A 144179-nucleotide genomic window follows, 5' to 3' on the forward strand; every position below is an offset into this window, starting at 1 on the left:
CTAACCTTGAGCAAACTATCTTAGGACAGTACCCCCAACCTTTCAGGGCAATCCCCGTGTCTGACTCCACCTCCCCCCAAAAAAGCCACCCCTTTAAATCATTAGATGTGAACTTTGTGTGGCTTGGGATGTGTTTCTGAAAGAATGATAATACTGATGAAAATACCCTAATTCTAATGACAGTGTGTGGGATACAGCTATGTGATGAGTCCTTTAGGAGGTGTTGTGTGCTGAGTCCTTCACAGGGTGCATTTTTTCATCTGTTTCTTATAGGAGCTCCACAAGTAAGATGATTGTGTAGATGCGAAACTTGAGGCTCAGATATGTCCTCATGTCAGGGCCAAAATTATGTATGTACCTAACTCTAGTGAGTTGTCTCCTGCAGATAATTGTTTTGGTTTATTTTTCTTAGTCATTAAGAACTCAGGGCCTAGCCACTGACCATTCCCTGTTGGACTCATGGCTAGCACCTTACCACGTGGAGCCAAGAACCGCCTTGCAACAGAGAGTTACAGTCTAGGTATCTGTAGCTGAGGTCTGTCATCCTTCCTACTCAGGAAGCTTAGATATGATGATATCCGTTCCAAACTCTCCCAGACACAAAAGGTCCCATAAGTCTATTGTCTCCTACTCACCACTTAGAAATTTGAAGTGGAAGCTTGGCGCTGGTGACTTGCACCTGTCATCCTAGCCACTCAGTAGCCTGAGAGCTGAGGATCACAGTCCAAAGCCAGGCTGGGAGGAAATTCCTTGAGAGACTTCTCTCCAGCGAACTACCAAAATCCTGCAGGGGTGCTGTAGCTCAAGTGGTAGGGTGCTTGGCTTTAACTGAAGAGCTCAAGGACAGCTCCCAGGCCTAGACTTCAATTCCTCCAACTTTCAAGAAAAGAAAGAAAGAAACTTGAAGTGCAGTGCTGGGACTGTGTCTTAGGGGTAGAGTGCTTTGCAGGTAAGAATCCCTGGGTTTGATTCCTTAGTAAAACATCACTAGAAAAAAGCCTGAAGTAGCTGTTGTGGCTCAAGTGGTAGAGTGCTATCCTTGCACAGGAGAAACTCAGGTACAGTGTTCAGGTCCTGAGTTCAAGCTCCAAGACAAGTGTATGCACACACACACATGCACACAGAGAGAGAGAGAGAGAGAGAGAGAGAGAGAGAGAGAGAGAGAGAGAGAGAGAGAGAGAGAGAGAGAGAGAGAGAGAGAGAGAGAGAGAGAGAGAGAGAGAGAGAGATACCAGAATTGAAGCTGTGATACCAAATGTTAAAATTCTGAGCTCATGGTCAGCACCCAGGCCCCGTGTTCAACTCCAAAACCTAGCCACCCAGGGCCCATTTAGGAGAGGTCAAAGGTTTCAAAACCTGATGAGCTTCAACAGCCCTAAATAACAGGAAGCATTGTGATATTAGATATATGCTTGGATTTAGCAAGCTTCCAGAAATCTAGGAAGGCACTGTTGCCAATAATGAATCATTGTATTAGGTCCAGCTCCCTTCTTGTCTGCCAAAAGGACCATTGAATTAATTGTAGTAGGTTATTTCCACACTGGAACATAGTATAACAAAGACGGGATAAGTACAGGGAAGTTGGCTTGCCACGGGAGGTGGCACAAATGAAGGCTTCCTGTCAAAACAAAACACTGGGGAGAGTGACAGCTTGGGGTACAAAGAGGCCTTTTTCTCCTAGCCTTCAGAGGCTGCCCACACTCCTCCTCACTAATTGTCCTGGATGGAGTTGTTGGTTACACAGCTGTAGAGGAGTGAGGCCATTTGTCTGCCTGTTCCAACAATGAAGCAGATTTTCTCCAGCAGCCTGGGGTGTGGAGAAAACCTCAGGCTACTCTGGGAACATTGAGGAGAGCCCCGGAACATGCACTGTCTTGCAAACACTCTCTGTGCTATGAAATCATTCTATTTAAAGAAAATTTCCTAGCTGGGTTACTTTCATCATAGGGACTCTGGACATTCACAGATAGAAATGCATGCAAACATACAAGGATACAAGGGGAGACATGCAGTTACTTGTGTTTTTGTTTTTGGCAGGTCCGGGGGCTGTATTATGAGCCTAAGCACTGCCTCTGAGCTCATTTTGCTCAAGGGTAGCCCTCTGCCCTTTAGCCACAACCCCATTCATGGTGATCTTTTATTCCTGTGATCCCTCAGAAGTAAGAGTGCTGTAGACTTTCCTGTCCTGGCTGAATTCAAACTGGCATTCTCTACCTCTCAGACTCCCGAAGAACTAGGATTACAGGCAGGAACCTCTGACACCTGGCTTTCTTTTCTTCTTGTTATTTTTTTTCATTATGACAAAATGAAATCTTCACAGTGTCATTCTAATGGTTTGCATTTCGAAGTAAACTACCCAGGCCTGGAGTTCAAATGCCAGGACTCCCACCTACACATGGAGGGAGATCTTGAGAAAAGCTTTCCTATTCATGTGAATGCTTAATGTGATGTTATAAAAATATCAATTAAATTTGCAGTTAGTTCATGTATATTATTTAATTATATATACGATATTACTCTCAATTATTGATAAATTATCCCTTACTTTATTCAAGTATTATGGTTGAATACATAACAAAGTTTTAATTGCAAATTAGTTAATGTACTAAAATTATTGTTTATAATTTTATAACGTAATCATACACTACTAATGTAATTGTTACTTTACAACATTCCATTCATATGGCTATATAAAAAAGTAGTGGATTATGTCTTCCATTCTAGCACCATGGTATGATTATCCCAATTAAAGAATACTGACTACTTTTACATTAATGCTTTAATAAATATTCAACCATGATACTTCATTAAGTGGAGGCATAATTTAATAATAATTCACAATATATATAACTTAATATCCTCACATTGTCTCTCTCTTATATATATTGCAAACTACACATCTACCTATCTATTTATCTAAACATCTATATCTATACCTACATGTACATCTATATCTATATATATATCAGTCACAATTATGGCTTGTTCCCAGGTTCTCAGAACTGGCTGGTAGCTATGTTTGCCAAAGGCTTTTGTTCTACTGCTGTCCCGTTCATAAGTTCCGCATTGTGGTCTGTGAATTCAAATACCAGCATGGCCAAAATTTTATATGTGGTGTCAGAAGCCAATTTTGACACATACTTTTTCTTTCTCTGTGAAAGTCCTGGGTCTTAGTATGAGGTATAATTCACATGCAAATATATCCATGTGATAATATGTAATAAATATAATAAATGGTATATATGTAATAAACTAAAATAAAACATAGTGGTAATAAATGTCATATGGAGTAACCCCATGGATGTAAATAGATCTCATATATGAATATTATTTTTATCAGTGCTGGAGCTTGAATTTGGGCCCTGGAAACTGGGCTGAAATTCTTGTCTTCAATGACGGTGAGCTTCCTCTGCCCCACAGTGCCACAGAGTTACCTAGACCCTGAATTCAAATCCCAGGCCTGACAGAAAAATGGTGAAAATTCCAAGCAAGGGCCTTAATTTCTTTTGGCCAGTATTAGGGCTTGAACTCGGCTCGTGGCAACTCTGCCTCAGCTTCAATCATCCTAGGCTGGGGTGCAGCATCTGGACACACAGCCCATCCTGAGATCCTAGGACCCGAGTTCAAATCTTGGGATGGCAAAAAAAAAAAAACAAAAAAACAAAACGGGGAAGTGCTGGGAAGGTGGCTCAGTTATAGATTGCTTGCCTTGCATGCATAAGAAACTGGGTTCGATTCCTCAGCACCACATAAGCAGAAAAAAGCAGGAAGAAGTGTTAAGGCTCAAGTGATAGAGCCATAGCCTTGAGCTGAATAGTTGGCTGACAGCACCCAGACCCAGAGTTCTGGCACCAAACCGAGAACAAAGAAAGAAAAAATAGTGCCAGGAAAACAAAAGGAGAAGGATAAAACTGGGAAGTTCCAGAAGGCGGTTTTACATTGTTTTTTCCTTTACAACCATCCTGGGTCTAAATATCAGGGACCGTAAAGTTTACATGACCTTGCACTGTTGAACTTTGGTGGGCTATCAGGGAAGCCATAGCCAAAACCAGCAACCTAGCTCGGCGTGCGAATCCCAGGACTGCCACCTATCAACGGCGGGAGATCCTCAGAAACACATTCCGATTTACATCCGTATGAATGGAATGCTATAAAGTAACAATTACATTAGTAGTGTATGATTACATTATAAAATTATACACAATAATTATAGTACATTGACTAATTTACAATTAATATTTTGTTATGTATTCAACCATAATACTTAAATAAAGTAAGGGATAATTTATCAATAATTGGTAGTAATATCGTATATATAATTAAATAATATACAGATATCTCTGTCTTGTTTTATATATACATACATACATACATACATACATACATACATACATACATACATACATACATACATACATACATACATATATACTTATATATATATGTGGGTGTGTATGTAACAATCTACATATATATTTCTACACTTGTCATTCCTGGGGCTCAGTAGTAGAGTGCTCGCCTAGTATGTATGAAGCCCTGGGTTCGATAACACACTATCACATGCACAGAAAAAGCCAGAAGTAGTGCTGTTACTCAAGCAGTTGGGCACTGGCTTTGAGCATGAAAGCTTTGGGACTGTGTCTAGGCCCTTACTCAGGCCCCAGGACTGGCACCAGAAATAAGTTAGAATGTTCTAACTGCAAGAAAAGAAGGCCAGGATTTCAAATACCTCCTCATAGATCAAGCTGGTAGTCTGATGCTGATGGCTGTCATCTAAATTGACTTAGCTAGAGGTCAACAGCTGCAACCCAGCATCAAGGAACCAGACACTGCTGGCTCACCCTTAGCTGTTCAGAGGGTAAGATCAGACACTGGTGGGTTGAAAACTCAGCCCTGCCAGGAAATCTATGAGACTCTGAGCTGTGCCTCAAATTGGTAGAGCTCTAGCCTTGAGGAAAAGGTCTTAGGACAGTACCTCCAACCTATGAGCGAAATCTCCTAGGCTGATGGACCTCCCCACAAAATAAAACACTCCTCTAAACTGTTAGATGTGAACTTGTGCAGTTTGTGACCTGTATCTGAAAGAATGGTGTTAAGCACCCTAATTCTAATGACAGTTTGTGGGATACAGCTATGTTATGAGTCTTTCCTGAGGTGTTGGGTGTTGAGTCCTTCACGGGGTACTGGGTTGTTCATGGTGTATTGTGTGCTGAGTCATTCACAGGGTACTATGTGGTGAGTCCTTCATGAGTTTTATTCTTTCATCTGGTCCTTATAAGATATACACAAGTAAGATGATTGTGCAGATGAGAAAGTTGAGGCTCAGATATGTCCCCAAGGCAGGGCCAAATTTATGTATATACTGAGCTCTAGTGACTTGTTTCCTGTAGACAATTGTTTTGTTTAGTTTTCTATATAATGAACTTTGAACTCAGAGCCTAGGTGTTGACTTCATTCTTGGGTTCATGGCTAAGGTTCTACTATGTGGAGCCAAGGACCCCCTTGCAGCAAAGTGTCACGGTTTACGTCTCTTTAGCTGAGATTTATCATCCTGCCTGCTCAGGAAGCTGAGGATCTTGGTACCTTTTCCCCTTGGTGGTTGAGTGGCTCTGATGCTCCTTTATCTTGAAGTAATGATGCCAAAGAGATGTTTGTATCTGGAAATGAGCACATCTCTATCCAAGGACTTTTAAAGTACCTTTTAAAAATACTTTTGAAAGTGATTTTAAAATATTCTAATGAAATTTTCAAAAAGTTTGTTAATTTCTGCTGTCAAAATTAAAGTCACTAAATTATGGAGTTAAAAAAAATTATCCCAGATCACAGACAAAAGCCAGCCTGGGCAGGAAATTCCTTGAGATGGTTATATCCAATAAACCATCAGAAAGCCTAAAGGGGTGCTATAGCTCAAGTTGCAGTGCACTAGACTTGAGCTGAAGAGCTCAGAGACAACACCAAGGCCCAGACTTGAACTCCTCCAACTTACAAGAAAAGAAAGAAACTTGAAGTGGAGAGCTGGGATTGTTTCTTAAGGGTAGACTGCTTTACATGTGTGAAACCCTGGGTTTGATACACATCCCTAGAAAAAAAGCCTGAAGTGGCTGTGTTACTCAAGTGGTAGAGTGCTGTTCTTGGACAGGAGAAACTCAGGTACAGTGGTTAGGTCCTGAGTTCAAGCACACACACACACACACACACACACACACACACACACACACACACTCACGCACACACACAGAGGCACCATTGCCAATAATGAATCATTCCATTAGATTCAGCTTCCTAATTATCTGCCAGAAATATTCTTGAGTTAATGTTAGGAGTTTGGTTCAACACTGAAACACAATCTTACAATGACAGGATGAGTGCAGTAACTTGGCCTGCCATTGAGGTTGCACAAATGAAGGCTTCCTGTCAAAACAGAGCACTGGGCTTGGCGCTAGTGGCTCACACTTTTAATCCTAGCTACTCAGGAGGCTGAGATCTGAGGATCATGGTTCAAAGCCACTTTGGGCAGGAAAGACTATGAGACTCCTATCTCCAATAAACCACTAGAAAACCGGAAGTGGCTCTGTAGCTCAAGTGGTAGAGGGCTCGCCTTGAGATGAAGAGTGCAGGGACAGCACCCAAACCCAGAGTTCAAGCCCCATGACTGACCAAAAAACAAAAACAACAACAAAAAAAAAACCCAGAGCACTGGGGAGAGAGATAGCTTGGGGTACAAAGAGGCCTTTTTTTCCTGACCTTCAGAGCCTGCCTGCACACATCCTCAATAATTAGCCCGGATGAATTGTTTGTTAAACACCAATACAGGAGTGAGGCTTTTTGTCTGCCTGTTCCAACAATGAGGCAGACTTCCTCCAGCAGCTGGAGTATGGAGAACTCCTCAGGCTACACTGGGAACAGTAAGGGGAGCCCCAGAACATGCACAGTCTTGAACACCCTCGCTGTGCTATGAGATCATTCTATTCAAAGCAAATTTCCTAGCTGGGTACATTTCTTCATAGAGACTGATACAAATACATGCATACATACACAGACACATGGAGTTACTGGCTCTTTTTTTGTGGCATGTCCTGAGACTTGAACTGTGAGCCTAGACATTTTCACTGAGCTCCTTTTGCTCAAGGAAGCATTTTATTGTGTTTTAAACCATGATTACCCTAGGCTGGGGTGCAGCTTTTACACCCACAGATAATCCAGGGATCCTAAGACCGGAGTTCAACTCCCAGCGCTGGCAAAAATACAACAAACCAACAAAAATGGAGAAGGAGACATCAGGAAGTTTTACACAACAGTTTTACCTTTGTTTCCTTAGCACCGTGACCCTCCTGGGTCTCAATGAATCAGCTTAAAAATTGTACATGTGCTTGTATTGATGAAGGCTGAGGGCTCTCAGTGAAGCCTGAGCCCAACCTAGACACCTAGGCCCTGAGTTCAATCTTGGGAGTTCAATTCTGGGCCTGCCACCTTCACATGGCTGAAGATCCTAGGAAACTTATTCTTATCTATAGGAACACTAATAGAATATTTGAAATGTACTAACTGAATTACTAATTAGCTAGTCATTCCAGTTTAAGATTGTGTTCAATAAATATAGGTCATTGATTAATACTTTATAAGTCTTCTTCTATAATTGATTAATGGAGGCAGAATTTTATACTAAATAATTGGTAATAATATAATATGTAGAAATAAGATATAGAGATCACCCTTTATATAGGGTTATACACTAGAGTCTACATAAATGTCTATCTGTCTCTCTCTGTATACACTTATAGATGCATACATATTTGTAAATACACACACACACACACACACACACACACACACTCATTCACACACTGCAATCTAAACATCTATCTGTTTTTATATTGGCCATTCCTAGGGCTTGATCTCAGGTCCTCAAATTTTCCCGCCAACTTCTCTTGCATCAGACTGGTGTGCTAACATTTACGCATTCATGAAGTGGGCCTGCTAGGCCCTGAGTTTAAGTCACAGAACTGCCAAAAACTTAATCCTGGAGGAGAGCCAATTGTCCCACTTGTTTTCCTTATTGGTGAAATTTCTGGGACTCAGCAATGATGTAGAATACATAGGCACATCTATGTCTTATATAATAGTATGCAAAAAAATGTTATAAGTGTAGTCATACTCACTAAAGTACATAAGAAATAAATAAAACACAAAATAAAATGAATACACTAACCGCAATATGCAGTAAACCTGTGTAGATAAATAGAAATCATGTATTCAAAATATATACGAATATTAATTTTTCGAGTGCTAAGACTTGAATTGAGGCCCTAAGAACAGGCCTGAATTTCTTGTCATCCAGAAGGGTGATCTTCCCCATCCCCCACCGTGCTGCAGATTTAACCAGACCCTGAGTTCAATTCCCAGACCTGGCAGAAAAAATGGTGTGAATTCCAAGCCAAGGAGCCTCATAATTTTTAAAATATTTAAATGTATGTATGTATGTGTGTGTGTGTGTATGTATGTATGTGTGTGTGTATGTATGTATGTATGTATGTAGGTAGGTAGGTAGGTATTTTTATTTTGTCAAGCACAGGGCTTCAACTCATGTTGTGGCAATTCTGCCTCAGCTTTGATCACTCTAGGCTGGGGTGCAGCCACTGGAACCACAGCTGAACCTGGGTTCCTGGGCCCCACAGTCTGACAAGAAAAACAATAATTAATGTGACACAGAAAAAAAAATGGCAACTTCAGATGGCTGCCGGTTCTACATTTGTTTTCTTTGCAAGGTGACCATCCTGTCTGAATGACACTGTTGAAAAATGTTGGTAACCTGCCATTGCTGAAGGGTGGCGGGCTACCAAGGAAGCCATAGGCCAACATGGCAACATAGGCCCTGTGTTTGAAGCCCGGTCACGACCCCTACCAGAGGTGGGAGATCCTAAGAATCTCCTTCCTATTCATAGGAATACTGACGGAAGATTATGAATGGCAAGGTTGAATAGGTTGTTTCTGAATACTACTATATAAATAGAGTGATTTTAGGAGGCCAATGGATTTTAATGAATATTTTTTACATATTCAAAGAATAGTATTAATTACATGGACACAATAGTTTTGGAACAGTGGTTGATTTAATTAATAATTCATTAAGGATGAAAAAATAATATTAATTACATGGAGAGGCAACAGCCCTAGGGTCTATAGCTGAGCTCTCACATCATGCTTTCTCAGGAAGCTGAGTTCTGAGGACCTGGGTTCCAAACTATCCCAGACACAAAAGGTCTCATGAGCCTATTATCTCCAATTCACCACTAAGAAACCTGAAGTGGAAGCTAGATGCTTGTCACTCATGTCTGTCATCCAAGCTATTCAGGAGGATGAGATCTGAGGATCATGGTTCAAAGCCAGCATGGGCAGGAAAGTCCTTGAGACACTTAGCTCCAATGGACCACCAGAAAAGCTGAAGTGGCATTTGGCTCAAGTGGTAGAGCACAAGACTTGAGCTGAAGAGCTCAAGGACAGCACCCAGGCCCAGACATCATCTTCTACAACAATAAAAAAAGGAAAGAAACAAACAAACAAACCTGAAGTAGAGGGCTGGGAATGTGTCTGAGGGATAGAGTGCTTTCCAAATATGAAACCCTGGGATTGATTTCTCAGGACCACAACCCTAAAAAAAAAGCCTGAAGTGGCTCTATGGCTCAAGTAGGAAAGGGCTATACTTATACAAGAGACACTAAGTACAGTGTTCAGGTCCTGAGTTCAACCTCCAAGAATCGTGTATGTGCCTTTGCGCCCTCTCCCACGTGTGCGTACACACACACACACTCACACATACACAGACAAGAAGTGATGCTGTTACACAAAATGGTAAAGCACCAGGCTTTTGCACTGAGCTCATGGTCAGCACCCAGGCCCTGTGTTCAACCCCAAAACCTAGCCACCCAGGGCCCAACTAGGAGAGGTCATATGTTTCAAAACCTGATGAGGTTCACCAGCCCTAGATGACAGGAAGTTTTGTGATACCAGATATGTGCTTGGATTTTCCAAGCTTCCTGAAACCTAGGAGAGGCATCATAGGCCCATCATCACAGGAAATGAAACATTTCATTAGGTTCAATGCCCTACTTGTCCACCAGAAGATCTCTTGAATTATATTGAGCACTGTATCTGAACACTGGACTATAGTCTCATAAAACCAGGATAAGTGCACAGGACGTGGCCTGTCACAGATGGTGGCACATATGAAGGCTTCTTGTCAAACCAGAGCACTGGGGAAAAAGATAGTTTGGGGTACAAAGAGACCTATTTTCCTGAACTTCAGAGCCCATCCACACTCATCCTCACTATCTGACCTGGACGGAGTTGTTTGGTACACATTTGTACAGGACTGAGACCTTTTGTCTGCCTGTCCAGACAATGAGAGAGACTTTTTTCCAGCAGGCCTGGGATGCAGAGAAAACCTCAGGTTACACTGGGAACAGTGAGGGGAGCCCCGGAACATGCACTATCATGAAAACAGTCTCTGTTGTGAAATCATTTTATTGAATATGATGAATGCCATTCATCATAGCTACTCTGGAGCTTCACCTATAGGAATACATCCATATATACCAAAGACATGGAATTACAGGCTCTTTTTGAGGGGGCAGGTCTTGGGGTGGAACCATGAGCCAGGAACTTGTCCCTGAGCTCATTTTGCTCAAGGGTAGTGCATTAAGCTTGAGTCACATCCCACTTCTGGGTTTTTCTGTGATCTCTGAGAAATAAGTTTCATGGACTTTCCTAATCTGGCTGGAATCAAATTCAGATTCTCTACATCTCACCCTTTGAGGAGCTGGGATTACAGTGAGAAGCCACTGGCACCTTCTTTCTTTTCTTCTTCATTTTTAATCGGGACAATCAGACTTCTTAGCAGTCATTCCAATGGTTTGAATTTATAAATTAACTACCCAATGTTCTTTAGAACTGCTTTACCTGAGAAGGATTTTCTCTCCTCATCTTCTCCTCTGGGTCACATGTTTGAAGCCAAAAGTGAGAAATGAGTGTCACAGGATTTGGGAGCAAATGCCCACAGGACATGTCAATTCTGTCACTTAGCATTTAGCTGCAGTGAATTTGCTGTCTCAAGATGAGAAGACCAAAAGCTGGAGCTATCATACTGTCTGCATTACTCCTTTTGTCTATAAAATAATCTAGTAATTATGAGTGTTGTGTGTCTACAACCTTAAGTATCTAGAACCCACTAGAAGCATCTTCATGTATCTCTTTTTCTGTAGTGCTTCTCGAGATTTAGACTAAGGGTTTGTGTGGAGGGATTCCTTGGTGTATCCCTGAGGAAAGCCTATTGATTCCCGTTTGGGAGATCTCCGTTCAAATTCAGCCTGTGCAAGAATTCTGTGAAACTCTTATCTCCAATAAACCACCAGAAAACCAGAAGTGGAACAGTGGTCCAGAAGGCAGAGTTCCAGCTTTGAGAGAGAAAGCTGAGAAGGAGACACAGGCCAGACCAGGCAGGAAAGCCTGGGAGGCACTTATGTCCAATTAATGACCAGATGGCTGAAAGTGGAGCTTGGCTGTGGTAAAGCCTCAGCTTTGGGAAAAACAGCTGAGGAATGCATTGGGCCCTGAGGTTAAGCCCTGGGATGTCCACAAAAAATTTTCAAAAAGAGAAGGCCAATTTTATGTATCAGTACCCTACCTACTTATGTCTGTATATTACCTCCCTGAATGCAGACCTTATACAGAGCTTCCCTTTTATTTACTGATTTATATTTCAGATATGCTCCTTTCATATATTGCATCATTCTCTTCATTTCAGGCCCATGGCTTTTCTCTTCCAGGGTTCCAGGCCTGTGTCCTTACATGATACATTGACGCTCTCAGGAGCCTTTATTTACATTTTGTTATGCGGCCAATGCAGGAACCATAACAAACTAGGCAGGGGAAAAGAAGACCAGGTTTCATAGAAGTATCCAGTATTCAGAAAATTAAACTTGGGTAGGTAAAATGGCAACATACTTTCCTAAAAACTACCATTAAGGAAAAGATAGGGAGCTGGGAATGTGGATTAATGAGAGAGTGCTTGTCTAGCATGTAAGAAGCCCTGGGTATGATTCTTCGGTAGTACATACACAGAATAAGCCACAATTGGGGCTGTGGCTCAAGTAGTAGAGTGCTACATACAGTATCCAGGCCTTGAGTTCAACCCAAGAACTGGCAAAGAGATACCTAGGTAGAATGGTAGGTAGGTAGATAGATAGACATAGGATAGATAGATAGATAGATAGATAGATAGATAGATAGATAGATAGATAGATAGATAGATAGATAGATAGATAGATAGATAGATAGATAGATAGATAGATAGATAGATAGACAGATAGATAGAAAGATGATAGATGAATCTGGTCTTGGATTTCAGGAGGAAAGAAGGGAACAATTCCCAGTCATTACGCCTTCTGCGGGTGCCAGGACACCAGCATTGCCTTCACACAACCAGAGAGCAAGAAGCCTCTCTCTTTCCTACTTCTCAGGCAGCCAAGGGCACCAGAGCCAATTGGTCAGAGCCAGGTTCTAACTCAGATGCTTGGAGAAAGAAGAGAAACAACCCTGACTCTAGTTGGTCTGGGGATTTGAATTAATTATGTGGAGAATGAAGGAAGGAGAAAGGACTGGCAGAGGTATAAGAAGGGCCTTCAAATCTGACAGATGGAGAGTCAAAAACCCACTCCCTAAGACCAGAGAGCAGGGTTTTTCTACTCTGTTCCTCCCCTCTCCCCGACTAAACTGGCTCTATTGGTAACTTAAGATAGCTTGATTCTCCCTTCACTTGTGGGAAGAATGTTAATTAGTCATTGTTTGAAGAGGCTGAGAAAAGCCTGACCTTGGTGTAACTCTAACAAGTGTTTTAGGTTTCCTCCCATTGCTGGCATTGTCTGGAATATATGAAGTGGTTTTGCTGCTCACTTATCTGTTGAATGTGTACATTCTGCCTCCGAATCCTGTAGACCTGATCTCTGCACCTAGCCTGGCTTTTGAAACTGTTTTCTGTCCTTCAATTACAGTGTTACACTGGAGTTCTTTCTGCTAATGGGGCTAGGGTTTGGAGCCTGAGAACTTCATGTGAACCCAAGATGGGTCAATGTTTCTTTCCTGCTTCTATAGCTCAAGAATTCTAAGAACATTTAGAGTGCAAGTACATCTCATCACCAAGGGAAACACAGGAAGCTCTTGAACATCTGACCTTTCAGAAGTGGAAGTCAGAGTCTCATAGACTTTCCTGCCCTGGCTGGCTTCACCTTGTGATCCTCAAACCTCAGTCTCCTGAGCTAGGATGACAGGCCTGAACTATTGGTGCTCTGATAGGCTCAGACCTGTAATGACCATGACAGTACAAGTCAACTGCTATCACAATGGGCTTGGGGAACATATTAAGCCTTTCAACATTGGACCTTTCAGAACCCTTTAGGACACAAGATTACAATGCTAGAGTCTGAGAGTCTGGGCATATGGATGTGTTACACTTGAACCTTAAGCTCTGACTCCAATTCTGGTATACATCAGTGTTCATTTTCCAAAGAATGATCTCATAATTAGCAAATAGGAAAAGTACCTGGATTAACCCTCACTTTTTCCTCAATAATGTGTCTTGAATTCAAGCCTGGGCACTGTCCCTTAGCACCTCAGGTCAAGACAAACACTCTACCACTTGAGTAATAGCACCACATGGGGTCTTTGGGTGGTTCACTGGAGATAAGAGTCTAACAGGCTTTCCTTGATTGACTGTCTTTGAACTGTGGTCTTCAGCTCTCAGCCTCCTGAGAAGCTTGAGTTCCATTTGTGAGACACTGGCATCTGGTCTATTGTTTTTGACAGTACTGGGGCTTGATCTTAGGGCCTAGTTACTGTCTCTGAGCTCCTTTTTCTCAAGGCTAGCCACTTGAGCCACTCCACAGTTTCTACCTTTTTCTGAGTATGTGGCACTGAGGATTCAAACCCTGGCATTCATGCCTGCTAAGCGAGCTCCTTACCACTAAGCCACATTTCTAGCTCCATGCTTTCAATTTTATCCCTCACTTGCCTATACTCAGGAAAAGGTTTCTGACTATAAATCATCTAAAGAAATCCCAATAGGAAGAAGTCCAAAAATTGGACAAAGCTCATACTTGGAAGAGACTCTAAACATGTGAAGAATGTGACAAATGCATCCATTTAATTATGAATTATGTTTCAACACTTAATAAAATATTAATGAAAAATGAGTCAATGTCCTAAATTGTTGCATAGAATTTTATTATAAGTGTGCAAAATGCAATAAATATTATGTATATAATATGCTAAATACAATAATCAATTAATGAATCAAAGAAAAATAAAATACAAAATCAATAATAAAATCATAATATGAAATTGACATACATAAGTGTATATCATATGTTACACATATATAGAAATATTTTTTTCAATTGCAGGGCCTTCATTCAGGCCCTGGGAACTCTAGCCTGAATTTCTTTTCCTCAATGACAGTGAGCTTCGCCTTCACCCATGGTGTAAGTGTTACCTGGATGGTGAGCTCAAATCCTAGCAATGGCAGAAATACTGGCCCCAGTTTCGACAGTGACTTATTTTTTTTTTAATGGAAGCAATCCTGTTTACTCAGTTCCATACTGAACATTAAAAAAAAGCAGTGTAGAATTTTGTACAGCTATTCAGACATACTTTCCTTACCTCTAAAGTGCTTCTCTGAGAACTATATTGTTTCTCTTTTTTGTACTTTTTTATTGCAAAAATGTTTTACAGAGGGGTTATAGTTACAGGAGCAGGTTAATGAGTACGTTTCCAATTGAGCATTGTTGACTCCTCGTTTGTTTTCCCCCTACCATCCCTTGCCTCCCATCTCTACTACCTCACCCTGCCGAGGTCAGTGACTTAGTTTTTCATTTTTGGTTGGCACTGGATTTGAACTTAACTGTGGCAACTCTTCCCTCACATTGTTACAAGTTTACCAAGACACTGAGTTCAAATCCCAAGCTAGGAAAGAAAACTGGGAAAAATTCCAAACCAGGGAGCTTTATTTTTTTTTAATTTACTTAAATAATGTTTTTTCTTCTTCTTCTTCTTTTTTTTTTTTACAACCATGGGGCTTGAACTCAGTTCGTTTAAACTTTGCCTCAGCTTGGATCTCCCATAGCTGACCCTGAGATCCTAGGCTGAGAGTTCTTGCAGGTAGAAAAAAAAACCTGGAAAGCACTAAAAGTGGCAAGCTGTAGAGGGCTGGGGTTTTATGATTTTTTCTTTGGACGGTAACCATCTTGGGTCTGAATGACATGGCTGCGAGGTGGACCTGACCTGCCCTTGCTGATGGCTGGTGGGCTACCAGTGAAGCCATAGGCCAACCTGTCAACATATGCCCTGGGTTCAAATCCCAGTCCTGATATCAATGGCAGGGGATCACAAGAGACTCATTCCTATGCATAGGAATACTGATTAAAGAGTAGTTCATGCATCGGTCTTGTCTAAAATTGGAGTCAATAATCCTAGAATGCTGATTGGTCTTAACGTTATTAAGCATGAAAAAGATAATATTCCTTCAATGGTGGGATAATAAATACCAAAGAATTGGTAGGAACGTAGTAGTTGTCATTCAATCATAGCTAGACGGCTCTGGCACTCTTTACCAATATATATTTATTTGTATACCACCGTCTGCCTATCCATGTATTGCTGTTTTGGCCAAACCTGGGGGTTGATCTCAGTGCTGGGCAAACACCTGACAGCTTCATTGTCTAGAGGCTGCCATGCTGAAACTCACCCATTCATGAATTGGGCCTGTTATACACCGAGTTCAGATCCTCACACTGCCAGACATGATGGAGAACACATCTAAAATCTAGATTTTATGTGATAGGATGTAAGCAATGTAATAAATGGTATAGATGTCATCAGAGTCAATAAAATAAATGGTAAATAAATGAATAAAACAATAAATAAAATGAATAACCACACCAAACACAATATGGACTGAACATCTGTATTGAAGTATAAATCCCATCGTTGAAATGTATATAAAGAGTATCTTTTCCAGTCATGAGGCTTGAATTCAGCCCCCCTACGAAGAGGGAATGGCGGGAGATCCTGAGATACTAATTTCTGGACCTAGGAAGAGTCATGGAATGAAATCGATCTCATCCTTGAATGAGTACTTCGTGCATTATGCAAGTAGGAAATGATAGGCAAGACTCATGGGGTATAGATTATTTGTAAAGGTGAGTTGATGAAGCATGACAATAATACTCACAGTCATGAAATGGAGGCATCAGGAAAGATCCAAGAATCAGTAGTCACACAGATTGGATTCCATCACAAGACACCATCAATCCTACTCTATAAAAATATATACTTATTTGCATACTACCTTCAGCTTATGGATGGGTGACTATTGTGCTCGCCACTCTCCCCCCAGGGGGGCTCAAACTTAGGTACTGGGAAGGCCTAGCTCCTTCGTTGCTAACAGGCTGGTGTGCTCATGTGGAACCATTCACCAATGGTGCCTGCTAAGCCTGAGTTCAGCCCTGCCAAAAGATTCATCTTGATGCCAGAAGCCAATCGTTGCACCTGTTTCATTTCCTGTGCAAGTACTGGGTCCCAGCTAGGATGGCGAATGCATGGGCCACCGTGTGGTCATGGAAATAAGTTGTTATCCATGTCAGCCCAGTTATACCTGTCATCATATACTCAAGAAAATACACAATACATTCATGAAAAGCATACAAAATAAAGACAATAAGTACACTCAATGCATGACGCAGTCCACACACGGATGTGAATATACATCCCATGTTTCTATGATGCATTGAGGACTATTTGGCCTCCCTAGGGCTCGATCTCAGTTCCTGGTAACAACCCAGCTCCTTACTGGTTCACAGTCTGTTGTGATCACGTGGACCCACTGTGCAATTGGGCCTCTTAAGCCCCGAGTTCGAGTCCCAGCACTGCCAAAAATTCACCCTGATGTGAGAAGATAGTTGTTGCACCTGTTTTCCTGTGCTGCACAAATTCTGGGTCTCTGCTAGATGGAGAAGGTATAGGCAACTCTATACTCATGGGAATAGGTTGTCATCCAATTCATCACATTTATATCTGTCAACCTATACTTAATAACATACACAATACATCAATGAATAAGACACAAAATAAAGAGAATGACTACACCAAAAGCAAGATGCCACCCACCCATGTTTGGAAATATAGATCCTCTGTTCAATTATGAATTAATGACTATATTGGCCCCCACCAGGGATCAATCTCAGGTCCCGGGAATGGCCTCGCTCCTTAGAGGCTCACAGGCTGGTATGCTTACCAAGACCCATTCACCAATTGGGCCTTCTAGGCTTTGAGATCAAATTCCAGCACTGCCAAAAGATTCATTCTGATGTGAAAAGCCTAGGGTTGCACATGTTTTCGTGTTCTGTGCATGTCCTGGCTGTCACTGAGGATGGAGAATGCTGTATAGGTAACTCTATAGCCATGAGAATAGTTTGTCATCCATGTCAGCACAGTTATATCTGTCACCATACTCAATAAAATGCACAATACATCAATGAATAAGACACAAAATAAAAAGAATAACTACACTGAATGCAAGATGCATACCACACCTGTAGGTAAAGAGAGGTCCTATGTTTTAAAAAGGTGGGCTTGCTATTTTGTCCAGTGCTGGGCTTCAAATCAGGCCCTGGACCAGGTCTGACATTCTAGTTTTCAAGGATGGTGAGCTTCCCCTTCCCCCACAGTGCAACAGAGCTACCCACACCTGAGTTCAAATCCTAGCACTGACAAAAGATTCATCCTGATGTCAGAAGCCAGTTGTTGCACACGTTTTCTTCTCCTGTGAAAGTCCTGGGTATCAACCAGGAAGGGGAATTCATAGACAACCCTATAACCATGGGAACCTTTTGTCATCCATTTCAGCACAGTTATACCTGTCACCATACTTAGTAAAATACACAATACCTCCATGATGTAGATACAAAATAAGGAGAAGTTCACTAAACACAATATGCTGTTGACACATGTATGTCAATATAGATTGTATGTTTAAATTATGAATTTATGACTATAGTGGACCACCTTGTGGCTCAATGTCACATCCTGGGACTGGTTTAGCTCCTTAGTTGCTCACAGGTTTGTGTGTTAACCTTGACTTATTGGCCAATTGGTCCTACTAGGCCCTGAGTTTAGATCCCAGCACTACCAACAAGTGGATCGTGGAGTAAGAAGCCAAGTGTGAAACTTGTTTTCCTTTTCTCTGAATATCCTGTGTGATCCTGAGAATCCTGGCATGGTGGAGAACATTTCTACAATTCTGGATGCTCTGTGACAGTATGTCATCAGTGAAAAAAACAGAATGGGTTTCATCTTAGCACAATCAATGGTAAATAAATGAATAAAACAAAAAATACAAGGAACAACCACACCAAACATGTATGGACTGAACATCTACTGGTAAGTATAAATCCTATCTTTACAATGTATATAATTAGTATGTTTTCCAGGGCTTGGGCTTGAATTCAGGACTAGTGAACAGGCCTGACTTTCTTATCTGCAAGTACGGTGTTCTTCCCATTCATCTACATTGCTGCAGATTTACCCACATCCTGAGTTCAAATCCAAAGCCTAGAACAGTAAATGGCATGAGTTGCAAGCGAGGGAGCATTTTTTTTTAATTTTACTTTTCTCAATATGGGCCTCATGCATGCAAGACAAACGTTCTACCACTGAGCTACCTTCCCAAGCCCATGTAATCAATGTTTTATGTGACATAATAGTCAATAAAATAAATGTTCAATGCATGAATAAAACAAAAAATTAAATAACTGCACTGAATGAAATATAGTCAACATATGTTTATAAATATAAATCATATATGTAAATTGTACATGACTAGGATGTTTTCTAGTGGTGGGTATCTATTTCAGGCCTAAAGAACAGACTTGAATTTCTTGACTTCAAGGAAACCAGCTTTCCCTTCCCACATAGTGCATCAGAGTTACCAAGACCATGAGTTCCAAAACCATCCCTGGCAAAAAATGGCACCTTTATATGTGAGACCCAATTCTTAGTTATTTCATTATGCCTCCATTTTATTAATGTGATTGTTTAAATGCTCAATAAAATATGAACTAACATCAATCAGTGTCCTATAATATAATTGTGTATAATTTTATACTGGAATCATTCAAGAACTGCTCATTCAATCATGACACACATCACATTCCATTGGTAATCATATGGATAGGAATAAGTTTTTTGGATCTCCTGCCATTTGGAGGTGGCAGGACCAGGATATGAACTGTGGGCTACAGCTCATACCACTTAAACCCAAGGATAGGGAACTAACCTGTTTGTCCAAGAACATCAGCAAGACCGATGATTAAGCAGGCACCAGTGGCTCCCAGCAGTCCTCCTTGATACTTACAAGGCTGTGATTGGAGGATCATGGTTGAAGTTATCCTAGGCAGGAAAGTCCTTGAGACCCCTTTCCAACTTCAGTGACAACAAAGCCAGAAGTGCTGTGGCTCCACTTTGGACGGCCAGCCTTAAGCAAAAGTAGCTCACAGACTGTGCCCAGATCCTGAGTTCAAGGTCCAGGACTAGCAACAAACAGACATACACAATAATCTGTGCAACCATCTGGTTAAAGCTGGTCACCCTCTTGTCTCCAACTGAATTGACATTCTTCCCTGGGAAAAGGGCTGGGGAGATGCTAACTTCTTGACTCTGCCCATGCTGTTTGCATCACAGGATTCCAGCCACACCCCCATTCTTTCATTGTTCTTTCTGACCAATGGGATACAAGAATTGTGGCCACCCCAACATTCCATGCTGCTTGGTAGAACAGGGATTCTCACTGTTAGTTTACACCACTACCAGCAGTTGAGGAAGGTGAGGTGTTTGAGTGGTGAGGATGAGACTCAAGGTGACTTCAGAGTATAGTAGGAAATTGAGAAGCCTGCCCGCACCCAAGCCGCTTTCCCCCTTTCCCAAGTTTCGAGATTTCAAATATCAGGCAATGTCCCCCTGCCAGCCTGATTAAAGCCCCAACCTGATACCTGGACCTGGTTCTCTACTTTGGGCCCATTTGTCCACAATACCACTGCCATCACTGCTCGCCCCACCTGGAGCAGCCTCCAGCAGCTTCTCCCAGCAGCACAGGTGAGTGGCTGCCCCCAAACCACCCCTACCGAGGTCAGACCCCCCCTGGGAGCACCATAACCCCTGCTTGTTTCCTCTCCCTGGCTCTGAGGAAACAACATTTTGTCTTGGGCATTTCTGAAACAGAGACTCAATATATGCTCTGGATGGGCTGGATCGAGGTTCTCGTATTTGTGACAGGTATGCTCTTCCAGGCCTGGTCCTCTGTAGTAGGGATGGTAGACATGTAGCAACATGCGCAGTCATCAATTTAGATGGCTTATCCCCAACTTTTAGTCCACAGTAGCCGATTCTTGACCATAGGTGAAGCTCTGGGTAGGGCGGCAACCATCAGACCTCATTTTCCTCACAGGACAGTTGTTAGGAAACTAGGGATTTATGCAGAGGGATCTCGGGAACACAGCTAGGCACAGAGGGAGCAGCCTTCAGATAAGGTTCTCTGCAGTTCTATGAGCAAATGACAAGAAGATACCTGGAAAGGGCTCAGATGGGGCCTTTTATTAATCGTGGAACAGATGTGGGATTATGAAGCAAAACATGGCTCTCTTTCATCATTACCCTATCCCCATATGGAAGGGGATCCTTCATTCTGTGGAGTTTTGCAGCTGGTGAAACCGAGGCACAGAGAAGCCAGGTGACCTACTTATGACTTCAACTTCACAGGAAGCTCAGCCTGACTTTGCTACCGTGCTCCCTAAGACAATGGTTGTTATTCAGTAGACTTCTGGTGGTAGGAAGTCCACTTCTTGTCAGTCGTGGGGCTTGAACTCTGTGTCTAGGCACTGTTCCCGAGCTCCTCAGCAAAAGGCTAGCACTCTACCACTTGATCACACAGCACCATTTCTGGTTTTCTGGTAGTTCTTTGGATATAAAAGTCTCACAGACGTTCCTGCCGGGGCTGGCTATGAACCATGATCCTCGTATCTCAGCCTCCTGTGTAGTTAGGATTAGAGCTCTAAGCCACCAGCAACCTTCTTAATTGTAATTGTGACTTTTTTTTTCTCCCTCTTTCACAAGAACTGGTTCAATGGGTGCTGGAGGAAGGGGTTGGGCATCCGCATGTGGCTAGAACCCAAGGTGACCCTCTCATTCTGGAGGTGGGCTGTAGTTCAGGTGCTGTCTTGCTCAGCCTGTTGAAACAGCTCCATGAGATAAGCCCCTCTGTGCCCTGGCTAGACCATGACAGTTCTTCATTGTCCATCCAGCCTTACTGGATTTATTGTATTGTATTGCTTTTGACATCATTTCTAGCACCTGGCCAAAATTATGATACATCGTTACTGAATAAAAATGTAATGCCATCTTAAGAAAGTCATTTAGGGCTCTGGGAAAGTGGCTTCATGGTACAGTGATTGCCTATCATGCATGAAGCCCTGGGTTCAATTCCTCAGTAACACATAAAAAGAAAAATTCTGGAAGTGGTTCTGTGCCTCAAGTGGTAGAGTGCTAGTTTGAGCAAAAAAAAAAAAAAATCTCAGGAATAATTCCCTATCCCTGAGTTTAAGCCCCTGGACTGGCAAAACAAAAACAAAAAAAACAAAACAAAACAATACAAAACAATACAAAAACATTTAGTTAGTAAAAGCAAAATAAAGAACCCATACTTGTAGTATATAATTGCTCCTTCCATATTGACACTTGACAATAGTCCCTAATTCATGTACTTATATTAGGATACTGTGTTGAAAAAAGTTTTGTTCATTGTCACAGCTATTAATGCCAGGAATGTGCTTAGATGTCAGGTGAAGATTAATTCTGGAAATTCAACCATTCCAGGATTTTGTGTCATCACTGCTAATCACGAAGAGAAGGGTAGTCTAAGTGTGACTTTTAAACCTTTTGGTCAGTTATGGCACCAAAAAGGCAGGGCTAATTAAATGTTGTGAGAGAAGATAAAGAATAACTGCAGATGTAAGGAATAAATGATAGTAAATAAGGTATAACAGAAACTGTTCTAAAGAACCATTTTTGGTTATTGAAGAACTTGTTGTCAACTAGGCTTTTCCTCATTGTCTTTAGCATTCTAAATCTCTTAGTCTCGTTCTTAATCTCTGTGTGATAAATCTCCTTCTTTGCTGTTCTTTCATAGGTGATCTCCTTTGCTTTCTAAAAATCACAGTCTTTCTATATTTCTCTATGAACATTTCCTGATACTAAATTCACCCACACAGATGTCAGAGGATGCTAGTGTAAGGGTCCCTTAGCTCATGAGTCATTAATGTAACAAAATGGAAATGGAGGACATATTTATTGCTATCTCAATTTTAGAAAAGCTGCAATGTCATCATTTGGTTAAAATTTCCATTTATTGTCAACACAGTGTCATTCAGTGCACATAAATGCAAATATGAGCCAGGTGCTGGTTGTTTACACCTGTAATCCTAACCACTCAGGAGGTTGAGACCAGAGGATTGTGGTTCAAAGTCAGCCTGCTCAGAAAAGTCCATGAGACACTAATCTTCAGTTTACCACCAGAAATCCAGAAGTGGTGCTGTAACTAAAGTGGTAATGCACTCAAGTTGAACTGAAGAGCTGAGGAACATTGCCCAGGATCAGAGTTCAAGCCCTAAAACCAATAAAAAAGGTGAAATATGACTTTAAGTTTCCCCAAAAGGAACGAAAATATCAATAATCTTCCCAAGCAATACAAATAATTTCAAAATGATTCAGTGCACCTAATTTTGCTGAGTAATGTTATGGATTATTTGTTGGACATATTCTCTAAAAACAAATCGTTTAACTAGGGATACAGGTGGACTCATTGAAACAATGAGATGTACAAGTCGTAACGTTGAAAAAAGAACTTTACAACTTTGGTGGGAGGGGGAAGACCAAGAGGGGGGAGGGGATAGTACAGGAAGGGATGAGATGGGGAAACAAAGAGGAGGAAACAATGCTTGACTAAAAAAGTACTTGTTCTCTTGCCAATGTAATTGTAACTCCTCTGAACGGTATGCTCACAATAAAAAAAGAAAAAATTGTCAAATATTAGCTTTAAAATAAACTTCATCTAATATTTCATGTTTGAAAAGAGAAATCTATACAGTTGATGTCACTTGGCTTTCTTATTATCTTAATTCAAAGCCAACCCTGGCAGGAGAGTCTGTCAAACTCTTATCTGTGATTACACAGCAAAAAGCCAGAAGTGGAGTTTTGGTTCAAGCAGTAGAATACTAGATTTGGGGGCTGGTGGGCAGGAAAGAAAACTGTTCAGAGACAGGGTCCAGCCTCTGGGTTCAAGCCCCAGAACCAACACAAACTTAACAAACAAGCAAACAAAAAAAACGCAGGTATTTCATTGAAACCCTCCTTAAAGGAGTAGTGATCTGAGAAGAGGCTCCTTTTCCTGATCATACTCACTAGATGCTTCTTTGGAATCCTTCTTGTTTTGGAGAACTCATGACTGAATTAAAGGAATTGATAAATGACTCCTGAAACAAGAAAATCATCTCAGGGGTGAAATATACATCGATAAGTCTTTAAAACCTCCATGTATTTGTTTCTGTGAAGTAGAGCTTTTATTTGGGGGGGAGGTTCAGTCATGGGCCTGAATTCTGGGCCTGGGCACTCTCCCTCACCTCTTCAACTCAAGGCTAGCCCTCTAACAATAGAGCCACAGAACCACTTCTGGCTTATTTTTGCTTATGTGGTGCTGAGGAACCGAACCCAGGCCTCATGCATGCAAGGCAATCTCTCGACCACTGAGCCACCTTCCCAGTCCCTAGAGTGAAACATGTTTAAAACAACGTTATTTCCTTTTGTTCTATGCTAGCCTTCAAATGGCTCATTATTTCTTTTTTTAAATTTATTTTTTATTGTGCAAATATTGTACAGAGGGGTTAAATTTACATGGGCAAGATAATGACTACATTTCTTATCAAACATTGTAGCCTCCTCCTTTGATTCCCCTTCCCATCACTTCCCAGCCTCTGCCACCCCCTACCTAATCCTCCCCCATCCTCGAACCAAAGTTGTAGAGTTCGCTTTCGACATGACAACTTGTACTTCTCATTGTTGAAATGGGTCCACATTTATCCTTATTTAAACGATTTTTTCCCTTTCCCCTCCACAAATTATACCAACATCAAATACAGTGAAAGCAGGATTTATACTGTAGGGGAAGGACATACAAACAACAATGAAATAATCTTATAAATACCTTAGAAACAAATGCATGAAAGAAAAAAACATTTATATAAATATCTTACGGTTCATTTTCCTAACATCATATTATCTGACCTTTTCTGCTTGACTTTTCTTCTTGCTTTGATTGTCTCTGTTGAGAAATCTAAGTTTATTCTAATTGGTTTCCCTTTATGGGTGATTAATCTTTTCTCCTTGACATCTTTAAGCATCTTTTCCTGGGTCTGAGTTGATCCTGTGTGGATTATAATGTGACAGTGGGATGTCCTATTCTGGTCTGGTCTATTTGGAGTTCTAAAAGCTTCTTGTATCTGAAGAGCCCTATTTTTTTTGCATGTTTGAGAAGTGCTCTGCTAGGATCCTGTTAACAAATTTCCTAGACCATTAACTTCTGTTTCTAGGTGCTCCTCTACACCCATTATCCTTAGTTTAGGCCTTCTGATGGTGTCTTCCAAGTGTTGGATAGATCTATCATATTTCTTGGACTTGTCTTGGATTGTTGTATGTTCTTTCTCTATAATATCTAGGCTGTCTTCAATCCCCGAGATTCGATCTTCTGCATGGTTTAACCTGCTGTCACGACTTTCTACTTTGTTTTTTATTTCTTTTCCTTCTAATTGGTCAGATTTGATGGCTTCAAATTCTTTGTTGAAACTTTCTTTTAGATCTTGAATGAATTTCTTTACTTCCTTAATTTGGTGTTCAGTATTTATTCTCAAATCACTTAGTTGATTGATTATGGTTTCCTAGGACTGCCATTCATTCTGTTGGATTCCTTTCAGCATTCCCTTTTTGGTCTCCCTGACTTCTTTCAGCTCTTTGTTAATGGATCCCATGAATGCTTTTAGTGATCTTCGTGTATTTTCATCCTGCCCTCTCAATTCCTGTATTACTCTTGGCTTGGCTTCCTCATGTTCTTGCCAGTGCTGTAATTTTCTTTGAGTGTTCTCATCCTGCTCACGCCATTCCTGCCTTTGTCTTTGAGTATTCTCAAGCTGCTCATGCAAAACTTGTATCAGTTTTTTAGTAGCTCCCTTCCTGTATAAGCGTTTGGATTGCCTCCTCTCTCTCCCTATCAGGCTCATACAGAGTCCTTTGTGGGTTTTCAATCTTTTCTTGCATTGACCTTTTGTTTGCCTCCATTGACCTTTTGTTTGCCTCCTGTCTCTCCCTATCACATTCATACAGAGTCCTTTGTATGTTTTCAATCTTTTCCTTTATTATGTTTTCCAGCAGTGTTTGTAGAACTATTTGGGAACTATCCTCTGGATTTTTCATTATCTGTTCTGTCCCTGATTATCATGAGTGGCAGTGGAGATACCGGGACTTGCCATTTTTCTTGTGGTTTTCCGGCTTACTCTGCCCATTTGGGATGAAAATAACACCATTTGTGTGCTAGAACACTAATTTAAGGCAAGCATCAACCAAAGTCTTTATTTGCACAGTCAATACTCTGCAGATACAATCTAGTTCAACAGATACATCTATTCAACATCAAACAACTATATATTAATGGGCTACGAATCGCAAAGAAGAATTTGGTAAGCTAGAAATTATTAGGGTTAGGGAGAGATGTGGGTAAAAAATAGGAATAGAGTGATGTGTGAAGGCACAGGGAGAGTTAACGTAAGTCCTAATCTCAAAGCAGGAAATAGGTTGGATAGGATGAAAGTAGAGAGAGAGTAAAAGAAGGAGAAAGAGAAACGAAAAAAAAGAGACCAGAAAAAATAGAAAAGTAAAAATTAAAAATATTATGCAGAAATGAAAACAATCTATTTAGAGAAAAACATGAATATGAGAGAGAGGAGGGAAATAAAGGAGATGTGAAAATTTTTAAAATAAAATTACTTAAAATATTATATAGGTATAAAGAGGTAGTACTGCTATTAAGGAATTTAAGTCTAAGAGGTTTTGAATTGAGTAATAAATTTGTGGATTAAGTGTGTACACAACAACGTAGGATAAGGTCTAATAATCGACTACAGGTTTGCCTTAGGATGTGCAGAACAACAATAAAATCACATAAAGAAGAACGAAAGAGAAGAAAATGTGAAAAGGATAAGAAAGAAAGAAAAAAGATCAGAAGTTCAGTAGAGCTAAAAAAAACCAAAAAGTAATTAAAAAAAGAAAATTAGAAAGAGAGAAAAACGCACACACACGCATACACCGAAAATAAAAATTATAAGAGAAAAAAACTTACTAGAAAACATTTTTTTGAAAAAAGCTAAAAATTAAATATTAAAAAAAGTTTTAGAAAAAAAATTGGGGGGGGAACATACTGTACAGAGGGGTTACAATTACATGGGCAAGATAATGGGTATATTTCTTATCAAGCATTGCACTCTCTTCCTTTCTTTAGCCTTCACATCCCTTCCCAGCCTGCCCTCGCCCACCCCCACCCTATCCTTCCCACCCCACCAAAGTCTTAAAGTTCGTTTTTGACATGACTACTTGTACTGTTCATTGTTGCAACGGGACCACTTGTATACTTAAACGACTTGTTTTTCACTTTCTCCTCCACAAAGTATACCGACATCAAATATAGTGAAAGTAGGGGTTATATTGTGAGGGAAGGACATACAAATCAACAAATAATTATCATATAAATGCGTTAGAAACAAATGCTTTAAAGAAAAAAAAACATTTAAATACATAGCTAAGGGTTCATTTTCCTAACATCACATTATCTGACCTTTTCTGCTTGACTCATACATATACTAGATATTGCAAATAAGGGAAACCATGGGACCTATGTTTCTTTGGCTTGGCTTACTTCACTTAATATAAATTTTTCCAAGACTTTCCATTTCCTACCAAATGGGGCAATGTCATTCTTTCTGATGGAGGCATAAAATTCCACAGTGTATATATACCATAGTTTCTTGATCCATTCATCTACTGAGGGGCATCTGGTTTGGTTCCATATCTTAGCTGTGGTAAATAATGCTGCAATAAACAAAGTTGTGCTGGTAGATTTAGTGTGGTCTTGTTTGTAAATATTTGGGTAAATGCCCAAAAGTGGGATTGATGGGTGATAGGAGAGCTCTATGTGAAGTCTTTTGAGGAACCTCCATATTGCTTTCCAAAGTGGTTGAACAAGTTTACACTACCATCAACAATGAAGTAAGGTTCCCTTCTGTTCACATCCCCTCCAGCATCTGTTGTTATTAGAGTTCTTGATTTTTGCCATTCTAAATGGGGTGAGGTGGTATTTCAATGTTATTTGATTTGCATTTCTTTTATGTGTAGGGAGGTTGAGCATTTCTTCATGTGTCTATTGGCCATCCTTCTATCTTCTTCAGAGAAGTTTCTCTTTAAACTTTTGGCCCACTTTTTTATAAGGCAGTTGTTTCTTTGAGGATTTGTTGTTGGCAGATTTAATTTTTTGAGTTCCAAGTATATTTTAGAAGGAGACCCTTGTCCATTTTATGGCTAGTGAATATCTTCTCCCAATCTGTGTGCTTCCTATTGATCTTGCTAGCTATGTCCTTTGCCATGCAGAAGTTCTGCAACTTCATGAAATCCCATTTGTCCAACCTTTCTTTGATTCGTTGTCTTTCTATTAAGAAAATTTCGGCCTGAGCCAAGGAGACTTAGGGTTTCTCCTATTCCATCCTTTAATGTTTTCAGAGTGTCTGCTTTGACTCCGAGGTCTTTGATCCATTTGTAGTTGATTCTGGTGCAGGGTGATATATAAGGATCTTTCTGTAGTTTTCTAGAAGTAGTTAACCAATTTTGCCAGCACCATTTAGTGAAGAGGCTGTCTTTCTTCCATTCTCTTTTTTAGCTCCCTTATCGAAGATTAGATGGCTATAGGTCTGTAGGTTCACTTCTGGGTTTTCAATTCTATTCCATTGGTTCTGAGGTCTGTTCTTGTGCCAGTACCAAGCTGTTTTGATTACTATGGCTTTATAGTAGAGTTTGAAATTTGGTATTGATGTTCTTCCAGCAGTGTTCTTACCATTGAGGAGCGTTTTTGCTATTTGGGGTCTTTTATTGTTCCATATGAATTTTTGGATTGCCTCTTCTATTTACTTGAAGAATGACATTGGAATTTTGATAGGTATGGCATTGAATTTGTAAATAGCCTTGGAAAGTATTGCCATTTTCACGATGTTAATCTTTCCATCTAGGAGCATGGGAGGTTTTGTCATTTTCTATGTTCTGTTTTGATTTCCTTTTTCAAGGTTTTAAAGTTTTCATCATAGTGGTCCTTCACTTCTTTGGTTATGTTAATTCCTAAGTATGTTATTTTTTGTGGGGCTATTACAATTGGAGTTGCTTTCCTAATTTCAGCCACACATTTCTAATTGTTGGCATACAGAATAGCCATTGATTTGCGGGCATTAATTTTATACCTTGTTACTTTGCCAAAGTTTTCAATCAGCTTGAGTAATTTGGGAGTGAAGTCTATGGGATTCTTTCGCTACAAGATCATGCCATCTGCAAAGAGGGAGAGTTTTATTTCTTCTTTCCCTATTTGGATCCTCTTAATGTCTGCATCTTGTCTTATTGCTGTAGCTAGGCATTGTAATACTAGATTGAGGAGAAGTGGAGAGAGTGGACATCCTTGTCTTGTTCCTGAGTTAAGAGGAAATGGCTTTAGTTTTTCACCTTTAAGTATAATGCTGGCTGTAGGTTTGTCATATACAGCCTTTACTGTATTGAGAATTGTTCCATGGATTCCTAATTTTTCCAAAACCTTCATCATAAATGGTTGTTGGATCTTGTCGAATGCTTTTCTGCATCTATTTAGATAACTATGTGGTTCTTATTCTTGCTCCTGTTGATGTGATGAATAATATTAATTGATTTGCGTATATTGAACCAGCTTTGCATCCCTGAAATGAATCCTGTTTGATCGTGGTGTATGATTTTTTGAATGAATTGTTGAAGTTGATTGTCCAAAATTGTGTTGAGAAGTTTTGCATCAATGTTCATCAAGGAAATGGGTTCATAGTTTTCTTTCTTTTATGAGTCCCTGTCTGGTTTGGGGATGAAGGTTATGATGGCTTCATAAAATGTGTTCTGTAGTGAACTTTCTCTTTGAATTTCATTGAATAGTTGGAGGAGCATTGGTGTGAGCTTTGCTATGAAGGAGGAAAAAAAAATTTATAAAAGGTGCAAAAATACTGAATTTTTTTTTTGGGGGGGAGAGGTGGGAAAAATCCTGTATCTCCCTTTTGTTCATAACCAGCCTCTTGTTGCATTCTTTGGTCTCCTTGTGGTGTTTGAATTTCCTGTGGCTTAGTTGGTTCATTAAGTCTGTTTTTTTGAACCGGCAGATAAATGCTCACCTTAACCCAGGTTTTTGTGATCCACTTCCCAGGCTAGTTCAATGAGAGGGAGATCTACTTTGAGTTTCACAAAAGAGGGAGATGGCTTTTTCCTGAAGTTTGGAGATGCTGTGATGAGGCTAGGTTCTGGGTAGAGTTGAGGCCTTTCAGCAAACAGTAGCTTTTCCCGGGGGTTAGTTTGTGAGAAACTCACAGAGCCCAGACAGGAGCCACTCTGAGGGTTTATGTTTAATAAATTTCAATTGATTGTCAAGGCTGCTAAAGGGAGGGGCAGCCTCTGGCTCTGATTATCCAGCAAAGAAAGCCATTCCTGAGGCTGGCGCCTGAGCTGGGTGACTTTTCCCTGGGTGGAGCCGAGTCTGTCAGGTCACTTTAGTCTCTAGTTTTCATCCAATGCCTGAGTTTGAGCTAGCAGCTACGCCGAGCTTTTTCAGTATCGAAGATGGAGATCTCCGGTACTGGGGGGTGTGGCCTTCCCTCCTCTGCTCCCCGAGAAGGAGTGAGGATGTTAGGCCTCTACTCACACAGCGTCTTGGTTCCTGGGTCGTCTCTGGTCAGCGAAGTACAGGATGAAGATGTCTGTTCCTTGTCAGTTCTTGCTGGTGTTGAGTAGAATCTGCTTGCCCACCATGTCTGGCTCCTTCGTACTGGACTTTCTCTGTTATAGGTATGGTGGGTATGGCCGCCGCTGCCACAGCTCCTGCAGCAGTGGCATCTCCTGGCAAGTGCTCCGATCTGTCTCCTTGCCTGGATTTTTCCTCTCTGGTCTAACACTTTTTCCTGTGATGGAACACTTGGTGTGATTCTCTGGCTTAGGACTGTTCACTGGAACTCTAAATCTGTGTTCTATGTGAGAGCTTGTTTAGCCTTCAGCTTCTACTCCACCATCTTCCCGGAACTTCCCAGGAAATTATTTCTTTCTGTAGTACGCTCAACTAGAAATTTACAGAAAACTTATGTATGAGTAAAAACACACTCGAAAAAGTCAGGGACAGAGTTTTCTTCAAGCCTTCAGATTCTTTTCTTTTTTTAATTTTTTTTTTTTATTGTAAAGACACTATACAGATGGTTACAGTTACAAGAGCAAGGTAATGAGTACACTTCCTATTGAGTATTGTTACCCCTTCCATTGTTTTCCCCCTACCATCCCTTCACTCCCTACCTTCCCTGAAGTTTTTTTTTTTTAAATTGTGGTTAAGTGATTACATAATTTCCTAAATTTCACAGAATTGTGGAATATTAATGTTCATATAAAGTCACAAGTTCATTCTAACTTTCCTGGAGCAAATTGTCTATCACAATCTATAACATAAAACAGTGTACACTATCCACCATACATGTGATCAGCAGCATCGGGACTTTTAGTAGTGGTTCGACCAGATGAGTGGGAGTTCCTTGTTTCTTAAGTCTTGTTAATTTTGTAATATCACCAAACATTTTGGATTTAGCATCCACTTATCAGGGAGACCATATATCGTTTGTCTTTGCTCTTGGCTTACCTCGCTCAACATGATTCCTTCTAGCTCCATCCATTTCCTTGCAAATGCCATTATTTTGTCATTTTCTAATGGCTGCATAATATTCCATTGTTTATAGATACCACAATTTTTGGATCCATTCATCTGTGGTGGGGCATCTGGATGGTTTCCATATCCTAGCTATTGAGAAGAGTGCTGCAATGAACATGGAGGTGCATGTGTCCTTGTATATTGGTTCCTGTTGTTCAGGGTAGATGCCTAGAAGTGGTATGACTAGGTAATAAGGGAGGTCCAATTTTAGTTTTCTAAGTACCCTCCAGCCTGCTTTCCAAAGTGGTGGTATAACTGTACATTCTCACCAGCAGTGTAGTAGGGTTCCTCTTCCTCCACATCCCCTACAGCATTTGTTGTTCGCTGATTTGTGGATGTGAGACATTCTGACTGGGGTAAGGTGGTATCTCAGGGTTGTCTTTATTTGCATTTCCTTCACCACCAGGGATGATGAACATTTCGTCATGTGTTTCTTTGCAATTTTTATTTCTTGATCTGAAAAGTCTCTCTTTAGTTCCCTTGCCCATTTAGTAATTGGTTTGTTAGGCTTGGGAGGGATTAGTTTCTTGAGTTCCCTGTATATACTGGATGTTAACCCCTTGTCTGATATATTGCTGGTAAATATTTTTTCCAATTAGTTGGTTGTCTTTCTAGCTTGGTTGTGATAAATTTAGCTGTGCAGAAGCTTTTTATTTTAAGGTAGTCCCATTTGTCGAGTCTCTCTCCAATTTGTTGTGTCCCTGGGACTCTGTTCAGGAAAGTCCTTCCTGTGCCTATTAGTTCAAGTGTCTATCCTACTCTGTCCTGCAGTGGTTTTAGAGATTCAAGATTAATGTTAAGGTCTTTAATACATTTTGAGTTGATGTTGGTGCATGGTAATCGTCTGGGGTCCACTTTTAGCTTTCTGCATGTGTCCACCCAGTTCTCCCAGCACCAATGGTTGAAGAGGCTGTGTTTCTTCCATCGTATGTCTTTGGTTCCTTTGTCAAATGTCAGCTGACTGTAGGCATGTGAATTTATTTCTGGATCTTCTATTCCATTCTATTGGTCTTCAGGTTTGTTTTTGTGCCAGTACCATGCTGTCTTTGTTATTATGGCTCTATAGTAGAGCTTGAAGGAAGGCATGGACATCCCTCCCATGTTGTCTTTATTCCCTAGAATTGTTTTGGCTACTCTAGGTATTTTGTGGTTCCATATCAATTTTTGGACTGTTTTCTGTATTTCAGAGATGTACATCATTGGGATTTTAATAGGAATTGCATTGAATTTGTATATTAATTTGGGCAGTATTGCCATTTTCACTATATTGTCGGCCTATCAAAGAGCATGGGAGGTCTTTCCATTTCCTAGAGTCTTCTGCAATTTTGTTCTTTTACTTTTTATAGTTTTCATTAAATAGTTCTTTTACATCTTTGGTTAGGTTAATTCCTAAATATTTTATTTTTTTGGCGGTCATTGTGAATGTGATTGCTCCCTTTATTTCCCTCTCTTCTTTACATTGTCAGTGTACAGGAAGGCAACTGATTATTGTGGGTTTATTTTTTATCCTGCTACTTTGCCGAAGTGATTTATGATTTAAAGAGTTTGGGGATGGAATTTTTGGGATCCTGAAGGTATAGTATCATGTCGTCTGCAAAAAGCGATAGTTTAACTTCTTCTTTCCCTATGCGGATACCTTTAATGTCTTTTTCTTGCCTTATTGCCCTGGCTAAGAGTTCCAGGACTATATTGAAGAGGAGTAGAGACAGTGGGCATTCTTGCATTGTTCCTGATTTTAGAAGAATTGATTGTAGCTTTTCCCCATTCAGTATAATATTGGTTATTGGTCTGTCATAAATGGCTTTTATTGTTTTAAGAAATGTTTCTTCTATTACTATTTTCTCCAGAGCTTTTAGCATGAATGAATGTTGAATTTTATCAAAGGCCTTTTCTGCATCTGTGGCGATAATCATGTGGCTCTGTTGATGTGTTGGATTACATTTATTGACACGTATTTTTAACCATCCCTCCATCTCTGGGATGAAGCCTACCTGGTCATAGTGTATGATTTTTTATGTGTTTCTGGATTCTGTTATCTAGAATCTTGTTAAGAATCTTTGTGTCACTGTTCATCAAGGAAATTGGCCTGTAATTCTCCTTTTTGGTTGGGTCTTTGCCTGGTTTGGGGATGAGTTTGGGACAGCTCCCTCCTTCTCTGTTTCTCTGAAGAGCTTGAGGAATATGGCTATTAGTTCTTCTTTAAAGGTCTTATAGAATTCTGCTGAGTCCATCTCGTCCTGGGCTTTTTATTTTTATTTTTTAATATTATTTTATTTTATTTGAGAACATACTGTACAGAGGGGCTACAATTACATGGGCAGGATAATGCATACATTTCTTACCAAGCATTGCAGCCTCCTCCTTTGTTTACCCTTCACCTCCCTTCCCAGCCTCCCCCTCCCCCCACCCAATTATACCCCCCTTCCCCCCCCACACCGACATTGTAAAGATGGTTTTGACATGACATTTTGTACTTCTCATTGTTGCAACAGGTCCACCTGAATCCTTAAACGACCTGTTTGTCCCCATCTCCTCCACATGTTATACTGACATCAAATATAGTGAAAGCGGGGGTTACACTGTGGGGGAGGAACATACAAAGCAACAAGGAAATAATCTCATAAATGCATTAGAAACACATGCATGAAAGAATCGGAAACATTAAAATACATATTTAAGGGTTCATTTTCCTAACATCACATTATCTGACCTTTTCCGCTTGACTCATACATATACTAGATATTGCAAATAAGGGAAACCATGGGACCTATGCTTCTTTGGGCCTGGCTTACTTCACTTGATATAATTTTTTCCAAACCTTTCCATTTCCTAACGAATGGGGAAATGTCATTCTTTCGGATGGAGGCATAGAATTCCATTGTGTATATATACCACGTTTTCTTGATCCATTCATCTAATGAGGGGCATCTGGGTTGGTTCCATATCTTAGCTATGGTAAATAATGCTGCAATAAACATAGTTGTGCTGGTAGCTTTAGTGTGGTCTTGTTTGTAAACATTTGGGTAAATGCCCAAAAGTGGGATTGCTGGATCATAGGGGAGATCTATGTGAAGTCTTTTGAGGAACCTCCATACTGCTTTCCAAAGTGGTTGAACAAGTTTACATTCCCACCAACAATGAAGTAAGGTTCCTTTCTGTCCACATCCCCTCCAGCATCTGTTGTTGTTAGAGTTCTTGATTTTTGCTGTTCTAACTGGAGTGAGGTGATATCTCAATGTTGTTTTGATTTGCATTTCTTTTATGGCTAGGGATGTTGAACATTTCTTCATGTGTCTATTGGCCATCCTTCTTTCTTCTTCAGAGAAGCTTCTCTTTAAGCCTTTCGCCCACTTATTTATTGGGCAGTTGTTTCTTTGAGGATTTGTTGTTGGGTGGTTTAATTTTTTGAGTTCCAAGTACATTTTAGATATGAGACCCTTGTCTGTTGTATGGCTAGTAAAGATCTTCTCCCAATCGGTGGGCTTTCTATTGATCTTGCTAGCTATGTCATTTGCCCTGCAGAAGCTCTGCAACCGTATGCAATCCCAAAAAGCATTTGACAAGATCCAACACCCCTTTATGATGAAGGTTCTGGAAAAATTAGGAATCCATGGAACATTCCTCAATATAATAAAGGCTGTATATGACAAACCTACAGCCAGCATTATACTCAATGGTGAAAAACTAAAGCCATTTCCTCTTAACTCAGGAACAAGTCAAGGATGCCCACTCTCTCCACTTCTCTTCAATCTATTATTAGAATGCCTAGCTACAGCAATAAGACAAGATGCAGACATTAAGGTGATCCAAATAGGGAAAGAAGAAATAAAACTCTCCCTCTTTGCAGATGACATGATCTTGTATTTAAAGAATCCCATAGACTCCACTCCCAAATTACTCAAGCTGATTTAAAACTTTGGCAAAGTAGCAGGTTATAAAATTAACCCCCAAAAATCAATAGCTTTTCTATATGCCAACAATGAGAAAAGTGTGGCTGAAATTAGGAAAGCAACTCCATTTGTAATAGCCCCACAAAAAATAAAATACCTAGGAATTAACTTAACCAAAGAAGTGAAGGACCTCTATGATGAAAACTTTAAAATCTTGAAAAAGGAAATCAACACAGAACTTAAAAAATGGCAAAACCTCCCATGCTCCTGGATTGGCAAGATTAACATCGTGAAAATGGCAATACTTCCCAAGGCTATTTACAAATTCAATGCAATATCTATCAAAATTCAAACGTTATTCTTCAAGGAAATAGAAGAGGCAATCCAAAAATTCATATGGAACAATAAAAGACCCCGAATAGCAAAAACGCTCCTCAACGGAAAGAACACTGCTGGAGGAATATCAATACCAAATTTCAAACTCTTCTATAAAGTCATAGTAATCAAAAGAGCTTGGTATTGGCATAAGAACAGACCTCAGGACCAATGGAATAGAATTGAAAACCCAGAAATGAACCTACAGACCTATAGCCATCTAATCTTCGATAAGGAAGCTAAAACAATAGAATGGAAGAAAGACAGCCTCTTCAGTAAATGGTGCTGGCAAAATTGGTTAACTACATGTAGAAAACTAAAGGTAGATCCTTATATATCACCCTGCACCAGAATCAAATCCAAATGGATCAAAGACCTTGAACTCAAAGCAGACACTCTGAAAACATTACAGGATGGAATAGGAGAAACGTTAGGTCTCCTTGGCTCAGGCCGAACTTTTCTGAATAGAGACACGGAGGCTTTTTTTTTTGTTGTTGTTGGAAGACTTTTGATAGCTTTCTGTATCTTGTTGTAGGATATTGGCTTATTTAATTGGTTTATTTCTTCTTTGCTCAGTTTGGGCAACTTGTATTTCTCTAAAAATGCTTCCATTTCTGCCAGGTTTTCTTCCATTAAAGATTATAAATTTTGAAAGTAAGTAGTCCATTAGGATTGTTTGGATATCTTGTTTACATATTGTGATTTTTTCCTGTGGCATCTCTAATCCCGTTAATATGTGTTTCCTCTCTTCTTTTTTAAATTAATCTTGCCAATGGTCCATCAATTTTCTTTATTTTTTCAAAGAACCAGCTTTTGTTTGGTTAATTTTGGCTATAATTTTCTGATTTTGTAATTGGTTAATCTCTGCTCTTAATTTGGTTATCTGGCTCCGTCTATTAACTTTAGTTTCCATTTTTTCTTGTTTTTATAGCTGTTTTAAATGCAACATGAGATTATTTACTTGGTCTGTCTCCATTCTCTTGATGTGGGCACTGAGGGCAATAAATTTGCCCCTCAGGACTGCTTTTGTTGTGTCCCACAAGTTTCTTTGCGAAGTGTTTTCATTTTCATTGAGTTGTAGGAAATATTTTATTTCTTCTCTGATCTCTTCCGTTACCCAGGCATTGATAAGGAGTGTGCTGTTCAATATCCATTTATTAGAGAAATTTCTGCAGTATGCTTTGTTATTGAGAACTAGCTTGATTCCAATGTGGTCTGATAGGGTACAGGGGATTTTGTCAATCCCTTTGTATTTTCTTAAGTTCCTTGCATGAACTATGATATGTTCTATTTTGGAGAAAGTTCCATGAGCTGCTGAGAAGAATGTGTACTGTGTTGTTTTAGGGTGAAATACTCGGTAGATGTCAGTTAATTCCGCTTGAAGTATGTCCTCTATTAATTCGGTAGCTTCTTTGCCAATCCTCTGGTTGATAGACCTGTCCTTTGGTGAGAGTGGTGTGTTAAATTCTCCTAGTATTTTCATATTGGGATCTATTTTATTCTGTAAGTTTGAGAGTATTTGTTTAACATATCTGGGTTCACCAATATTTGGGGCATATAAGTTGATGATGGTAATACATCCTCTTGGATTGTTCCTGGTATTAATATGGAGTGTCCGTCCTTGTCTTTTTGTACTGATTTTAATGAAAATTCTATTTTGTCATATATCAGGATAGCTACACCTGCTTTCTCACTGGGGGCATTTGATTGGTAGATCCTTTTCCAACCCTTTTCTCTGAATTTGTTTTTATGTTTGGCTGAGAAGTGGGTCTCCTGAAGGCAATTCTGATCCAGTCTGCAGTTCTTTTTCTTTTGATTGGTGAATTAAGCCCATTAATATTAAGAGAAAGTATAAAGAGATGCATTGTTGACCCTGTCATTCCCTGTTTTCCTGAGTTTTTCTTCTTTCCTTTCCTCCTGTGCTTGCTCAGTTAGAAGTTGATTAATGTCTGTCTGGGTGCAGGTCCCAGTTCCTGGTTTCTTTCTTCAGGTTATGTCCCACCTCTTAGTATTCTTTGTAATGCTGGCTTAACGTTTATATATTCATTTAGTTTTTCTTTGCTATTAAAATTTTTCAGTTCTCCATTGAATGTGAATGATAGCTTTGCCAGGTATATCAGTATGGGTTGCCAGTTATTGGCTCTCAGGGTTCGTATGGTACTTTCCCAGGCCTTTCTTGCATTCAGTGTTTGTGTGGAGAGATCTGCAATGATTCTAATTTCTTCCCATTGTTGTATAGCTACTTCTTGATTTTTGCTGCATGCAAGATTGTTTCCTTATTATTCAGATCTATCATTTTTACTATAATGTGTCTAGAAATGTTTCTCCTGGGATCTTGCTTGTTGGGTGTTCTATATGCTTCTGTTATGTAGGTAAGATGTTCTTTTTTGAGGTGGAGAAATTTTTCACCGATTATCTTGTTGATTAGCTTTTGCCTTCCCTTGCTCTGAAATTCCTCACCTTCATCCACTCCAATTATATGAAGGTAAAATTTCTTTGCATTATCTTCTTTCTCTTGAATTTCCCTTTTGCTTAATTTGAGTGATTTTTCCATATCTGTCACTTTTTGGTCCAGTTTGTGTATTCTGTCTTCTGTATCTGACACTCTACAGTCCATTTCGTTCACTCTGTTGACCATGGATTCTATTGTGGTTTGTATGGAGGAAATGGATTCCTTTATAGATTCGATGTTGGTTCTCAAACTATTGATCTCACCTCTTAATGAGGTATGTACTACCTCTAATTTGGCATTTATCTCACTTCTTACTGAGGTTTGTGCAGACTCTATTTTTGCAAGCATCTCCTGTTTGATATCTTGTATCTCTTTTGATAGCTCATCCTTGTGCTCTTTCAATTTCTGGTCTATTTCTCACTTTATTTCTTGAGTCATTGCCTCCAGCATCCCTTGGATGTAGCTTTTGTCTTCCATTCCTGCTTTGCTCCCACTGGGGCTCTCCCCTGTGTGGCTGCTGGCTATTGAGGATAGCTTGCTATCCTGGGTAGTGATAAACCTTGTAATTTTTCTCTGTGATTTTCTCATGGGGGTTCAGGTATTATTGGAGACTAATCTGCAATTTTGTTTTGGTGTGTCTGTCTTTGCTTGGTTGCTGATTCTGTATTGGTAGAGAGAGTCTGTGCCTGATCTGGGTTCTGTTGGGGGCGTACCTCCAGCTGCTGGTCTGATCTATATAGGATTCTCAGCTCTCTGCTGTAGATTGCTGGTAATTCCCGCCTTTAGAAGGGTTGTGCACCCTAGACTGCTCATGTTTGCTCCTATGGGTGCTCTTGGCAAGATCAGATGCTCTGGATGCACTCTCCCAGATGCTTGAGTCGGCTATGGGCTCCTGATGTTTTTGTTTGTTTGGTTGGTTGGTTTTGGGGGGGGGGCTGTTGTGGGCTTGAACTCTAGGTTTGGGTGCTGTCCTTCAGCTCTTCAGCTCAAGGCTGGCACCCTACCATTTGAACCACAGTACCACTTCTGACCCTTTCTGCTCATGTAATGCTGAGGAATCAGATCCAGGGTCTCATGCATCCAAGACTATCACTCTACTGCTGAGCCACCTTACCAGCCTGAGCTCCTGCCTACTAACAGGTGCAGGTGGCCTGTGTTGCCCAATCCCAGCCTAGAATTTATGGGTCGGGTTTTGGTGGGTTTTTGGATTCTCTTGTACTGAGCCTCCAGGTCTTTTGTTGTCACAGGTGTGCTTCCCACGGTGTGCAGTTCCCTGTTTTTCATCTCTCTGCTGAGGCTTATGCTCAGTTGGGAGGAATTGGTTGTGTTGTTCAGGCACCGGATTGCCAGGCCTGGTTCTGGCCCCCCACCTGGGGCATGCTGGTTAGGCCTGTGCTGCTGTGTATACCACCTAGGTTATGCAGCCTGGGGTACACAGTTTACATTTCTTCTACTGTTGGTTGTCTGGACCCAGCGGCACTGTTCCTGGCTTGGGTGTTTAAGCTCCCTTCCAGGGGTGCTCTTGCTCTAGCCTGCCCAGCAGAGTGTGCTCCAAGGGCCGGTGGAGTTCTCGAGCAGTTCCCAGTTTCAGTGGGTCCTGTGGTCCGGGTGTTGGGGTGGGGAGTCTGGGTCAGGGTCTCAAGATTCCCTCAAGCTCTGGTCTCCCTTGAGGGATACACTGTCCCCTGTGGGGTATTCACCCTGGAGCTAGTTCTTTCTGTGTGGTGTAGGTTGTCAGTTGCTGTTGCAATCCGAGTTCAGTTGGGGTGGTTGCGGGCTAGGCTGGGCAGTGGTGGCTCTGTGTGATTCTCTTCTGTGTCTGCTTCTGTCGAAGCTGTCGGGTCCACAGTGTCCATGCTCAGGCGGCTTCTGCACGAGTTATGTGCATGCAGCTCCTTGTGTCTCTGGGACCCTGGCAGCCCCCGCCAGGTTGTCACAATCGGCAGGTCTGACACCGGTACCTCAGGCATCTTCTGCATGAGTGATCTGCAGGCAGCCCTCTGTGTCTCTGGGACCCCAGTGGCCCCCACCATGTCGTCACAATTGGCGGGGCTGACACCGGTACCTCAGGTCACTTCTGTGCTATCTGCAGACAGCTCCCTTTGATGTGCTGCTGGTGCCGGGTGGCTTTGGCGGGATGGAGCCTCTCTGCTTGGGTGGAAAGTGAGGGGTGGGTGTGGGATCATAGTGGAGACTCACAGCTGGTAGGTTTCTCTATTTGTGGCGATCAGCAGGTCTGTAAACTGGTACCTCAGTCGGCTTCTGAGCAGGTGATATGCAGGCAGTCCCCTGTGTCTCTTGGATACGGGAAGCCCCCGCAGCGCCGGCTGGCCATGGCTTGGCACACTGCCGTGTGGCCAGTGAATGTTGGGGGAGGGGTATTCGCTCTTCTCTGTTCTGAAATTCTTCTTTTCCTCTCTTTCTTTTTTGTTATTTTCCACCTCCTGTTTTTCTCTGAGTGTTCATCTTTTTGTTATTGTTGGTCTCTTGGGGAGATTAAGCATTGGAACTCAAACTCTCTTTTTGGTTGGGGAGAGCTTTGGTATTTCCCTACTGCCTTGTTACCATCTTTGTCCTTTTCTTATACAGTAAAAAGGAAAACACAAGTTAACTTGAACTTTGTCAATCCTCTGTGTTCCATTCTTCTCCTAGGATCAGTTTCCACATCCAGTAACAGTTACTTCCAGGAACAATCGATGGTGATGCTTGAGATATAATGAATGTTTTCTAGCTTCACCAAAATAACCCAAGGACACCTTTGGACCTGAGGTAACACATGTTTCAGAGAAACATAGTAAAGAGAAAATACCATTTATATTGCTTATAAATACACTATTCATGAGTATATTGAGTTCAAACTTTTTAAGTCCTCTGTAAATAAGGTGAATTTTAAATGGGAAGAAGGTTCTCAGATCATTTTTTAAGGAGTGTATGTGCTGCACATTATTTCCCAAGTTTACACGAGTTAACAGTAAGGGAAACAATAGCAATAATAGGAGAAAGAGAAGTTCTGTGTTTAAGTTTAAGGGTTCATTACACTATAGAAGACTCTACAAATAAGACAACATTGAAACAATAAAGCCAAGTCCAGTATGTAGATTTATGAGAGTGATATAGGGAATGCATTAATCCTACGTGGAACACGAAGTATGAGGCCACTCTCTTTCTAAATCATGCTTGTTAATCATGCAAATTTGTAAAAAGTAGAATGGAAGAATAATTCTGTTTACAATGCAATTCAGATATAAGAGCATGGACTTAACTGGAAAAAAAGTCCATCTTGAGAGAGCAGGGATTATACTAGCCATGAACTGGTGGATAAGATCACATTTTTTTCTTTCCTTTACTTATATATATTTTTTGATGGTGGTCTTGGCACTTGAACTCTGGTCCTTGGCGCTGTCCCTCTGCTATTCAGCTCAGGTTAGCATCCAGCCTGGGCAGAACAGTCTTTGAGACACTATTTATAATTAACCAGCCAAAAGCTGTATTAGAAGAATGGTTCAAGTGATGGAATACCAGTCATGAGCAAGATGGCTGAATAAGAGCTTGAGGCTTTTGCATATATACATACAAACTTACACATAAACACAGAGGCACTTATATGTGCACACACAAATACACAAATGAAGCAATTCTCAGAAGATATAGAAAAGTTAGGACACAATAGATAATATGTCCTCAGTAAGACTAGAATCAAGTGATAATTTTTAATGTTAGAAAGTCCTCAAGTGAAGTTTCTTCAAAAAAGTTTAAGAATATTACATAGATATGGACCAGAGATAGTAAGAGAGACAAGTAATCATTATGAAAGGGATCGGATCCATGTAGGAATGAATCAGAGACCCCACAGGTGTATCTGAAAATGATCATATCCTCTGTGAAATGTTAGAACATCTTTTAATATAGTCCATGAACAGTCTGAGCAGTCTAGTGGATGATATCACTGGAGAAGTTCAGAATTGCTAGTCTGTATCTAGATTAAATAAACCAAGAAACTCTGGCAGGTCAATGTGATACAAGCCTAGAATTCTAGCACTCAGACTGACAGGAGATTAGAAACTGGAATTACATAGTGATACCTTCCCTGGACCAGGTAGTATAATTTTGTCTTAATAAAAGTAACCAAACAAGAAAGGAATACGCAGTTGGAAGTTTGGGCTAATTTTGTCATTATGTTTTGAGAAGTAATTTCCTATTGAAATGCAACTCATATATAATCCTCAGTTGTGCTTTTAAATGCTCTCTTCATTAGAAACATTCTTAGATGCAAAATGGCTCATGATTCCCATCCAAAATTTGAAAAATTAAGTAATCTTCATTCTGTTAGTTTCCAAGGAAAGGATGAAGGATTGCAAAAGCTTAAGCCTGGACATATAGCAAACTTGGTCCAATGTAGGACTTTATAGACCTTGTTAAATTAGAGTTTAGATTTAAAATATATATTTTGGTTTTGTTTGTAATTTCATATTCTATAGGATACTACAAAATTCTTTTTAAGTAGAGGGTTTAATTGACAAATTTACAAATGTTTCTTGCATTCTATTTGCCTAGAATATACTTTCAAGGGAGTTATAATTAGAACTCCGTTAATAGATATTAAAAAACAGTTTATGTATAAAATGATAATGTGAATAATGTAGACAGAGTTGCCAACAAATGATGATATTAATTTATAAATTTAGAAAAAGAGCAATTATTTGAGGCTTTGGTATAACATTGTATGAAGAGAATAATTGTGTGACTTCTTCTTTCTTCGACCTGTATGTAACACAGGAAGCAATTTCCTTAATGACATGTCTCTGTATACAATGAGAAAAATGCTAGGTTTTGGGATTGTTTTTGTTTTTGTTTTATTGGTTTGTCCTAGGTGTTGAACTCTGGGCCTGGACACTGTCTCTGAGGCTGTTTATGCTCAAGGCTCATGCCCTAACACTTCAACATCAGTACCACTTGTGTCTGGTTTTGCTGAGAAGTTTATTGGAGATAAGAATCTAGGGAACCTTCCTGCCTGGGTGGGCTTTGAAATGTAATCTTCTGATATTAGCATCCTGTTTATCTATGATAGTTAAAAAGTATAAATATAAATAATATTTGCAAGAATACCAGTGGAGGAAAAATGATGCAACCCAGTTTATTGTGGTGCTTTTTCCAGAACACGGAGGGCATCACATTAGCAAAGGTGTAGTATTTTTTCACTATGGAGATAAGCTATTCGTGATGTGAATTAAGGGAATTTTGAAGTGTACCCTACAAGTTGGAAACTGTTGGTCTAGGATGACTTTATTGCATAAACCTTGGGATTGATGGTCATAGAAATAATAGCTTAATCTGTTAAACAATTGCTTACTCTTGAAGAATTAATTTTTGCCGCGGACCGGGTTCTGTCGGGACGACGGAGGATACCTAGTGGAGGAACCTGGAATAGGACGGGGAGATGGCAAACAGACAACTCACACACATTAGGAGTGGATGCTGAGTGCTGAGTGCTGAGTGCGATTTAATGCAGAGGATAACAAACTTTTATAGCAAAAAGTCTCCATAAGAAAGGGCAAAAGGTTACATAATCTTGCTTCAGGGCTTCATTCTTGGGCGGTCACCAGCTGGTCGCCTGATAGGCACTTGTTTCCGGCTTTACCTCTATTTTTAAGAAATACAATTGGTTTCGATGATTGTCACCAATTAACCACTACTTTATTCTATAGAGGCCTTAACTGTCCCATTAAGATCTTTCCTGTTCCTTCTTTAATAGTAAGCACCAAGGAGACTTAGATTTAGCAAGTCTCTTAGTAAATGAGGAAGTTCTTTCTCCTAAGTAGTTATCTCAGCAATTGCCATACATTCTTTCTGTTCTAGCCGCGCCTACAACTTTTTGTAAATCTCTTACAAACAATTCCTTCTGCTGAAGTGACTTTGTGAAACCCCCAATACTTTTATATTTACTTATAACTTGTCTACTAGCCTCCATAAGAGGGGTTTCAGGGTAGCACTTAACTCTGGTGAGTTAGTCATATTTTTAAGACACTCATCAGATATTGGAGTCGTCAACACTCTTAAGAAAGAGCTTTGAATAAGGGAACGTTGACAATGAGTAAGTACAAAGAGCAGTAGAAGCAGTAAAAGATTAATAGGCACTCTTATGAGGAAAAGATAGGCAGAAACACATCTTTTCCAGGGGTTTTGCCAGCCTTTTCCCAGGAGTAGGCCTCTTAGAAGCCCTATTCTCTGAGGTAGACTTCGGTGAAGTCCCAAAACTTGGAGATAGGTTTCTGTAAAGCCCCATTCTCTGAGGTAGACTTCGGTGAAGTCCCAAAACTCAGAGATAGGTCTCGAAGCCCCTATCATGGTCTGATAGATGGTTTCCCATGCTAAGCAGACTCTACTGGGGTCGGCGTGGCAAATTTTAACTGACGTTTCATAGTTTTATACTATACCAGAATGTGGATATTTTTCTGTTCATTTCTCTATCTGTAACACCCCATTGGAAAATGCATCTAATGCAGAATTTCATAACATGCACACAAATACTATTTTGAATCTCTCAGGTATGGAATGTTCATTATTTCAAAATGAGTAGTTATTATTCATATGAATGTTGAAGAACACATATATTCTGTTCTCTTAACAACTTATTTACTTTCAAAAGTTCTGGGTTTCCGTAGAATTAAAGTGTTTTCTGTTTTAGTACGAGAAAGTACTAAATTTATTCTTTTTTCAAAATATTGGCAAGTATATTGTGAAAATATTGCCTAGTTGGATAACATTCAAGTTGATGGCCCTTTGATTAAAAATGGGTAATTAATTCAAATTAGATGTCAAATAGTACTGATTTTTAAAAAGTTACTACATAAAGAATAATATTTACTATACCAATACAGTGAAATTTTATTTCATGCAGCTTATTTTTTAAATTTAATTATAATGTCAAAGTTATATGCAGTGGTAAGCACAATTGTAAGCTAGTAAATACACAACTTTTCAAACTTGTTACCCCCTCTCTCATTTTTCTCACAGTTTTAATTCACCCCAATACGCCTCACAAGTTGTAATGTACATTTCCAATTTATTTTCTTGTGAGTATTGCTATTGCATTGGTTTGCCCTTTGTCCTTTGTCTTGCCATTTTGTTGTTCATGTTCCCTTCCCTAATTAAGGTAAATGTATGCACAATACACAGGGTACCAAAATCAAATACAGCAGGGGATAAACCATAGAGGAAATAGAAATCACATTGTACATTAGAAACAACAACTGTAAATAAATATGTCTGTTTCCATAGCTTGGAGTTCATTTTGCTCAGCATCCGCTCATATGACCATATACATGCATAACACAGCCACTGGAAAATAATAGTTTCATGGAGAGCATATCAGGAAAAAACATATTAACTGTTTTTATGGTAAAGTTGGAATTAGGATTGGTGAATTTGCGATTCTGAAAAAGGAATTTCAAAAAAGTTTAAAAATTTATGACAGGTAAATTTTAATTGGTCAAATTTTTCACAACTTAGCCTATTAAGAAAGTTTAAAATTACTTGGAAAAATAGGCTTTCATGTAAAGAAATCCATAGAGACTTAGCTGAGAGGGAGCAATGTGGGTGAAGATGGCTGTTTTTCACACCAAACCAACAAACCTCACAAACCTTGCTGTAAATCATGTAAGTTCCCTTGAGAATTGTCCTTAACCAGGAAAAATACTCTTACTGGGTAAAAACAAGGTTGTAGTGGTATTTAAACTCAAAGTTTTTAAAAAAAATAAGAAATGAAAATTTGTGAATTGACTTCAATTACCAAACAGTAATTTTCTGAAAAAGATAATTTGGTTCAAATTATTTAGGGAGAGAGTGTCCTCCACAATGAAAGAAGGTATTGGGTTTACACTTTTCTGTTTGTAATACTTTCCACAATGTCTTTCCTCATGAAGCAGTGAAACACAGAAAAAAATCTGATTGGATACTTCAAACCAATGATTTCACATTTCTAAGTAGCTCAAGAATATTATCCTTATTAACATGAGATAGTGAAGACTTCTCTTATTACATAAGCCAAAAACTTTTGGGATCAGAAAAGAATTGGGAAAATTGAAAAGGTAAGCAAACGCGTTCTTAGAAGCCCTAGCTAAGCGTATTGTCTTCTGCAGTGGTGGGAGACCAAAACTTATTGATATAGATTGTCTTAATGTTTTTGCAACCTAAAGTGATTTTAGAGTCTATTTGGCTCAGTGTATTGCAGAACAAATTAAAGACATGAAAATAAATTCCATATCCAAATAAAAGAGTTTTGAAAGAGAAACCATGAAGATATAGCAGTGCGGGAGGCCTTATAGTCCTTCAGCTTTACTAGACCTGAAGCCAAGAAGCTGTGATTAATTGGAAATCAGTCAAGAGCTAAGAGGAGAACAGAGAAGTAGGACATAGAAGTATTGCCTTTTAACAGACACTGTAATCCAAGGAATGGGTGATTTAACTCTATGCTCCATACATCTTGTTGAGCAAATGCAAGACCATGAGAAAAATAATCTATTGAAATAATTCTGCAAAGAGTAACTTCACTGTTCTTGATATGGTATCTAAGGAGAGTCTTAAGAAAGAAGATAAAAGTGGAGTATTCTTCGGTTTCTTCTAAGCATCTTGTTAGCAAATATATCTTTGAGGTTAGAAGTGATTGAAGCAAAAAGTGGTGGAGTATTTATTTATTTTTGTTTTATTTTTAATATTTAATGCCCTAAATTTATTCTAATCTACTGACATTCAAGAACTGGGTTACATTATCAAGTAAAGCTAAACAAACAAATGAAGAGTTCTCGGGTGTTCCTCAACCCCAGATGATTCACCTTTGAAACTGGATGTCTCCTTTCTTAGGTCTGTTCCCTGTCCAGACACCTAGGGGTGGGTGCCAATGCGCTCAAGGTAGAGTATTTATTTTTGAGGAAACTTTAGACACGAGAAGATTTGCAAGGTAAAAGAAAAAGGAAAAAAAATTATAGCTAAATATTTGTGATTACAGGTTCTTGGACTGGTTTTTTGGAGACAAAGTTTTGCATTACACTTTATCCTCATTAACATAAATGTTGAGTTTTCCTGGCAACCAAATGCAAAGGGGAAGTTTAATGGACTCACTCGGACAAGTAAACACTATGATAGTAAATAATGGGAAATAAAATTTAGTGAAATATTTTGAACAATTACTTTGCCAGAACAAAGAAGGAAAGATATAATTCAAAATCACTTGAGTTTATTAAAAGTATGAAAAAAGAGTAATGAAGACAGAGGAGAGAAAACATAGAGAAATGTTTTCGCTCTAGTGGAATAATGCGTTCTTGATCTTGTTTCTTCCATTCTATCTTCACAAGCTATCAAGTGTGCCTCATGACTGGAGTGTCCAGTTCAGACAAAGAGCACTTGCAGATGAAAATATTTGCAGTAGATGTAGGTCATTTATAACCTTTGACAATGTACTTAATCTGTTCTAAATTCTCCCCTACCCCAAACTGCCCTCTTTGAACAGCTTTGTTTGCTTTTCCCAAGACTGCCCTTCATTAACTGTCTAAAATTTTGATAGGTCATATTCATACTGTCTAGAGATTGCTGTTTGGTTGTGATTTTTGTTTTTTGTTTGTTTTGTTTTTTAACTGAATTTCAAAGGTTGTGCAAATTTGTTACAATTAAATATGTCCATCTAATTGTCAAATGCTCCAGGATCAGAGTCACTCCTTCTAGCATTCTCAACCAATCCCTTCTCCAAGATTCATTTCAGATTTACCACTTCATGCGTATATTGAGTTTTCTAGATATACTTGTCCCTTGTTCCATTTTTCATTCATTCTATGTCTTTACCATTATTCCTCTCGGGTTTCAATTTCTTGATAGTCATTCTGTTAAACTGTCTGTTAATATTTTGAAAGGTTTATATACATCCCATGCAGTTTCAATCCCACATATACATGAACTGATGTCAGCTTATATTTCCATAATTCATTTGCAAGACTGGAGATGTGAAGCACCTACACATGATTTTATTCTCATCCATTTGGAAAATTAATCTTTAGTCAACAAGAAAATTTAAAAATGGCTTAGAATTTATTCCTACCAGTTTTTATAAATGGCTTTGTAAAATGGTGTGATTATTTTATTCTACATGGGTTAATATTTTCTACTACCTATAAGTTTTGGAAAAAGAAGAAAATTAAGATTTACTACTATAGAGGAATATGATAGAAATAGAAGACAGATTTTATATTTGTCATATCTCTGATGAGTACCCATATTCAATACTTAAAGTCATATTTCTTACTATGTTAGACAGGGAAAACATAAAACAACACATGATAAGGCAACTATTAGTGACTTTTTAAAATGTACCTTCTTATGTGATGAAGTTTACTTTATTAGCTAGTATTTGGGTTTGAAATTATGGGATGCTGTTCTGTTTAACACATTTCTGGAAGGCACCTACTGAACAACGCCAATGGTGTGGGGGGGTAATATTTCTACACTTTAATGAATGGTTGAACTTGTTTGGGATTAGTGCTGGCTAAATAAATCAATTGTACTGTAACTTACCCTTACATTGAAAAACTTGTAATGTCACTATCATCTACTTGTCAAGAGTTATTCTGGCGAATGCGATTTTTAAATGTTTATTTGAAAAGGAATATACTTTCAGAAGATTAAATGTAGGTTATCATTGGTTTGAGAATGACAATATTTTTGTACTAGAGAACCAAGTTTTACTGAAGTAACAGGATTTTGCAGCACTAAGGATCTTCTCAATTAAAGTTTTTCTAAATTATATTTCACCTCTAAGTCAAGATTTCCTAGCTTTGGTAGAACAAATATGGATCGACCATTCCAGGAAGTATTTTTTGACCTACTTATGCTGGGCTAAAATCTTTCATTAATCATTAGGAGAGGGGTATTAAAAATAATCTTGTGATATTTGTGATTTTGTTCACTCAAATGGGCTTGTCATCTGTAATTTGAAATTTGTATTACAGTACATTCTCTCATATTTTATGATCTCATCTTCATTTTAAGTAGACTTGCATTTCACAATAGCTTACTGCTAAATCCTCCAAGGAATTAAGGACCTGAAATATTACAGGAAATGAGAAATTGAGACGGGTCTTCAATTACTTTCTATTGGCATGTTGCATGGGCCTAAGTGAGAAGTTTTGCTCTCGTTATCTGATGATGCAGATAACTGGGATCTGGTATCCTAGGACCCGTGGGTCCTGCAGAAGAATAATAGCTTTTAGACATCATATCAGCAAAATTTTGGTATAATCAGTAAGAATGTTTCAGAAATATGGAGAAAAAAAGTTTGGGACCAGCGACTTAAAACAATAAACAGAGCAGCAGATTAAAATCCTTTATAGATTAGAGGAAAACAATACTGTGTTTTTACCATGTGAATTCAGAAGACCAAGAACACTTAGAAGGTATCACAAGTTTATACCTAAGACATTGCATTGATACTTTTTATATTCTAATATTCTAAACCTAATTATTTATATTCAAATCTATTTATGGGAATAAATATCAATTTAATTGTCAAATTATCATCTAATTCTAGTAAGTTTCACTGTGTGAAATTTAAGATCAGCACACATAAATAAAAATATATAAGTGTATATAATATAAGAAATTATTTTCCATTGTTCTGTTGTGGTTAGGGTATCAAAGTCAACTCCGTTTTAAAGTATTGTTCCATTATCTCTACCTCAGTTTTTGGTAGAGTTAGATCTAAAGATTTACCATTTTGAGATTTACAGCCTAGAGGCAAGAGGAAACACAGTGATTAAAACATTACCAATTTAAGGCCTAATATCGAGGAGAAACATAAGGACTTGTCCAGGAGCTATGGAAATATTTGTTGGTAGAAAGTCAGTAGTGTAAGTTACTGCCTAGTTGGATTGTAGACAGGCTAAGACATTAGGTAATCATGCATATGAACAATATTTTCACTTTCTTGGCTTTAGTTACTTTTGAAATGTAACAATATGAACAATATTTTCACTTTCTTGGCTTTAGTTACTTTTGAAATGTTTGGTATAATAAACAAAGGTATTTAAAAAATACTTTCAATATCTGCCTTTAGCTACCAACTCATGGACAAAATCTAAGTGTCCACTGTAGGCTTCCCCATGAAGAGGGGTATATTCATCCTCATGCCTTTTTTTATAAAATACCTTCTTTTCTGAACAATTCGTTCTCAACTGTTCATCTCTCTATGATCCCTTGTAACTAAGATTAGTTTTGTTCCAGTAAGACAATCTATGCTGCTACGGTAAGATATTCTGGTTGGTCTCTTCCTACATGGAAGAAGGGTAAAGGGTCAGGTAGACAATTGTACCATTGAGACCTCATTTGGGAAATTTTAAGCTGCAGAAGTTTAGAAGTAGCTTTTAAGAAGGCTTACTTTGAATCCATTAGCTCCACAAAGCTAACTCAGTTGATAAGTAAATACTTGAAAAGCCATCACCTTTGGACTTAGCTATAAAGGCTTCAAAATTTAAAATGAAAAAGACAAAATAGTCATTGACAGAAAAATTTCAAATATAAGCAATCCACCAAACAATGTAAGTTTTTTTCCACTATACACAAATTTAGAGAAATATGATCAATAACATTTTTAGGAACAATAAGGGTTCATTGTTACAAATAGGCAACCAAGGATATATGCCTGTATAAAGATTGCATCATTAACTACTTAAATTTAGAGGATACTACGTGCTTCAGCAGCTGGTCTAACCAAATGACAACAACACAGAGATTAACATGGCTCTTGCACGAGGATCATATAAAAGTTTGTGAAGTATTCCATATTTTTCATTTTTCAGATGCAAGAAATGAAAAACAGTTATTAAAAAGTTGATTACAAGAATACAATGGTAACAACATATATAATTCATAGAATTAAAGGTTAGTTTGAAATCAGTGTTTAAATCTTTACCTTAGAAAGACCTTTACATAGCATAATCTTTACAAAACTTGAAATTAGATAACATTGTCATCTTATCCCAAAGAAATAAAATACTATAAGGACCTAGGAAAAAAATCTTAAATTTTTTCGATATGGAATGCAATTTGAATGGACACATTTATTAATTAACCTTTATATTATAAAACAACGTAGAATTCAAAATATTATATCTAGGAGAGAAGGAAATAGATTATGGGCATTATACAAACATAAATATACTTTTTTCAGACAAGCATCAGGAATAACTTTAGTTTCTGTACTATTCATTTCCACAGATAAGTTAAAATTATTTCTGATTTAAAAAAATCACAAACTCTGCAGAAAACATTATAGATATATACAAACAACTCTTGAATACATTTTGACATCAATGTCAGGCAATTCACTTGGAAGAATAACATGGAATCCATGACTTTTTAAAGTAAGATATTGCTGTTGCTTTGCATTGTGAAAATATTTTGTATTGACATGAAGGATGAACGAGCAGTTTTGAAATTTAAGAAACTTAACCAGAGTTCCGGAAAGATGGTGGAGGAGAAGCTGGAGTCTAAAGAAGCTCTTGCATAGAAAGCAGGTTTGGTGTTCCAGTAAACAGTCCTAAGCCAGAGAATCACACCATGTGTGCCATCACAGGACAGAGAGTCAGGCCAGAGAGGGAAAATCCAGGAAAGTAGAAAGATCTGAGCTCTTGCCAGCAGCCGCTGTGGCGGTGGCAGTGGTGGCGGCGGTGGTGATCACAGGCACCATACCTGAGCCACAGAGAGTCAGGGACGAAGGAACCAGATGTAGCGTGCGAGTGGATTCCACTCAACACCAGCAAGAACCGACAAGGAACAGACATCTTCATCCTGCAGTTTGCAGACCAGAGACGACCCAGGAATCAAGACTCAGCATGAGTAGAAGCCCGACATCCTCACTCCTTCTCAGGGAGCAGAGGAGGGAAGGCCACCCCGCCTCTGGCCGCCCCACCGTACTGGAGATCTCCATCTTGGAAACCGAAAAAGCTCAGTGGAGCTGCTAGCTCCAACTCAGGCCTTGGAATAAAACGAGTCATTTAGCAGGTCACAAGAACTTAACGGCGGCGTGACTTGCCAGACTCAGCTCCACCCAGGGAAAAGTCACCCAGTTTGGGTGCCAGCCCTAGGAGTGGTATTCTTCACTGGGTAATCAGAGACAGATGCTGCCCCTCCCTCTAGCAGCCTCGACAATTAATTTAAATTCAGTAAACAGAAACCCTGAGAATGACTCCAGGCTGGGCTCCGTGAGTTTTTCACAAACAAATCCCCGGGAAAAGCTACTGTTTGTTGAAAGGCCTCAAGTCTACCCAGAAACTAGCCTCATCATTACATCCTCCTCTTTTGTGATTCTCAAAGAAGATCGGCCTCCTATTGAACTAGCCTGTGAGGAGGATCACAAAATCATTGGTAAAGCAAAGCATTTTTCTGCCTGCTCGAACAAACTGACTTAAGAAACCAACCAAGCCACAGGACCACAAGCAGACCAGAGAATCCAACAAGAGGTTGGTTACAGACACAAGGGAGATACAGGATTTTCCCCACCTCTCCCCAAAAAATCAAAGAACTTTTCTTCTCTTCTTCTTCTTCTTCTTCTTCTTCTTCTTCTTCTTCTTCTTCTTCTTCTTCTTCTTCTTCTTCTTCTTCTTCTTCTTCTTCTTCTTCTTCTTCTTCTTCTTCTTCTTCTTCTTCTTCTTCCTCTTCTTCTTCTTCTTCTTCTTCTTCTTCTTCTTCTTCTTCTTCTTCTTCTTCTTCTTCTTCTTCTTCTTCTTCTTCTTCTTCTTCTTCTTCTTCTTCTTCTTCTTCTTCTTCTTCTTCTTCTTCTTCTTCTTCTTCTTCTTCTTCTTCTTCTTCTTCTTCTTCTTCTTCTTCTTCTTCTTTCTTCTTCTTCTTCTTCTTCTTCTTCGTACCTTATATAAATTGTTTTTTTTCTTTTCTAAAACTTTTTTAATCTTTAAGTTTTGCCTTTTCTGAAAAAAAATTGTTTTCCAGTAACTTTTTTTCCTCATAATTTTTATTTTAGTGATATGTGAGTGTGTGTTTTTCTTTCTTTTTTTTTGTTTTCTTTCTCTTTTTTTCTTTTTTAATTATCTTTTTGTTTTTTGTTTAGCTCTACTAAACTTCTGATCTTCTTTTCTTCCTTTCTTATCCTTTTCACCTTTTCCTTTCTTTCGTTCTTCTTCATGTGACTTAACTCTTGTCTTGAACATCCTCAGATAAACCAGTAGTTGACTATTAGACCCTATCCCCCTTTGTGTACATACTTAATCTACAACTTTATTACTCAATTCAAAACCTCTGAGACTTAAATTCCTTAATAGAAGTACTACCTCTTTAAACCTATACAATATTTTAACCATTTTTATTTTTAAGTTTTTCACATCTCCTTTATATCACTCCCCTTCTCCCACTATATTCACATTTTTCTCTAAATAGATTGATTTCGGCTCTGCATAATATTTTTAATTTTTACTTTTCTATTCTTTCTGGTCTATTTTCTTTTCACTTTCCCTTTCTTCTTTTTCTCTCTCTCTCTACTTTCATCCTACCCAATCTATTTCCTGCTTTGAGATTAGGACTTAGTTAATTGTCCTTGTGCCTCCCCACATCAATCTATTCAGATTTTTTACCCACATCTCTCCCTAACCCTAATAATTTCTGGTTTTCCAAATTCTTCTTTACGGTTCGTAGCCCATTAACATATATTGTTTGATGTTGAATCGATGTATCTGTTGAACTAGATTGTATCTGTAGACTATAGACTGTGCAAATTCAGACATTGGTTGATGCTGGCCTTAAAAGAGTGTTCTAGCACAAAACTGGTGCTATTTTCATCTCATATGGGCAGAGAAAGCCAGAAAAACATAAGAAAAATGGCAAGTCCGGGTATCTCAATTCCCAATCTTGATAATCAGGGGACAGAACAGATAATGAATAATCCAGAGGAGAGTTCCCAAATAGCTCTACAAACACTGCTGGTAATTGGGATAAATGAAAAGATTGAAAACATACAAAGGACTCTTCATGAGCGTGATATGGAAAGAGAGGAGGCAAACAAAAGGTCAATGCAGGAAAAGATTGAAAACCTAAAAAGGACTCTGTATGAGCATGATAAGGAGAGAGAGGAGACAATCCAAAAGTTTACACAGGAATATCATAAGCGTGAGGAAGCTACTCAAAAATTGATACAGGATTTGCGAGAGCTGCTTGATAATACTCAAAGAGAAAGGCAGGAATGGCATGAGCATGCTGAGAACACTCAAAGAGAACTATAGGAATTCCATGAACGGGAGGAAGCTAATCAAAGAGTAATACAGGAATTGAGAAAGCAGGAAGAGAATACAGAAATATCACTAAAGGCATTAGTGAAATCCATTAACAAAGAGCTGAAGGAAGTCAGGGGGACCACAAAGGGAATCCTGAATGGAACCCAACAGAAGGAATGGGAGTCCAAGGAAACCATAACCAATCAACTAAGTGATTTTAGAATAAACACTGAACACCAAATTAAGGAAGTAAAGAAGTTCATACAAGATCTAAAACAAAGCTTCAACAAAGAATTTGAAGCCATCAATGCTGACCAACTAGAAGGAAAAGAGATAAAAAACAAAGTAGAAAATCTTAACAGCAGGTTAGAGCATGCAGAAGATTGAATCTCAGGGATTGAAGACAGCCTAGATATTATAGAGTAAGAGCATATATCCATCCAAGACAAGTCCAAGAAATATGATAGATCTATCCAACACTTGGAAGACACCATGAGAAAGCCTAATCTAAGGATATTGGGTGTAGAGGACCACCTAGAAACAGAAATTAATGGCCTAGGAAATTTGTTTAACAGCATCCTAGCAGAGAACTTCCCAAACATGGACAAAGATAGGCCTATTCAGATACAAGTAGCTTTTAGATCCCCAAATAGACCAGACGAGTATAGGACATTCCACTGTCACATTATAATCCACACAGGATCAACTCAGACCCAGGAAAAGATGCTTAAAGCTGTCAAGGAGAAAAGGATAATCACCTATAAAGGGAAACCAATTAGAATCACCTCAGATTTCTCAGCAGATACAATCAAAGTAAGAAGAGCCTGGAATGATGTATGCCATGCCCTAAAAATAAACAACTATCAACCAAGAATACTGTACCCAGCTAAACTCTCCTTCATAACTGAAGGCCAAAGAAAAACCTTCCATAGCAAAGAAAAATTCAAACAATATTTCTCCACCAATCCAGCCCTACAAAAGATTCTTAAAAATGTCCTACACGTATTAAACCAACAAGAACACAATAAAGGCCAAGAAACTGCACCGAAACTGAGATTCCTAGAACCATAGGAAGAAGCCAGTTTTCGCACCCCCTAAAAAGGTGGATAACATGGCAGGAATTCCCAAATACATCTGATTCCTTTCTCTTAACTTTAATGGACTTAACTCTCCAATTAAGCCACATAGACTGTCTAGTTGGATTAAAAAACAAGACCCTTCTATCGCTGCCTTCACTACCGAACATATTTTATGAAGCCATCATAACCCTCTTCCCAAAACCAGACAGGGACTCATCAAAGAAAGAAAACTATGAACCCATTTCTTTGATGAACATTGATGAAAAACTTCTCAACACAATTTTGGACAATCAACTTAAACAATTCATTGAAAAAATCAAACACCACGATCAAACAGGATTCATTTCAGGGATGCAAAGCTGGATCAATATACGCAAATCAATTAATATTTTTCATCACATCAACAGAAACAAGAATAAGAACCACATGGTTATCTCAATAGATGCAGAAAAAGCATTCGACAAGATCCAACACCCCTTTATGATGAAGGTTTTGGGAAAATTAGGAATCCATGGAACATTCCTCAATACAATAAAGGCTGTATATGACAAACCTACAGCCAACATTATACTTAATGGTGAAAAACTAAAGCCATTTTCTCTTAACTCAGGAACAAGACAAGGATGCCCACTCTCTCCACTTCTCTTCAATCTAGTATTAGAATGCCTAGCTACAGCAATAAGACAAGATGCAGATATTAAGGGGATCCAAATAGGGAAAGAAGAAATAAAACTCTCCCTGTTTGCGGACGACATGATCTTGTATTTAAAGAATTCAACAGACTCCACTCCCAAATTACTCAAGCTGATTCAAAACTTTGGGAAAGTAGTAGGGAATAAAATTAACCCTCCAAAATCAATGGCTTTTCTGTATGCCAGCAATTAGAAATGTGTGGCTGAAATTAGGAAAGCAATTCCATTTGTAATAGCCCCTCAAAAAATAAAATACCTAGGAATTAACTTACCCATAGAAGTGAAAGATCTCTATAATGAAAACTTTAAAATCTTGAAAAAGGAAATTAACAGAGAACTTAGAAAATGGTTAAACCTACCATGCTCCTGGATTGGAAAGATTAACATCGTGAAAATGGCAACACTTCCCAAGGCTATCTACAAATTCAATAAGATACCTACCAAAATTCCAACCTCATTTTTTAAGTACGTAGAAGAGGCAATCCAAAATTCATATGGAACAATAAAAGACCCCGAATAGCAAAAACGCTCCTCAACGGAAAGAACACTGCTGGAGGAATACCAGTACCAAATTTCAAACTCTACTATAAAGCCATAGTAATCAAAAGAGCTTGGTATTGGCATCAGAATAGACTTCAAGACCAATGGAATAGAATTGAAAACTCAGAAATGAACCTACAGACCTATAGCCATCTAAGCTTCGATAAGGGAGCTAAAAAAAGAGAATGGAAGAAAGACAGCCTCTTTACTAAATAGTGCTGGCAAAATCGGTTAACTACTTGTAGAAAAGTAAAGCTAGATCATTATATATCACCCTGCACCAGAATTAACTCCAAATGGATCAAAGACCTCAGAGTCAAAGCAGACACTCTGAAAACATTACAGGATGGTATAGGTGAAACCCTAGCTCTCCTTGGCTCAGGACGAAATTTTCTGAATAGAGACCTGGAAACATAACCAATCAAAGAAAGGTTAGACAAATTGGATTGCATGAAGTTGTAGAGCTTCTGCATGGCAAAGGTCATAGCGAGCATAATCAATAGAAAGCCCATAGATTAGGAGAAGATCTTCACTAGCCATACAATGGACAAGGGTCTCAATCTAAAATATACTTGGAACTCAAAAAAATTAAATCTGCCAGCAACAAATCCTCAAAGAAACAACTGCCCAATAAATAAGTGGGCTAAATACTTGAAGAGAAACTTCTCTGAGGAAGAAATAAGGATGGCCAATAGACACATGAACAAATGCTCAACATCCCTAGCCATAAAAGAAATGCAAATCAAAACAAAATTGGGATACCACCTCACTCCAGTTAAAATGGCAAAAATGAAGAACTCTAATAACAACAGATGCTGGAGGGGATGTGGACAGAAGGGAACCTTCCTTCATTGTTGGTGGGAATGTAAACTTGTTCATCCACTTTGTTTCCTCAAAAGAATTCACATAGAGCTCCCCTATGACCCAATAATCCCACTTTTGGGCATTTACTCAAATGTTTACAAACCAGACCACACTAAAGCTACCAGCACAACTATGTTTATTGCAGCATTATTTATCATAGCTAAGATATGGAACCAACCCAGATGCCCCTCAGTAGATGAATGGATCAAGAAAATGTGGTATATATACACAATGGAATTCTATGCCTCCATCAGAAAGAATGACATTGCCCCATTTGTTAGGAAATGGAAAAACTTGGAAAAAATTATATTAAGTGAAGTAAATCAGGCCCAAAGAAACATAGGTCCCATGGTTTCCCTTATTTGTAATACCTAGTATATGTATGTGTCAAGCGGAAAAGGTCAGATAATGTGATGTCAGGAAAATGAACGCTTAGATATGTATTTTAATGGTTTTTTTCTTTCATGCATGTGTTTCTAACGCATTTATAAGATTACCTCTTTGTTGCTTTGTATGTCCCTCCCCCACAGTTCAACCCCTGCTTTCACTATTTTTGATGTCAGTATAACTTGTGGAGTAGATGGGGAAAAACAAGTCGTTTAAGTGTACAGGTGGACCTGTTGCAACAATGAGAAGTATAAGTTGTCATGTCGAAAACGAGCTTTACAACATTGGTGCGGGGGGTGGGAAGAGGGGGCGAGGATTAGGTGGGGGTTGGGGGGGAGGGGGGAGGCTGGGAAGTGATGTGAAGGGTAAACAAAGGAGGAGGTTGCAATGCTTGATAAGAAATGTGCACATTATCCTCCCCATATATTTGTAAACCCTCTGTACAGTATGTTCACAAAAAATAAATAAATGAAATAAAATTTAAAAAAAGAAATTTAACCAAACCATTATGACTTTTCTAGGGACACAAAGTATGAACTGGCATTTTTGAAATTTAAGGAACTTAACCAAACCATTTCGATTTAGGAGAACAATTTGTAAAGACTTTCACAACTTCAAAGTGGTAGTGATACATACTTATCCTTTTGGCAATATCAAAGGCAGTTTCTTCCAAGCTGTTCTTCAGACCTGGTTTGATATAATGGTTCAACAGAAGTAGGTACAGCATATCTTTGCTATTTCTATTCCCAGCAGCAAGATGCAATGTGGTCAAGAGGACTTTAGTTTGGGCATTTGTATCTGCATGATGATGAAGTAAGAAAGAATCCACTCTGGTATTATTCCACATATAAGCACTGTGCAGGGGTGTCCAGCTATTCACAGTTATTGCATGGCTACCTGCCTTGAGCTACCAACTCATGGACAATATCTAACTGTCCACTGTAGGCTTCTCGATGAATAGGGTTATACTCATCCTCATCCCTAGTATTCATATGAGTGGCCTTTTTGGAAAGTAGTCTCTGCACTGTAGTAAGCCGATTAATTTCGGCATCCCAAAGAAGAAATTTACTTGGATACTTCTCCATTTTTGTCTTGTAATTGATACCATTTCTCAATTTTTCATCTTGTTCCTTGTCTTCATCAGAATTGCCTAACCAGAGACTTTGAGTACCAGCTGGAATGAGGTGTCAATGAGTTTCCCGTATAGTTCACGTCGGTTGAACTGGTCAGAAAAATCCGGTGAATTTTCGGTATATATTTTTTCACCATGATTTATTTTCTCTTTTTCCATTTTTACTATTCTAAATTATTCTACTTGGAGAGTAAGGATTGATAGAGAGCAGAGAAAGATTTTCCTCCATATTCAAAGTACAGACTGAAAATGAGGACCAGTGGTATCTTCATGTACAGCTTATTCTTAGGAATGAGAAAATAGGAAACAATACCTTCTATGTAAATGATTTGGGAAATACCATGATATTCTGTAAGAGAACTCACTATTCAACATATGAGCTTTAAGAGCTTTCTAATAGATCCATAATTTATTGGTATTCAAATGAGAAATAAATGTATAATTCAGTAGTACAATACAAGTCCTTTGCATAAATACTTAAATTCCTTGTTTTTTAAAAAGACACTTGTTTTCATCTAAAAACGTAGTCCTGTTTATTATCTTTAGGTGATTTTGATTATTGAAGATGCTTAATGAGAAGTCAAAATGTATTAGTAGTCCTTTGCTATCAATTAAATTTCACTTTTCTTCTTGGAGAATATAATGATCGAAACAATAGTTCAGAATCAGCAAGCAATAGTTCAGAATCATGCTTCCAGCACAAGCGGATCACCAGTAAGTAATGCTCGATACCATTTTCCAAAAAGATTTGTCACAGATACAATCAGCCTGCCTTCTCTAGTTGCTTTCCTAGCCTGGACCTATTCCTTGATTGTACAGGAAAAGTGTGATTCCACTGATTTCAGTCAGATCTGGTAGTAGAATTATAAAGGATTTACATTTTTTTAAAAATTAGTTGTGGGGCCTGAACTCTGGGCCTGGGCACTGTCCTTGAGCTCTTCAAATCAAGGCAAGTGCTCTACCTCTTGAGACACAGCACCACTTCCATATTTTTCTGTTTATGTGGTGCTGATTTGGGAAATGGCAGGACAGAAAGTGAAATGATATCACTGAAAATATAAAAGCAATACAAATTAGGATAATTATGGAGCAATCATATTATTTATGAGAAACATGAAAGAGAGAGAAGAAGAAAGATACAGATGTGCAATGACCTATCTAGCCACAAAATCCATGCTTCTGATCAATTTACAGAACAATTTTTTAAAGAGATGGAAATAGAATTTATGTATTGACTTTAAATTAGTAAACACATTTTTAGTAGCCTACATAAAGAGACATACCTTTGATCAAATTACAGACAAGAATCTTAATCCTTGGACTGGAAAGGTGGCTCATGGTATAGTGCTTGCCTTGCAGCTTACTAAAGTGCGGAGACTACTTTCCAAAATGACACTCATATGAATGCTAGGGATGAGGATGAGTATATACCTCTTCATAGGGACACCTAGAGTGGATTCTTAGACATTGTCCATGTGTTGGTAGTCAAGGCAGATATTCATGCAATAACTGTGAATGGCTGGACACCTTGCACAGTGCTTATATGTGGAACATATTGCAACAGCACACACACACACATATACACACACATCATCAGATTTCTTCTTAAGTATTTTTTGTGTATATTCTTAAGAAGAAATTTACATTACTAACTTGAATTTCTGACAGGACAATATCATCACTGTACATCTTGCTTGTATTCTCTCAGTTTTAAATTACTATATAAGTATGTGCATAGATTAATATAGGAAATAGTAGGATCCACACTGGTGGCTCATGTCTTTAATCTTAGCTAATCAGAAAGATGAAATCTGATGATTGTGGTTTGAAATCAGACCAAGAAAAAAAAGTCTATTAGATTTTTATTTAAAAGTAACCAGCAAAAGCTAGAAATGGAGCTGTGGTACAAGCAGTAAAATTCTAGCATTGAGAAAACTAAAACAAAAAAAAATAACAATTCTGGGACAGAGCCAGGTCCTGAGTTCAAGCTCTAGTATTATCAACAAACTAATGAATGAATTAATTAATTAATTAACTAAAAATGAATTAAGTGGTCACATGTGGAGTGGAAGGTAAAATGTAACATCCATGGTGACTGGTTTATGTATTATTTTATAATAAGGCAAATTATCATTTGTCCTAATCACTAACATTTTATTTGAACTTTTTTGTAAAATAAACCCTGAATTTGGCATGTGGGTATATGTGTGTGTGGATGTGCACAACTGTGTGTATGTGTATATGTGTGCTTTGTGCTGTTGCAATGTTGCTTGCCAATGTGTACAGGGTGAGGCTGAAAAGAGCTGTGTTGTTATGTTTTTTTTTTTTTATCAGGTTCCATTCTGTCTTTCAGTGGAACCACACTTCTGTACATTTTATTTGTCAAATGATAACAATATCATTATCAAAGCATTTACACCATTAAGTTAGATAAAAGAGATCACTTTCAGCTCTTAGTATATGTTAGGTAAGAATATACATATATAATTAGGTAGTAAGTTATTGCTGTAAGATGACGGTCAGTACAAAATATGTGTTTGACCTCTTAAATTGGTTATACTTTTAAGATATACTCATGGAGTGATTTAGATTGACTTGACCAAACAGGTATTACTTTCTGGTTATTCCTGTGAAACACAAGGTGGATAAACTCCTTATGGATTTCTGTTGAAAATAACGTTTTTTGTAAGATCGTATCTATTCACACTAATATACTAAACCCCATATTTTTTAGATTTTAATATTCCATCATATTGAATGAAAATCAATATTGTGGATATGCTTGTTAGATATACATTTCAAAAATAAAGAAACAAAAAGCATGTGTCAAATGATGCTGTAGCTCAAGTGGTAGGGCGCTTGCCTTGAGCTGAAGAGCCCAAGGACAGCGCCCAGGCCTAGAGTTCAAGCCCCACGACTGACAGAAAAAAAAAAAAAAAAAAAAGCATGTGTCATCTCCAGATTGTGGATGCATTTGAAGTTGTTTTGTACATACAAAGATTTCTTCATTAATAGTTCTTTTGTGGGAGTAATGATAACAAATTTAACAAATAAGGCTTTTTGATTATTTTTGTATATAAATAACATCTCAGGGCTAGTCTTGCAATTTCTGAAAACCCTTTGAATATTTTAGTATTATTTCAGTTAATTGACTATAGAGCTAAAGACATTTCTACAATAAACATTGTTAAAATCTGAAAAAGTAAGTGGGTATATAGGCTTTTATGCATCATTTTATGGAAAGCCAGTTTTTATGAAACTAAAAGAAATAGAATAAAAGAATATGTGAATTGGGTAAGCTAATTATTAGTATAACTTTGTTTTCTATTAACATAGTCCTTTGAATGTAGCTGATGCCGTTAAATTATGTCCTTTGTGTCACTGTGCTTTAGTTATTTTTAGAATCTTTTAGTTATAAGAGTGAATTTGTAGTATAAATAACGGTCTTTGAAAATGATTTGGAATAATCTTGTCTTTTGTGTCCTACTCCCAAGAAAATGAGTTATTTTCAAGTGTTAATAGTTTATGAGTGAATCTTCAGTATCATAAGAAATTTTGAAAAAATGTAGTAGTATTGATGTCTTTTTTTGGGGGGGGTGGGTCCGGTAGCGGGGCCTGAACTCTGGGCCTAGGCGCTGTTCCTCAGCTCTTCAGCTCAAGGGTAGAGCTCTACAACTTAAGCCACAGCACCATTTGCAGGTTTTTTTTCTTTTTTCTTATGTGGTGCTGAGGAATCAAACCCAGGGCCTCATGCATGCAACACAAGCGCTCTACCACTGAGCCCCTTCCCAGCCCTTTATGTCTTTTTAAACGAATTGTATTCACACGTTGGAGAATCTTTAATTCTTGCTTAAGTTTTGGTGTCTATGATTTTTAAACTCTCGTTCCTAACATTAATGATAGGTGAGACGGCATTTTTGGGTATATGAAAGGTAAAATATTTTATTGAGGTCAAAGGTGATTTTTATATCAGTCTTGCTTTAATGACATTTTAAAGTATTACTTTTCTCTCAAAATATTGGGTATAAAAAACAATCAAAATACTTCTAATGGTAAACAACTTAGGTGAGCTACAATGTAGAAATGATTGGTCCATAAGACCTGCAGTCTGTTTCCATCAGGAATTGGGGAGGTCATTCTTTCAGTAAGACTTCGTTAAACAGTGATAGGGTTCCTAGACAGTGTAGTGTTGAGTGAAGGGATACAATATGATTTCTACTATTTTCAGCTAGAGATCAAGAATATTATACTTTAGCAGTTCCTTTCATCAGGGAGGTATGCACTGATTATGAATTTTGAGTTTTCATATTACCGTTACCTCTTTTCTAACAAAGGTAAAGTGAAATATTATGAGTGTACACAATAATTCTGATAATTTCTCCTAGAATTTGTAGACTAAGTGCTGGTATTTTAGTCATAAAATAGAATGAGGTTAATTGTTGCAGTGGGAGATGGATCTCAGGATAACACTTACCATGTGTGCAATGTGGTACTAGTAATTCCAACTCTGAAGACTTCAGTATCATCTTCTGAGAATTAATAATGTAAATAGTTCCACTTTATGGAATTATTTTGAGGATTAAATTAGATACCCTAGTTAAAGTACGTGGAAAAACAATCAATTAGCATTTGGCACATTCTACCTGTTATTTTATCATTTGATGAATTCTAACATTTTTATCGTGATTCTATATTGTGTCCCTTTATGATGTGCAATGTGATTTATTAATATTCATTGCATTGATCACTTTTCTGTCACTATGACGAAAATACCTGCAAAGAAAATTTCTTTTTTTTTTTCTTTTTGTGTCCGGTCGTGGGCCTGAACTGTGGGCCTGGGCTCTGTCCCTCAGCTCTTCAGCTCAAGGCTAGCGCTCTACCACTTGAGCCACAGCGGCACTTCTGGCTTTTTTTCTGCTTATGTGGGGCTGTGGAATCGAACCCAGCGCCTCATACATGCAAGCCAAGCGCTCCACCACTGAGCCACCTTCCCAGTCCTGCAAAGAAAATTACTGAGGCGAAAACTATTATATTGACTCATGGTTTAAAAGAACGCAGTTTAAGATATCTCCATTGTTTTTAAGTATATTTTTATTATCTTAGCTAATTGTACAAGAAATTTCCATTCAACAAATCATTTTTTAAGTATAATGGATCTTTATATAACTTGTCCCTACCCTTCCAAACTTCACCCAACCTTCATTTTTACTAGTTTAATACTATCTGCATTGAATATACTGTCTTCACTCTCTTCCTCCATAACTCTGTTTATTGCTTCCCTTTGATTTCCCCTCATATCTTCCATGTGATAATTTCGTGGTATTCATTTTGTTGGATTAAAATTTCAATTTTATAAAAAATTACACCTTTTAAATACTCCTTTGCAAATAGCATGCTTTGGTTAATATTCTTGTGTAAACTTGTATAAAGTTCTAGCTTCCAAATATGAGACAGAACAGCGGTCCTTTGTGTGTCTGGTTCTGACCTAGTTTACTTAACATATTTTTAGATCTATCTATTTCTTTGCAAATTATGTAACAATCTTCATAATTGTTAGGTGCAATCCAATTTTGTATATATGACACACTTTCTCCAACCATCCTTCCGCCAAAGGGCATCTGGGCTGTTCCCATAACGTGGCTATGGTGAATAGTGCAGTAGTGAATATGGTTGTGAAAGTGTTTTTCCTGTTACATTTTGGAAGAATTCATCACTATCTTTCTGAGAGCAATCCTCTAACCTGTTTTCCAGAATAAGCACATCCTTCCCTTCATCTCCATCACAACGTATTGCAAGTCCTCAAAAACACACTACCCCATACAGGTCTCAATAAGCTAAAACCACACTGTGCCCATATTCTTTCAATACATTTTTAATAATTATACATATAATTTAGTGAGAACTTTCTATGTACTTTCCTAATGTGGGAATGAGGGACATCACAACAGAGCAAAAGTAAGGTATATGCAATTTAATTAGCTATTATCATATTTAAAATCTTGTTAAGCTCTAACTCATAGCCTCACTTACTGTTATTTTAATCTTTATTTGATTATCTCCTAAATTATAACAGGTGAGTTAAATACAAAGGCAAAAAGTGTGGTTTGATTGTGACATTCATGTTTGAGGATGCACAATATGGGCAAATAGATGGATTGAAATTAATAGCAATTATCCATTTTGGTAAAGTAGAGATGATTTTCCCAAACTGATTCTCACAATTCATATTCCAGTCAACAAAAAGAAACAATTCCCTTTGTTTTGCACTTTATTAACTTTTGTTTCCATTTTATTTTATAATGAAGGATGATTTCATAAATCTACTGTAGATACAAAAATATATTAAAATAGTTCTATTCAAATGCATTGATACATACATACACATATTTATTACACAGGTTACAATGATAATTTATAACTTCTGTAACTGTACAATTTACTAAATTATTAAAAACATCGATGGCTCATGCCTGGAATCCTGGTTACTCGGGAGGCTGAGATCTGACGATCATGGTTTAAATCCAAACTAGGCAGGAAAGTCCATGAGCCTCTTATCTCCAAAGAACCAACAGAAAATAAGAATTGGAACTGTGGCTCAAAGTAGTAGAGTTGTAGCCTTGAGAGAAAAAGCTCAGAACATCACCGAGGCTCTTAGATCAAGACCTACAATCTACCAAAGAAAATCTATTTAACTTACACCTGTGTAAGTAGAGTATTTCCATCACCCAAATGCACATCCATGCTCATTTTCAAGGTAACTCTGCTTTGTCTGAAGTACCAATAAATATTATTACTTAAGTAGAAAGCATTGGAACGTGGGTTCATTCTATCTCTCTCATGGATTTTTCTCCACTCAAATACTCATGTGCTACAATTATTCCATGTATTTAAAATCATAGCTTTTTTTCTTTAATACCCCTAATATTAGAGTTTGAATTCAGTGTCTTGTGCTCCCTAAATGGGTGTTCTTACCACTTTTTCATGTGCCCAGCCCTAAATTATCTTGATTATTTTTGAGATAAAAACTGGCTTCCTACTTGTGTATGATCTTGGCCTCAGTTCACTTCATGCTATTAATCCTGGAATTCAGAAAAACAGGTGCATGGCATTGTGTACAGATCTTTCTGTCCAGTCTGGGCTTTAGCCTCTGTCCTCACAACAGTGCACTCCCATGTAGTCAGGATTTTCATAAGCTTGTCATAGCTGATTATTTTTAAATCTTTGCATTTCCTACAGGTTCTTGAGTTTATTTGTGTTTTCTTTGGTTGTTTTGTTTCATTTGAATCTATGTGTTGAATTGCTCACTTTTCCTTTTGTTTCTTTCCCTCAAGTTCTTATCTAAAATGCTTGGAAACCAATTCTTTCTCAAGATAGTCAGGGTGAACATTATTTATTTAAATGCAATTTCAGTAACACTTAAACACTTTCATATCTATAAATGATATACAAATGCTAAGCTCTGAGAAGTGTGTTTTTATTTTGACGGCAGCCTTTGGCATACACTGACAGATTATGAAATATATGAAGATAATAAAACTACAGATGCATGCCAGGAGGAGAAAAACCTATAATTAATTGTTTGACAGTGGCTTCCCTTCTAGTGAAAGAAGTATATGGCTTGATGCAGGATTTCACAAAATCATATTCCTAGGAAGAAACTAAACAATGATCTAATAATACAGACTTGAGAGTGATGGATTGACTTCCTGAATAATTTACTTTTGGGTCAAATAAAAGCAGGCTTCCAAAAAGAGAGTAGATTTTAGAGAAACATGAATTTTATGCAAATAGGTCCTTAGCTGATTTTGTTAATTTGTGAAATAATACAGGGGAATAAATTACAGCAAGGAAAAAAATTAAAGAATTTCACATGGAAATACTCATTTGTGTCTGTGTTCATGCACGTGTGAATACGCACACGCACATGTGCATGTGCTCATGCATGCATTCATCATTCTTGAGGCTTAATAGTGTCTGGGAACTATTCCTAAACTTCTGTGCCAAAGGATAGTGGTCTACCACTTCAGCCACTGCTACACTTATGGATTTCTTTTAGATAATTGCTTGTATTTTCATGATTGGACTGGCTTGGAACAGTGGTCTTCAGATCTCAGACTCTCTAGTAGCTAGCTAAACTTATTCAGCCTCTGAGTAGCTATTTAAAATTCTGCCTGTCCTCTATGCTTCACTGCTCTTTTATTCTTTTCTTGAGGTATTCACAAGCCTAAGTCATATATATATGTCTAGTTGCTTAAAAAAATTCTCTTACTGCTTGGCATCAGGGGCTCCCATGTGTACTCCTAACTACTTAGGAGGCTTTAGAACAGAACCCAAGCAGAAAGTTTAGTGAACTTCCTTCTCAGTCTATAGCTGGGTGCATTGTATCATTTCCACCATCCTGCACAATCTAGAGACTAAGTTTGGAAAGGCTGGGAATCCAGACCAGTCAAGGTAGCAAGCTAGACATGTTGGTGTGCAACTCTGATGCCTTGATGAAGGGAAGGTTAAAAGGACAGATCAGGTGCATGTTCTTTTGGAAAGGGAACCCCTCTCCTAAAATTCACCAATGATAAGACTCCAGCCTAGCAAGAACAATATACCCAAGTTGAAATCCCCACAATTTCCCACAACCAAAATAAGTATATTCATTAACACCCCAAAACTTAGTAAAATCTGTTCTTTGCTATAATATCAGCTTTATCTGATTATCATATGATGTAATAGTATAGTTTCTTCATTAAACTTATGATAATTTAAAAAGACCTAGAAAATTCTTTCTCACTTATTAAGTGCAAACGAATGGCAAATTGCCTCATTTCTTACATATTTGACTACCACTATAAATTCATCTTATGATTATTATTAATAGTAATATATTCTCATTTATTGCTTAACTTTGTAACAGTTTTTAAACTTTTTGCTTCTCTGCTGAAGTTGAAATATTTAAATAGTATCATCAAAGTATATTCCTTGGGTACCTAGGGCAGTTTTTTTTTTACAAAGTTTTTAACCAATGGCTTCTAAGAATTCTTAATTGGTATATTATTTGGTTTATTTTTAATTTAAATTTAATTTTATTGTAATAAAAATGTACACAGGGGTTACAGTTACATAAATATGGTAATGAGTACATTTCTTAGGGAAGAAACATTGTTATCTCTTCCATCGATTTTTTTGGACACGCAAAACAAAAACTACTGATGCTTTTGCTGTTGCTATTGATCAATGGGTACTTGTGTTTTTTTTTTTTAAATTGTATTTTATTTTATTTGAGAACATACTGTACAAAGGGGCTACAATTACATGGGCAGGATAATGGATACATTTCTTACCAAGCATTGCAGCCTCCTCCTTTGTTTACCCTTCACTTCCCTTCCCCGCCTCCCCCCTCCCCCCACCCAATTTTACCCCCCTCCCCCCACCCAATTATACCCCCCTCCCCCCCCCACACCGGCATTGTAAAGCTGGTTTTGACATGACATTTTGTACTTCTCATTGTTGCAACAGGTCCACCTGAATCCTTAAACGACTTGTTTGTCCCCATCTACTCCACATGTTATACTGACATCAAATATAGTGAAAACGGGGGTTACAATGTGGGGGAGGGACATACAAAGCAACAAAGAAATAATCTTATAAATGCATTAGAAATACATGCATGAAAGAAACGAAAACATTAAAATACATATTTAAGGGTTCATTTTCCTAGCATCACATTATCTGACCTTTTCCGCTTGACTCATACCTATACTAGATATTGCAAATAAGGGAAACCATGGGACCTATGCTTCTTTGGGCCTGGCTTACTTCACTTAATATAATTTTTTCCAAACCTTTCCATTTCCTAACAAATGGGGAAATGTCATTCTTTCTGATGGAGGCATAGAATTCCATTGTGTATATATACCACATTTTCTTGATCCATTCATCTACTGAGGGGCATCTGGGTTGGTTCCATATCTTAGCTATGGTAAGTAATGCTGCAATAAACATAGTTGTGCTGGTAGCTTTAGTGTGGTCTTGTTTGTAAACATTTGGGTAAATGCCCAAAAGTGGGATTGCTGGATCATAGGGGAGATCTATGTGAAGTCTTTTGAGGAACCTCCATACTGCTTTCCAAAGTGGTTGAACAAGTTTACATTCCCACCAACAATGAAGTAGGGTTCCTTTCTGTCCACATCCCCTCCAGCATCTGTTGTTATTGGAGTTCTTGATTTTTGCTGTTCTAACTGGAGTGAGGTGATATCTCAATGTTGTTTTGATTTGCATTTCTTTTATGGCTAGGGATGTTGAACATTTCTTCATGTGTCTATTGGCCATCCTTCTTTCTTCTTCAGAGAAGCTTCTCTTTAAGTCTTTCGCCCACTTATTTATTGGGCAGTTGTTTCTTTGAGGATTTGTTGTTGGGTGGTTTAATTTTTTGAGTTCCAAGTATATTTTAGATATGAGACCCTTGTCCGTTGTATGGCTAGTAAAGATCTTCTCCCAATCGGTGGGTTTTCTATTGATCTTGCCAGCTATGTCATTTGCCCTGCAGAAGCTCTGCAATCTTATGCAATCCCATTTGTCCAACCTTTCTTTGATTTGTTGTGCTTCCGGGTCTCTATTCAGAAAATTTCGACCTGAGCCAAGGAGACCTAGGGTTTCTCCTATTCCATCCTGTAATGTTTTCAGAGTGTCTGCTTTGAGTTCAAGGTCTTTGATCCATTTGGAGTTGATTCTGGTGCAGGGTGATATATAAGGATCTAGCTTTAGTTTTCTACATGTAGTTAACCAATTTTGCCAGCACCATTTACTGAAGAGGTTGTCTTTCTTCCATTCTATTGTTTTAGCTTCCTTATCGAAGATTAGGTGGCTATAGGTCTGTAGGTTCATTTCTGGGTTTTCAATTCTATTCCATTGGTCCTGAGGTCTGTTCTTATGCCAATACCAAGCTGTTTTGATTACTATGGCTTTATAGTAGAGTTTGAAATTTGGTATTGATATTCCTCCAGCAGTGTTCTTTCCGTTGAGGAGCGTTTTTGCTATTCGGGGTCTTTTATTGTTCCATATGAATTTTTGGATTGCCTCCTCTATTTCCTTGAAGAATGAGGGTGGAATTTTGATAGGTATCGCGTTGAATTTGTAGATAGCCTTGGGAAGTATTGCCATTTTCACGATGTTAATCTTGCCAATCCAGGAGCATGGGAGGTTTTGCCATTTTTTAAGTTCTGTGTTGATTTCCTTTTTCAAGATTTTAAAGTTTTCATCATAGAGGTCCTTCACTTCTTTGGTTAAGTTAATTCCTAGGTATTTTATTTTTTGTGGGGCTATTACAAATGGAGTTGCTTTCCTAATTTCAGCCACACTTTTCTCATTGTTGGCATATAGAAAAGCCATTGATTTTTGGGGGTTAATTTTATAACCTGCTACTTTGCCAAAGTTTTGAATCAGCTTGAGTAATTTGGGAGTGGAGTCTATGGGATTCTTTAAATACAAGATCATGTCATCTGCAAAGAGGGAGAGTTTTATTTCTTCTTTCCCTATTTGGATCCCCTTTATGTCTGCATCTTGTCTTATTGCTGTAGCTAGGCATTCTAATACTAGATTGAAGAGAAGTGGAGAGAGTGGGCATCCTTGTCTTGTTCCTGAGTTAAGAGGAAATGGCTTTAGTTTTTCACCATTGAGTATAATGCTGGCTGTAGGTTTGTCATATACAGCCTTTATTATATTGAGGAATGTTCCATGGATTCCTAATTTTTCCAGAACCTTCATCATAAAGGGGTGTTGGATCTTGTCAAATGCTTTTTCTGCATCTATTGAGATAACCATGTGGTTCTTATTCTTGCTCCTGTTGATGTGATGAATAATATTAATTGATTTGCGTATATTGAACCAGCTTTGCATCCCTGAAATGAATCCTGTTTGATCATGGTGTATGATTTTTTGGATGAATTGTTGAAGTCGATTGGCCAAAATTTTGTTGAGAAGTTTTGCATCAATGTTCATCAAAGAAATGGGTCTATAGTTCTCTTTCTTTGATGAGTCCCTGCCTGGTTTTGGGATGAGGGTTATGATGGCTTCATAGAATGTGTTCGGTAGTGAGCTTTCTCTTTCAATTTCATTGAAGAGTTGGAGGAGTATTGGTGTGAGCTCTGCTTTGAAGGCCTTGTAAAATTCCGCTGTAAAACCATCTGGTCCTGGACTTTTCTTAGCTGGGAGGTCTCTTATTGCTGTTTCTATTTCGATGCTTGATATGGGCCTGTTAAGCTGGTTTAACTCATCTTGGTTTAGTTTTGGCATGTCAATATTTGCTAGGAAAAGGTCCATTTCTGTCAAGTTCTCAAACTTATTAGCATAAAGTTTTGAGAAGTATTCCCTTATAATGTTCTGAATCTTGGTTGTTTCCGTGGTGATGTTTCCATTCTCATCTCTGAGTTTATTAATTTGGGTGTGTTCTCTCCTTTTTCTGATAAGGTTTGCTAAGGGTCTGTCAATTTTGTTAAGTTTTTCGAAGAACCAACTCTTTGTTTTGTTGATTCTTTCTATAGTTTTTTTGGATTCTAATTCATTTAATTCTGATTTAATTTTGATTATTTCTTTCCGTCTACTGGATTGGGGTTTATCTTGCTGCTCTTTTTCAAGGAGGTTTAGATGTGTCATTAAATTATTAGTTTCCGATCTCTCCAATTTGTTGATGTAGGAGCTCAGAGCTATAAACTTGCCTCTGAGTACTGCCTTTGCTGTGTCCCAGAGGAGCTGGTAATTTGTGTGTTCATTTTTGTTGAATAGCATGAACATTTGAATTTCCTTTCTAATCTCTTCCATGACCCACTCATGATTCAGCAGTGTGTTGTTCAGCCTCCATGTGATACCGGACTTTCTTTGGGGCTTTTGGTGTTGAGTTCTAATTTTATTCCCTTGTGGTCAGAGAGAATGCAAGGTATAACTTCAATGTTTCTGAATTTAGACAAGTTTGCTTTGTGGCCTAAAATGTGGTCTATTTTAGAAAACGTCCCATGTGCTGCTGAGAAGAACGTGTATTCTGATGCTGCTGGGTGAAATGTTCGGTAAATGTCTGTTAAGTCTAGTTGATCTATGCAGCTGTTTAGATCTGCGGTTTCTCTGTTGAGTTTTTGCCGAGTTGATCTATCTAGTGGGGAGAGTGGTGTGTTAAAATCCCCAACGATTAATGTCTTTGGATCTATCTGGGATTTGAGGGAAAGTTGTGTTTCTTTGATAAATTTGGGTGCTCCATTGTTTGGCGAATAGATATTTAGAATTGTAATATCCTCCTGAAGGAGAGATCCTTTAATTAGTATGTAGCGACCTTCTTTATCTCTTCTCACGAATTTTAATTTGAAGTCTATTTTATCTGATATTAGGATTGCAACTCCCGCCTGTTTATGAGGGCCGTTTGCTTGGTAGATTTTGTTCCAGCCTTTAACCTTGAAAATATGTTTGTTTTTACGGGCAAGATGTGACTCCTGCAGGCAGCAGATAGAAGGGTCTTGTTTTTTAATCCAACTAGACAGTCTATGTCGCTTAATTGGAGAGTTCAGTCCGTTAACATTAAGAGATAGGACTGAGAGGTATTTGGGAGTTCATGCCATGTTATCCACCTTCTTGGGGGCTGTGAAAACTGGGTTCTTCCTAAGGTTCTTGGATTCTCAGTTTGGGTGCAGTTTCTTGGCCTTTGTTGCGTTCTTGTTGGTTTTCTATGTGTAGGACATCTTTAAGAATCTTTTGCAGGGCTGGTTTGGTGGAGATGTATTGTTTCAATTTTTCTTTGCTATGGAAGGTTTTTATTTGGCCTTCAGTTATGAAGGAGAGTTTAGCTGGGTACAGTATTCTTGGTTGATAGTTGTTTGTTTTTAGGGCATGGCATACATCATTCCAGGCTCTTCTTGCTTTGATTGTCTCTGGTGAGAAATCTGAGGTGATTCTAATTGGTTTCCCTTTATAGGTGATTAACCTTTTCTCCTTGACAGCTTTAAGGATCTTTTCCTTGGTCTGGGTTGATCCTGTGTGGATTATAATGTGACGGTGGGATGTCCTATTCTGGTCTGGTCTATTTGGGGTTCTAAAAGCTTCTTGTATCTGAATAGGCATATCTTTTTGTATGTTTGGGAAGTTCTCTGCTAGGATCCTGTTAAACAAATTTCCTAGACCATTAACTTCTGTTTCTAGGTGCTCCTCTACACCCATTATCCTTAGATTGGGCCTTCTGATGGTGTCTTCCAGGTGTTGGATAGACCTATCATATTTCTTGGACTTGTCTTGGATGGTTGTATGTTCTTTCTCTATAATATCTAGGCTGTCTTCAATCCCTGAGATTCGATCTTCTTCATGGTCTAACCTGCTGTCAAGACTCTCTACTTTGTTTTTTATCTCTTTTCCTTCTAATTGGTCAGCTTTGATGGCTTCAAGTTCTTTGTTGAAGCTCTGTTTTAGGTCTTGTATGAATTTCTTTACTTCCTTAATTTGGTGTTCAGTGTTTGTTCTCAAATCACTTAGTTGATGGGTTATGGTTTCTTTGGACTCCCATTCCTTCTGTTGGGTTCCATTCAGCCTTCCCTTTGTGGTCTCCCTGACTTCCTTCAGCTCTTTGTTAATGGATTCCATGAATGTCTTTAGTGATCTTTGTGTATTCTCTACCTGGTCTCTTAATTCGTGAATTACTCTTTGATTAGTTTCCTCCCTTCTGTGGGATTCCTGCAGTTCTCTTTGAGTGTTCTCTGCCTGCTCATGCCATTCCTCCCTTTCTCTTTGAGTATTCTCAAGTTGTTCACGCAAATCCTGTATCAGTTTTTGAGAAGCTTCCTCACGCTTATGATGTTCCTGTATAAACTTCTGGGATGCCTCCTCTCTCTCCCTATCACGCTCATACAGAGTCCTTTGTACATTGTCAAACTTCTCATTTATCATGTTTGCTATTAGTGTTTGTAGAGCTATTTGGGAACTCTCCTCTGGATTATTCTTTATCTGTTCTAATCCCTGATTATCAAGGTTGGGAATTGAGATACCCGAATTTGCCATTTTTCTTGTGTTTTTCCGGCTTACTCGGCCCATTTGAGATACAGATTGCACCAGTTTTGTGCTAGAACACTATCTTAAGGCAACCATCAACCAAAGTTTGCATTTGTACAGTCAATAGTCTACAGATACAATCTAGTTCAACAGATACATCTATTCAACATCAAATGACTATATGTTAAAGGACTTCGAACCGCAGAAAAGAATTTGGAAAACCAGAAATTATTAGGATTAGGGAGAGATGTGGGTAAAAAATAGGAATAGATTGGTGTGGGGAGGCACAGGGAGAGTTAACTATGTCCTAATCACAATGCAGGAAATGGGTTGGGTAGGATGCAAGTAGAGAGAGAGAGAAAAAGAAGAGACGGAAAGGGGAATAAAGAGAGACCAGAAAAAGAATAGAAACGTAAAAATTAATGTTATTATAGAGGTTAAAAGACCGTCTATTTAGAGAGGAATGTGAATATGTTCAGAGAAGGGGAGGGACATAGAGGAGATGTGGAAAGCTTTAAGGATGGGAAAGGGAGAAGAAAAGATCAGAAGTTCAGTAGAGCTAGATAAAAAACAAAAAGATAATTAAGAATGAAAGAAAAAGAGAAAGAAGACAAGAAAAGAAAGGAAAACTCTCATTCACGTATTCCTAAAATAAAAATTATAAGATGAGAAAAAAAAATTACTGGAAAACAATTATTTTTTCAGAAGAGGCAAAAATTAAAGATTAATAAAAGTTTTAGAAGGGAAAAAATTTATATATATATATATATATATATATATATATATATATATATATATAAGGTAACAAAAAACAAAAAACAAGCAAAAAAAAGAAAAGAAGAAAAAAAAAAAAGAAAAAAAAGAAAAAAAAGTCTTTTGATCTTTTTTTTTTTTGGGGGGGGGAGGAGTGGGAGGAATCCTGTATCTCCCTTTTGTCTGCGACCAGTCTCTTGTTGTAGTCTCTGGTCAGCTTGAGGTCCTGTGGCTTGATTGGTTTCTTAAGTCGGTTGGTTGGAAGAGGCAGAAAAATGCTCTGCTTTACCCAAGATTTTGAGATCCCCCTCCCAGGTTAGTTTTCTGGGAGGGTGGTCTGCTTTGAGAGTCACAAAAGAGGGGGATGTGGTTATGAGGCTAGGTTCTGGGTAGGGTTGAGGCCTTTCAACAAACAGTAGCTTTTCCCTGGGGCTATTTTGTGATAAAGCTCACAGCGCCCACCCTGTGATTGATTGTGGTGGCTGCTAGAGGGAGGGGCAGCCTCTGGCTCTGGTTACCCAGTGACGCTAGGCACTCCGATGGCTGGCGCCTGAGCTGGGTGACTTTTCCCTGGATGGAACTGAGTCTGGCAGGTCACTTCGGCGTTAAGTTCTTGTGACCTGCTAAATGACTCGTTTTATTCCAAGGCCTGAGCTGGAGCTAGCAGCAACTCCGAGCTTTGTCGGTATCCAAGATGGAGATCACCGGTGCTGGGGGGGGAGGGGTGGCCTTCCCTCCTCTGCTCCCTGAGGAGTGAGGATGTCGGGCTTGTACTCACGCCGAGTCTTGGATCCTGGGTCGTCTCTGGTCTGCAAACAGCAGGATGAAGATGTTCGCTCCTTGTCGGTTCTTGTTGGTGTTGAGTAGAATCCGCTCGTCCGCTGCGTCTGGCTCCTTCGTCCCTGACTCTCTGTGTCTCAGGTATGACTCCCGCGGCGGTGGTCGCCGCTGCGACCCCGCCGCCGGAGCGGCAGCTGGTGCGTTTCTTTGGCTTCCCCTCTCTTGTCTAACTCTCTGTCCTGTGATGGTACACTTGGTGTGATTCTCTGGCTTAGGACTGTTCACTGGAACTCTAAACTTACTTTCTATGCGAGAGCTTGTTCAGATTCCAGCTTCTCCTCCACCATCTTCCCGGAACCGTCTCGGTACTTGTGTTTTTTTTGTTCATGCATTTTTTATTATAAAATTGATATACAGGTCTTTTACACTTAATTAAGTCAACTAAAGAGTACACTTCGGGCTGGGAAGGTGGCTCAGTGGTAGAGCGCTTGCCTTGCATGCCTGGGGCCCTGGGTTCAATTTCTCAGCACCACATAAGCAAAAAGCCAGAAGTGGCTGTGGCACAAGTGGTAGAGTGCTAGCCTTGAGCTGAAGAGCTGAGGGACAGCGCCCAGGCCCAGATTTCAGGCCCCACGACCGGACCCCCCCCCAAAAAAAAGAGTACACTTCATTTTATTTTTTAAATTTCAAATTTGAGCTTAAATGTTTTGTTTCTTTAGGGTAATTCTTTTTGAAGAGTTGTAGGATTAGTTAATTTAATTTTGCATGATTTTTACGCATGCAAATTATTCAGATACATATATTTTGCTCTTAAAATATTTAACATGTGACTATTTAAAAATTATTTTCTTAATTTTTATATGGTTAGTGGTTTTAAATAAATTTATTTTCTTATAGCTATGAACATATTTGTACAGGTAGCAAATACTTACTGTATTTTCAAGAAGCACATACTTTATTAAGAAACGCTTCATTACCTGGTCTCTTTTTGGAAATATTTGTACTTGTGTTAAAAAAAATTTTTGAGCTCAGCATGGTGATTTGTGGCATCCATTTTGTAGCTATGGTGGGAGGTGTAAATAGGGTTTGTAATTCAGGAGAGACAGAAACTACAAGACCTTATTATAAAACTATTCAGAGTGAAATGATTAGAGATAAGCCATCCATAACGTTATATAAAGCACCTCGTTATCATATTCTAAATCTTTAGTTAAAAAACACCAGTAACATCAATCTTTTGTCAAAGTAAAAGGACACATGATTCAAAATGTTTATTATTTAAAACTTATTTGCAAAGATTCTCATGTCTTCTATTAATTTCAATTTTCTTAATCTATTAAAATCCAAGTATATTGTGACTATTTTGTTTCTACTAAACATTTAAATAGTACGAGCAATATAATGATTTCATATATTAACATACCTTTACTATTTGTGATACTTTCCTCCGTTTAATATGATAATATCAACATTCCAAATGTGTGTATGTGGTGTGTGTATGCGCATGTTTATGTGGTTTCTGTGTGTGTGTGCTTTGTGTGTCCTTTGTAATGCGTGCAAGATCACACCATTGCTTCACATATGCTAGACCAATGTTTGACCACTGAGCTATAATGTCTAGTTATAATCCAAATAATATTTTAAATCATGACTTTTATACTTTCATTCCTAGTATGCTTTTTCAAAATTATATATAATAAAATGTGATCCATGGTCTATCCACACTAGCAAGTTTTATTGCTATTTTGAATATTTCCACTGCCATTCCACTTCCAAAGTCTTGTGTTTGTTATTTGATAAAGGTTTTACTTTGCTTCTTTTCTCTATTCTTTCTTTTGCCCTTTTGTGATTACCTGTTCTTTCTCTTATATCTTTGGAAATTAATTATCATATTCCTATGACAATTTCTTTACATTGTAACAGGTATATAAAATTCTTTGTTTTCTATTTTATTTTTTTCCATTTTCACTGACTTTTATTCCAAACTGTTAGATGGGCTAAAAAGAAACTTGACTCAGGACACTTTATTTTTCTCCTTCTCTTCTCTGAAGTCTTTCTGTTTTTTGAAACACAAGAGCAACGACATATAGTTCCTATAAGGTCCATCATTTTTTCCACTCTCATTCTCCTCTGTTTTACAGCTCAAGTTGTTATCATTCAGCTTTATTATGCTACAGCATTATCTAAATCTTAACTCATTCCTAAATTAATTTTAGTTGTTTCAAGTATTCTCTAAAGGCATATCCCTATATATATTCTATATATAATATCTGAGGTCTTGTATTTTCACAAGGTACAAAATATGAGTGACTATCAAATATCTAGATATCTCTGCAGAATATTGGTTCACCTGCTCAATAAAATTGTATGTAAATTCAAGGAATACAGGTCAGTCAGAACAACCTTGTAAATGGTGTAGCTTGAGCCTTCATACTAGCTTTGAATCTTATTACCATGTTTAGTAGTGAAGGAAACATAGTTCTACAATAAGAGCAGACACATAGAAGAATGTAACAGATTTGTCAAAAATAAATTCTTAGTTTTATGGTGAATAGATTTTGAAAACTATCCCATGACTTAATGAAATAAAAATAGAATCTTAAATGGGTGTATTGGCACTATTTTCTCTCGAGATTTAAAGAATGATCTTAGACTACTACCTCAATCTTTTTGTTTTGTTTTGTTTTGTTTTGTTTTGTTTTTTGTCACTCATGGGGCTTGAACTCTGGGCTTAGGCGTTGTTCGTGTGCTCTTCAGCTCAATGCCAGAGCCCTACCACTTGAGCCACCGTACCACTACTGGTTTTCTAGTGGTTTACAGGAGATAAGAGTTTCATGGACGTTCCTGCCCAGGCTGGCTTTAAACCACAACCCTCAGATCTCTGACTCCTGAGTAGCTAGGATTACAGGAATAAGCCACAAGCACCCGGCCTACCTCAATCCTTATACAAAAATTTAAAATAAAAAATGATTATCAACCTATAAATGTGAGATGTAAAAGCCTATAAAACATAAATGTAAAAATTCATGACATTGGATCCGTAAAGGTTTCTAAAAATTTGTCCTGGAAAGCATTAGTGGCTAAAGAAAAGCAAGAATAAACTGGATTATATCAAGTGATAACCTTTCATAATTCAAAGGACACTATAATCCAAGTGAAATCATCCAACAGATGGACGGAACATATTTGTTAATGCTATAACGTTAATGCTACAATGATTCTGAACCTTAAGCATTTTTATATCTTCTAATTCTATATAATTTTTGCCTGAATAGGATATTTCTTTAAAGAACATATGTAAATTAATAGTCAAGAGGAGGAGCATATGAAATAAGCTCCTCTTTAGTATCTAAGAAAAAGAAAACTCACTAGTATGACCCTAATATAAAAAGATGACACAAAATATAGTAATGCATTTGTGGAGAAACTGATATACTCCTCATAGTGATTTTATTTGTATAATACTGCAATCATTTTAGTAAGCAAGTTTTCAAGACTTCAAAAGGTCAAAGAGAATTGTATAGGATCCAATCATTATACTTCTATGAATGTATTAAAGAGAAATAAGAAACGTGTTTGGACAGAGATTTGTAGTTCATTGACAGTCCACTTGAATAGTATGTATGAGACCCGGGAAATAATCCCCAAAAACAAATTTTGAAAAGACACACTATAGAGGATGCATGCTGGACAAATTCCTGTAACAGAATTTTATATCTATTTTAATGTCTGTTCTAAAATTTATAGCATTTCTATTTGAAAAAATGCAAGTTTGTGAAAATTAGGCTTTGAAACCTATGAAGGTACAATTCACTTCCAAGCACTAAACTGTATACAATAAAAGGAGATAATATATTGTAAATTAATTACATGTCAGCAAAAAAACTATTGTTAAAAATTCTTCACACAAAATCCACAATATTTAAAAAGATATTTTTGGTGTTGGCTAAAAACTCTGTAAACTACAGCGTTTAAAACAAAGATGTGATTTCTGTTTATTTTGAGGTTTTTTGTCTGTTATTTTGAGTTTATACAGAGATAAATCAATCAAAAATCTATGTTATAACTGGAATACCTAGGAATTATGCATCACTTATAAGTAATTGATAACCTTTTCTGGAAGAAACTTTTATCAAATGACAGAAGACACAAATCTATGCATCTGCAATTTATGAAAGCCATACATTACTTGCTCAATCAAATTGCTTTTCTCTACTTTGCTAGGAAATCAAATTATTCTCAAGACAAGAGCCAAAAGCAGTGAAAAGAAACAAAATACACAATCATCTTGATTTATTTGTGAAAATAACAAATGAAATAAAACAATTCCACATAAGGGGCTCCAATATTAGTATCAATGAAGCGGTTCCTGAATGCCAACATCTATTGAATTTTTGGAATTTTTTCAAATATAAAAACTAGAACAAGAAAACAAATATACTCTTAGAGTGAGCCAGTCTTGCAATCATTTTCTTAATTGTTTTGAAATTACAAAAATTGATACTCCTTTGCATTCTAAATCATTTAAAAACATTTATCACTTATTATAATTCAAGTAACAAGCAAGAGTAATTTTATATAATCATTAAAAATACCATTTTATTACTATCGTAAAATAGAATAAAAGACCAGTCCCAATATTTTCCCTACTCATCATTATTCTTAATTCCTAATCATTACCTAAATATCTTAATCTAAATAGTCATGTCTTTAACATAGACATAAATATTGTATACATTTTAACTTAACATTTTCCAAGGGCATGTATTCATGTTTCTAAGAAATGTTCACAGCAGTTAAAAGATGCTTTTGTGAAATTAATGTGATACATTTTCTTGTTGTGGTTGTTGTTTGCAAGGCCTGGGCCTTGTCCCTAAGCCTTTTCATGCTCAAGGAAAGCACTCTACAACTTGAGGCACAGAGCTAATTTCTGTTTTTATTGGTTAATTGGAGATAAGAATCTAACAAATAATTTTCTGTCTGGACTAGTTTCGATTATAATTCTAAGATTTCAGCACAAGAATAGCTTGAATTATAAGCGTGAGTTACCGACACTTGGTTTGATGAATTAAAAAAAATTGATTATGTTTTTTTCACTGTAATGTATATCATTCTACACATAAATTTAGATATATGTATATATTTCTTACAAATAATCTCTAAAAATGTATCTTTCTACACATAACATATATATATGGAGAGAGAGAGAAAGAGAGAGAGACAGAGAAGACAGACAACCTCTAAAACTTTTATGCTACTATTTTGACCTTTTTCATTTCAAAGATATATAGTCTATTTTTCTAAAAGTTCGTTAGAATAAAATAACAAATATTTCAATAGAAAGTAGAGTTTATTACTTTCAAGGAAATTTTAAATATGCATTTGATATTTTAGTAACACTTAAAGTATATCACTTGAAAAATTTCTGTTGAAACTCTTAAATATTTGTGTATAGTGATGGGGAGAGAAGAAGTTAATTCATATTGGTTAGGAATTTGCAATGTTTCAAAAATCTATTCCATAATTTGTTATAAGCACAGAGTCAAGCTATCTGATATGGTTTAGTTTTTGTTTCTATATTTGTTCAAAATTTTAATATGGGTGCATTCCCTGTGGTGACATTAAACTTATTAATAAAAAGACAAATAATAACAAAATCATAGACACAAAAAAGACTTTCATTAATTAGCACTTCTGATGCTAATAATTTTGATGAAGATGATGATGATGACCACAGTGTATCATGATAATGACAACAATGTTCTGATTGAAAAGGAAGATACTTTAGACATCTTTAAAGCTAGATTGTCACATTGAATTCATGGTAATAAATGGCATTGGATTACATACAATAAGAATAACAAGAGAGTTCCGGGAAGATGGCAGAGGAGAAGCTGGAGGCTAAACAAGCTGTCACATAGAAAGCAATTTTAGAGTTCCAGTGAACAGTCCTAAGCCAGAGAATCACACCAAGTGTGCCATCACAGGACAGAGAGTTAGGCCAGAGAGGGAAAATCCAGCCAAGGAGACAGATCTGAGCTCTTGCCAGCAGCCGCCGTGGCAGCAGCAGTGGTGTTGGTGGCGACTGCAGCTGCCATACCTGAATCACAGAGAGTCCGGGACAAAGGAGCCAGAGGTGGCAGGCAAGTGGATTGTACTCAACACCAGCCAGAACCGACAAGTAGTGGACATCTTCATCCTGTAGTTCCCAGACCAGAGATGACCCAGGAACCAAGACTCGGTGTGAGTAGAAGCCTGACTTCCTCACTCCTTCTCAGGGAGCAGAAGAGAGAAGGCCACCCCTCGACTCCCTGTACTGGAGATCTCCATCTTGGATACCGACAAAGCTCGGTGGAGCTGCTAACTCCAACTCAGGCCTTGGGATAAATCTGGAGTCATCTAGCAGGTCACAAGAGCCTAACCTGACCTGCCAGACTCAGCTCTACCCAGGAAAAAGTCACCGATCTCGGGCACCAGCCCCAGGAGTGGGTTTCTTCACTGGGTAGTCAGAGCAAGAGGCTGCCCCTCCCTTTAGCAGCCTTGACAATCAATTGAAATCCAGTAAACAGAAACCCTGAGAGTGGCTATAGGCTGGGCTCTGTGAGTTTCTCACAAACCGGACCCCGGGAAAAGCTACTGTTTGCTGAAAGGCCTCAATTCTACCCAGAACCTAGCCTCATCACAGCATCTCCAAACTCGAGGAAAAAGCCATCTCCCTCTTTTGTGATACTCAAAGCAGATCTCCCTCCCATTGAACTAATCTGGGAGGAGGATTGCAGAGCATTTTTCTGCCTGTTCAAAGAAACTGACTAAAGTAACCAACCAAGCCACAGAAACACAAGCAGAACAGACTCCAACAAGAGGCTGGTTACAGACTCAGGGGAGACACAGGATTTTTCCTTCCCCTCCCAAAAAAATCACAGAATATTTTTTTTTGTTGTACCTTTTAAAAAAAATTTTTTTTCAAAAAATTTTTAATTTTTAATTTTTACCTCTTTTGAAAAAAAAACTTGTTTTCTAGTAATTTTTTTTCCTCTTAGAATTTTATTTTCGGGGTATAAGATTGTGTGTGCGTTATTCTATCTTTCCTTTTTTTCTTGTTTTTGTTTTTGTTTTGTTTTTTTTTTTGTTTAGCTCTACTGAACTTCTGATCTTTTTTCTTTCTTTCTTATCCTTTTCACATTTTCTTCTCTTTCGTTCTTCTTTATGTGACTTAATTGCTGTTCTGCACATCCTCAGATAAACCCAGAGTCGATTATTAGACTTTATCCCCCATTGTGTACACACTTAATCCACAAATTTGTTACTCAATTCAAAACCCCTTAGACTTAAATTCCTTAATAGCAGTACTACCTTTTTATACCTATATAATATTTTAAGTATTTTTATTTTTAAGTTACCTCTCCTTTATATCCCTCCCCTTCTCTCATTATATTCATGTTTTTCTCTGAATAGTTTGTTTTAGATCCCTATTATATTTTTCATTTTAACCTTTCTATTGTTTCTGGTTTCTTTTTGTTCCCTTTCTCTTTCTTCTTTTCTCTCTATCTACTTTCATCCTATGCAACCTATTTCCTGCTTTGAGATTAGGACTTAGTTAACACTCCCTGTGCCTTCCCACTTCACTCTATTCCTATTTCTTACCCACATCTCCTCCTAAAACTAATAATTTCTGGTTACCAAATTTTTCTTTGCGGTTCGGAGCCCATTAATATATAATTGTTTGATGTTAAAAAGATGTATCTGTTGAACTAGATTGTATCTGCAGACTATTGTCTGTGGAAATACAGACAGTAGTTGATGCTTGCCTTAAGACAGTGTTGTAGCACAAAACTGGTGTTAATTTCATCGCAAATGGGCAGAGTAAGCCGGAAAAACACAAGAAAAATGGCAAGTCCGGCTATCTCAACTCCCACTCATGATAATCAAGGGACAGAACAGATAATGAATAATCCAGAGGAGAGTTCCCAAATAGCTCTACAAACACTGCTGGCAATTGGGATAGATGAAAACACAGAAAGGATTCTGTATGAGCGTGATAGGGAGAGAGAGGAGGCAATCTAAAAGTTTATACAGGAATATCATAAGATTGAGGAAGCTACTCAAAAACTGATACAGGATTTGCGAAAGCAGCATGAGAATACTTAAAGAGAAAGGCAGGGATGACGTGAGCAGACTGAGAAGACTCAAAGAGAACTACAGGATTCACATGAATGGGAGGAAGATAATCAAAGAGTAATACAGGATTTGAGAGGGCAGGATGAGAATACACAAAGATTACTAAAGGCATTCATGGAATCCATTAACAAAGAGCTGAAGGAAGTCAGGGCGACCACAAAGAGAATGCTGAATGGAAACCAATGTAAAGAATGAGAATCCAAGGAAACCATAACCAATCAACTAAGTGATTTGAGAGTAAACACTGAACACCAAATTAAGGAAGTAAAGAAGTTCTTACGAGATCTAAAACAAAGCTTCAACAAAGAATTTGAAGACATCAAAGCTGACCAACTAGAAGAAAAAGAAATTAAAAAAAAAAAAACAAAGTAGAAGGCTCGACACCAGGTTAGATCATGCAGAAGATCGAATCTCGGGGATTGAAGACAGCCTAGACATTATTGAGAAGAATATACAACCATCCTAGACAAATCCAAGAAATATGAGAGATCTAGCCAATACATGGAAGAAACCATCAGAAGGCCTAATCTAAGGAAAATGGGTGTAGAGGAGCACCTAGAAACAGAAGTTAATGGTCTAGGAAATTTGTGTAACAGAATCCTAGCATAGAACTTCCCAAACATGAAAAATATAGGCCTATTCAAATACAAGAAACTTTTAGAACTCCAAATAGACGAGACCAGAATAGGACATCCTACTGTCACATTATAATCCACACAGGATCAATTCAGACCAAAAAAAAGATCCTTAATGCTGTCAAAGAGAAAAGATTAATCACCTATAAAGGGAAACCAATTAGAATGAACTCAGATTTATCAGCAGAGACAAAGCAAGAAGCGCCTGGAATGATGTATGCCATGTCCAAAAAGAAACAACTATCAACCAAGACTACTGTACCCAGCTAAACTCTCCTACATAACTGAAGGCCAAAGAAAAACCTTCCATAGCAAAGAAAAATTGAAACAATACATCTGCATCAAACAGCCCTACAAAAGATTCTTAAATATATCCTAAACCTAGAAAACCAACAAGACCACAAAAAAGGCCAAGAAACTACACCCAAACTGAGAATCTAAGAAATATAGGAAGAACCCAGTTTCGCAGCTCCCAAGAAGGTGGATTACTTGGCAGGAACTCCCAAATACCTCTCTGTCCTATCTCTTAATATTAACGGACTTAACTCTCCAATTAAGCGACATAGACTGTCTAGTTCAATTAAAAAACAAGATCCTTCTATCTGCTTCCTTCAGGAATCACATCTTGCCCATAAAAACAAACACATTTTCAATGTTAAAGGCTGGAACAAAATCTACCAAGCAAATGGTCAAATAAATAGGCGGAAGTTACAATCCAAATATCAGATAAAATAGACTTCAAATTAAAATTTGTGAGAAGAGATAAAGAAGGTCTCTACATACTAATTAAGGGATCTCCCCTTCAGGAGGATATTACAATTCTAAATATCTATTGGCCAAACAATGGCACACACAAATTTATCCAAGAAACACTACTTTACCTCATTCCACATACATCCAAAGACATTAATTGTTGGAGATTTTAAAACACCACTCTCCCCACTAGAGAGATCAACTCGGCAAAAACTCAACAGAGAAACTGCAGATCTAAACAACTGCATCGATCACCTAGATTTAACAGACATCTACCGATATTTTACCCAACAGCATCAGAATACACGTTTTTCTCAGCAGCACATGGAACATTTTCTAAAATACACCACATTTTAGGCCACAAAGACAACTTGTCCAAGTTCAGAAACACTGAAGTTATACTTTGCATTCTCTCTGACCACAATGGAATAAAAGCCACCAAAGAAAGTCCGGTAACACATCTAGACTGAACAATACACTGCTGAATCACGAGAGGGTCAAAGAAGAGATTAGAAAGGAAATTCAAATGTTCATGCTATTCAACAAAAATGAGCAAACAAATTACCAGTTCCTCTGAGACACAGGAAAGGCAGTATTCAGAGGCAAGTTTATAGCTCTCAGTTCCTACATCAACAAATTGGAGAGATCTGAAACCAACAATTTAATGAGACATCTGAACCTCCTTGAAAAAGAGCAGCACGGTAAACCCCAATCCAGTTGATGGAAATAAATAATTAAAATTAAATCAGAATTAAATGAATTAGAATACAAAAAAAAAGAAAGAATCAACAAAACAAAGACTTCGTTCATCCAAAAAATTACCAAAATTGACAGACCCTTAGAAAATCTTTTCATGAAAAGAAGAGAACACAGCCAAATCAATAAACTCACAGATGAGAATGGAAACATCACCATGGAAACAACCAAGATTCAGAAGATTTTAAGGGAATACTTCTCAAAACTTTATTCTAATAAGTTTGAGAAGTTGGCAGAAATGGACCTTTTAAACCATGATGAGTTAAACCATCTTAACAGGCCCATATCAAGCATTGAAATAGAAACAGCAATAAGAGACCTCCCAGCTAAGAATAGTGTAGGACCAGATGGTTTTACAGCGGAATTCTACAAGGCCTTCAAAGCAGAGCTCACACCAATACTCCTCCAACTCTTCAATGAAATTGAAAGAGAAAGTTCACTACAGAACACATGCTATGAAGCCATCATAACCCTCATCCCAAAATCAGGCAGGGACTCATCAAAAAAGAGAACTATAGTCCCATTTCTTTGATGAAATTTGATGCAAAACTTCTCAACAAAATTTTGGCCCATCGACTTCAACAATTCATCTAAAAAATCATACACCATGATCAAACAGAATTCATTTCAGGAATGCAAAACTGGTTCAATATATGCAAATCAATTCATATTATTCATCACATCAACAGGAGCAAGAATAAGAGCCACATGGTTATCTCAATAGATGCAGAAAAAGTATTCGACAAGATCCAACACCCCTTTATGATGAAGGTTTTGGGAAAATTAGGAATCCATGGAACATTCCTCAATACAATAAAGACTGTATATGACAAACCTACAGCCAGCATTGTACTTAATGGTGAAAAACTAAAGCCATTTCCTCTTAACTCAGGAACAAGGCAAGGATGACCAATCTCTCCACTTCTCTTCAATCTAGTATTAGAACGCCCAGCTATAGCAATAAGAGAATATGCAGACATAAATGGTATCCAAATAGGGAAAGAAGAAATAAAAACTCTCCCTCTTTGCGGACGACATGATCTTGTATTTAAAGAATCCCATAGACTCCACTCCCAAATTACTCAAGCTGATTCAAATCTTTGGCAAAATAGCCGGGTATACAATTAATGCTCAAAAATCAATCGCTTTTCTTTATGCCAACAATGCGAAAAGTGGGGCTGATTTTAGGAAAGCAACTCCATTTGTAATAGCCCCACAAAAAATAAAATACCTAGGAATTAAGGTAATCAAAGAAGTGAAGGACCTCTATGATTAAAACTTTAAAAAACTTGAAAAAGGAAATCAAAACAGACTTAGAAAATGGGAAAAACTCCCATGCTCCTGGATTGGAAAAATTAACATCAGGAAAATGGCAATACTTCTCAAGGCTATCTACAAATTCAATGTGATACTTATCAAAATGCCAACCTCAATCTTCAAGTAAATAGAAGAGGAAATCCAAAAATTCATATGGAATAATAAGAGACCCCGAATAGCAAAAATGCTCTTCAACGGAAAGAACATTGTTGGGGGAATACCAATACCAAATTTCAAGCTCTAATATCAAGCCATAGTAATCAAAACAGTTTGGTACTCGCAGAAGAACAGACCTCAGGACCAATAGAATAGAATTGAAAACCCAGAAACGAACCTACAGACCTATAGCCATCTAATTTTGATAAGGGAGCTAAAACAATAGAATGGAAGAAACACAGCCTCTTCAGTAAATGGTGCTGGCAAAATTGGTTAACTACTTGTAGAAAACTAAATCTAGATCCTTATATATCACCCTGCACCAGAATCAACTCCAAATGGATCAAAGACCTCGAAGTCAAAGCAGACACTCTGAAAACATTATAGGATGGAATAGGAGAAACCCTAGGTCTCCTTGGCTCAGGCTGAAATTTTCTTACTAGAGGCCCGCAAACACAACGAATCAAAGAAAGGTTGGACAAATGGGATTGCATGAAGTTGCGAAGCATCTGCATGGCAAAGGACATAGCTAGCAAGATCAATAGAAAGCCCACGGATTGGGAGAAGATCTTCACTAGCCATACAACGGACAAGGGTCTCATATCTAAAATATAATTGGAACTCAAAAAATTACATCACCCAATTACAAATTCTCAATGAAACAACTTCCCAATAAATAAGTGGGCTAATGACTTAAAAAGAAACTTCGCTGAAGAAGAAAGAAGGATGGCCAATAGACACATGAAGAAATGCGCAACCTCCCTAGCCCTAAAAGAAATGAAAATCAAAACAAAATTGGGATACCACCTCACTCCAGTTAGAATGGCTAAAATCAAGAACTCTAATAACAACAGATGCAGGAGGGGAAGTGGACAGAAAGGAACCTTACTGCATTGTTGATGGGAGTATAAACTTGTTCAACCACTTTGGAAAGCAGTGTAGAGATACCACAAATGACTTTACATAGAGCTCCCAAATGACCCAGCAATCCCACTTTTTGGAGCTTAGCCAAATGCTTACAAACAAGAACACACTAAAACAACCAGCACAACTGTGTTTATTGCAGCATTATTTACCATAGCTAAGATCTGGAACCAACCCAAATGCCCCTTAGTAGATGAATGGATCAAGAAAATGTGGTATATATACACAATGGAATTCTATGCCTCCATCTGAAAGAATGACATTGCCCCCTTTGTTTGGAAATGGAAAGAATTGGAAAAAATTATATTAAGTGAAGTATGTCAAGCCCAAAGTAACATAGGTCTCATGATTTCCCTGATTTGCAATATCTAGTATATGTATGAGTCAAGCAGAAAAGGTCAGATAATGTGATGTTAGGAAAATGAACCCTAAGATATGTATTTTAAATGTTTTTTTTCTTTCATGCATTTGTTTCTAACGCAATTATAAGATTATTTCTTTGTTGCTTTGTATGTCCCTCCCCCACAGTATAACCCCTGCTTTTACTGTATTTGATGTATGTATAATTTGTGGAAGGGATGGGGAAAAGCAAATCATTTAAATAAGGATACAGTTGGACCTGTTGCAAAAATGACAAGTACAAGTGGTAATGTCGAAAACCAACTTTACAACTTGGGGGGGAAAGATTGGGGGGGGGAGGGAGGATGGGAAGGAATGGGAAGTGTAAACAAAGGAAGAGGCTACAATGCTTGATAATAAATGTACTCACTCTCTGGCTCATGTAATTGTAACTCCTCTGTAAAGTATTTTCATAATATAAAATAAAAATTAAAAAAAAGAATAACAAGAGGAGAGATTTAATATCAAGTAATACAATCATATAAACATGTAGGGACAAGAGAATTCCTAATGTTATTCCTACATACTCCTGTATACTCACTTTTCTTGGTAGTATATTTTTTTGTTGTTTTTCTGCGGTTTTTTGGTCAGTCGTGGGGCTTGAACTCTGGGCCTAGGCACTGTCCTTCAGCTTTTCAGCTTAAAGGGACAGCTCTACCACTTGAACTATAGCTCCACTTCTGGTTTTCTCTTGCTTTATTGGAGATAGGAGTGTCAAGGACTTTCCTGCCCAGCCTAGCTTTGAACAGTGATCCTCAGATCTCAGCCTCCTGAGTAGCTAGGATTACACGTATGTGAAGAGCTAAAGTAACTCCAATTTAATATGAAGCCCCGTGAGTTGTGATGCCCTCAGAGTAACCTCCAAAGAGAGCTGTGCTGCCAAAGAGAAAAATAGTTCTCAGAAAAACCGCAGGTTGCCACCAACCCTGCCCATCCTTAAGGAACAGAACAGTTGCCCAGGTTTTCCAGCATAAAAAGGGAAGTGTGATCAGGGAGGACTTAAACCCCCTAACTTGTGAACTTACTTGTGTGGAAACCCCCTGAACTTATGAACTTGCTTGTGTGGAAACCCCCTACACTTTTTTGTTTGATACTATAAAAGCTGTCCTAATTTTGAGCTTGGGGCCTCTTAGCATCACTGGTTACCAAGTGCGCGGAAGACCACGCTCGAGCTTGCAATAAAGACTCGTTGATGTTTGCATTGATCATGGTCTCTGGTGGTCTGAGAGGGGGGCATCTGAAATCTAGGCACTTCACTGTGAGCCAGCAGTGCCTGGCTTGGTGGTATTGTTTTTTAATACATCAAATAATTTATTTCCACATTTTGATGGACTAAAGTATAGTTTTCAACTTATGGTGATTAGTTCAAATAACATTCTCATATAGATACTATTCAAAAACAAATGATATGTTAAGATTATGGTCTTCAATACAGCTGTGAACACATGACACTATTTACATAATAGCACTTACATGCGTGTAGTTGTCTTAAAAGGCCACAGGCCATAGAGCAAGGAGGTAAAATTTATTTTTATTTCTGCATGAAACAATTTGTAACTTTATACCAACAAACTGAATTTGACTCTTTCATTATTTGCAAGCTAAGGTGGAAAATGTAAGGAATCTTCACTTTTTCTATTTCCTGCTCTAGAAGTCAACAGTATTTCTGGTAAATTACATCCATTTACAGATGAGAAATGTAAGGCTAACAGTCAATATAGTGAGTAAATAATGATACTAGAATTTGTGTCTGAGCTCTTCACTCCATATGCTTACAAAGAGAGTAATTTAGTGATGGAGAGGACAAATTTGAAAAGACTGTGGGGGAAAAGCATACTTTGTAAATGGTTGTTTTAGGATTAGGTGACCAGTGATAAGTATTTGAAATACGCTGGTGTTAGGGGCATATAAAGGAGTACATAGAAATCATATTAGTGACAGAAACTGAGAACATCATGATCATTTATCTTATCTAATGGCAAGAGTAGAAGGATAAGAAGAAATCTGAAGTGCTTCCACATCTCTGGCTGGCAACTGTGTTAGTGATATTCTTGTGATAAGGATTACAGGTGAAAAAGATGGATTTAGAGGTAAAAATTCTGATAGTTCCAAAATTTATGTTAAACAGATGCAAAGATAGGTCTGTTTAGACATCATCAATATATCCATGACCATTAATGTGAAAAAGAATAATAAAATCGGGGGCATTATTGGAGGGAAGGGGAAAAGGAAAGTTCTGACACAAGTGTGAGCAATGTGCGCACCAGTGTGGACAAGACAGGAAGAAACAGATAAATAAGGAAACAAAAAAGTAATAAACACAGATTTGCAGAAGGAAAGAATTTTCAGGAAGATATTGTAGGAAATATATTATCTGGATTTGAAAACTAAAGGGACATAGACAAGTTCAATAAGAACAGTGTTTTGGTGAAAGTCATATTAATAAAATTTTGAGATATGAATGTGAAGCCATAAAATTGTGGATCCATGAATTCAACAGATCCTGTTGATTTTAAATGTTAGGACAAAATGCTTTTATCCTAACCTTAGAAGAATTATACAGATATAACTGTCATGAACTTTACTTAGAGGTATTCTGTGAATATTTTTGAAGATTTGTTTAGGCAAGAGACCATAGATTGAATTACAACACAAATAAGCCTAACGTATCCTACAGTTCCAGTGAGTGACCAATGAATATATATCAGGTTGGAATTTTATTGAAATATTTTAGATATGTTTGTATATTTTATCAACTACTCATTATAAATGTAGGACAAGTAACATCAGGTATTAGGTTGAACATAGAGCTTTATGGATGTGACTGAAGACTCCTCAAATTGATTCTTTTTAGAATAAAAAATGCCTCAATAGGCATTGACACATCATAACTGCCACATATTCTTTTTAAGTGTAGTTCTTTTTAGGGATATCTCCATCCTGAAATAACTCTTTCAATCAACCTGCCACAAATTCTTATATGTAGGAAGTGCTTCAATAAACTTCAAGCTTTTATTGAATAGAGTTCAGACATTACCCTCACCACTTGGATTAAATGCTTAAAAAGATAATATATTATGTTTAATGCCTCTCTTTCATTTACTCATACATATTGTGAAGTAGTGAAGAATTCTGATGTAACAATAATAGAGTAGTGACTTGTATAACACAACATCTAGTTTTAATTCAGATACTTAACTAATTAGCTCCAAATTTTGAGGATATTTATATTTCTTCTGGGAAAACTAATGAGCTCCAAGGAAATGTCCCTAAGGATATTCTTTCAATTCTAATATTACTGTTTGTCTCAAAATGCTTTAAATTCTACACACTCTAATGTGGGCATAGGGTTAAATTGTGGAATTTTTCTCCTTAGAAAGTGAGTACTACCCCATTGCTTAACATGGACAAAGTACCTTCATACATAGACTGGGAGTGTGCAAAGAAGAAATGGAAGTTGAACAATTTTCTTAGCAGTTTTTACAGATAAAATGGAAATAGAGCAACTACGAACTCAAAAGGAATGTGCAAAGAAGACAAAGGCCTAAAGTAGAATGTGCCAAGAATTGATGAAGTATAATTTATTAATGATGATTGAGTTTCTTACTATCTCTGTTCCCCCCTATGTAATATTCTCAAGCTTTTTGGGGGAAATTTCTCTTGAGGACTTTCTAATATTAAAAATTATCACTTGATTCTAGTGTTACTCGGGACATATTTTCTATTTTTTTCTAACTTTTCTACAGAATCTGAGAATTGTTTCATATGTGTGTTTGAACATATAAGTGCCTATGTGTGTATGTGCATGTTTGTATGTATATATGTATGCAAAAACCTCAAACTCTTATTCAGCAATATTGCTCATAAATAGTACTCCATCACTTGAGCCATTCTTCCAATGCATCTTTTGGCTGGTTAATTATACATAGTGTCTCAAAGACTGTTCTTTCCAGGCTGGATACAAACCTAACTTCACAGACTCCTTTACATTCTTATGTTTTATTTCTCCAGCAGTATCAACTTTTGAACTGCAAACATTTTTTGAGTGTAAAATCTGAACTGTAGCCCAGATTTTAAAATCGAGTTCATATAAAGATAGATGAACATACACATAACATACGCTGAGTGTACACTTTTAGAAATGTAATCCTAAGCAGGGTGCCAGTGGCTCATGCCTATTATCCTAGCTAATCAGGAGGCTGAGATCTGAGGATTGCAGTTCAAATCCAGCATGAGTAGGCAAGTTTCTGAGGCACTTATCTCTAATTAACCACCAGGAAAGTGGAAGTGGTTCTGTGGCTCAAGAGGTAGAACACAAGCTTTGAGCTGAAGAGTAGAGGGACAGTGCCCAGGCCCTGAGTTCAGGCCCCACTACCAACAAAAAAGAAAAAGAAAAAAAGGAAAAGAAATGTGATCTTAGCCACCAGTTCATTGCTTGTATAATTCCTGCTCTCTCAACATGGCCTTTTTTCCAGTTAAGTCCATGCTCTTATAACTGACTTGATTGGAACTGGAACTATTCTTCCATTCTCCTTTTTACAAATTTGAATGATTAGCTACCATGATTTAGAGCTAGTAGAAGAAAGAGAGTGGCCTCATCATGTTCCACTTAGGAGTAATGCTTTCTCTATATCACTCCCATAAGTCTACATACTGGCCTTGGCTTTATTGCTTCAAAGCTGTCTTATTTGCAGAGTCTTCTATAGTGTATTGAACCATTATACTTAAACACAGAACTTTTCTCTTTCTCCTATTCCTATTATTTCACCTTCTTTTAACTTATGTACACTTGGGGTAATAATGCACAACACAAACACTGACTAAAAATGTTTCTGAGAACCTTCTTCCCAGAGCACTTAGGAAATTTGAACTTAATATACTCCAGAATAATGTTTTTTCTGATGTTTTTATTGTGAAAATGGTGGACAAAGTGGTTAGAGTTACATAAGTAATTTAATGAGTACATTCTCTAATGAGCATTGTTACCTCCTATTTTGTTTTTCCCCTGCCATCCCTTTTCTCCCCACCACCCCAATTCTCTCCTCCCATCCCCAAGATGTAAAGTTCGTTTTCAACATAGTGTCTTGTTCTTCTCATTTTAACATTTTAACATTTTAATACTTCTTTCAGCATTTTATTTCCCTTCCTCTCCCAACATTAGAAAAATGTATATGCAAGATGCAGGTCATTGACATCAAATACAGTGGAAAAGGGTATTAGCATTGAGGAAGAAAATAGAAGAGAAACAAAATTATAACATAATACATGTTAGATACATTAAAAACAATAGTAAGAAAGAAAAATACAAGATGTTTCCCTATTTGGGGGTTCATTTCACTTATATGGCCATATGTACATGGATAATATTTTATAAGCCAAGTCAATTCCATATTTTCTCGTTACTAAGTTGTCTCTGAAACACGTGTTACCTCATGCCCAAAGATGTCTTTGGGCTATTTCAATGAAGCCAGAAAACACTCATTTTAAGGAACTTTTACTAGAAGTAGAAACTGAATCCAGGAGAGAAATTGAACATAGAGAAATGACAAAGTTCAAGTTAATTTGTGCTCTCATTTTTACTGTACTAAAAATAATCCAAGGCTTGAAGCAAACTCTGTCCCTGACTTTTTCGAGTGTGCTCTTTACTCATAAAACTTCTGTAAACTTCCACTTGACAGTATTACAAAAGGAAAAACAAATATGCCATTTGAAGGCCAGCATAGAAAAAAAGAAATAACATTGTTTTACAGTGTTCTACTTCAAAGACACAAAGACATGGAGTTTTAAAATGTCTTATGCATGGATATTTAACTCCTGAGATGATTCTCTTGTTGCAAAAGTCAGATATCCATTCCTTTATCCTGGTCCTGAGTTCGCCATAGCAATAAGGATTCCAAAAAGCAGAATCCAGTGAGTATGATCAGCAAAAGGAGCCTCTTTTCAAACCAGTGCTTTAAGGATGGTCCCAAAGAAATATGTAGGTTTTTTATTGTTTGCTTGTTTGTTTGTTTAGTTTGTGCTGTTTCTGGGGCTTGAACTCAGAGGCTGGACCCTGTCCCTGAACAGGTGTCTTTCCTGCCCACCTGCCCTCAAAGGTAGTATTCTACTGCTTGAGCCAAAACTCCACTTCTGTTTTTTTTTGGTGTTTAATTGCAGATAAGAGTTTGACAGACTCTCCTGACTGTGTTGGATTTGTGATATTTTTTAATCCAAGTTACATACACTGTATGGACTTCTCTTTTGAACCAAGAAAATTTTTGGTGAAGTTTATTATAAAGCTAATATATGACATTTTTTTAAAAGAAGAGAATATTTCCAGCAAAGAAGCCATAACTTAACTCAGCAAAAGTAGGTGCACTGAATCATATTCGAAAATATTTTCGGCTTGTGAAGATTACTATTGACTTCGTCATTCTTTTGGGGGAAAATTAAAGTCATATTTGTCCTTTTTCTGTTGGTATTGGGCCTTGAACTCTGACCCTGGGCACTGTCCCTCAGCTCTTCAGCTCAAGTTGAGTGCTCTCCCAGTTTAGTTACAGCACCACTTCCGGGTTTCTGGTGTCTACTTGAAGATAAATGTCTCATGGACTTTCCTGAACAGGCTAGGTATGAAACACAATCTTCTGGTCTTAACCTACTGAGTAGCTAAAATTACAGGGGTGAACCACCAGCACACGGCTCATATTTGAATTTATGTGCACTTAATGACACTGCACACAAACAATGGAAATTTGAATCAAATGATGATATTGCAGCTTTTCAGAAAATTTGAGGTAGCAATAAATATGTCATCCTTTTCCATGTTGTTACAAGAATGACTCATGAGCTATTGGACTCTTATTTTAGCATCCTCTGATGTCTCTGTCAGTGGATTTAGTATGAATAATTGCTAGAAGAGAAATAGAGAAAGACTGAGATTTTTAGAAAACAAAGGAGATCAGATATGAAAGAACAACATAGAATGAGGTACAACTTATCACACAGAGATTAAGAAGTAGCCTAAGCGATTTAGAATGCTAAAGGCAATAAGGAATAAGCCTAGTTGATAAATAGTTCTTCAATAACCAAATATGGTTCTCTAGAAGATTTTCTAGTATAATTTAGTAATTATCATTTATTTCTTCCTTCTGGATTTATTCCTTCACTTCTATCACAACTATTAATTAGCTGGCGCCTTTTTGGTGCCACAACTGACCAAAAAGATTTCCAAATCTCACTTAGACTACCCTTCTCATTGTGATTAGCAGTAACCACTCAAAAGCCTGGCATCTTTGAATTTCCAGGATTAATCTTCACCTGCTATCTAAGCACATTCCTGACTTTAATTGCCATGACCTACTAAGAAAACGTTTTTTTCCCTCAAAACAATCTTCTAAGATAGTAAAGTACATGAATTAAGAATTATTGTTAGGTCATAGTTGGAAGGAGCAATTATATATTCCAAGTGTAGGTTATTTATTTGACATTTACTACATAAATGAATTTTTTGCCAGGCTTAGGGCTTGAACTCAGGGCCAGGGAACTCTTCCTGAGATTTTTTTTGCTTAAGGCTAGCACTGTATCACTTGAGGCACAGCACAATTTCTTTTTCTGTTTATGTGGTACTGAGTAATTGAACCCAGGGTTTCGTGCATGCTAAGCAATAATTGTACCATGAAGCCACATTCCCAGAACCCTAAATGACTTTCTTAAGATGGCATTACTTTTTCATTCCATTACTATATTATAATTTAGGCTAGGTGGTAGAAATGGAAATGGAAAACAATATTAAGTCCTGTAAGGCTGACATTCCTATCACATCACTAAGGAAGTACAATGCTAAGTCCTGCAGGACTATTGCATGTGACATTATTATGTAAAAAACCATGAACAGTCATCTCTGACATCCATAACATTCTGCTTCCACTTTCAAGTTCAAGAGCCAAAAACTAAGCCTTTTTATTGATTGGATTGTTTCCTATGAAGGAAGAAAGAGGATGTGGAAGGTGATGTTCGAAAAATATTCATATTGGCTCCCAGTCCAAATTTTTCGCATTTTTAAAAAGTGCTACTGATGAATTCCCACATCTGCTTGACTATGCTGTCTGTACTAGATGTGGATAAATGAAGACATTTACTCTGGTGGATAGTCACATATATTAACAAAGTCCAGTTCTGGAAAAAAGTTACTAGTATAAAGTATTGTATATAAAATCGTTTCATGTCCTAGTAGAACAAGATGTAGTATTGAAATGATTTCTCCAGATTTCTTTGAGATTTTATGTTGTCTCAGTATTAAAATGTTCTCTAATTCCACTAATATACAAGCATTAAAGACATGATTTGAAGATCTCAGTAGTTTTAGAAACAAAGGTACATAATAGTATACTTCCTGCAGAGACATGTGATGGCAAGTATGACTGATTGTATTATAGTTGTCTTCTTTTTCCTCTTCATCTAAAGTGTTGCATATCTTGACATATTAGTCTGTTCTGCATCAGCTTCCTATAGGTGAGAATTACCTCTACTCTGCAATGTCAAGATGGGTCATGTGACCCACTTGAGCTTACAAAAGTGAACCAGAAGTGGTCAAAGGCTATTTCTAGGGGAAGATTTCTATCCCATTGTCTGTTTCTAAGAGCTAACTTCTTTCCCCTTAGCTATAAAAATAGCATAATTCCAGAGGGAATTTTCTTTCAAGTTATATACTGGAAGAATATAGCATGTGAAATGGAGGCAAAACTCAAACACAGCAAGAATTAAACTAATATTAGAATATTATATTGATATCAGTTACTTACCATTTTTGTATACCTTTATGATAGTTGACTACAGCACATCAGAATTTAAGAAATACTAAACAAATACTAAACAGTTAACACTTCCTGTTTGGTGCTATTACATATTTTTAATAAATAAGCATTCTCTATGTGATCACTTGAGGGGTTAACTTTTTTCTATAAATGTGTTTAATCACTCTAGAGCACTGTAATTAATATCCACAATCATTATTATACCGACCTTGTGATTAAGATGAGGAAGAAAAAATATCTAGATTTCTCACTTCTCTTTTCCCCTTCTCCTTTTTCTATTGAGAATTCTCATCCTTTCTCCAAATTCTCCTATTAATAAAGGAAGAATGAGACATTGTGGACATCATACAAAAGGTTTCAAAGCCAGAATTTTATTCTTTCAGAAATAGATGAAGTAAATCAGAGTGGCTCAAGGAAGAAGAAAAACATGAAAACATGATTTTCCCCTCTCTGGCTTCAACAATAGAGTCTGAATAGGATTCTAAATATCTAATAAACCATTTTCTGACCAGGCTAGGTTTGAAATACAATCTTCTGGTCTTAACCTCCTGAGTAGCTAAGATTACAGGGGTGAACCACCAGTACCCGGCTCATATTTGAATTTATGTGCACTTAATGACACTGTACACAAATAATGGAAATTTGAATCAAATGATGACATTGCAGATTTTCAGAAAATTTGACGTAGCAATGAATATGTCATCCTTTTCCATGTTGTTACATTATGACTCATGAGCTATTGGACTCTTACATTAGCATCCTCTGCTCTTTCCGTATGTGGACTTATTATCAGAAATTGTTCATTGAGAAATAGAGAAAGACTGAGATTTTTAGAAAGCAAAGGAGATTAGGTATGAAAGAGCAGCATAGAAGGATATACAACTTACCACACAGAGATTAAGAACTGACATAAGTCATTAGATTGCAACGGAAATGAGGAATAAGCCTATTTAATAACTAGTTGTTCAATAACCAAAAATGGTTCTCTAGAACAGTTTGTGGTATAACTTAGTTATTATTATCATTTATTCCTTCCATCTGGAGTTATCCCTTCTCTTCTGTCAAAACAATTAATGAACCCCTGCCTTTTTCGTACCATGACTTACCAAAAAGTTTTCCAAATCTCACTTATCCTAACCTTCTCATTGTGATTAGCAGTGACCACTCAAAAGCCTGGCATCTTTGAATTACTTGTATTAATCTTTACTTGATATCTAAGCTCATTCCTGGTATTAATTGCCATGACCTATTAAAAAGCATGGTGTTTTTTTTTCAACACAGTATTCTAAGTATAGTCCATGCGTGATTTAAGAACTATTGTTAGGTATCGGTTGGAAGGAGCAAGTATATATTCCAATTGTAGGTTTTTTATTTTGTATTTACTAGATAATGATTCTTTTGCCAGACCTGGGGCTTGAAATCAGGGCTAGGGAACTGTTCCTGAGCTCTTTTTTTTTTTATTTGATCAAAGCTAGCACTTTACCACTTTAGACAAAGCACCCCTTCCAGTGTTTCTTTTCTGGTTATGTGGTACTGAGGACTTGAACCCAGGTTCATGCATGCTAAGCAATATCTGTTCCATGAAGCCACATTCCCAGAGTCCTAAAGGACATTTTTTTAATATTAATAAGTTTTTTTGTGAAAATACATTACAGAGGGATAACAATTACATGAGTAAGGTAATGAATACATTTCTTATCAAGCATTGTTGCCTTCCCCTTTGTTTCTCCTTACCATCCCTGCCCACCGATCGCTCCCTCGCCCCCTACCCCCGCCAAAGTTGTAAAGTTAGTTTTTCGACATAACGTCTTTTTGCAATGGGACTTTCTTAAGATGGCATTACTTTTTCATTCAGTTAATATGTATTATAATTTAGGACAGGTGGTATAAAAGGAACTGGAAAACAATACTAATTCCAGTAAGGCTGACATACCTAAAGATTGTGAAATAGCTAGAAAGTAGTATCCACTATGCTGTCTTTAATATTTTAGGTTTGATTACACAAAAACTTTCTTCTCTTTGGAAATGACCCTTTATTAATACTCAAGATTTGTAGCTGATAACCCAGAAACAAACAATGCTTCTAAATGTAAACAAGCATGATACTAATAGTAACCAAGCCTACTTCCATCGCTATAGCAGATGAATAAGAATGATCTTGGGGAATAGTTAAACAATCTTGAACTTTTTTATACCTTTCCTCTTCTCCAATATGAGAAGCCCTAGTCAAGATATGATAAACATTAATAAAGGATTTTTATATTTTTTCTTGTTCACACCAAAGCAAATATACTTTCCTCTTTGCAAGCCTGACTTTGAAAGAATCAAACCCTCAAAATTATTTTATAGATAAAACTTTATTGCTTTGGCTTAGATGTTTTCCTGCCTTTGGTTGTTGCTTTCAATTATTTTGGCAAATACATAGAAAAACAAGTTAAATCCATTATGCTTATGTTGGATTGTTCAAAGTCAAGCTGTCTTCAAACAAAGTTTTCTGTTCCCTTTTTCACTGATAATAAAAGTTTAATTATTGCTCTTTAAATGCAACACACCGTGATACTTTAAAGTATATTCTCATTGAAATAGGTGAAAACAGGAGTGTTTGTGATTGCTTTTTTAATTGTTTTCAAGTATTTTCTTTGGCTATATTCATTATTACCTTTGTTCCTGTCTTCTAATCAAGAACACAGGAATACCCAAAAATCTTCCTAAGATATAAGATGTTTGACAGAAAAAATAGATGTATAATTAAAGATTTTCATCTCTTAAGAAACTGAAAAGCTCAGAAGACATTTTGCTGTTACTGGCATGGTTAAGATGAATTGAATGTTTTGGTTCTTAAACTAAGTGAAATACATGTAAAAAGTTACAGTTGTTCCAAACAATGGTTTTGGCTTATACTTTTCTGCTCCAATGAGATGAAACCGCTGACAAGGTTGGAGGGCATATCAATTTTAGGGTAGAAGGGTTAATGTTAGAAAGCCAAGATAGATTCCTAAAACAGAATTGCCTATCACGTATAAGTTAATTATACTTAAGTTATATAAGTATATAAACATACAAATATGAATTGACTGAGAAATGTGTGTTACAAAATTGATTCAATGACAACTAAATCCAGAACACAGTTCTCAAAATTTATAAAAACTAGTATATCTATTGAGGATTTAAAAAATTTTAGAATATATATTTTAACATTTATGGCAAAATATGTGTTTATTTGTAACTGTTTATTTTTAATTTTTGTCAGTCATGGGGCTTGAAATCTGGGACTGGACACTATCCCTCAGCTCTTCATCTCAAGACTAGTGCTCTACCACTTGAGCCACTGCCAGTTTTCTGGTGGTTCATTGTAGATAAGAGTCTCATGGACTCTCCTGCCTAGGCTGGCTTTGAACCATGATTCTCAGCTCTCAGCCTCCTTAGTAGCTAAGGTTACAAACATGAGCCACTGGCACTTAGCTACATAATTATTTTTACATATTTATGAAGTATTGAGTGCTAATCCCATTCATTTATATGTTGTGTAATGACCAAGCTACATCTTATCCATTGATTTCTGCATGTAACGTTTCTTTTTCGTGAGAATGCTCAAAATCTCTTCTTCTGGCTGTGAGAAAATATCTATTCTTAATGTATTCACTTTGCTTCTTGTGGTATACAATTAATATATTTACTTTTAGTCATAGAAGTCTTCAAATTAATGTTATATAAAACATGAATTGTAAAGTGAAAGAAATTCATGGTTCTATTACTTGTTTTAAGAAAATAATTATGCCTTTTGTTTTCAATTGTATTTCTGTGGGAATGTGTAATATTCATTGATTTAACTGCTAAAATTGATAACAGTTACATTATATCAAGTTGATTCAAACTTGTATTTATTTATTTATTTTTTTATTTTTATTTTTTGTGAACATACTGTACAGAAGGGTTACAATTACATGGGCAAGATAATGAGTACATTTCTTATCAAGCATTACAGCCCCCTCCTTTGTTTACCCTTCACATCCCTTCCCAGCCTCCCTCCTCCCCCAATCTCCCCAATCCCCCCACACACACCAAAGTTGTAAAGTTCGTTTTTGACATGACAACTTGTACTTCTCATAGTTGCATTGGGTCCACCTGTGTCCTTAATTGACTTGTTTTTTCCCATCTCCTCCACAAATTATACCGACATCAAATATAGTGAAAGCAGGGATTATACTGTGGGGGAGGGACATACAAAGCAACAAAGAAATAATCTTATAAATGAGCTGGAAACAAATGCATGAAAGAACAAAACATTTAAATACATATCTAAGGGTTCATTTTCTAACATCACATTATCTGACCTTTCCTGCTTGACTCATATATATACTAGATATTGCAAAATAAGGGAGACCATGCAACCTATGATATTTGGGGCTTGGCTTACTTCACTTAATATAATTTTTTTCCAAGCCTTTACATTTCCTAACAAATGGGGAAATGTCATTCGTTCTGATGGAGGCATAGAATTCCATTGTTTATATATACCACATTTTTTTTATCCATTCATCTACCGAGAGGCATCTGGGTTGGTTCCATATCTTAGCTATGGTAAATAATGCTGCAATAAACATAGTTGTGCTGGTAGCTTTAGTGTGGTCTTGTTTGTAAACATTTGGGTAAATGCCCAAAAGTGGGATTGCTGGGTCATAGGGGAGGTCTATTTGAAATCTTTTCAGGAACCTACATACTGCTTTCCAAAGTGGTTAAACAAGTTTACACTCCAACCAACAATGAAGTAAGGTTCCCTTCAGTCCACATCCACTCCAGAATCTGTTGTTGTTAGAGTTCTTGATTCTAGCCATTCTAACTGGGGTGATGTGGTATCTAAATGTTGTTTTGATTTGCATTTCTTTTATGGCTACAGAGTTTGAGCATTTCTTCATATGTCTATTTGCCATCCTTCTTTCTTCTTCAGAGAAGGTTCTCTTCAAGTCTTTAGCCCACTTATTTATTGGGCAGTTGTTTCTTTGAGGATTGTTGTTGGGGGATTTAATTTTTTGAATTCCAAGTATATTTTAGATATGAGAACCGTGTCTGTGTTTCCAGGTCTATATTAAGAAAATTTCGGCCTGAGCCAAGGAGGCCTAGGGTTTCTCCTATTCCATCCTGTAATGTGTTCAGAGTGTCTGCTTTGACTCTGAGGCCTTTGATCCATTTGGAGTTGATTCTGGTTCAGGGTGATATATAAGGATCTACTTTTAGTTTTCTAAGTAGTTAACCAATTTTGCCAGCACCATTTACTGAAGAGGCTGTCTTTCTTCCATTCTATTATTTTAGCTCCCTTATCGAAGATTAGTTGGCTATAGGTCTGTAGGTTCATTTCTGGGTTTTCAATTCTATTCCATTGGTCCTGAGGTCTGTTCTTCTGGCAGTACCAAGCTCTTTTGATTACTATGGCTTTATAGTAGAGTTTGAAATTTGGTATTGATATTCCACCAGCAGTGTTCTTTCTGTTGTGGAGCATTTTTGCTATTCAGAGTCTTTTAATGTTCCATATGAATTTTTGGATTTCCTCTTCTATTTCCTTGAAGAATGAGTTTGGAATTTTGATAGGTATTCAACTTGTATTTGAAAATTTCACACTTAACACATATATACTTCCACTTTCCTCTACCGCATACTTAAAATAACAGTAAAGCAAAGATTGGTGTTAGCCATTCACGTGTACAATGCTAGAACTCAGGAGACTGAGACCTGAATATTATAGTTCAACGTCAGTCCAAGCAGACAAAACTGTGAAAACTTATCTCCAATTTTCCAGCAAGAAGCAGCAGTTGAGGATGTGGCTCAAGGATAGAGTGTCATCAGGCATGAGAAAAAATACAAGGGAGACCATTAAACACAGATTCAAGCCCTAAAAATTAGATATACACACAAGACAACAGCAAAAATGTACTATGAACATCAGGAATGAAGACAAAATATTAGAAAATATCATGAGAAATCCGTTAATATCTGGAAGACAGAAATCATTTGACAGAATTTTGATTCATGAGAGGGAAAAGTTGCAATCTCTTTTCCACAATCTCATTGTAGTCATTTGTGTTGAAACCTGACTCTTGGGTAACATGTGAAAGAGTAGTCACAGTGCCTATGACTATGCACTACCCCACTCATCATCCAGTTTCTCTGTTTCTTGATAGCATTTAGTATGGTCATTATTGTATTACATGAAGTAATTCTCATAAATGTTTTATGATGTCATTTTAGTTTTAATATGCATTTATTTGATGACTGATGATGCTTTTATTGTGCTTATTTTTCACAAGATGTATTTTGCTGCTTTCTAATTGATGTTCTTTTAAACATTAGGTTTTGAGAATTCTACGTAGAATCTAGATTTAAGACATTCTTCAGGTATAGGATTTGCAAATATTTTATCCTTAACTATGGGTACCCTTCATCATCATCATCATCATCATCATCATCATCATCATCATCATCATCATCATCATCATCATCATCGTCATATTAGTATTACTATTATTACTTTTGTACCTGTATGTATGCTTCTGGGGCTTGAACTCAGGGTCCCTGGGATTTGTTGCAATTTGTTAACAATTTACCATTTGAGTCATGCCTCACTTGTGGCTTTTTGCTGATTAAAAAAATAATATTCTCAGGGACCTTATTTTGTGGGCTGACTTCAAACAGCAATACTAAAATCACATCCTCTCAAATAGCTAGGATGAGATACATAAGCCATCTGCTAACAGCTTCTATTCACTACTTGTATATGAGCTTAAACAGGCTAAATTGTTCTATACTTTTATTGAGTTCAATTATATCGTTTTCATTTTGTATAATTTTAATGCCAAATTTAAAAATGCTTTATTTCCAAAATTATCAAGACATCTTCCTTTGCTTTTCATTTTCATCACTCTTTATGTTTTATATACATTTTAATCCTGCTAGAAGTTAATATTTGAATAAATTGGTATGTGTAAGTCAATGTTCACTTTTTAATTTGCCCAAATTCTGTCTAACCTATCACCACTTATTAAAGAGAATGTCATTCCACAAATACTTGGTTGAAGCCTTATTAAATATTCCTTGATAATATGTATGTGGATCTAATCTGGTGCCCTACAGACCCATTGAGCTGTATAATCTTTCCTCTACAAATATAACAATTTTAAACTTACACCTTTAAAATTTGACAGAGAAATATATTACAGTTTATCTTTCTTTGTCACTGAGTCAAAGATTGCTAGTCAGGTGTTTTTAGAAATTGTCATAAACATAAATAAAACTGTGAAGCTGGCCACTCTTGGCTCTTGCTTTTAATTCTAGCTGCAGAGGAGGCTGAGATCTGAGCATTGCCGTTCAAAGCCAGCTGGAATATGATTGTCTTTAACACTCTTATGTCCAATTAACCACCAGAAAACTAGAAGTGGCACAATTTCTCAATGAGGAGAGCATTCACTTTGAAATGAATAGCAGAGGGACAGCACCCAGGGCCAGATTTCAAGCCCCATGAATGATGATAAAAAAGGGGAGGAGACAATTTATGTGTTTGCTCAATTGTACCCTCCAATCCACAAAACATGTATGTCTCCATTTATTTAGGTTTTTGCTTTTATATTCAATATAGTATAATTTTCATTGACAGTGGGTGAACACACTTTAATACATTTTGGCGATGTGTGAAGATAGCACAAAGAAATTCACAGAAAACTGTTGAAACATAAAAGGCAATGCGAATGGAGAAAGAGAAATGGGTGAATCAGGCCCTTCATCAATATGTGCGAGTGTAAAATATTTCAATAAGATTTCTTCGTACAGTTAATATACACCAATTAATAAATATCTTCCAAAGGCTTTGGTATTCAAGTATGATATAAAGGATAAATACACATTCTGTGGTGAAATGAAAGAAAGATAGATGAGAAAATACATACTTATAGTAATTGTTTAAATAAACTACGAAATTTGGTCAACATTCTGAGGGCTCATGGCTCATTGGACTAGAAGGCTGCTGGTATCTAAGATAATACTAAAATGTTAGACTTGAGTCTATCTTCATGACTGCTTAATACTATTGCTTTTTTAGTCAGTATTCTTTTTTATTTTTGTTGTTGTTGGTGGTGGTCGTGGGCCTTGAACTCTGGGCCTGGGTGCTCTCCCTCAGCTCTCCAGCTCAAGGCTAGAGCTCTACTATTTGAGCCATAGAGCCACTTCCGGTTTTCTGGTGATTTATTGGAGATAAGAGTTTCATAGACTTTTCCTGCACAGGCTGGCTTTGAAACTCGATCATCAGATCCCAGCCTCCAGAGTAGGATTATAGGTGTGAGCCACTGGTGCCCTGCCATTGTGTACAACATATTAACCATAAAATAAAATAAAGTAAAATCAAAAAAGGACATGTTTGTCAAATAATGTAAAATGGTAACTTACAGACAAATGAAAATAATAATATACGTGTATGCCTATATACATATATGTTCATCATCTGTATAAACAGGTATTTGTATTTATACAAATATAAGTATGAATCTATACATATGTACACATAGTGTGCATACATATGCATTTATTTAAATAGACTTGAATCACAAATGTATTAAGAGCATATTAATGTCAAGGAAATACTATTACCATCCTGAATAAGTTATCATAAAATCCAAATACATATCTCTATAGTAATGTAAAACCAACAAAGGAACATATGGAAAGATCCTAACATAGATAGACATTGCATACATATAGATATTAGTGATAATACAAAAAATTGGATAGCCCTGCATAACAATTATGTAGAAATTGTAATCCTTGTACAATGGTGCTTGGCACTTAAAATGATATAGTCAGTTAAACATACTGGCAATCTTTAAAATATTACACATAGAGTTGCCTCTATGATCCAGCATTTTGAATCATAATTTTATATAAAAATAGATTTCAACATATGTTCAATGAGACACATATACAAGAATATACATAGCAGAACCTTTTACAATAACCTAGAATAAAATATTGAAATGCCCATTGAGGATGTTATACAATTATTCATATGCTTACAAAACAATATACTCTATCCATGAGAAAAATTTACATGGACTTACTTTGCAAATAGTAATATTACATGGGAGAAATGGATAAAATAGACTACATTTTCTAATTATATGAGCTTTTTAAAATTAGACTATCTGTGGAGGTAGAATATGAAATAATAGCTGCTCAAGGGGAAAGTAGGTTGAAATGATGAAAGGAAGTGACTATTAATAAATACTGGAGTATTTTGAGAGGGTAGTAATGACAAAATATTATAGAACTGAAGGTGATGTTTTTACTCCAACTCTTTATCATTCTAAGAATCAAAGAATTACAGAGTGCTTTTGCATTAAACTTAGGAAAAATTTTAGTATAGTAGTGGGTGAATCTGAGTGATAATTTAGAATTTAAAATCACAGAACTCTACAATGTATAACTTTAGTAAGTTGATGAATAAGACTATTAATAAAATATGATCTGTGATATATCCTCTGAGTGACTATACATGACATTGTGAGTCAGTGAATATTCTACAAAATTATGTAAATTGAGGGATGAGATAAGATTGAGAAGATGAAGGATAAAGATCATCAAGATGCATTGTATTGGCCATGGATTGTGGTTTACTGGTAGACTGCTTGCCTTGCATATGTGAGTTTGATTCCTCAGTACTACATAAACAAAAAAAGCTAGAATTGACACTATGACACAAGTCGTAGAGTGCAAGCATGAGGAAAAAGAAGCTCAAGGATATTGCCGAGGCCCTGAGTTCAAGCCCCAGGACTAGTCAAAAAAATGCATTTAATTAAGCCAGGCACTAGCGGCTCACGCCTATAATCCTGAATAATCAGGAGGTTGAGGATTGAGGATTGAAGCCAACCCAGGCAAGAAAGTCTGTGAAATTCTTATCTCCAATTAAATGTCAGAATAATCTGAAAGTGCTACTCAAGTGATAGGGCTCTAGCATTCATCCAAAGGCACTCAGGGTCAGTGCCCAGACCCAGACTTCAAACCTCAGGAGAGAAAAAAGAAAAAAAAAAAGCTCACTAAGAACTGTTCATAAACTGCTTTGTCAAACAGAAACTCCCATACAACTACTTAAAGTCAATTAAAAATATGATAAAATACAAGTCATTTTGGGAACCAGATAAAGATAGTATACACGGGACAAAATAAATTTTATATAATTTAGTTTGAGTTGAAATTCGTGCTATAGTCTTTTTACATCAATTATGAAACAGACAATACTGCCAATTATAGGTCAATTTCCTTGAGGAACAGATTGTATTTTCTAGTTTTTTTCATAGGAAACCATAGAGGTGATTTTTTGCCTCTTATTGAAATATATCTGGTATTTTAAAGTAGATTTGTCCTAAGATAATGTTAATTTAATCAATCATTTCATTAGGGCGATGTGAGTCAGGTTTTTTCGAGTAAACCTTATCACTTATAATAAATGAAACCATACTGTGACTTTATAAAATTAATTTAAAAAGGGGAAAGATTAATCTTGGCTTCTGATTTTATGCATTTCATTTTATGTTTCTTTTTTTTTCTTATTATTGTGAAAAAACTGTACAGAGAGGTTACAATTACATGGGCAAGATAATGAGTACATTTCTTATCAAGCATTGTAGCCTCCTCCTTTGTTTCCCCTTCAAATCCTTTCCCAACCTCCCCCCACCAAAGATGTAAAGTTGTACCCCCAACAAAGTTGTACATCTCATTGTTGCAATGGATCCACGTGTATCCCTAATTAAACTATTTGTTTTTTCCCTTTCCCTCCACAAATTATACCAACCTCAAATACAGTGAAAACAGGCCTTATACCATGGGGGAGGGACATACAAATCAACAAAGAAATAATCTTATAAATGTGTTAGAAACAATCACCTGAAAGAAAAAAAATCTGAATATATATCTTAGGGTTCATTTCCCTAACATCAACTTATCTGACATTTTCTGCTTGACTCAGACATATACTAGTTATTGCAAAAAAGGGAAACCATGGGATCTATGTTTCTTTGGCCCTGGATAAATTCACAATATAATTTTTCCAAGTCTTTCCATAACAAATGGGCAATGCCATTCTATCTGATGGAGGCATAGAATTCCATTGTGTATATATACCACATTTCTTGACCCATTCATCTACTGAGGGGCATCAGGGTTAGTTCCATATCTTATCTATGGTAAATTATGTTGCAATAAACATAGTTGTGCTGGTAGCTATAGTGTGGCCTTGTTTGTGATTATTTGGGTAAATGTCCAAAAGTGGGAATGCTGGATCGGAGGAGAGCTCTATGTAATGCTTTCCAAAGTGGTTGAACAAGTTTACACTCCCACCAACAATGCAATAATGTTCCCTTCTAAACACATCCCCTCCAGCATCTGTTATTATTAGCGTTCTTGATTATAGCCATTCTAACTGAGGTGAGGTGGTAGCTCAACGTTGTTTTGTTTTAAATTACTTTTATGGCTAGAGAGGTTGAGCATTTCTTTTTTTTAATTTAATTTTATTTTATTTGTGAACATACTGTACAGAGGAGTTACAATTACATGGGCAGGATAATGCGTACATTTCTTACCAAGCATTGTATCCTCCTTATTTGTTTACCCTTCACATCCCTTCCCAGGCTCCCCCTTCCCCCCCAATCCCAATCCTCCTCCTTCCCCCCTTCCCCCCCCCCACCGACGTTGTAAAGCTCGTTTTGGACATGACAAATTGTACTTCTCATTGTTGCAACAGGTACACCTGTATCCTTAAACAACTGGTTTTTCCCCATCTCCTCCACAAGTTATACTGACATCAAATATAGTGAAAGCAGGGGTTGAGCATTTCTTCATGTGTCTATTGGCCATTGTTATTGACTCTTCGGACAAGTTTCTCTTTAAGACTTTACCCACTTATTTATTGGGCTGTTGTTTCTTTGAAGATTTGTTGTTGGGGGATTTAATTTTTTGAGTTCCAGGTATATTTTGATATGAGACTCTTGTCTGTTGTGAGGCTAGTGAAGATCTTCTCCCAATCTTAGGCTTTCTATTAATCTTGCTAGCTATTTCTTTTGCCATAAAGAAGCTCTGCGATTTCATGAAATGTCATTTGTCCAACCTTCTTTAAATGGTTGTGTTTCTGGGTCTCTATTAAGAAAATTTCGGTCTGTGCCAAGGAGAACTACGGTTTCTCCTGTTCCATCCTGTAATGTTTTCAGGGTGTCTGCTTTGACTCCGAGGTCTTTCATTCATTTGGAGTTGATTCTGGTGCAGGGTGATATATAAAGGTCAAGCTTTAATTTTCTGCAAGCAGTTATACAATTTTGCCAGCACCATATACTGAAGAGGCTGTCTTTCTTCCATTCGAATTTTAGCTCCATTAGATGTCTATAGGTCTGTAGGTTCATTTCTGGGTGTTCTATTCTATTCCATTGGTCCTGAGGTCTGTTCTTGTGCCAGTACCAAGCTATTTTGCTTAATATGGCTTTGTAGTAGAGTTTGAAATTTGGTATCGATATTCCTCCAGTAATGTTCTTACTGTTGAGGATCATTTTAGCTATTTGGGGTCTTTTATTTTTCGATATGAGTTTTTGGATTGCAACTTCTATTTCCTTGAAGAATGGAGATGGAATATTGCTAGGTATCGAATTGCACTTGTAGATAGCCTTGGGAAGTATTGCCATTTTCACGATTTTGATCTTTCCAATCCAGGAGCATGAGATTTTTTGCCACTTTCTAAGTTCCGTTTGATTTCCTTTTTCAGGTTTTTAAAGTTTTCATAATAGAGGTCCTTCATTTCTTTGGTTAAGTTTATTCCTAGGTATTTTATCTTTCATAGGGCTATTACGAATGGAGTTGCTTTCTTAATTTCAACCACACTTTTCTCATTGTTGGCATACAGAAAAGTCATTGATTTTTTAAATTTTTATTTATTTTTTATTGTGAAAATACTGTACAGAGGGGTTACAATTACATGGGCCAGATAATGAGTACATTTTTTATCAAGCATTGTTGCCTTCTCCTTTGTTTCCCCTTCCCATCCCTTCCCATCTGCCCCCCGACCCTCCAGCTAATCCTCCCCACCCCCCCCCACCAAAATTGTAAAATTGGTTTGCTACATAACAACTTGTAGTTTTCATTGTTGCAACGGGTCCACCTGTATACTTATTTAAACGTCTTGTTTTTCCCCTTCCCCTCTACAAATTTTACCGACATCAAATACAGTGAAAACAGAGGTTATACTGTGGGGGAGGGACATACAAAGCAACAAAGAAATAATCTTATAAATGCATTAGAAACAATCTCATGATGGAAAAAAACATTTGAATATATGTCTTAGGGTTCATTTCCTTAACATCACCTTATGTGATCTTTTCTGCTTGAAATCATTGATTTGTGAGGGCTAATTTTATATCTTGCTACTTTGCCAAAGTTTTGAATCAGCTTGAGTAATTTGGGAATGGTGTCTGTGGGATTCTTTAAATACATGATCATGTCATCTGCAAAGAAGGAGAGTTTTACTTCTTCTTTCCCTCTTTGGATCCCCTTTATGTTTGCATCTTGCTGTAGCTAGGCATTCTAATACTAGATTGAAGAGCAGTGGGACAGTGGGCAACCTTGTCTCGTTCCTGAGTCAAGAGGAAGTGATTTTAGTTTTTCACCATTAATTATAATGCTGGCTGTAGGTTTGTCATATACAGCCTTTATTCTATTGAGGATTGTTCAATGGATTCCTAATTGTTCCAGAACCTTCATCATAAAGGGATTTTGGATCTTGTCAAATGCTTTTTCTGCATCTATTGAGATAACCATTTGGTTCTTATCATTGATTCTGTTGATGTGATGAATTCTATTAATTGATTTGAGTACATTGAACCAGTTTTGCATCCCTGAAATGAATCCTGTTTGATCGTGGTGTATGATTTTTTGGATGAATTGTGGAAGTTGATTGGCCAAAATTTTGTTGAGAAATTTTTGCATCAATGTTCATCAAAGAAATTGGTCTATAGTTCTCTTAATTTGAGTCCCTACCGGGTTATGGGATGTGTGTTATGATGGCTTCATAGAATGGGTTCAGTAGTGAACTTTCTCTTTCAATTTCATTGAAGAGTTGGAGGAGTATTGGTGTGAGCTCTGCTTTGAATGCCTTGTAAAATTCCGCTGTAAAACCATCTGGTCCTGGGCTTTTCTTCGATGAGAGGTCTCTTATTCTATTTCAATGCTTGATATGGGCCTGTTAAGATGATTTAACTCATTTGATTTAATTCTGTCTGTCAATATTTGCTAAGAAAAGGTCCATTTCTGCCAAGTTCTCAAACTTATTAGCATAAAGTTTTGAGAAGTATTCCGTTTCCATTCTCATCTCAGAATTTATTTATTTGGGTGTGTTCTCTTCTTTTTCTGATAAGATTTGCTAAGGGTCTGTCAATTTTGTTAATTTTTTCGCAAAGCCAATTCTTTGGTTAATTGATTCTTTCTATGCTTTTTTATTGTAATTAATTTAATTCTGATTTAAATATAATTATTTCTTTCCATCTACTGGATAAGGGTTTGTCTTGCTGTTATTTTGCAAGGAGACTCAGATGCCTCATTAAATTTTTGGCTTCAGATCACTCCAATTTGTTGATGTAGGAACTCAGAGCTATAAAATTGTCCCTTAATACTGCCTTGGCTGTGTCCCAGAGTACCTGGTAATTGTATGTTTATTTTTGTGGAATATCCTGAAGATTTGAATTTCCTTTGTAATCTCTTCCCTGACCCACTCGTGATTCAGCAGTGTGTTGTTCATCCTCCATGTGTTACAAGACTTTCTTTGGTGGCTTTTGGTGTTAAATTCTAATTTTATTCCCTTGTTGTTGAGAGAATGCAAGGTATAAGTCTAATGTATCTGAATTTGGACATGTTTGCTTTGTAGCCTAAAATATGGTTGATCTATCTAGTGTGGAAAGTTTTGTGTTAAAGTCCCCAACAACTAATGTCTTTGGATTTATCTGGGATTTGAGGAAAAGTAGTGTTTCTTGGATAAATTTGGGTGCTCAATTTTTTGGTGAATAGATATTTAGAATTGTAATATCCTCCTGAAGGAGAGATCCCTTAATTAGTATGTAGCAACCTGCTCTATCTCTTCTTACTAATTTTAATTTGAAGTGTATTTTATCGGGTATTAGGATTGCAACTCCTGCGTGTTTATGGGGACTGTTTGCTTGGTAGATTTTGTTCCAGCCTTTCACATTGAAAAAGTGTTTGTTTTACGGGCAATATGTGACTCGTGAAGGCAATAGATAGAAGGTATGAAGGCTACGGCCGCCGCCGCCACTGCCACTGCAGCCGTGGCTACTGTCAAGTGCACAGATCTGTCTCCTTGCCTTGATTTTCCCTCTCTGGCCTAACTCTCTGTCCTGTGATGACACACTTGGTATAATTCTCTGGCTTAGAACTGTTCATTGGAACACTAAAACTGCTTTCAATGCTACAGCTTGTTTTGCCTCCAGCTTCTTCTCTGCCATCTTCCCGGAACTCCTAAGTTTATGTTTCTTATCCTCATTGCTTCGGGTTGGTGGTGACAAATTACCCCATGTCAGGAACATGTGATGGAGTATGTGTATTCATGGAAGCCAGGAATTAAAGAAGAGGAGGAATAGGGGTGGGAGACGGAGAAAGAGGAGGAGGGGAAAACGGAGAGGGAGAAGGAAAAGGACAAGGAGAAGGAAACGTAAAGAAAAAGAAGGAAGAGGAAGAAAGGACTTTGATCTTAATATCCTCTTTGATCACAAGTTCTCAGTAACCAAATCTCTACAACAATGCCGACATGAAAGGGTTCACCTCTTTATGGCAACATAATGAAAGATAATTATTAATCTCAATCCTTTATGATTTAGGATTTAATTTCTAGAGTGGTGGGTAAATATTTCTATACATTGCGATAACTTCTGTCCCTAAATATTTACTTGAATTAATCAGAGCAGCTATTTGACATGGAGGTGGTTATACTATTACTGGAGAGCTATTTTGAGTGAAAATACATTTTATTTAACAGATAAGGAAGCTTCAAGAGATTTCATTTTGTGATGTTCAAAAGTGACTATTTCATCTAACTAATAATGACTTGAATTATTCCTAATTTTATGATATTTCCATTCAAGTTTCTGTCATCTAAAGTGAGGTTCTTTCTTTCTAGGTGAAGGAAAAATAAATACTATCACAAGCACTTATTTCTTATTCTATAGAGTAGGTATAATATGAATTTCCTACCATTCAAAAATAAGTTATATTCAAGTCTATAGGAATAATGGCATAAGTCATGAAATATCTTGCTTTATCTCATATGGAGATTGATTCAATTTCTAAAAATCACTGTTGACATAAAATACATGGAATTCAGTGTTTCTGTGAAATGTCTTGGTAATAAAACCTCAGAAATACATGACCAGTAACTAAGACTTTTATATACTCAAAAAATGTATGAATCTATACTTTATGTCAAAAAAACTTTAGGTTTAAAAGAAGAGAAAATCATGTGACAGCGGTAGATAATGATTTAATGAAAAATTGCTTCATTCACCCTGACAAAGCCTATTGCTTTTAGCTTACATGAGAAATTTGATTAATGATCCCTTTGTCGCTTTTGAATAATAGGATATTTCAATTTGTGCAAAAATTCTGTCATTTAAACCTTCGAGTGTATATTTTTTCATAAAAATGAAAACTATTTTTCACGTAGCAATTTCAGGTTTAATTGCTAAATAAATATGTAAATGTTAATTTGTTAAGTTGAGCCTCTAGAATTCAAATAATAAGAAATTTGTTTTATTCGTAGATATATTATATCTGTGCTGAATATGGTATCTCAAGCTTGTAATCCTCACTACTCAGGAAGCTGGGGTTCAAAGCCTGCCTTGGCAACAAAGAAATCATCTTATAAATATGTTAGAAACAATTGCAAGTAAGAAAAAAATTTGAATACTTATCTTGGGGTTCATTTCACCTAACATCTACTTATCTGTACTTTTCTGCTTGTCTCAGAAATGTCCCTCCCCCACAGTTTAACCCCTGCTTTCATTGTGTTTGATATTGGTATAATTTGTGGAGAGGAATAGAAAAAACATATGGTTTAAATAAGGATTCAGGTCGACCCATTGCAACAATGAGACGTACAAGTCGTTATGTAGTAAAACGACCTTTACAACTTTGGCTGGGGAGTTGGGGCAGAAATGGTGGGGTGAGAGATGGGCAGGGTTGGGAAGCAGAAACAAAGGAGAAGGAAACAATGCTTGATAATAAATGTACTCATTACCTTGTCCATGTAATTGTAACCTTTCTGTAGAGTATTTTCACAATAAAAAATTAAAAAAAGAAAAACAAAACCAGCCTTGTCAAGAAAGTTTGTGAGTCGCATCTCAATTAATCACACACATATCACAACACACACACACACAAAGCCAGAAGTGGAGTTGTGGCTCAAATGTGGCAATATCCTTTAGGGGAAAAAATCACTAAACAATCACAAGAACAACACATACAAACAATATTATGTGTAAATTTTTATTTTAGTTTGAAGAAATAATATCAAAAGTAATATTTGTTACATTTCTCACAATTTCTGTGAAGTTGATTTTAGTACAATTTGTCCTAAGATATAACATAGGTTATTAAAATTAATATTAATCTAGTGTATTTATAATTATTCATAACACCTTGTAGTACGACAGTTGGTATTTTTTCTATAGCCATAAGAAGCATTGTGAGTAAAAGAAAGAAAGGAAGAATGGTGGAAGAAGAATGAAAGAAAAGAAAGAAAGACAGACAGACAGAAAGAAAGAAAGAAAGAAAGAAAGAAAGAAAGAAAGAAAGAAAGAAAGAAAGAAAGAAAGAAAGAAAGAAAGAAAGAAAGAAAGAAAGAAAGAAAGAAAGAAAAAAGAAAAAGAAAGAAAGAAAGAAAGAAAGAAAAAAGAAAGGAAGGAAGAAAGAAAGAATGGAAGCAAGCAAGCAAGCAAGCAAGCAAGCAAGCAAGCAAGCAAGAAAGAAAGAAAGAAAGAAAGAAAGAAAGAAAGAAAGAAAGAAAGAAAGAAAGGAAGGAAGGAAGGAAGGAAGGAAGGAAGGAAGGAAGGAGAGAGAGAGAGTTAAGGATGGAGAGAAGGTGGAAATAAGGAAAGAAGAAAAGATGGAAGGAAGGAAAACAGGAAGGAATGAAGGAACAAAGGAATGAAGGAAGGGAGGGAGGAAGGGAGGGACAAAAGCAATTTAATTTATAAAATCTGCTATTTAGCCCGACATAAACTTCATATAATTAACCTTTTAGTAAGTGCAAATTTGAAATTTTCATTATTCTGCAAGTTCGCCATGCATGAATGAAACCAACACATGAAGAATCAGATAAAACCAGGTGAATCTGTTTGCATATGCATTAAATATGTACGCAAATCTTTTACTCATTTTCTATACATCATCAAATAATTACATGCAAACAATTTACATTTAGTTATAAATATTCTAAAAATTTAGGTAACCAAAGGATTTCAATATATTATATAATGTGAATACTAGTAATTATAGTGCTATTAATATTACTGTTCTCATATATATTAATTGTAATAATTTTATTATGTATTTCATCAGATAAATTAGCACCTCTGATTTTTTTGTCTGTGGGAGTCCTAATAGTGGACTGTAATTAAAATCAAAGGAGATCTGTATTTGTTGGCTCAAACGAATAAGTCTGAAAGCAATTAGCTCTTCAGAGATTGTTCAAATACATCAGAAGGGCCCTAGTAAGGCTGTACTACGTCTACATGCTTACCTATGATGTGATTCAAGAGCCACTAAACAATCATACTTCACTTTGCCATCACTGTAATTATTCCCATTGTAAGAAGAATCATTCAAATAATTCACATGATATAAGATTGTCCTTAAGTAATTATCTTCTATGAAATAATATCCAAATGATACACCACACTGAGTTAAAGAAAATGTTGCACAGTGTATTGGACGATGTAACTACTTCCAGATACATGTGTTGCAATTCTAGTCCCCTGCTTGGTGACTTTAGAATGAACCTTTCAAAGATGACCCAACAATAATGATCCTAATAAAAGAAGCCGAATATAATTACTCTGCCATGTGAATGTCCAGCAAATAGGTTATAATGAACCAGAAAGTGGATCCCCATAAGACAAAGAATTGGGCTGAGAAGGTGGCTCAGTGGTAGAGTGCTTGCCTTGCATGCATGAGGCCCTGAGTTCAATTCCTCAGAACCACATAAACAAAAAGAAAAAGCCAGATGTGGCGCTGTGGCTTAAGTAGTAGATCACTAGCCTTGAGCTGAAGAGCTGAGGGACAGCACCCAGGCCCAGAGTTCAGGCCCCAGGACTGGACCTCCCCCCCCAAAAAAGAAAAATAATTGCTTTGAATTACCATTTTTATAATCAATGTTTAAGCTCCCAGATATTGGATAATATACTCCTGATATTTTTAAACCACTTACTTTGAAATATTCTATTATAACAGCCCAAAGGCTTACAACAAGCAAAGCAGTTTATATTTAAATTTCACGAATTCTGATAAAAAAGGTTCATAAAATTTTATTATTTGAATTTTATTCTCCAAGTCTCCAGGTTGAAAATATTTTTAAATGGGAATTGAATTGAGGTTCAACTCTCTATTCAACTATCATAATTAATTTTTTGAATATTTTTTATTATTTTTATTTGTTTGAAGGGGTTGCCACTCACTGAAACAGTGTGTGGATACAGAGTATCTTGATCAATGTCACGCCTTTCAACATTTTCATCCAGCCCTCCAAATCCTTATGTATCTCAATATTATGTTATGGAATTACTTGGCATTTAACAAATCAGTTTATTGTACAATGAACCTGGAATTATGTTACCACTTCTACATCTTCACCCCAGTTTCACACTACCCTTTGCTTTGTATGTTTCAATTTTGGGAAGTAAAGAGTGGATTCTTGCCTGTACTTTCCCCTTCAAATTCCTACCTCTCTCACATTGCCCCCTACTGACCTCTCTTTCATTACACATTTACTGATATTTATTTTGTTTGGTTTTGACTTAGTCTTTTAAGAGAATTATAGTATTTTCACTCTCCATGGACTCTGACACTTCAGACAATTCCTTTATACCTCCTTCCATATCATCTACTGTGTTTACTTTTACATTTATAGGCACCTTGTATCTACCACAAATGAGGAAAATCATGCTAGATAAGTTTCTCTGGGTCTGTTTTATTTCACTTGATATTATTTCTAAGTGTTTCATTTTCCTTAAGAATGGTGCAATATTATTCTTTCTGACGGATGAACAGAATTCTATTATGTATATATATATATATATATATATATATATATATGTATATATATATGCATGTATGTATATACATACATATATACTTGTAAATTAGGATCAATAAGATTGTATATATATATATATAATTTGTATATACATATAAAATTCTTGATCTCTTTTTACAATGAGAGGCATCTGGACTGATTCTGTATGTTGGTTACAGAAAACAATACAACAATGAACATGATTGGGCTAGTAGCTTCAGCATGTCCTTGTTTCTGCTCTATTGGATAAATGCCCATAAGTGGAATTGCTGGATCATAGGTAGTTCACCATTCAGTTCTGTGAGCAATTTCCATGGTGTTTTCCAAAGTGGTTGAACAAGATTACATTCCCACCAACAGTGTAATACAGTTTCCTTTGGGTCACATCCCTATCAGTATCTGTAATTGATTGTTTTTTCATGATATTGCAACAGGGGTGAGATGCATCTCACTGTTGTTTGGATTTGCATTTCTTTAATGGAGAGAGATTTGTCTATTTCTCATTCTTACTTCTTCTTCTAGGAGGTTAATTCTTTATCCCATATATTAATTGGGTTCTTGTTTATTTGAGGGTTTATTTTGTTAGATTTAACTTTTTGATCTCTAAATATGGGTTAGTTATGAAAACGCTTTTGTGATCCTTAGGTAGAAAAATCTTCTTCCATTCTGTTCTGCTTCTATATATCCTGCTAACTTTTTCCTTTGCTATGAAGAAACTCTTCAATATGATGCAATTCCATTGATCCAGAAATAATGATATTAGACCACTCATAAGGAAATGGAAAGGCTTGGAACCAACTTATATTAAGTGTAGAAAGACAAACTCAAAGAAATATATGTTGCTTGATTTCCCTAATTTGTTGTATTAGAATGTACCTCTAATTCTACAAGTAAACACACTTGGATAGTAAAAGAGAAAACATTACACTTTGACATGATAAATTTTATGGGATTCTAAATATTTATACAGTGAGATCAAAGAAGGATGCCCTTTGGAGAGGATCACAAAGGCTCAATGCCTATATGAATATTATCATATAAAATGATCTCCAAGAAATGATAATGAGAGCTTTTTATTATTTTGCTTTTTTCTTCTGTGTTCTGATACTTTTTTATTAATTTTTGCACATTTGGTCTTATGTGTAAGTGTGGAAAGGGCAAAGGGGAACACAGAAATGTTGCGTTAACAAATGCAGCAATATTACTCAATAGATACTACACTGTAAATGAACTATACAACTTATGGGAGAGATAGGTTAAAGGGAAAAAACTGGAAGAACATGAAGGAACAGGTGGCACTGTTCAAAAAGAATTGTGCTCATTATCTGACTTATGTAATTGTAACCCTTCTGTACATCATCTTTAAAAAATAAAAATGGACCACATAATCCGGCCAGAGTAGCTAAAATAATATTAGATAAAATAGGTTTTAAATTAAAAGTGGTGTGAAAGTAAAAAGAGACAAAGGACATTAAATATTGCTAATCTCTCCATCAGAGGGATATAACAAATGTAAATATCAATGCCCTGCATCCTAGAGCTCCCAAATTAATCAGACAAATATTACTTACCCTAAAAATAGGCATACATACAAATACATTGTTGGATACTTGGACATATCATTCTTACCTCTAGACAGGACATCCAGGTAAAAACGTAGCAAAACAACTTCAAAGCTAAATAACTGCATTGACAATCTATGCCCAACAGGTATCTACAGAATATTTCACCAGACAATGTGACAATATATATTCCTCTCAGCAGCCCATGGAATGTTCTCCAAAGTAGATGACATCTTAGATCACAAGGAAAATCTGTCAAAATTCAAAAATAAAAATGAAATTACTCCTGTATCCTGTACGATCTCGATGGGACCAAATTAGATCTCTACGTCAAAAGGCATCACAGAAAATTCTGAAACTCACAGACTGAATGACACATTGCTAAATAATCATTGAGTCACTGAAGAGATATGGAGGGAAGTTCCAACATATATGAAATTCAGTGGACGTGAACACACAAAATACTACCACATCTGGGACACAACAGCACAGGCAATACTCAGAGGAAAATTTATATCTTTGAGTATGTACAACAACAAATTAGAAAAATCTTGAATCAGCACTAATGATGCATCACTATGTCCTTGAAAAATAGGAGCAAGTCAAACCAAAAACTGGTAGACAGAAATAATACAAATTAGATTAAAGAAATAAATGAATCAGAGTCTGAAAAGCCCATACAGATAATCATAGTTAACTTTTATCTACTAGTAGCTCACAAATTTGCCCAATGAATGTCAATGTAGCTGTTTTCAGAGAGAGACTCAACTAACTTCTATGATTCTAAGAAACAATATTTTGTTTGCCTTTTTAAGCTGGGAAGGGAGGTGAAGGGTAAACAAAGGAGGAGGCTGCAATGCTTGGTAAGAATTGTATGCATTATCCTGCCCCTCTGTACAGTATGTTCTCAAATAAAATAAAATAATATTAAAAAAAAATAAATTTACTCTGTTGTTCTTATTAAGTTGATTTATAGATGGAATCCAATTACATGAGTCAGGTAATGAGTATATTTCCTTTGTGAAATGTCTTCAGTTCCCTCACTTGTTCCATTCCCACTCTCCTATCCCCACCCATGTGTTAAATAGTTCACTTTCATGAGTTTTCAATGAAATCCACTGCTGCAATTTTTTACTTTTCCCTAAAACTCTGTGCCCACCCCTCTCCTTCTTGAAGACAACAATGAATTTACCAGGCATAAGGTAAAGAAGACAGAATCAGCACAAACTATAAACAACAACAAACACAAAACAAAAAAGGAGTTTTCTGTTTCCATATCTCATGGCTTGTTTGGTTATGTAAATCTTGTTGTATAAATATAATTGTTTTTATCATAAAGCCAATACAGGGATCATGGTGTGATAACATAATTTTGCTTTCTATTTAATAATACTTTTTATTTTAATATGAAATTTGTAAGTAACACAATTCAAGTCCTAGGGCAATTTGAAGGCTCAGGCTTAAAGTTAAATTTACAGAATGTCTGATAGTTCCACTTTGGCAACCAAATTGAAAAACAGGCATGTTTTATCCTAAAGAATATCATTATTTCATGTGTAAAAAAGTAAAATAAATATAATATTAATTTAGTGGAAATAAGGAATAAAAAACTTATGCAATGCATCAATTCCATAGATGATGAGATCTATTGATAAAATTAATAAAACTTGTTTTGAGTAGATTACTTAACACATGAACCAAGTGATAATTTTCTTTGTTAGGTGAAATTGATATAGAAATCAAAGCCCAAAGATTCCAGAGTTCTGTTTGCTTGATACGTGTCCATTTACACATATGCTTGGATCATCTCAACATTATTTGAATATAACTGAGAACTGGACTAGAATAAAAAAATCACATAAATGTTTAGCCGTATTTTGTGACTAAATATTTCTCTTTCATATGTTTTATTTTATTTGAAAAATCTGGTAAATTTAAGTCACATCAACAATAATGTGAAATAAACAGCTCCTAGCTCCTTAAAAGACAACCAATAAGAAAAAAAATCATACAACAAAGAAAAACGTTGAACCTCATTTTGGACATGGTCTTTGTATATTGTGGTGCTTTGCAATTGTGGATTATGTGGCTATTCCATCAAACTGGGCTCAATTCACTCGGGCTACTGGAAGAAAATTTCAAAATCTAGAGCAGCTAACACAGCTGTGCAGTAGTTCGTAGGTTTCACTATAGTCGCAACTGGACATGAACTGTACAAAGGAAATAATTCTCCTGTTTTGCAGGCAAGAATGTGATGAAAAGCGTACTTTTATCTTCTTAGATGAAATAAGAAGACCACACTTTAAAAGTTGACTGAAAGATCAGCCCTTTGAATAACAGTGCCATTTTTAAGACACTCTAGATATTTCAAGTCCTTCATCCCTCCACAACCATTAATGCCATTCAAAAATGATTGCCAAGGGGAATTTCCAGTTCTATTGGATATTTCAAATGGCTTAGGAGTAACATAAACAATAATTCAAGTTATTAAGAAAATTTGATTTAGAATCAACAAGCTGATCAGATACAACTCCATAGTTTAGGAAAAATGAATTAAGAAATATGACATGTTCTTTGTAATTTAATATTAGAAATCAGAGCAAAATGCCAGAAACAGATTCTTTAAGAAGGAAACAGAAGTCTTTGATAAGATATATTAAAGATTACCAAAGGACAAGTAATTTTATCTACATTTTCTACTATAGGATAGCATTTTTGTCTGCTAATCACAGAGACTCAAGAAGATTTTTAATTATTGTATGAAAATTGCATCATCATGATTGAATGAAATCAAGGAATAGATGGCTCAATAGCTGGTTGGTTCTGTTAAATATTCCCATTATTTTGAATGATCTGGTGTTTTTGTATGTGAGGAATTATAAATGTATTTTTTGACTGGGCAGGAAAGTTTGATTATTAGATCATTGTCTGATACCCAATGTCAGGAACCTAACCTGAGTCAGAGTAGTAATTATGTGTGTGTGTGCCTGCCAGTCTGTATTTAGAAGGAAATATCTTATTTCCCTCATGGTATATACTTAATTCTATTAGTTATACTACATTATTGACAGCAGATAAATGTAATTAACATTTTGAAACATATGTTTATGTTCCTATGATTGCATGAAAAAACTAAAAAGTTATGTTTGGCTTAGGAGTTTTGTGGAAGGTCAGCTGAAAGTATAACCATTTGGAATCTTGAGAAAGATATTATTGGCAATCATTTCAGTGTACATCAATTTTAGACACTTGGAAGGATATGTAATCCTATATGTAAATGCAACATTTATTGATTTTCCAAAGTAACACTATTATAGAAATTTCTAGGAAAACAAGTTAAATTATGGAAACACAAAAGTAATGTGACTATTTATTGCATAGTTTTACATTTTAGTTTCGTCAAGTAAAAATACCATTTATTTCTACTGTATAGGAAGGAAAAACTAAATATTACACTTTGTCCCATATTTCACATTGGGAAGCTTTGTCTATATCAATAAGTTCATTTCTTTTGTTTCTGCTTTCCCATTCAAAATGCTTCTTCTCATAGTATTCTTCTAAGGACTTTTTCTTTCTCCCAGTTTGGGGCTTAAACATACCTAATGATCTCAGTTTGTTTGCTAACGATAGTCGGTCTACCATTTGAACCATGCCTCCAGCCTAGAAATTTTTGTAGTTAATTGGAGATAGAACCTCATGAACTTTCCTACCAGGTGGAAAACCATTATCCCCCAAGTCTCATCCTTCTTAATAACTAGGATTATAGAGAGGAGTCATGGACCCCAAGAATCAATGACTTTTCATGTCTTATAGATTCCACATGTTTACTAGTAATTGAAATAATAAACGACCACAGATTGGGTAGCATTAATACTGTAAATACATTGCCTCTTACTTGGTGGAACTAGAACTCCAAGATCATTGTTGGCTTTTTCTGAGTCCTCTTTCCTTGGCATATTCAAGGCCTTCTGCGTCTCTTGGAGGAGACTTCAACTTAAATGCTACCTTTGAGATTCTGTTTTCATATGCAGTCACTTTCTAAGACTATGAGTTTTTTATCTTTAGTATGATTTCAGTGGGACAGTATCCAACACATAGCATATTACTTAATGGGTAGAAGAAAATCTCTAATAGAAAATTATTTGTTTGAGGCATGGAATTACGGTTATATTTTAAAAAATAGCAAGAGAGGTAAAGGTTTTAATAGAGCTTGTAAAACGAGTATGAAGTCTTGACCTTAGACATGCCAAACTCTTATCTTGGCACACACTTAAATCCCTAGCGGTACTGGAGGATTGAACACAAAACCCTATACTTGTGAAACAGCATCTCTACTACTACCATATCGGCAGATTATAATTGGATTGCTTATTTTGAGGTAGTATCATTATGTCTGGGCCTTCTTGGGCTGCGGTCCTCCTAACACAAGCATAAAACATTCCACCCAGCAAATGGTTAGAATCTCTGAAACTTCTTTTTGTGTCTGGGCTTGCCTGGAACTGGAAATCTCTAATTTTTGATACCCAAGTATATAAGATTACTACAATTTCAAAATATATTGATATTGCCTATAGTTGTGCTTAACATATAAAGCTAACCTTAATTTTCTCCCTCTTTTGTTTAGTACACTGAGTTGAAAATATTGGCTTTCTTGATATACACGGCTTTGTTTTGGATGGAATCCCATCACAATAAAAAATCTCCCAAAAGTTTATGTCAAAAATCATGGAAAACAAGACTTCAGGTTGGAAAGAAAACTCTGTTCCTTAAGGTATAAATGCAGTATGCTTATAGTGTTAGTCAATGCTTAAGTATGAGGAGGAAGGCAGAAATGTGAAAGATGTCAACTCTCTGTAGAAATTCTTTAGTTGTCACTTTATGATATCTTCCTTCCTTAAAGCTTGTTTTGTTAAAACCCTCTTGGTGTATATTGGTTGGACTGATTGGTAATCTTCTTCAGGAAATGAAGCTGATTTTAGAAGGCTGATGGTGTGGTAAATAAAGGAATGATAAGAATGTGCACAGATATTGTCACAGAATGAGCCGACCAGGTTAACTACTGAACAGCCAAACAAAGCAAAGTTTCAAGTCTGATGATCCACATTGGAATATGTATAGATAGATACATATACATATACATATATATACATACATACATGAAAAATTAAATCTCCAGTAGAATATAGAGAAACTTCGCATAATAAGTATTAAACTATATCAAACTGGTTGCAGGAACGTTACAGTAAAATATCAATAGATTAGCAGTGATTTTGCATAGATTTTGTAAAGGATGAAAATTCTTCTTTCATTATAAACTTTACAAATATTCTAAGTATGTTTCAAGTTTTTTGAGTGTGTGTGTGTAAAAATACCGTACAGATTGGTTACAATTACATTGGCAAGTTAATGAGTACATTTCTTATCAAGCATTGTTAACTCCTCCTTTGTTTCCCCTTACCATCCCTCCCATCTCCCCCTCTGGACCCTCCCCCCCACTCAGAAACAAAGTTGTAAGCTTCATTTTTCTACATAACATCTTGTACATCTCATTGTTGCAATGAGTTCACATGTATCCCTTTTTAAATAATTTGTTTTTTTTTCCTTCCCCTCCACAAATTATACCAACATCAAATACAGTGAAAACAGGGTTTTTTAAAAAATATATTATAGTAGGAGCATCCATACAATCTTGAAAGTTGGAATTACACAAAATACGCAACGTGGCTAGGAACTGGTGGTTCAAGGATGTAATCTTAGCTAGTTAAAATGCTGAGATCTGCAGATCCCAGTTCAAAGCCAGCTTGAGTTGGAAAGTTCATTAGATTCTTATCTCCAGTTAACCACCAGGACAAACAGAGTTCCAGTTTAGATTGTATGTCGAGCACTGGCCTTGAACACAACCCAGGCCCTGAGTTTAAGCCCTGGGATCAACAGAAACTAAAACATAAATTAAAAATGGAGTTAGATATTTTAGAATGAAGCACAATTTAATATACTCTACATTGTTAGGAAGACTAGATTTCTGTGTTAGCTTTTTAACCTACCATAGTAAGTGATACTGTCCATTTATTAAACAGAAAGGCTTACTCAGATTAACAGGTTTGTAGGTTTCAGTGTATGTTCAGTTGGTTTTATCGCTTTGGGGGCCTATGACATGACAATGTCAAGGTGGGGAGGATGTCAGAGAAAAGTTTTTGACGTAGAATGATTAAAAGATAAAAGAAGAATGTAGATGAGTATCTATGGTTTCATAGGTTTCATACGGATGAACTTAATCTCCATAAGAACTACTCAGGAATTATCAACAGTCTGGTAGGAAATAGAAAGTCATTTTTCTTTAACACATAGGTCTGTCTGGGGCATTCTAAATTCAAATGGCAACATATTCACCAATGATAATGACTTGTCCAGGGGTGGAATCAACTGGATATTTCTATAAATTCTAATCAGTGCCCAGCAGACTAAATATTTTATGGAATTCCTATTAAAATATTTTTCTGCAAACTGACAGGGTCTTTATACTACAAATGTGTATATCTGTGTGTTTGTATGTGTATATTTTTGTGTTTGAATAAACTAATATAACAATGTAGCAGATAAAAGTATTAGTATGTCCTTTCATTTTTCTTCCCATACCGTGAAAGTCTGCCACAATTCTCAATCAAATCCTATCCAAGATTCAAACATTAATGCAATACCAAAAGTTTTTCATGCCAACCCAAGTACATCCACCTCATTTAAGATGGCCATGGTATAGGAAAATCTTAAGTCTTCAAATTACGTTGTCACCAAGGAAACAACATAAAATATTTCTTTTAAAAATACCTAGATTGTTGAACACTTTAGCCAGAAAATTGAAGGAATATATTTATTGGATTTAATTTAAATATTTAGTCACTTAAATGTATGTTCTATATCTACAACTTAGAGCCCTATTAAACTACATAATTGCAAAACTTATCTATTACCATCTTCCATGAAGACAATCCTAGCTGAAAACAAACCAGATGTGGTAAACAAATTAATATGTATGCCATTGTCAAATGCTGCTGTTCTAAAGCATAGAAGTGACAGAGCAATTAATGCCTGTGAGCAGCTAGTTCTAAGGAGTATTGAAAGTGATTACTATGCACCCTAAGTGGAAAAATCCACAGATGTTTCAGGTTGTGCTGCATTGTTGGCATTTGTGAGATATATTTTGGAAAGCACTATGAATTAAAGCATGTTATTTCATAAAACTTTTCCGAAAGAAAACTTATTGAAGCAAACCAAAGAATGGGATTTTTTCCATAACAAATGCTTTCTGGGTATATTGTGCTATACACTATAATGATGAAATGATCATTTCTTTGGAAAAGTAATATAAAACACTGTCACCTGTTGAATTTCTTTTGAAAGTATCTTAAATGACAAGGATGAGGAAATTTAAATGGGTTCATATTATCCAGTATTACTTTAATTTTATATTAAAAGTTAAAACAAACTCACAGATTATTAGTCCATCAAGATTTACAGAGTAAGTTTATGGAATATATTTTCTTTGGTTCCTCTTTTTTTGGGGGGTGATATAAATATACTTTTGTCAAAAATGCAACTTGCTCTTAACCATTACCCACAAAATTTATGCTGTTATAGAATCAGAGTTTTTTTGATTAATTTAAGACAATACTTGGTTCATTTAATGTCAACACAAAATATAAAAACCAATGACATTTTCACTGAACATCCACTCATAATAATCATGAATTAATAAAGTAAAACTCCATGTCAATTTTTTGTCGGTTGTGGGCCTTGAACTCTGGGTCTGGGAACTCTGCCTCACCTCTTCAGCTCACAGCTGCCTCTGTACCACGTGAGCCACAGTGCACTTTCTCGTTTTAGGTGGTTTGTTGGAGATAAGAGTCTCACAGACTTTTCTGCCCAGGCTGGCTTTGAACAACTATCCTCAGATCTCACAACCCAGAATAGCGAGGATTACAGGAATGAGCCAACAAACCCAGATCCAAGTCAATTTTTAAAAAGCAAGCTTTGAAATTTCTGGTTTTTCCAATAAACACTTTTATTTTTTCAGCATTAGTTTATAAAACTATGTGTTATTTTTAGATGTAACTGGGATTTTTTAAACGATTCAAATATAATTTTTACTATTACTCAGTATATCACAAAAATCCACTATTATTGACTTTGCACAGTCAATTATTACATACTATCTTACACAATATGATTATTACATTCTATATTGCATATAGTGTAAAGTGAAAATAGTTTGCACCATTTCATATAAATTACTAGGTGTTATTTTAGCATTATAAATTCACATCTGTGGTTTTACACTAAGGGAAAAAAGATTTTAGAGTTAAAATAAAATATGAAGGTGTAGTGTGTCCCAATTGTGTCCCAATTAAAACAAAAATTCTGAGTTCCTACAGACAAAATTATTTTCCTTTCAATAAAGACTTTGAAGTAATAACTTTGGAAATAGTGAGGAAAATGAAGCAGATTTCAACTCACATCAATCAATGTCTCTGTTATTTTGCTTTCACTAAGACCTGCCCACTCCCACTTGTCAGTGTCTCTCTTAGAATTCTATTTGGGAAAGTGCTAAATCACTGATTCTTTTTGTACTTCCTGTTATATGAAACAAAATATATACACAAAACTCTTGGAATAAAATACACATATGTTAAAGTCACCACAGCTGGAAAAACAACCAAGAAAGTGGAACTCCCTCAAGAACAAAAACATGTTGGGCCCAGTTTTTTTTTAAGTACAAAACCTCAAATACATGTTAATTTGAGTAGAGCTATAATTATAACTGTCTATCAGAAATAAGGTTGTGCTAATTTGTAATTAAATTCATCTGGATGAACCTAATATAACAAATCCTTTGGATCAAAACAGATGTAACTGTATATTAAGAAAGATCTGCACACATTTAAAAGGAAAAATGTTATAGTATTAATTCACAAAATTCATGACATACTAAAAAAATTCAAAAATGCAATGAGTAAGTCCAATAGTATCAACATTGAGAAGTAAATACCACTGATTTAACAAGAACAAAATATGCAAATAATAGAATCTGAGCAGTGTACATGAGTGTACATAATTTTAAACTACTCCAAATTACACTGTAGATTACTGAATGTGGGTTATCTAAAGGAAAACATCAGCACATTACATAAATGAAATTAAAAATCTCATGAAAAGAGAATAGTAGTTTCTGGAAAATGTTATTTTAATAATTGGTGGTCAAAATGTTTCTAGTACTGACAAAATTGCATGCCTAATTAGTTAGATCCAAAAAAGACCCAAGCTACTCGAGCTGATTTGAAACTTTGGCAAAGTATACAACTATAGCATTGTAATGCATGTTGATTCTGGCATGGAACTCATTTCCTCTTTGATCTGACAAATGAATACATGAAAGAACATAGCTTCTCCAACTAAATATCAAGACCTAACTAAGCATAAAATCAGAAAAGTCATCATGCAAGCCGTATTACAACTAGGGTAAAAGAAAAATCAGTCATACTGATTCTGTATTTATTTTAATTGTTGATTTTTTCATAAATTATTTCCTTTAGCTTGCATTTTTCATACATTGTGTTACATGATGTATATCTTGGCAACTAATTTTGGATGCCTCTTTAAATTTTGTTCTGAGTATAATGTCTCACTTCAGTTCCTAATCCATGAAATGATGTTGTTTACAAAACAAATGCTAATAACCACTGTTTATAATACACAAAATCACATAACATGACGCCAGTAAGTATAGGTTAACATTTTAATATCATGGTCTCATGACTGATGAGGCCTATCTGCATGAGTATAGTTGTACCTAAATTTAAGCACTGTTAAAAATGTTTATATATTTATCTGTCTCCCATCAGAGATTAAACCTGAGTATAAAGCCTCAGGAAAATAATAAGGTAAGAATTTAGCTATTCTGGATATAAAGTAAACAAAATGCAGCATAGAGTAACTCACTCGTTTAAAGTCAAGCTATTTCTCCAAAACATTCTAAGCATTTCCTTACAATATGTATTATTCTCAAGAAGGGAATGGGGAATGTGAGGACTAACCAAGAAGTCTCTTCAAATATACATAATTTGGATTTAGCCCTTTATTTCACAATAAGTATTATTGATTAAAAAAACTGTTTGAATAAGTGATTTTCTGGTCAGGTATAATATATCCTAGTTGCATAAACCAAACTCCATTCAGAAAATGGTATATTGCAATTAAGTAAACAAAACATATTCAATAAATAGCAAAAAGTATATACCATTAGAGAAAATTTTGAAGAATGCATTAGAAATATTCTAATATAATACTTAATTTGATTGAACAATTTCACATTGACAGTAATTAACTAGAAAAATGCTAATTGGACAAAATTGTCTTTCTAAATGATCAAAGTCCATTTTTCCTTATAGTTTGTCAGGAAAATACCTGACAAAAAAGGAAATTAACATATGAATCTATAACAACTGGAATGAATTTTTCTTTTTATTACCAAATATTAATTTCACAAAGTAATTTTATTGTGTTATACTCATATGTCCACATAATGTTGCTTATTAAATTTTATTCCTTTTATTAATTCATTATCTTATTTTTATTCTGAAATTTTATTATGTGATCATACATCATACTAACTTATGAACTATTTGAACATATTTACTCCACACTATTTCTCTTCATCTCCTCATTCACTTTTTTCCAAACTCAATCAGTTCCATCTTTTATACGTGGGTTATTCATTTTATTTTCTGGATCTAGGGTCTACATGTGAGAATTGTAGTATTTGTTTACACAGTATGGCTTATTGCTTTAATATAAAGGTTTCCATTTCTATCTATTTTCCTGAAGATGAAGGTATTTCATTACAATGAGTGGCTAAATAATATATCATTTTGTATATATGCATAAATATATATATATTATAATTTTTTTATTCAATCAATGATTAAGGAACTTGTAGGTGAATTCTGTATTCATTTTTTTAATGGAGGAAGGGAGGATGGAAATAATGATGTTTGGATTGAGAAACGTGATCTTTAGGTTGGCACTCTATTTGAAACATCCTCCCAGCTGCACTTTCATAAGTATTTCAATAATGCATTATATTTAAAAAATGATATTTAATTACATTTGTGAAGGTGTTCTTTTTCAGTAATTATTTTTTATTACAGTGTTACATTTAGTATGTCATGAGTATGGGATGTATGTGAACATGAATATGCATGCATGTTTGTAGGGAAGCTGAATGTATATGAGATACAGAATTCAAATAAAAGTTTGAGACCTATAAGTTGCTAAATTGATGTATATATCCAGTTTGTGGAGTGTGATTTCAAGATCACATTTTGGCAGGTTTCACACCAAATAAGTAGATGTTTCTAATCCAAAATCTTAAGGAATAAAACAACTGCTCTGTTTCATAATCATTCAGTCTTAGTACTGCAGACATTGTAATAAGTGGAAAAAATGATTGAAAGTATGATGGGTCAGTGGTAATCTGTAAAAACTAAAATTTCCCCAAAATCTTCAGATGTACTCTTTGGATATAAATTACAAATATATTTATAAACATACAGATAAAATATGAACATATTATATATGTAAATATACGAATATACTATAAATACATCAAATATTTAGTTATATTTAAATGTGTATCATATATATTTATACATATTTAAATGTAATACATCTCATCATATATATATATATACTTTTCTTTCTTTTTTATTTGGTCAGTCATGGGGCTTAAGGCCAGCACTCGATCACTTGAGACATAGTGCCACTTACAGTTTTCTGATGGTTTATTGGAGATAAGAATCACCTGGACTTTCCTACTGAGGCTGGCAATGAACTGTGATCCTCAAAAATACCTTAGGTGCCTAGTAAGACAGCACTTTTTCCAGATACTGTATGTGCTTTGAGAAGTTTGCAACCTAAGCAACTGTAGAAAATATTGGACCACAAACATAACTGACAGAATTATCAAGGCCAATCTTGGAGATTCTTGTTAGGGACATGATGAAAAAATTTTAGTTTAACTTATCTGACCTTTTCTGCTTGACTCAGTCATATACTAGACATTGCAAATAAGGGAAACCATGGGACCTATATTTCTTTGGGCCTGGCTTACTTCACTTAATATAACATTTACTAAGTCTTTCCATTTCCTAACAAATGGTTCCTATTTCCTATAAAGTAAATCAAGCAGAGAAATCAGGTTAAGATCTGAAAGAGACTTTGAAAAAATCTTTGACTTTGAAAATTGTCCTGGGTATGACTTTTTGGAGAAATATCTCCATTCAAAATAGAAGGATGTATATTTAATATTATGTTGGTACTTGGTTTTGAACTACTGGCCTTGAGCTCTATCTTGGCATTAATTCTCAATGTTTGGACTATACCACCTGAGTCACACCTTCACTTCTTCCTTTTACTACAAGTGGAGAAAAGAATCTTTTAGGTTTATTCATTTGGAATAGCTTGGAATTCAATTGTCAAATTTGAACCTACCTAGTCGCTAGGTGGAAGCCACTGGTGCTCTACTAAAACTCACTTCTTTTAAAAATAAATAAACACAAAAAGGAGAAAAAAATCTGTTCAATGATTTATGTGTTGTCTGATAAACCAAATCACTTGCTACTGGAAGACAGAAAGTAAGAAGTTAGAGATGAATATGGAGGACATAGACAAAAGGAATGAAGAAGGGAAGGGAGAGTAAAAGAGAGGAGGAGAAGGGAGGATAGGAGAGGAGGGGAGAGCTGAGTAGAATTGTCTATAAGGTATTATTGTACAATCAGTGCCTTTGCATTTATATAGCCAAAGCTTTATATTTTTGGTAGTATTAAGTTGAGATATAAAATATCAATTTACAGCTAAAAACCTGTTAGTGTGCTTCCTTCTGCACCAAGGGTGCCACTGTGAAGTTACTGTTACAGAGAAGGAAAGAGTAATCAGTTTAAGTGATTCTGAGAAACAATAATTGACATGCCAGGAATGTTCCCTTGTATGATGAAGTCAAGCATCACTATTGTTCCCTGATCTAGTATTCCTCTCAACAAGAATAGCAAAAACAGAAGAGAAAGGAGATATCTGAGTAATAATCATCTTTCTGTTTACCCTCTTCCCTTGGCCTCTGAAAGAATAAAGCCAAAGGAGACTTAACCTGCGCTAGTGGGGTAAATGAGAGAAAAAAGTTCAGTCTAGCTTAATGTGAAAGTTTTAAAATAATTGGGGCAGCGTTTCAAATACTGAAATAAAACGTTTGTAATTATTAATAAAAAGTAACTCTAAATTTATCGAAAAGTTTATCATCAAAAAATGAAGACTGAGCCTAAACTTCCAATACTTGGTAAATTACCCTTCATATTCACTTAAAATGTGTGAATATGATGCAGAAGACATTACTCATGTAACTGTAACCCCTCTGTACACGATTTTTACTATAAAATGTATAAAAATTAGAAAAGTGGAATGATTGACAATGATCCAGATGTATTGTACATTGAAATGCTCATACACTTTATTCAACACTGACAAGATGAAGTGAAACCCCTTTGCAAGACTTGCTAAAGATTAATTTTTTGAAGTTTTAGTATTAAATGACCAGAGCATAAACCTTAATAAGAGGATAGCATTGACATATTGTTGAGGCTTGTGCTCCTTTCAATACACACAAATTAATGTGTCAAGTCTGCTGCAAATGTAAGTTGTAATTTGCCAATTCTTTTTGCAAATTGCTCAAATTATAGAGAACCAGATTCCACTATCCCTTCAGTCCCACCAAAAGTTCGTATAGACCTTTAGGTTTCTCAGTTGTTTCTAAATATCTTAATGTAATTCATGGGAACCAACACTAAATTCTTTTGAAATCCTCTCACTCAAACATAGGTATGGATAGATAATTGATGTGTGCAGAATCAGAAATATTCAGAAGTCTGTAAATGACTGCTTAGTTATTTTCTCTCTTCTGGGTCATAGAATACAGCCTGTCCTTGTTAGGAAAATTTAGGAGAATGGAAAAGTAATGGGACGGACTTCATCATCAAGAGGCAAGGACTGTTTATTGTCAAAAAGCAGGTTTGGAGGTTGTGCGAGGGAGCTGAAACAGGATCTGAGTTTGTATAGGAGGACTGAGAAAGGAGGTAGAGGTTAATGAAAAGCCCCTAGGTCAAGGAAAGCGGGACCTTTCAGTTGGGCCCACAATGGGATGTTTAAAACTGGGATTATATGGATTGCCCTGCCTGCACTTAAAAGGAGTTCACACATCCCTGGGATTTTGCCTGTATTGTGTATGAGCCTGGGACAGCAGGGTGGGAGTCAATCCTTCATATTCCATCTTTAGATACATGAAATTATAAGGCCAAGTGGGGAGAAGCAAGTTCTTCATATAGGATCTTTGGATACATAAAAAAATTGGGCTGAGAAAGGAGAATCATGCAATTATGAGAACAAAGCAGATTCCACCATTTTGAACCCTGGAATATAAAAGGTGGAGGGGCATCGTGGTCTTTTCTGGTTACTTCCTGTTGTTGTGAGTGTGTCCAGGAGTCACTGGAGCTGGCGTCTTCAGGTCCAGGTCTGTGCTCGGTCCAGAGCTGTGAAAGCAAAGCCTCTGGTTGCCTGCAGTAATAGGATGTCCTTGACTTGGTCCCAGGTTAGAGTGAGGGCTGTTATCCTGTTAGAGAGAAACTTGAAAATGCTGAGTTCAGGCAAAAGGCTGACAAGGTGGCAGGACTAGTTGATATGACATCAGAAAACATAACCAGAGAATAAAAGCCAGGAAAGTTTCATTTGGATCATGAGCCTATAACCAGTCAGAAACTTGGGCTGGATTGGAGTAGTTAAGGGCCTGGTGAGAGACCTTGATCATTTCCTATAAATAGCAGGTAACAAAGGCAAGAATGTAAATTCCTGTGCATTTAGAAGTTAGACAGATATGGACATTAGATGGACAAGATTCTCAACTTGTTTCTGTTGTTCTCCTGGATCTGGTTAATTTTGAAAGGGAGGCACAAAGTGGCTGATGTAACATCTTTTCCTCTTATTCTTTTCCACTTTGTCCTGGGATCTAGGTGCTTGTGGCTGGGATATGGGCTTTGAACTCAAGGCCTGAGCATTTTCCCTGAGCAATTCTGCTCGAGCTAGCATTCTACCACTTTGAGTCACAGGGCCACATTTAGCAATTGGCTGGTTAATTTTTGAGCCAGCTTCCACCTGGCTCTTTGATGGTTAGTTGGGAGATATAGTCTCAGGGATTTGTCTGCCTGGGCTGGCTTTGAACTGCAATCTTTGCCACAAAAACCTTTTATCATTTCCAATGAAAGCAACAAGGAGATCAGTGAGAACAAGTGGAGTTTATGTGCACCCTGCCAAGAATTGATCAACAAATACTTGCCAGAACTGTGCAATTACAAAATTCAATAGATGGGATGAGAGTTTGAGCATAGCTTGTATGCCTAGAAAACCTGATAACTAAACTGTATGAGAGGCTCTCCTGGCCTATGCATGTTTCAATAGTATAACAACATAGCTGGCTTTTTCATATCAGGATGAGTAATATTTACAGAGACTGTCCCACAAGAGTCTCAGTGTTTGTAAATCTAAATCAGTATTTTACCAAGAATCAGGTGTGTGTGATGGAGTCAGGCAGGAGTCCAGTGTACCATGGTGGAGGTAGGATGGTCCAGGCAGGATCTGGGCAAGACTGCCTCCCTCGGATGAATTGTCAAAACTCCTTATTTGTTACTTACAAAATTATACGCAGACGTTAAAGAAACGACTTTAGATGGACATAGAGTATGACATGCTAGTTTTAATGTTAAATCACAGCCAACAATTACTTACCAACTTTACTCACAAGCTGTCTTTTAAGGCATACTCATAGCATGTCCTATACTAGAACTTTCTGGGGACAGAAACAGATATGTGGAACAAACATTTTAAGACAATTCTTACCTCCTTACTGGTTTGTTTTTCATCACAGCTGGCTAGGAGCTGAGCTGGGTCTCATTCTTTTTACTACTACCCTTGAAAAATGGTTTTCTCTTAACAAACAGCACATTTGATAGGAAATATCACTATCAAGAAATAGAAGAAGATAACTTGTTACACAGTTTTTATAAGGAGATTATGCTGAACAGGTTTTCACACACACACATTTAAACTAAAGTTCTAAGATGCACTTGGGTTTTTAAAAAATGAAAATCGGCCATACGTTTTTTTTGGAATTCCAGTGACAAAGTGATATTTTTTTCCCAATATGATAAAACCACGTGTTCAATGTCAGAATAGTAGGCAATACCAAACAAAATGCAAGGCAAATTTTGACAAACAGAATTTCAACCCTTAAACCAAAATTGATAACAAGAGCAGAAAACCTTTAAATCAATTTTGGTGATGAGGTGGATTAGTATATAAATTAAATATTTTAACTCTTAGAAGAGTGAAGAGGAGAGGGGAGTAATGTTGGTGGAAGAATGGGGGTTGTAGAAAAACCCATGATGTGGTCTTAGTCCCCCCAGATAGATTGTCTTGTACATCTCATTGCTACAATGGGTCAACCTGTATCCTTTCCTTGTATCTTAAATGAGGAAATGCTGGTTTGATTTATGTTGATTCTACTTGTGTAGACACACCTAAAATCACTCGCCAAGTCCAAAAGCACACAAATGAAATGCATCTTTTGTCAGTTGGTATACTTGTATTCTACACATTTATTGACAGGATACAAATTATTCTAAAATTTTAATACATTACAAATACTTTTTCTTATTTTCGTGACCAGGAAATGCAAGAACTCAGTCAGCATTTCTCACTTTAGACTTATCACATGGGTTGGTTAAATGTTGACCTGAGCTCCAGTCTTCTGTGGACTCACTCATTACTTAGGAATTGATGCTGGCTGTTTGAAAAGAGCTCAAGGAAAGATGCCGCACAACTTTATTCTTTACCGGGATATTCTCCTGCTGTTTTGGTTGTTGAGAGTGTCTACAAGAGCAAGCATTCCGTGGGGAGCAAGGAGACACCATATGACCTATACTTACTGAGATTTCTGGGTGATTTGCTATCACTTGTACTGCATTTGCAAATCGAATCTGTCAAAACCTACCAGTTTTACGAGATAAGAAAAGTGCTAAAAGAACTCTTAGAGACAAATATATCTTCAACATATTTGGTTCCAAGCATTCCATCTAGGGCATGTGCAACAAGTAGTGAAACTTGTGTTGGCTGTATCTATGTGTCTTTCTCCATGTGTGCATGTATACATGTGTATATGTATGTGTGTATTTGTATGTAGAGCAATATACATGTGTACATATATAAGGGCATATACACACAAATATGCATATATAAATAAATATACATATATAAATATATGTGCATATATTTATATATATCAGGTGTTCAGTGATTTAATCTAGACTTCCCAGTACATTGTCATTCTCACAAAGTGTACATGATAAACTGTTCTGAGGATCTGTGCTCACTTTCCCCACTTCCTTGTTTTTCATCCCTGTGAACAACTTCAGCCTACTTTCCATAGGATAGTTTTGTTTTTGTTACTTACTGATAATAAAAGAAAAAGTTTGCTTGTAAAAGGAAAAGATCTTTTAGGACACAGGTTAAAAGTATCTTATCCGCCCCAATGATTCTTATGAGGAAAATTTGTAATAGTACTAAAAGTGACCAGGAATTCCTAGATCTGTTGTTTTGCCATTTAGAATGGCAAAGAATAATATCACGTCATTCTTATAACTCTTAAAGAATGCAAGGGTAACTGATGGTCCCTATCATGTTCCCCAAATCCCAGTGGGTCCTGGAGGATAATAGTAGCTCAGCAGAAATTCTAAGTAGCAGACATGGAGCATGAAAGAGAAAGAGAGGAAATAAGAGAGAATGAAAGAGAGAAATATCATAGTACTGAAAGTGCATAAAAGATAAACAAGAGCTGTATGAGAATATTCATACTGCTATCTTTAGACTCTACATGTACATTTGAAGGTATTTGATGTATGATAACCCATCAACACCACATTCCTCAGTACCACATAAGCAGAAAAAGATGGAAGTGGTGCTGTGTCTCAAGTGGTAGCAATAGCCTTGAGATGAAGAACTGAGGAGCAGTACACAGAGTTCAAACAGACCCAGAGTTCAAGCCCCACAACCAACAGGAACAAAAACAAAAAACTAAATACAAAACTGTCTCTCAATTTTGTTGCCTCAACTCTGTAAAACCACTGCTTCAGCCTAGGGCTAAGATTTATGTGTGGACAATTATCAACACTCCTGATTCAAACTCTACTTGAAAAAATTTTAATCAATATTTTGTTCTTAATTTTGCTCTTTGTAAATTCACATGCACCTATAAAAAATGGTGTGGCCATCCCAGTAACATTCTCAAAGTAGCTCGTAATGATTACTTACAAAAAGTTGTATTATATTACAACAAGGAAAACAATGCTACAAATAAAGAAAACCAATAATTAAATATTAATGATTAATAAAATAAAAACCAAATACCATTGTTTCCAGTATTTGAAGTGGACTACATATTAGAGTTTACTATTTTCTCATATTCCTGTACATTTAAAACTTGCTAAGATTATGATGTTCAACAAGAGTTTTATAGGCTATGAGTAGTTTTTAAATTTATCCTCTAAGATTACTATTTATGTCTCATCTCATCATCTGTATATGGTTTATATAATCATTTTTGTTCCTCGCTAAGATATAAAGTAAGGAAGACCTAAAGTTTTAACAGAAACTGTGTAGTTAACAAAGTCTTAACTCTTCGCTGTTTCTTCATACAAAGACTTTGCAACTTCTCATTAGTAAAGTTTCTATAAACTCTGAAATGTACATACTTAGTAGTATATGTCTGCCACCATAAATCTTAACTACTTTATAGAAAACTTATATGACCTACCAAACAATCTTAATTTTGGCATATAAGCAAATTCCCAAAATTAAACATAGTTAAAACATTAAAACTTTAAAAAAAAACTTAAACACTTGATGCAGTGTTCATTATGATAGGTGCCTTGTATAGAATAATTGAATTCCTCCTCCTACACATCTGTTGAACAACAAATATCTGGAATTATTTTGTTTTTGACATATCAATCTTTACTTTAGTCTTAAATGTGTGCTTATGTAAGAAATACAGGGTTCTAAAATTTCACGACAATTCTTTTGAACTTTTTTTTGAATTGTCTAGCTCAAGAAAATCAATTCCACTTTATATATAAAAAATATTCTGTGCTCAATTCAGCAGCACATACACTAAAATTGGAACAATACAGAGAAGATTAGCATGGTCCCTGTGCAAGTATGACACGCAAATTCGCGAAGCGCTCCACATTTTTACAATAACAGATGCTGGAGGGGATGTGGCCAGAAGGGAACCTTACTTCATTCTTGGTGGGAGTGTAAGCTTGTTCAACCACTTATAAAGCAGTATGGAAGTTCCTTAAAAGATTCCATATAGAGCTCCCCTATGACCCAGCAATCGTACTTTTGGGCATTCACCTAGTCAGCAACAAGACCATATTAAAATTATCAATACAATGATGTTTATTGCAACATTATTTCCCATAGCAAAGATATGGAACCAACCCCGATGGCCCTCAGTAGATGAATGGATCAAGAAAACGTTGTGTGTGTGTGTGTGTGTGTGTGTGTGTGTGTGTGTGTGTGTTTGTGTGTGTGTGTGTGTGTGTGTGTGTGTGTGTGTTTGTGTGTGTGTGTGTGTGTGTGTGTGTGTGTGTGTATGGGAATTCTATCGTCCATCAGAAAGAATGACATCGCCCAATTTGTTACGGAATGGAAAGACTTGGAAAAATTATATTAACTGAAATAATCCAAGGCCAAAGAAACATCAGTCACATGGTATCCCTTATTGGCAATAATTAATATATGTTGTGGATAAGCAGAAAAGGTTAGAAGCTGTGTGCATATGAATAGATAAGGTGATGTTAAGCTAAAGGAACCCCAAGATAGGGACACAAGTGGTTTTTTTCTTGCTGTTGTTTGTAAAGTATTTATAATGTACAATGTGATTTTTTTTGTTTTTTTATATGTTCCTCCCACACAGAAATAAACATTTTTTACAGTCAACCTTGAAAAGCCATCTGGATAGACCATTTCTGTAAGTGGTAGCAGAATATTATTGATCTTATTATTAAGGATGCCAGATTGCCTCATTTTGAGACAATTAAAACAGGAATTTAGTCAGCTGTTTTTGTATCATTAAGTTGATCACTGCAACCTAGAGAAGCTAATACATTGAAAAGTAATCCTAGACCTCTAAAAACAATACAAAACAAACAAAAAACTCCAGTAAGCAAGGTCAGTCAAGGCTCCCATCACAGCCTACATAACGTCAGGCAAAAAACTGAAGCTGGGGGTCATTTAGCTGATAAGTAATATATTTTTTATAAGGCAGGCTGAAATAAAAGCTCCTGAGAGAGGTAGGAAAGACTGACCAGAGGGACTAAAATTGGTCACACAAAGATTGGAAAATAGAATTTCTTATAAAACAAATAAATTATAGAAAGCCTGTGCATTTAAGAACAACACAGAAGACCAATTCCAGAAATGCACATTTTTCTTAGAGGTCAGCTTAGTGAATTATCAATGGAAATTTTTGAAATCTTAAATATTTGACCCATGTGGAAGTAGGACAATTTCTCAAGAGAAAGAAAAAGTCATCACTCTGTTAGGAGGTCCAATATCAAATTAAGAAGTAATCAAGCACAGATTTGTAATAAAAAGAGAAAACAATTATTCGAAATGAGGGATTCATTTGTTTTAATGTAAATATTTTTGATTTAGGTGCTAGCGATTACCATACAATTGATCCAGTCCCACAGTTGAGTTGACAGTGACTGCAGTATTCCCACATGAAGAAAAAGAGAAAAGTTACAAATGTCAGATCAAATGAGTTGAGGATGAAGTTTCCTAATATTAATATCTGAGGTATAGACACAGGTGAAGAGGTGGATTTTCTTTCATAAAAATCCCCCATTTTTAGCCTGCTGACAGTGGCTCACAGCTGTAATCATAGCTACTCAGGAATCTAAGATCAGAGGACTGCTGTTCAAAGCCAAGGTGGGCAGGAAAGTCCTTGAGACTCATCTCCATTTAATCACCAGAAAACCAGAAGTGGCAATGTGGTTCAAAAGGTAAAGCATTCACCTTGAGTTGGAGAGCTCAGGGACAGTGCCCAAGTCCAGACTTCAAGCCCCTCGACCAATAACAACAACAACAAAAAAGTCTGCCTTTTCTTGGACTGCCTATAGCTTTTCTTAACATTCAAAAAAAATTTTTTATTACCCACTACAGGTAAGTCCTATTCTAGCTGTTGCAAATAGAAAGATTTTGTATCTTATGTCAAAAGGTTCATATTTGGGGAAACAAATACCCGCAGTAGTGACTTTTTTTCCAGTCCTTGAACTCTGGGCCTGGGCCCTGAACATGGTTATACTGGGAGCTTTAATGTGAGTTTGTTTGTTATTTATTGGATTACTGCCCATGAGAGGAATTACTGGGTCATAAGGGAGATCTGTTTAGTCTTTGGCAGAATGTCCGTACTGCATTTCAGATTGGTTGGACAAATTTAATTTCCCACCAACAGTGTAATAGAGTTCCCATTTGGCTACATCCACGTTAGCATTTGCTATTGTCAGTTTTCTTGATAATGGCAATTCAAACTGGAGGAAAAATCTCTCTTGTAGATTTGTAGGTACCTTCTAGTTACCATTAATGAATGAATATATGAAACCTATATTGCTCAAGTGTGCATTCCTTTCTCTTAGTATAATTTTCCCAAGCCTTTGATGTTCCTTAAGACTGGTGAACAGTCAACCTTTCTAATGGGTGAATAGAATTCCAGTGTGTGTGTGTGTGTGTGTGTGTGTGTGTGTGTATGTGTGTGTGTGTGTGTGTGTGTGTGTGTGTGTGTGTGTGTGTGTGCAAGATGACTATAGGCCTATGAGTTCATTTCTCAGCTTTCTCTTTCAACTGTAATTGTGTAATTCAATAATAAATTTGGATTGCTTTCTCTATTGCATTGAAGAATATTGTAGGGATGTTGATGGGTATTGCATTTCTAATTGGGGGCAGTATTGTAGTTTTCACAATGTTAATTCTTCCAACCAGGAGCATTGAAAGACTTTCAATTTCGCTTTTAGGCTTTTAAAATTTTCACAATAGAGGTCCTTCACATTTTTGTTAAATTAATTAATTCCTAGTTTTATTGTTGTTTTGTTTTGCTTAGATTTGATTTGATTTTGTTTGAGGCTAATATATATGAGGTTGTTTTTTGGATTTCAGCCTGGATCTTCCCATTGTTGGTAACACAGGAAAACTACTGATTCTTGTAGTTTTAAACCCTACTACATTGCTGAAGATTAGCATCACTTTTACTAACTTTTTTTTGGGGGAAGCTATAGGGTCCTTTATATAAAGTATCATTTCATCTGTGAAAAGGGATAGTTTTACTCCTTTCATATTTGGATCCCTTTTATATTTTTCTCTTGCCTATTGTCCTTGCTAGAAAATCCACTACTATATTGAAGAGTAGTAGAGAGAGTGGGCATCCTTTTCTCATTCCTGATTTTACTGTCTTCATGCCTCCATCGTTAGACACATGCTTATTTTCTCTTTGTCGTATACATACTCTGTATTATATTGAGGAAAGTTCCATGCATTCCTAGCTTCTCAGAGCTTTCAATCATAAAGGGGTATTAGAGTTTGTTAAAAGCTATTTCTACATCTATATAAACCATCATGTGGTTCTTGTCCCTGCTTCTGATGATGATGTGTGTTATGTTGATTGACAAGTATATTGAATCCAGCCATATCCTAGGATGAATAGTATTTGATCATAGCATGTTTTTTTTGTTAATTGTCGAAGTTGATTAGTGAGAATTGTATTGAGAAGTTATGCATCAATGCTTATCAAAGCTGGGTTCATAGTTCTCTTTCTTTGATGAGTCCCTAGCTGATTTGAGGAAGATTCTAATTCTAGCTTCTTAGATTGTGTTTGATAATTCCATTTCCCTTTCTATTCCATTGAAGAGTTAGAGCAGAGTATTGTAAGTTCTTTTCAGGCCTTAATTTCATAGTAAATCTATTGAGTCCTAGATTTTTCTGTTGTGGGAAATTGTTTATTGACAGTTCATTTTCATTACTTCTTATGCATCACTTCCTGGTTCAGTTCGAGTATAGGAAAGCATCAATTACTCCAGGATTCTCCAGGTGATTGGTATATAGTTTTCAAAGAACTCTCTTATAACATTCACAATTTTGCTAATTTTTGTTATGATATCTCATTTTTTCTCTAATTTTATCTATTTGGGTGAATTCTCTTAGGAGCTCTTAGTAGCAATAACTCATCTACTCTTAATATATTTACCTAGTTCTCATCATATATAACCAGTTCCTGTTTTTCTTGATCTTCCTTCTGTAGGATATATTTGATTAACATCTATGCCACTGATGTGGTGGAGAGTTTGGCTTGGGACCATATTCACTGATGGTAGTTGTTTGCCTTTAATGTTTGTTATATATCATGCCAGGCTTTTCTTTTTATCATATCAACTAAGAAATCTGTGTTTATTCTGACTGTATATACTTTATAAATAATCAATCTTTTCTCTATGGCAGCTTTAAGAATCGTTTCATTGATCATTAATGATCCTCTAATGGATTATGATGTGGTGGTGGGTTGTTCTCTTCTAGAATTCTGTTTGGTGTTCTAAAGGCTTCTTTTCTCTGAATGTGCCTATCTCTTTGGATGTTTGGAATGTTCTCTGCTAGAATTCTGTAATATGTTTCCAATCCATTTAGTTTCCTGTTCTTCTCCTTCTTGAGACCAATCTCTCCCAAATTTGATCTTCTAATTGAGTCGTGAAATTCTGGCAAGATCATTTCTTATTTCTTGGATTTGTTCTAAATGATTATTTCCTCTTTCCTATTATACCTACTGGTCTTTGACCCCTGAGATTATCTTCTATGCCATCTATTTGTTGTGAAGACTTTATACTTTGTTTCTTATTTCCTGTTTTATAATTGGTCATTTTTTAGGGCTTCTATCTCATTATAAAGCTTTGTTTTAGGCTTTGTATGGACTTTCTTTACATATTTTCTTTGGGTGGTGGGGTTTGTAGGGTTGTTTATTTAGCTGTGTCTTCTCTCATATCTTTTAACTAGGCATCCATTTTTTCCTTGGACTCCCTTGCCATTTCAGAATTTATTTTTCTGTTTGTAGTCTCCATGAGTTATTTTGCTAATCTTTGGTTGTTCTCATCTTGTTCAATAAATTTCCTTGTAGAGGTTTTATAACTTGTCATTAATCACATTTTCAGCAGTAATTGTAATGTATTTTGAAAACTGTCTTCTAGGTACCTAATTGTCTGTACTAATGCCTGGTTATTTACTGTGTGAATTATACTATCTAGACATCACTTTTCTTGTAATTTTCTGATTTGCTCTGTTCAGTTGGAGGATGTCTTTTGGGGGCTCTATAATCTTAATAGGTGACTCTTTATGTTCTTGGTTGATTTGCCATATGTTGGTTGGATCTTCTGTTGTGATTTGTTTTTGTGGAATTAAGTTTTTGTCTAGACCATTAAGTGTAGGTGTAGAAATCAATTGTGGTGAGATGTTGTGATGTTAATACTTGTGGTTCCAGTGACAGTTCGGGCTGCCCAATGGTATCTTGAATAGTCTCTGAGTATGGATGTGGCTGTCTCCGATGTACACTTCTGTTCCTGCTATTTTTCCCATGTGGACCTTTTATTTCCACACTGCAGCTATGCTTTTAAATATGTTGGCCAACACAGTCACAACGGTCACCTGCCTGGCTGGGCACCTTTTCATATATT

At 36.6% G+C, this 144179-nt stretch overlaps 1 long non-coding RNA gene, 1 other non-coding gene and 1 pseudogene across 2 annotated transcripts; all 3 read left to right on the plus strand.

Moving 5' to 3' along the window:
• Positions 1-19989: 19989 nt before the first annotated feature.
• LOC138810628 (uncharacterized) lies at positions 19990-92045 on the plus strand. Its single transcript, XR_011367204.1, has 3 exons — positions 19990-20196; positions 40574-40690; positions 91914-92045. It is a non-coding gene; the product is annotated as an uncharacterized lncRNA (long non-coding RNA).
• LOC138810631 (U6 spliceosomal RNA) lies at positions 50651-50750 on the plus strand (annotated as a pseudogene).
• Positions 92046-138549: 46504 nt separating the features above from the next.
• Positions 138550-138656, plus strand: LOC138810629 (U6 spliceosomal RNA). Its single transcript, XR_011367205.1, has one exon. It is a non-coding gene; the product is annotated as a U6 spliceosomal RNA (small nuclear RNA).
• Positions 138657-144179: the final 5523 nt, after the last annotated feature.

The sequence above is a fragment of the Dipodomys merriami genome, unplaced genomic scaffold, assembly GCF_024711535.1.
Source record: "Dipodomys merriami isolate MVZ:Mamm:240054 unplaced genomic scaffold, mDipMer1.0.p SCAF_501, whole genome shotgun sequence".
Lineage (NCBI taxonomy): Eukaryota > Metazoa > Chordata > Mammalia > Rodentia > Heteromyidae > Dipodomys > Dipodomys merriami.